This window comes from Podarcis vaucheri, assembly GCF_965113315.1.
Source record: "Podarcis vaucheri genome assembly, chromosome: 10".
Taxonomy (NCBI): domain Eukaryota; kingdom Metazoa; phylum Chordata; class Lepidosauria; order Squamata; family Lacertidae; genus Podarcis; species Podarcis vaucheri.
The window spans coordinates 70,092,339-70,226,213 of record NC_138748.1 but is presented as its reverse complement, the minus strand read 5'-3'; the positions used below and the strand labels follow the sequence as shown (position 1 = coordinate 70,226,213).

General features: G+C 49.2%; 2 protein-coding genes and 1 long non-coding RNA gene across 7 annotated transcripts in view; 2 read left to right on the top strand and 1 right to left on the bottom strand.

Annotated features, from left to right (window-relative positions):
- The window catches only part of SMKR1 (small lysine rich protein 1), a 5,002-nt gene extending 2,830 nt beyond the window's left edge, over window positions 1–2,172 (top strand). Inside the window, exon 3 of the mRNA XM_082239366.1 lies at window positions 1,774–2,172. Coding sequence (XP_082095492.1) covers window positions 1,774–1,983 — 210 coding nt within the window. The 3' untranslated portion in view covers window positions 1,984–2,172. The remainder of the gene's footprint in view (window positions 1–1,773) is intronic.
- Window positions 2,173–12,543: 10,371 nt separating this feature from the next.
- On the bottom strand, window positions 12,544–16,095 carry LOC309541531. Its single transcript, XR_014223800.1, has 2 exons — window positions 14,500–16,095; window positions 12,544–13,157 (listed from the first exon to the last, which is right to left on the bottom strand). It is a non-coding gene; the product is annotated as an uncharacterized lncRNA (long non-coding RNA).
- NRF1 (nuclear respiratory factor 1) lies at window positions 14,249–99,894 on the top strand. 5 transcript variants are annotated; one of them, XM_082239079.1, is made up of 12 exons: window positions 14,252–14,486; window positions 31,842–32,076; window positions 35,005–35,119; window positions 45,199–45,325; window positions 48,403–48,543; window positions 53,750–53,908; window positions 55,010–55,054; window positions 55,825–56,019; window positions 58,002–58,103; window positions 65,223–65,380; window positions 76,682–76,806; window positions 99,597–99,894. In XM_082239079.1, exons 2-12 carry the CDS (start codon window positions 31,854–31,856, stop codon window positions 99,758–99,760), a joined length of 1,554 nt encoding a protein of 517 aa, XP_082095205.1. In that variant the 5' UTR covers window positions 14,252–14,486; window positions 31,842–31,853; the 3' UTR covers window positions 99,761–99,894. The 5 variants fall into 5 exon arrangements, with proteins under 5 accessions (XP_082095206.1, XP_082095204.1, XP_082095203.1 ...); XM_082239080.1 differs by lacking the exons at window positions 55,010–55,054; window positions 99,597–99,894 and adding an exon at window positions 78,835–79,526 and having other exon boundaries at window positions 14,249–14,486; window positions 53,750–53,956; XM_082239078.1 differs by lacking the exon at window positions 55,010–55,054 and having other exon boundaries at window positions 14,251–14,486; window positions 31,845–32,076; window positions 53,750–53,956.
- The last annotated feature ends 33,981 nt before the right edge of the window (window positions 99,895–133,875 follow it).

The window sequence follows — 133,875 nt, the reverse complement described above, 5'->3', positions numbered from 1 at the left end:
GTTTGTTTGCTTAACTACTACTACTACTACTACTACTACTACTACTAATAATAATAATAATAATAATTTATTTATTCCCTGCCCATCTGGCTGGGCTTCCCCAGCCACTCTGGGCAGCTTCCAACAAAATATTAAAATACCGTAATGCATCAAACATTAAAAGCTTCCCTAAACAGGGCTGCCTCTAAAAGTCTGGTAGTTGTTCTTCTCTTTGACATCTGACGGGAGGGCATTCCACAGGGCGGGAGCCACCACCGAGAAGGCCCTCTGCCTGGTTCCCTGTTACTTGGCTTCTCGCAGTGAGGGAACCGCCAGAAGGCCCTCGGCGCTGGATCTCAGTGTCTGGGAAGAATGATGGGGGTGGAGACGCTCCTTCAGATATACTGGACCGAGGCCAAGCTGCTGTTGAAGTCTCATTGCCCCAAACAGCAGGTGAACAAGTTTTGGCCGAGCATTGAGACTCTTGATCTCAGGGTCGTGGGTTTGAGTCTCTTGTTGAGCAGGAGATTCCTGCAGGGGGTTGAACTGGAAGACTCTCACGATCCCAACTCAACGATTCTATGATTTAAATCAATAGTCATTACCGTAAAGGTGTGGTGTGGGGAACGTACCTTACAGCATCCTTCCCCTCCCTTCCCCGCCCCTGGGAACCTTTTATGGTGGATGTGAGCCTTCTGAGAACCCTCCCCTGGCAGCGGGCAGCTTAGTTTCTGGAGCTCAACAGAAGCCCAGTATGATTTTCTGGACGTAATCCAGAAAGACTCAATGCTAGCTTCAGCTGGTTCCTACAACCTGCAGACTCTTCCTGCGCGCACACACACACACACACCATTGTAAGAAGAGGCATTTGTCTCAGTACAGTGGTGCCCCGCAAGACGAATGCCTCGCAAGACGGAAAACTCGCTAGACGAAAGAGTTTTCCGTTTTGGAGGTGCTTCGCAAAACGAATTTCCTATGGGCTTGCTTCGCAAGACGATAATGTCTTGCGAGTTCCTGCTGGTTTTTTTCCCTTTCCCCCCTTTTTCTAAGCCGCTAAGCCGCTTATCAGCTGATCCAATCAGCAGATAAGCCGCTAAAAGCTGCTAAAAGCCGCTAATAGCGCTAATCCGCTAATCCGTCAATGGGCTTGCTTTGCAAGACGAAAAAACCGCTAGATGAAGAGAATCACAGAACGGATTCTTTTCGTCTTGTGAGGCACCACTGTATATTAATGATGTGGACAAAGGCTATTGCAGAAGGCTGCAGGTTCCTGTTGCAAGAAATATTAAGAGACTTACCGTATTTTCTGCTCTATAAGACACACCCGACCAAAAGACGCGCCTAGTTTGAGAGGGGAGAACAAGAAAAAAATATTCTCTCCCTCTCTGTGCAGGAGGAGCCCCTTCTGTTTCTCCTCCCGCTTCACTGAAAGGACACTGCACAGAGAGGGAAAGCTGTGCAGCGCCTCTTCAGCAAAGCGAAGCCAGGAGAGCAAGAGGGGTTGGTGTGCACCCATCCCTCTTGCTCTCCTGGCTTCGCGTTGCTTTCGCTGAAGCCCATGGAGCCTGCATTCGCTCCATAAGACGCACACACATTTCCCCTTACTTTTTAGGAGGGGAAAAGCGTGTCTTATAGAGCGAAAAATACGGTATTTCCCCTTGTTCTGAATGCACAATTTATTATGTGTTTTGCTGGCTGTAGTGATCTAATTCTAGAACTTAAAGCCTCTTCAGTTTGAGATGGTTCTTGTTTCCCAGCCTCCCGCTGACTCTCCTTCTCCGCTTTTCCTGGCAGGGTGGTGGAGGCAAAGGCAAAGGAAAGGGGAAAGGAAAGGGGAAAGGGAAAGGGAAGAAAGGGAAGAAGGGCGCCGTCGAGGTGGACATCATGAGCCCGGCGGCCATGCTGAACCTCTACTACATCGCCCACAACGCCGCTGCCTGCTTGGAGTTCCGCGGCTTCCCGTGGCCAGGCTCTCCGAAAAAGAAAGGGAAGAAGCGGAAATAGGGATGCAGCAGTGGGAGAAGGCCGCCCCAGCGTTCGCGGTGAGACCCGGAGCCCCATCACAGGGGAAGGAGACTTTTGCGGGGGCCACGCAAACCCAGCAGAATTCACTCAGGTTTCTTTCTTGGCCATGATCACTGAAGCAGCTCTGGCTTCCAACGACCAGAAGGAAGTAAACGCTGCTTTGAGATGCCTAGTGCAGCACCGCAGTCTGTTCTTCATTGTTGCAGGAAGTAACTCGCAGGACCCTTCCGTGCCTCCTCCTGATCGCGTCTGACGGGGGTGGGCTTTGCGCTAGGGGCCGCCCCCATCTCCAGGGCCCCTGCTTTCCCTTGTGAAAGCTGCACCGCAAGCGTGAAATTTGGTTGCTCAAACCAAGCCGCAGCTGCGATGCAGGGGCCTTCCAGGACCCGGGGCGTTTACAGGCTCAATACTCCACACACTAGGCAAGTCTGGCCTGAGCGTAAAGGCAGGCTGAGAATTTGCCTGGGGAAGGGGTGGGTGGGACCATCCTTTAAGCAGTGCCGAGGTCCAGCCCCTCTGCGGCGAGCATGGCCAGCTTCCAGAGTGCGCCCCATAATCCTTTTGTGACAGCCCAGGGGATTCTGGGGCAGAGTGTCATTTGCATGCAGGATCCCGCTTAGCTGCGAGGGTATACATCTAGCATCTTTTATGATTCTAAGAATCCCGGACTTACGTGCTGCACCAGATAGTGCAACGTTTTGTGTGATTTGCTTGGTGAAGGGAAGTCATTAAGACGCCTGGGACCCGTGTGACGGAGTAGTCGAGGATTAGATCTGTTGGGAAGCAAATTTATACATAGGAGCAGGAAGAAATGGGCAACGATTTCTGTAGGGTAGGCTGTGAAGTAGAGTGTACGCTGGCTCAGGTGGCATCCTGACAGGCTCAGGTGCAGTTTGAGTTTATATAAAGATAAAGGGACCCTGACCATTAGGTCCAGTCGTGGCCGACTCTGGGGTTGCAGCGCTCATCTCGCTTTATTGGCTGAGGGAGCCAGCATATAGCTTCTGGGTCATGTGGCCAGCATGACTAAGCCGCTTCTGGCGAACCAGAGCAGCACACGGAAACGCCGTTCACCTTCGCGCCGGAGTGGTACCTATTTATCTACTTGCACTTTGACGTGCTTTCGAACTGCTAGGTTGGCAGGAGCAGGGACCGAGCAACAGGAGCTCACCATGTTGCGAGGATTTGAACCGCCGACCTTCTGATCGGCAAGTCCTAAGCTCTGTGGTTTAACCCACAGTGCTGCCCGCATTCCTCTCATATATATATATATATATATATATATATACACACACACACACACATATACATATACCGTATTCTTTGCCCCATAGGACGCACCGGTCCATAGGACGCATCAAGTTTTTTTGGGGGGAAATAAAGAAAAAAAAATTCCCCCCCCAGGCGCTTGTGGGGCAGGCAGCGGGGAGAAGCGCTCTTCTCCCCGCTGCCCGCCTTGAGATCAGGTCTGGGGACAGCGGGGAAACGCGCTGCGTCTCCCGCTGTCCCCGGAGCTTGTGGGGCAGGCAGCGGGGAGAAGCGCTCTTCTCCCCGCCGCCCGCCTTCAGATCAGGTCCTGCAGGCAGCTCTGCGCGGCCATCGGGAGCGGAGCGGGGTGGGGCTTCGCTCCCGGTGGCCGCTCAGAGCTGCGCTGATCCCGGGATTGCAGGCAGCTCTGCGCAACCCTTGGAGCCGGTCTCCCGAGGGTTGCGCAGAGCTTCCTGAAGCCTGGAGAGCGAGAGGGGTCGGTGCGCACCGACCCCTCTCGATCTCCAGGCTTCAGCGAAAGCCTGCATTCGCCCCATAGGACGCACACACATTTCCCCTTCATTTTTGGAGGGGGAAAAGTGCATCCTATAGGGCGAAAAATACGGTGATTATATGCCAGCTGGGTTGGTATTGCTGCCTAAACAGGTTCAGACCTGAAACCTTATCCGCAGCAAAGAAGGATTTGCCATCTGCCTGAGCTCCGGGGTGCTATTGGGAATGTGCCATGTAGGCAGACGAGGTGAGGGGGAAGGAATGGTGCCAATCTGGAAATGTAAGGATGCCTGCAGATGTGTCTCAGTACTTCCAGAGGCTCACACGCCCACCAAAGCAGAGGCGTTGCCTTCCCTTACCCTAGTATGGCTTTGTAGACCTGGCTGACAGGGCCCCAGGGCAGCAGCTATCCTTACAGCTGTGCTGTACTGATAAAACTTGGCTCAGGAAGACTAGGAAGCTGGGGGTTGATAGAGAGGCAAGGCGTGGGCTAGCCTTCTGTCCTCCTCCCTTTCTGCAAGGATGTACCGTATTTTTCGCTCTGTAAGACGCACCAGAACACAAGACGCACCTAGTTTTTGGAGGAGGAAAACAAGAAAAAAAAATTCTGAATCCCAGAAGCCAGAAGAGCAAGAGGGATCGCTGCGCAGTGAAAGCAGTGATCCCTCTTGCTGTTCTGGCTTCTGGGATATCTGCGCAGCCTGCATTCGCTCCATAAGACGCACACACATTTCCCCTTACTTTTTAGGAGGGGAAAAGTGAGTCTTATAGAGCAAAAAATATGGTACACTGTTGGTTTGGAAGTGGGGTGGCAGGTGTGTATTCACCATTTTATCCACCCTTTCGACCACACCTGACTCTCCATAGTGGCTGTGCTGTGTAGCTTCCGGGAAGTTCAGGTTGCCTGCTGTTGCTGGTCAGCTATTCTTGAACTAACGTACTGCGGACAGCTAAATATGTGTGTGGGTGTGTGCATTCAAATGGTGCTATTTTATATTCCAGTCCATAACATTTCCTTTGTGAAGGAGACATACAGTTTAAGGCTGTGCAGCCAGAAACCTGCAGACGAACCCATTTCTTTTGTTAAATCGTTACCAAGGAATAAGCAAAATATAATGTACAAATGTTTTCCAGTCCAGGCACAGGTAGGAAGAGGACAGCATGTTCATTGCGACTTCCTCGTGAGCATACCCAAGCTGGGCTTCCCACAATCCAGTGTGCAGTGGCATGCCCTCGTCCCATTAAACTCTGTGGAGTCTGTGCTGGCTTCTGGCCACTATGTTTTGCCTTCTTCCCTTTAACATCCCAGCTCTGTCCCATGTTTACATGTAAAGACACAACCCAAGTTTGTATGCGGCTTTTCCTAGTGTACTTTGAATTCATCCACAAGAAGTTTTGAATTTTTTTAATGTCTCCTTTTTGTTTGTGATTCAGGATTACGCAGCAAGTTTTTAGTCTTTTGCACTTTTAGCCTTTTAAGCATGTTTACTGCAACCCTCCATTTTCTGCTGCATATCCCAGGTTGCTACCTATGATACGTCAACAGCTTGAGCGAGGACAGAGGAAATACAGTATTTTTTGCTCTATACGACTCACTTTTTCCCTCCCAAAAAGTAAGGGGAAATGTGTGTGCGTCTTATGGAGCGAAGGCAGGCTGCGCAGCTATCCCAGAAGCCAGAACAGCAAGAGGGATTGCTGCTTTCACTGCACAACCATCCCTCTTGCTGTTCTGGCTTCTGAGATTCAGAATATTTTTTTTCTTGTTTTCCTCCTCCAAAAACTAGGTGCTTCTTGTGGTCTGGTGCGTCTTATAGAGCGAAAAATACGGTACCTGGAAATGCAAAGTTCCAGTAGGAAAATGCCTAGGTTTGGTTTTTGCTGTTTCTCGAAAGAAACACGGGCAAGCTAAGGGAAGGTTAGCAAAAGCAACCACTGTGCCAAGACACTTGATGAGTTGAGAAGATGGGGAGAGCCATTGGATCAGGACGAAAGATCCTGATTCTGGAAGGTCAAGCACAGGTCTGGAGGGGAATGTCTTCCACTGTCAGTTATATGACAGATTCATGGAAACAGCTGCTGGCTTGTCAGACCAACTGCTACTTTAAATGCGTCAAGCGTACCTAAAGTTCTTTCCTTTTTTCCATAGATTTCGACTTCAGAAGTGTTAGGTTGTGGGCACGCCATACATTTAAAGGGCATGGCTTCCTCCATAGAAGCCTGGGGACTGCAGTCTAGTCTTCACAAAACTATAATTCCCAACCACTTTGGCGAACTACAGTTCCCAAGACTCTTTGGGGGGTGTCATGTGCTTCAAATGCGTGATGTGTGCACAGTCTGAGGCTAAGTGCTTCCTATCACTGTGCTCAGCTCTGGCTCCCGGTGAAGTACAGGGTCGGATTTAAGGTGCTGGTTTTTCATGGCCTAGGACCCTTGTACCTACGGGACTGCCTCTCCCGGTGTGCCCCACGGAGGACCTTAAGGTCCATAAATAGCAACACCCTAGAGGTCCCGGGCCCTAAGGAAGTCAGATTAGTCTCAACCAGAGCCAGGGCCTTTTCAGCACTGGCCCCGACTTGGTGGAACGCTCTGTCTCATGAGACCAGGGCCCTGCGGGATTTGATTTCTTTCTGCAGGGCCTGTAAGACAGAGTTGTTCCGCCTGGCCTTTGGCTTGGAATCAACTTGATCCCCTCCCCTTCTTTCCTTTCTCTTTCTGTGATGGAACTCCTATTTGGGGACTTCCCTGGCTTTTTTCTGGCCCACGTAGGACCAGTCTGGATAGTTGGCCTTGGTGAAGACTTGACGTTTTCATCCCCCCAAAAGTTTTTTATTTGAGTTTCTGCTAAAATGAGGCTGCATTTTAATGTTGTATTTTAATCTTGTTTTTTGTTGAATTTAAATCAATTGTTTTTATACCTGGTGTTAGCCGCCCTGAGCCAGGTCTTGGCTGGGGAGGACCGGGTATAAATAAAATTTATTATTATTATTCCCTCCATCCAGTGCAGGCTGCCTTCTCAGGTCACCCATTCAAAGCTGAAAGAGAGGCAGTATCTGGCCAAAGAGCGGCTTGCCCTTCCCCTTCCCCTTCCCCTTCCATCAAAGTATCAGCCCTTGTCCACAACTAATTCCCCTGCTGCGAGGAATTAGCCTGTTTGATTTTGGGATTAAGGGAAAGCAGGTGGCTCTGGTGCCAATACTGTACATTTGTTTATTTTCCTTTTGTTTATTTGGTTAGCAAGCCTAATTGTTGCAAGCTTCCAGGGGTGTCAGTAAAAAAGCCATTTTGGTATATAAGCAGTACATGCACTGATAATAAAATAGCAAGGTAGCAATGTCATGGGAGTCTCTCCGACTTCCTGCTGGAAGCTGGATCCTCAATTCCTGGTGACGTCAGTGTATCCTCTGAGGGAAACTTGTCCGTTGAGTGTCTGCAAACCTGCTGGAGGCTATCCAAGTCCCTGTGCCTTGTATCTCCATGACCTTTAATGTTGCTGGAATCTATTGTATGATAGAAAGGATTTACCAGGATTCACTGGAATTGTATTCCTACCAACACAGCAGGCTGTGAGGCTAGCGAAGTGAGCAGCTGTTCATCAGCCTGCAAGACTACTGTTCCAGCATACCTGCTTTATTAAGCAAACATGTGTGAATGAGTCTCCCTGCACATGTGATGTTAGTAGAGCACATAGCCACTGTGGTTCGTAGGAATTTAATTTTAAAATTAGGTATTGTAGCCTTATTGGAGTTCACCGATTGGGTCTGCGTTGCTCCGGGACAGGAGGAAGGAAGTCAAATGACACCGAGGTGGATTCAAAGAAAGAGTTTATTCTGCTCTCCGGATAGCATAAGGCACTTGCGTGGTCAAGTCCACAGCAAGTCCAAAGAAATGACAAGTTTCATGCAGTATATATATCCTCCAGGCACCCTCTCCTTCCTTCCAACCACATCAGCCTATGTACGCAGGTTGACATCACATATGTTCTTGTTCTGGTATTCTTAACCATAAAAGGGTTTCCTTCCTGTACTTCTGACCATTAAAGGGTATTCCTGTTCCTACTCTTATCTGGGAGGAAGAGGTCATCATCTCCGGGAACACGCTTTTGCCGTTTTCCCCGGACATCGGCCTGTGCGTCTTTTGTGGTCAGCACATAAGGTACTGACGTATCTTCTCTGTTCCCCTAGAAGAACAGCCAGGGTCATCCCTTGCCGTGACTGATAAAGGAGAGAACTTGTTTATGCAACTGTGTCCTTGTTATGCTTTTGCTCAACAGCTCAAGTTTTACGCATTTTAGAGTACTCTCTTGAAGAAGAAAAGGAGGGGTTTGAGTCAGTTTTAAACTTACTGCACAGAAACCCATTCCTTCAATATGAGCCCCACACGAAATTAAATTCCTACAACTTGAGGGAATTTGGCAGAGACTGAATCTCGTGTCTGAAGCAAGGAAGCACCATCTCCTGGGTCAGTTGCCCGCTTCTCCCTTTCTCTGCTGTATGGCACACCTGAAGTTGAGCGTTGAAGGCACTTAAGTGACCCAAGAAGAAACACTCCACTTTACCTGGATCCCTTTTTCCCTAAGGGCCTATCTAAGCTAGCCTAATTTCAGAGGCTGGGAGTGCTGTTTTGGTCTACACTGATCCCCTTGGGGGACTGAGACTCAAATGGGCAAGCAGCAACAACACAGAACGGCCAGTGTGCATTGGTTTAAATATCAGGAAAGCAGTTGCATAATACACAGGATGTTGCAGGTCAGCTGCTCCCCCCCCCCTTGTTCCTCAAAATGAACCTCCAGGCTGCGTTTTCCCGCCCCCTCCCTCTGGTTTCTCACATCACACCCCCATCGATTATTCATCCAGCTTTCCCTTATGTCTTGATGGCGCCAGTGCCACCACCCCTTTGTATCGGGTAAATATTGTGTATTTAGCTTGTTGTTTAGTCGTGTCCGACTCTTAGAATCATAGAATCATAGAATTGGAAGAGACCACAAGGGCCATCGAGTCCAACCCCCTGCCAAGCAGGAAACACCATCAGAGCACTCCTGACATATGGCTGTCAAGCCTCTGCTTTTAAAGACCTCCAAAGTAGGAGACTCCACCACACTCCTTGGCAGCAAATTCCACTGTCCAACAGCTCTTACTGTCAGGAAGTTCTTCCTAATGTTTAGGTGGAATTTTCTTTCTTGTAGTTTGGATCCATTGCTCCGTGTCCGCTTCTCTGGAGCAGCAGAAAACAACCTTTCTCCCTCCTCTATGTGACATCCTTTTATATATTTGAACATGGCTATCATATCACCCCTTAACCTCCTCTTCTCCAGGCTAAACATGCCCAGCTCCCTTAGCCGTTCCTCATAAGGCATCGTTTCCAGGCCTTTGACCATTTTGGTTGCCCTCCTCTGGACACGTTCCAGTTTGTCAGTGTCCTTCTTGAACTGTGGTGCCCAGAACTGGACACAGTCTTCGTGACCCCATGGACCAGAGCACGCCAGGCACTCGTCTTCCACTGCCTCCCGCAGTTTGGTCAGTATTTAGCTACCAACCCCTCAATTCTCATTTGCTTCTAAAGTAGGGTGTTGCAGTCTGTCTCCACCTGGGACCGAAATCACACAACCATAGGCCCAAGCAGCTCTGAATCTTTCCCTTTCTGCCTGCTCACCTCTATGCTTGGGACAAGAGTGATGGCATAAACGTAGCTTCCTACGACCTTTTGTCCACTGTCGTTGCCAAGGCACCAGGAATAAAAGCACCAACTTGGGTGCGCACAGAACCTGTTGATGATGCAGGCAAGGTACTGCAAACTGCCCTGTGGTCCACACCACACCAACTCTAGTGCTTTGAAGCGCAGGGTGCAAGTGAATCCCCGGAAGTGGGAGCAAGCAGGCAGTGGCAAGAAGCTGAAGCCACAGTATTCTGCCTTGGCAAGAGGCAGGGAGCAGAGAGACCTTTTCCTTAGGAGACTCTGGAGCTGGTTGAGAAACCCCTTGCTAAGCACTTCTGCAAAACGTTAATCTTCCCTTTGTTCTGCTATCAGCTGTTCAGGAGGCTGGCTTGCCCTAGGATTAGGATTTCTTATCAAGTGTATTTGTGTCTGCAGTGGGAGTGTAAAAATTCAGCTTACTGTATAATCAGCAGAGGGAAATCTCTTCAAAACAACCCCCTCAAATAACACATGCAGCTTTCCCAAGAGCCTTTTGTAAGTGGCACCTCACCCTCCCCTTCCAAACCAGGTCTTTCCAAAGGGAAAGGATGGGTAGAGGATGCCCTGTGGAGCGCATTCAGGCAAAGTCTTCCCCGCTACCTGCAATCCTAGCCCTTTACCTGGGAGTAAACCCAATAGGGTGGTGCTGTGGGTTAAACCACAGAGCCTAGGACTTGCCGATCAGAAGGTCGGCGGTTCGAATCCCCACGACGGGGAGAGCTCCTGTTGCTCAGTCCCTGCTCCTGCCAACCTAGCAGTTCGGAAGCATGTCAGAGTGCAAGTAGATAAATAGGCAGGAAGGTAAATAGCGTTTCCGTGCGCTGCTCTGGTTCGCCAGAAGCGGCTTAGTCCTGCTGGCCACATTACCTGGAAGCTGTATGCCGGCTCCCTCGGCCAAGAAAGCGAGATGAGCGCCGCAACCCCTGAGTCGGCCATGACTGGACCTAATGGTCAGGGGTCCCTTTACCTTTAACTTAAACCCAATAGGGCTTACTTCTGACACGGTTAGGATTGTATACTGTAGTAACACTTTCTGGAACGCCTTCACCAAGCCGAACATCCCAACGCCTTCCTCCCTGGGCTTCAGAAAGGGCAGCATCACACCCACCATGGCAAGCGCTTTTGGCATCTACAGACTAAGCCCTATTGAACCCAGTAAGAAGCACTCTGCTGTAGAGATTGGGTGTCCAAGTCCCCTTTTACCCATGAGCCCCACTGGGCGACTTTTACACCAATCACTGCCTCAGCTTGACCGACACCACAAGGTTAATGGGGAGAGAACCGTGAATTGAGCTCCATAGAGGAAAGGTAGCCTATAAATGTATTAAGTAGTGAAATAAGTGAAAAAATATGCCTAGGCATATCTCCCACCTGATTCTTAAGATACTGGGCAAGGCAAATGCCCAGTCTGAAACATAGCTGTCAAGGTTTCCCTTTTTTAAGTGAAATTCCCTTACTCCGAATACGATTCCTCGCAAGAAAAGGGAAAAATTGACAGCTACGGTCTGACAGGATGCAAGGACCACCGGATGATGTATCACTCTTCTAAGAAGGGAATGCATTGATGGAATACCATGTACAGTGGTGCCTCGCAAGACGAAATTAATTCATTCCGCATGTTTTGCCGTCTAGCGAATTTTTCGTCTTGCGAAGCACGGTTTTAACGGTTTAACAAAATCGCAAGACGTTTTCGTCTTGCGAAGCAAGCCCATAGGGAAATTCGCCTTGCGAGGCAAATCGCAAATGGAAAAACCTTTCGTCTAGCGAGTTTTTTGTCTTGCGAGGCATTCGTCTTGCGAGTTACCACTGTATAAGCTAGATGTGAACAGGAAGAAACACATCAGTGGTGGGATGTAGTGGTGGCACTAGAAGCAACCCTCTTCTGCTGCACATATAACATGTATGCAACACACACAGTCCATGCACCAGTACATTGTTGTGACCAACAAACCTGGCATCAACTGTCCACCCACCAGAACAACACAACGAGAATCTTTAGCATGGGCCAGACTGCATTTTACTAAATCAGTATCTGCTTTAAGAAACTGCAGAAACCAAATTCTTGATGCTTAATAAAGTCTGTTGAGAACCCAAGTTTTTATTAATGAATGAGGGAAATGTTTCGTGTCTCCCCCCCCCCCCCCAAGACTGGAACACTGGCATATTTGTACATGCAAACTGCCTCCAGGGTGTTTTTCATACACACACCAACATATCACACGCTAGGAAATAACACTGCATCAATCTGGGCTGCATCAATAGAAGTATAGCATCTAGATCAAGGGAAGTAATAGTGCCACTGTATTCTGCTCTGGTCAGACCTCACCTGGAGTACTGTGTCCAGTTCTGGGCACCACAATTCAAGAAGGACACTGACAAACTGGAACGTGTCCAGAGGAGGGCAACCAAAATGGTCAAAGGCCTGGAAACGATGCCTTATGAGGAACGGCTAAGGGAGCTGGGCATGTTTAGCCTGGAGAAGAGGAGGTTAAGGGGTGATATGATAGCCATGTTCAAATATATAAAAGGATGTCACATAGAGGAGGGAGAAAGGTTGTTTTCTGCTGCTCCAGAGAAGCGGACACGGAGCAATGGATCCAAACTACAAGAAAGAAGATTCCACCTAAACATTAGGAAGTACTTCCTGACAGTAAGAGCTGTTTGACAGTGGAATTTGCTGCCAAGGAGTGTGGTGGAGTCTCCTCCTTTGGAGGTCTTTAAGCAGAGGCTTGACAACCGTATGTCAGGAGTGCTCTGATGGTGTTTCCTGCTTGGCAGGGGGTTGGACTCGATGGCTCTTGTGGTCTCTTCCAACTCTATGATTCTAACACCTTTCTCTCTGCATGCACCCATTCCTGGAGGCAGCTCCAAACATCACTCAAATATTTGGATTGTGTGACAGGGAACTCTCAGGGTCTTGCATTCTGTCAAAGCCATGGCCTGGTGGCTATTACAAGATACCAGTAAGTCTCCCTGCTGCCAGCATCCAAGTGGGAGGTTTTTCAGAACTCCCGCAAACAAGGATGTGCCAGCCTGTGAATGTTAACAGTCTTTCACAGCTGGATGATGCAAAAAGCCACACACACCTTTTAATGCAAGATTTATTTATTTATAAGCATAGATGAACCATTTAATATTTCGAAAATCTCTAAGCAGTATACAGTATAAGACTTGCAACACAGTCATAATCAAACTGCTAGGGTACCAGCCTAAGCCCGAGGACAGTCAAGTTTCAAATCCCACTCACGTCTATCCTGCCTTGTAGGACTGTTCTTAGAATGAAAGGAGTGAAGAAACAGCAAAACCCATGTATGCCATCCTCAGTTTGTTGAAGGAAAGATGGGGTAAAAAAATGTGATCTAATATGAAAGTGAGATGCAGTGTTGTATGACCTGGAACTGGCAACCATAATGCTATGTACTGATTTTTGCTACCTTCAGTTGAAATAATTTTGCAATGTTGAAAATACACAAGGATGTTCCTATGAACTGAAAAGACTCAATGGCCCAATTTGAATAAAACGGCATGTGCTGCTTTATATACATAGATGCAAATTCAGGACTCCAAGGAAATTCAGGTGTATGCGTGTTCCACAGCGCTTTGCAGCACACCCTACAGTCCAGTATTATTATTATTATTATTAATTTATTCCACAGTCTTGTTCTATGGCAGGGACTTAAGGTGGCTTAAAGATAAAATAACTGAAAACAAAGGGGGGTCATTAAAAACAATTAAACATTAATAGAATTTAAACCATATATATATAAAATCTATTTAAAACATGCATACAATTACCATAAAAACAGCACAGCACCACGCCTCTCGTTAAAAGCAGTTGGCTGCCCAAAGCTGGCATTATGTATTTATTTATACTGTACATAAAAATGTAAAAAATAAGTTCTAAAAAGGCTGGTGGCACAGAGGCGAAGGCCAGGAGACAAGTGGCCTCGCCCTCCCATCTTCTTAACCACCCCCACCTTATTAGCCATCTTTTGCCCAGTATTGCTTGAACTGTAGATTGTAAGCCCTTCGGGGCAGAGGCCTGCATTCTTCCCGAGCCTGCTTTGCAAAGCCACGAGGGTGCCGCTTTAACTGGCCAACGCTTGACGTCCCATGCCCCTGCTTATCACCGGGCTCTTCCCCGCTCCCTTCACTACCACCACCACCCTCCCTCCTCATTTCAAGGGGCGCCTCCTCCTCCTCCTCAACATGGCGACGGGCGCCCATTGCAGAAAGAACACCCGAAGACCTTCCCAACATGGCGAGCCTCCCCCCCCGCCCTCCTCAACATGGCGCCGCCTTCTCTTCCGAGCGGCTAGCGCCCTTCCCATCATGGCGGCCGCACAGCCCGCTCGGATCGGGGACGCTTTCGCGAGCCGACCTTCCCAAAATGGCGTCCGTTTGTCTTCTCCCCCCCCCCAACTACGCGCCCCTCTTTCCGACCCACGCCGCCAGCTCTCCATGCCTATTAAAAGCCTCCCCCCCGTCTTCCCTCGGTCGTTTCTCTACCGGCGTGAGGAGGATTAAAGTACAGAAAACCCAACCTCGTTGCCCTTCCCATCATGGCGGCGCGGCGGCTCCCCTCACGCCGTGCGTCCTCCCTTCCCCCCTCCCCTCCGGCCTGGTGCTGCTCCTGCCACCACCGCCCGACTCGAGTGCCGCCCGAGCTAGGCCCGTTCTGAGGCGCCCGCCTTCCCGGCTTTATTTCCCCCCCTTTTGCTCCCGCCATCGCGGCAGCGGCGGCGGCGGCGGCGGCTCCTCAGTCGTGAGGTGAGGCGGCGAGGCCTCCTCTCAGCCTAGGCCGCGCCTGTTCCCCTCAGCCGAGCCCGAGGAGGGGCGCGCGCCCGCTCCCCTCCTCCTCCTCCCTCCTTCCCTCGCTCCCGCGTGTGCGGGTCTCCCGCGCCCAGTCGCAGCAGCAGCCTCCTCCTCCGCCACATCCCGCCGCCGCCCTCCTCCTCCTGCCTGCCTGCCTGCCTGGCTTCTCCTTCTTCCTCCACGGCGCAGGCCCGCCGCAGCGCAGCCGCTCTGAGGTGAGTGTCCTACCGCGCAATCTCCCAGCAGCTCCTCACTCGCCTCGCGCCAGACCCGGCGCAGCCGCAGCAACGCGGGGGCCCCGCACCTCCTCGCCCTCCGCCTCCTCCTCCTCCTCCTCTTCCGAAGAAGAAGAAGAAGAAGGGGGGGGGAAAGGACCGCGAGCCGCCCCCGCCGACCCAGAGGCCCCGCGGGCGCGCGCTCCGACCCCCCCTCACGAACACCCCCCCTCACACCGGGGCCGCCGCCGCCCCCTCTCGCCCCCGCGGGCCGAGGCCTGACTAGGCCCCGAGGAGCCTCTGAGGGGAAGAAGGGAGACTTAGGCCGGCCGTGAGGGGGGGGGGCTTCCCTTTAAAAAACAGGAGGTTATTTTGACCCTCTTTATGAGGGGGGGGGAGGATGAAGAGACCCTAACTGGGGGGGGGGGAGGGCTGTGTTGTTGTTGTTGTTGTTAATACTATTATTAATTGCACTTATTTTATTTCCCGCCCTCTTTTCGCGCTAGGCCGCGACTCCTGGGGTAGATTTGTACGGCTACTTTATATTCCATTTCCCCCCCTTTTTCTTAATCCTGGGCGCGGGAGGGAAAGGGACGCGCGCGCCTTTTTCGGGGAAGCCCCCTCCTCATGCACAGACTCAGGGCAGTGTCAAGATGGGGGGGGGTCTTCCTATTTTGCTTTCCAACCCCCCCCCCCTTTCTGCTTTCTTTCCAAATCCTCCTTGATTTGGGACATGGAGATGGGGCGGCCTCCTGATGAAATCCAGGATAATTCCAAGCAGCCAAGAACAACCTCACCCTTCTCTTTCCCCCTTAAATAGGAACCCCCTTTTTTTGTCCCACCTCCCCATTTGGAGGAAGCGGGGGCATGGTAACTGGGTGGAAAGCAGTCACTTTGAAGGATTTGTCTGCCCCCACCCCCCTTTTTCTTCTTCTTTCTTTACTGGAGGCCAGAGACTTAAAAAAAAAAGAAAGATTTTCCGTCTTCTTGCACAAAGGGGAATTTTAAAGTTGAAAGGTGGGGCAAACTTACCCTAAATAAATACATTTAATCTGTTGATAAGAAGGGAGGCAGTCACCAGGTGTTTTTTTGTGGTGGGGGGGGGCATAGGAACCCAGCCTAATCTCTATTGTTGGGATTCCTAACAGAAGTGCAAACTTCTGTCTCAAGTTGATTTCCCCCCACTGAGGGCTCTTGATCCCCCAGTCATTGAGAAGGGTGGGCCCTTGTATGCTCTGTAAGAGAAATAATGTGTACCACTGAGATACTGACAATTGAAGGGTGTATAAATTCCGCTAAATAAATATATTTCTCCTGGGTTCTGGTTATAGGTGGACTTGCATCTTTTTAATGTTTAAATGCACCCACCCCCATCCCTTTGGACAGTGCAGAAGGGGACCATAGTGCAGGTGCCTAACCTATTCCCACAGTCTTTACCTGTCCCTAAATTGGTGTGTGTGCTTTTACCCTTTGACTGGTTGGCATAGAAGGAGGATTCCCTGTTTGCCTGAAGAAATGCAGGGTGCTCCGTCCAGGGTGAGGATCCTTGCAAGAGAGAAAATCTGTACTCTTAGACAGGGAGGAGATGGATTCCTTAGACAGCTCTCGTTCCTGGAAATGGGGTGGATTAAGGCAGTGTTTCCCAACCTTTTTTGGGCAACGGCACACCTGTTTAATGAAAAAAATCTCGCGGCACACCACCATTACAGCCCTGTGACGTCAGCGTGCAGCGTCACACCGGGAGGGACGCACGAAAGTGAAAGTTTTCAATTTTTTTCCCTCCCCCTTGCCGGGGAACCTCCAAGCTTTGGGGGGGGGGAGGAGGCAGCAAAGCGAGGGAGGAAGGAGAGCGCGGCTTGGCTGAGTGAGCTTTGGCAGGGGCAGGGAATGAGAGCCGCGAGGCGGGCGCTGCAGACGGAGGCGCTGCCCGCCGAGCTCGCAGCTCGCCCGTCGAAGCCTGCACGATCACCCGCCGCGGGGAGCCGGGGGCGGCGGCGCGGTTGCTGGGCAGCGGGGGTGGTGGTGGCGGTGGCTGCTTGCCGCCCTCCTGGGCGGAGGCGGGCACAGTGGGCACTGGCACGGCCAAGGGCCCCTGCTTGGTGCCGTCGGATGTGGGAGCTCGCTCGCTCGCCGCCCCGCGTGTGCTCGCCGAGCGGCGATAGGATGTAGCGAGTAGCGAGCGGCGATGGGGCTAGCCGGAGAAGAGAGGGCGAGCCCCCTCCGCTCCGGCCCTAAAAAGGGCAAGCCACGCCCCCTCCAGCCAGCCAGGAGGCGTGGCCGGATGGGATTCCCCTGCTCTCGCGGGGGCTGAGATGGGATTCCCCGCTCACGTGGGGGCGGATGGGATTCCCCGCTCACGTGGGGAAGGGCGTGATGCCCGCAACCCCACCTCCTGGGGCAGGCCCAGTGGCGAGCGGATGCGCAGGCCCAGTAGCGAGCGGCGATGGGATGTGGGAGCTCGCTCGCTCGCCGCCCCGCGTGTGCTCGCCGCCGCCGCCCCGCCTCTCACCGCCCGACTCGCCCGCCTCCACGGAACACAAGGCAAAGTTCCACGGCACACTAGTGTGCCGCGGAACACCGGTTGGGAAACACTGGATTAAGGCTTGGAAGTCTTTGCAGCTCTGGTAGGGAATGCTAGAAAGCTCATGGCTCATTGGCTGTGCTAAGGAAGCTGTAGCGAAACTATCATTGCTCAACTTGCTGCTGTAGCTTCCCCAAAAAAAGCAGGGTGGGGGAGGGAGAACCTGTGGCCCTCCAGTTGGAATACAACTCCCATCATTCCCCACCCATTGACCATTGCTGGCTGAGAGTTGGAGGGCCAAAATCTAGAGGGACACAGGTTCCCCATCTCTACCAATGAGGGCCTAGGTTGTTGCCCAATTCCCTTCCCTATTAGAACCCAGGCACTGGAGAAAAAGGCAGATATCTCACTGGTTCTTTCAATATGTTCAGGGACTAGCACAACCTTAAGCACCCTGCAGTTCAGGATCTGGACCACAGCGTTGGAGATGCCTTTAGTTTGTGCATTTGGTGCCTTGCAAGTGCCTTTCAAAAAGGAGTGCTCCATTCCTATCCTAGACTCCCTTCCTTCCTTCCTTCCTTCCTTCCTTCCTTCCTTCCTTCCTTCCTTGTTCTTTCCAATATGTTTGATGTGTGAAGGGGCCGCTGGGTTTTAACCCCCACATTAACTATGTCTCGGAAGCAGGTGATGTACGAAGAGGTAGAAGTTTTGTCTGCTAACCCTCTTCCCAAACTGTGTTGGGAGGAATGAGCCAAGGCTCAAAGTTGCTGTAGCAGAGGAGCTGCTTGTCAGGGGAAGTGGCAGACTGCCTATCCTTTGCATATCAATAGAAACTGGGTGTGGTGGAGTTCCTTTTATCTAAGACAGGCTAGGCTTTGAACTGTGCAGGGCTTGCAAGGGCACTGGAGGAGAGAGAGGGAATGGCTTCTTCCCCAGACCTATGGTTATGTGGGAGTGGTTTGAATAGAACTTAGTGCATTTAACACAACTTGGATAAGAAGTGTATGGCGGAAGCTGTAGTGCAATTTGTTTGAAAGTTAACCTCTGTGAACCAATTTTTCTGGTGTTGTACTGGAGGACAGAGACTTGTGCAGATACAGGACTTATGTCTCAGTGTATCTGAAGAAGTTTGTATGCACACGAAAGCTTATACCCAGAACAAACTTAGTTGGTCTCTAAGGTGCTACTGGACAAAAATTTTATTTATTTATTTATTTTATTTCTACTGCATCAGACCAACACGGCTACCTGCCTGAATCTAGATACATCATATGTAAGATACTTTGGTTAACATTGCATTTTGTCTGGCGTAACTTTCCGTGTTAGAAACTCGGATATATAATCTAATTGCCCATTGGCACCTTAAACCTGGGTTACAGTTGCCACAGTGGAGTGTCTCGGTGTCTTTCCCCCCCCCCCAGTGAAGTTTTCTTAAACAAAAAGTATTGATTTCATCTCTATACTACTCTATATTTTAAAGAACAACTCTCAAAGTGGTTTGCAACGTTTTAAAACATCAAATGAAACAATCCAGAATAAAACAAATGAAAGCTTCAAGGAAAATATTTTAGATCTTTCTCTAAGTGACATTTTGCTTTCCCCAGTCTGGCGTCCAGAGATCCCCACATGGTCATCGTAGGACCTGTGTCAGTCGCAAAACACACATGGTGCCTGACTAATTTCTGACAATGGGCATAAGACATTAGGAGGGACACCAGCACTAGCCCTCTACACCAGAAGAGAGAAGCTGCGTCAGTTGCTTGTAGCTGCAACTTCCTACAGTGCATTAAGGTGCAAAGAATTTTTATCCTTGTTAGAATTGCAGCCCCCCCCCCCCAGTTTTTACGCAAGAGGGAAACAGTGACAGTAAAACTGGGTTTTAAATAGGTTTCTTTGATATGCAGAGGACCCTTAGAAAGTGTTATCTGGAACCAGGAAAATTCATCTGTTATCCCACAAGGATAATTTCTCCCTGGGCTTTTTTCTTTCTTTCCTGAAAATGTCAACCTTTTTTTGTGTGCTGCATTTGTGTTTCAAAGCGGATTCTGCGTCTCCACTTCTCTTTAGGCTTGCTTCAGACAAGACTCATTTCCTACAAGGAAGTAACTGAAACCGCTTCTTTAAATTGCAGTATGATTGTAAGCATTTCGCCTGAAAGCAAGTCTCGCTGCTCCTTACTGCCTTGATCTCCACACATGATCCTCCTACACAGGATGCTTTCACATATCCTTGCTATCATTCAGTTCTTTGCCAAAAAAATTCTCGCCCCACCTAAAACGTGTAGATAAAATTTCTGCAAGAAGGAAAGAGGTGTGTGCGTGCAATACACATACAGTGGTACCTCGGGATGCGAACGGGATCCGTTCCGGAGTCCCGTTTGCATCCAGAAGCAAACGTAACTAGCGACGGCAGGTCTGCACATGCGTGTCGCTTTTCACCACTTCTGTGCATGACAGCATTTTGAGCGCATGCGCGAGCGGCGAAACCCGGAAGTAACACACTCCGTTACTTCCGGATTGCCGCAGAGCGCAACTCGAACGTGCTCAACATGAAGCATATTCAACCTGAGGTATGACTACACGGTTAATGTACATAACTTAAAGCAAATGTTTTTGACACACAAAGTGAATGTTGTGTCAGTAGAGATACAGGCTGGATCTAGACCAGGGGTCAGCAAACTTTTTCAGCAGGGGGCCGGTCCACTATCCTTCAGACCCTGTGGGGGGCCGGACTATATTTTGGAAAAAAAAATTGAATGAATTCCTATGCCCCACAAATAACCCAGAGATGCATTTGAAATAAAAGGACACATTCTACTCATGTAAAAACACGCTGATTCCTGGACCGTCCGCAGGCCGGCTTGAGAAGGCGATTGGGCTGTATTCGGCCCCCGTGTCTTAGTTTGCTGACCCCTGATCTAGACACACCGAAGAAGACAGGTAGAGAAAAAACAGGACTCCATATCTCCATCTGATGGCACAATGTTACATTGCATATACAATGCATTTGTTGTTTAGTTGTGTTCGATGAATCACTTTTTCTTTACTAGTCTAGCTGAGTTCACTGTGATTTATAGACTATTACAGTGTTGGGCCAGAGCAAGAGAAACCCATTCAGATCCCCTGAACACTCAAGGTTCAGATCAGACAAAAGAAGTTACTCGCACAGCACATAGATATTGGGAAGGAGACAGACCATAAGCCTGTGTTTGCATATAACACTAAGCCAAACTATAGTTTGGCTCCACGTAGAGCATCAGGAACAGCAGAGGAGTGAAGTGGCCGCAATTTTTCATCTTGGACAGATATCGGCACACGTATTCATTCTTGCTATACTTCAGTTTTGACTTAACTTAGTTATAGATGAACCAGACCGCAGTCTCAGGTCAATCCGCTTCACGGAAATGCTCTGAGCGTGGCAGTAGGATGAAAACAGAAATGTAGCCTAAGAAAAATAATCAGAATTTAATGGAAGTATCTTCCCACACTAGAATTCCAATTAACGTTTTGTGATAAAAGCAAGAGTCTAGTAGTACAGTCATATGTCTGGTTGTGTTTGCTTCATGTTGCGGATTTTCGGGTTGCAAACGCGGCAAACCTGGAAGTGTATACTTCTGGGTTTCGCCACATGCGCAGAAGCGATTGCGTGCTTCGTGCGTGCGCAGAAGCGATCTACGCGCTTAGCACATGCGCAGAAGCACTCTTTCGCGCACGCGCAGTAGCAACACTCTACTTACAGACTTTTCGAGGTGCAAAAGGCACCCTGAAACAGATCACATTCGTAAGTAGAGGTACCACTGTGTAGCAAATAAGGATGCTGGTGGGACAAAAATTAGTTATGTTTATTGCTCATAATTCTGTTATATTGGGGGGGGAATACTTAATGGTACAAATCGAAGGGTCGTTTACATGATTTCACCATAGCATTGAGAGTGTTGTAATAAGCAGGCCCTGTTTCCAGAAAACAGAGATGATTTCTTTCCACAGTCTATACTTCCGTCTTCTGTCATGGTCTCTATCATTCAGTATGTTAGCTAGAGGGGCTGTACTTCTGCTTTTAACTTTTGTCTTACCGTTGCCCCACCCAACCATAATACTTTTGTCATGGTCTTGTTTCCAGTGGCATTGGTGCACCGGTCTCCCAAGCCTGGGTGTGGTGTTCCAGCATAGCATTTTAAACTCTCACCCTTGCACCATCACAAATATGAGGCTGGCAGAGGTCAGGGCACGACAACCCCAAATCAACAAGCTGCACATGTAAAAGAATCTGTGAACGGAACAGAATTCAGGGGTTGCTTTGGCCCCCAAGTCTGCCGTAGATTCCTGAACTTGCACATGAAGGCGTATGATTCATAGTCTGACCACTGGTTTATTTAGCCCAGTATTGTCTACTGTGGCAGCAGCGCTCAAGGGTCTTAGGCAGAGATCTTTGTCAACAGATGTTTTAAAATGAGACCTTCCACCACTGAGCTTTGTCCAGCTGCTAACATAGGCCATGACAGCTTGTCACATACTTGGTCTGATTCCACATGATTTCCCCACTAATGAGTTTTAGGCATAGTTTTGGGCCTACTGGCTGAGTAGTGTCCAGGTCCAGTGTGTGTGCTTTTTACTTGCTTGCTATGATGCCATGTTGCTCTCTAGCTTAGAGCAGAGGGGTACAGACATCCTCCATAGATGTGTTGAGTTTCCAAGGGTTCAGTGGGTTCACCCCACCCCCAGTATGTGGCTAAGGACCTACAGGCTAGCCTTGTGTGTGTGTCTATTCAAGGGTTAGTACACATTTATACATATTTCACACACACACACACACACACACACACACACACACACACACACAAAATTTCATTAAGTTTTTGAAGAAAAAAATTATAAAACAAAACGATGGGTTCTATCTTTAAGATTAAATTTACTGTATCTTTTACCGTTATCTATCTATTCTATAACTATAATTTACCATTAAAATTTCCACATTATGAGTGTCTTTACATCCCTGCCAAAGATTTTAACTTTTTACAGTGGTCTTTTAAGTAAATTACAAATTTACTCTAGTCTTTAGAAAATACCTGGTTTCGGATCTTCCCCATCAGTTTTGCCATTTCCACAAACTCCATTAGTTTCATCTGCCATTCTTTTGTTGGTACTTCTCCTTCCTTCCACTTCTGGGCTAGTAGCATTCCTGCTGCTGTTGTTGCATACATAAAAAGTCTTTTCTCTTGGGAACTCTTCACCTATAATACCTAGTAAAAAGGCTTCTGGTTTTTTGACAGATGTATTTTTAAACATTTTCTTTATATATATATATATATTTCAGGCCTTGACCAATGTACGAGTCACCACTGAGTTCAGTGAGGTTTCATACGATTGCAGCCTAAGTTCATTCCCACTTTACGTCTTAAGCAGTCATTGTTGCAACCCCTTAAGAGTCACAGCTCCTTATGGTCTTGTCACCAACATAATGCTAAGGACCCATCTGTCAATGCAAGGATTTATGCTTTTGCAACAGGACTTCTCCCTCCCTCATCCCCTAAATCTCCTCTGGGTTCCCCCCACCAACCCCCCCCCCGAGCAGATTTGAGGAGGGCAGGGGCAGGACAACTGGATTGCACAACTGGAAATCCTTGAGGAGTGGTTACTTAGCACTACTTTGGATATAACCCTGAACATGTAAAGGAGCTATGAATCTGGAAGAGCTGGGCTATTCTTTTGCACTGTGACTGACAGAGAGGCTCCCCGTCCTGCAAATTCATGAAATCTGTGAAAGACTTAACAAATCTTGTGTCCAGGTGCCCCGACTTTGTGGAATGCTCTGTCCCAAGAGACTAGGGCCCTGCGAGATTTGACATCTTTCCGCAGGGCCTGCAAGACGGAGCTGTTCCGCCTGGCTTTTGGTTTGGACTCAGTCTGACCCTTATGTTTTCCTCCCTTTATGGCCTTATTTATCAGCTACTTTAAAATGAGGCTGCATTTTAAATAGTGTTTTCCCCCCTATTATGTTTTTACTGTAATTTTACCGGTGTTAGCTGCCCTAAGCCTGGGGAGGGCGGGGTATAAATAAAAATTATTATTATTATTATTATGTGTAAGAACCATAAATGTCATAGAGGAGTTCTGTCTGACAATGATGTCTGACAACTACTTCCATGTCCAAGTACAGATCATCTGTCTTTGCCTTGTGTTCAACTGGAAACAGCCTGAGCCCAACACCTCTCAGGATCATCAATCTCCATTTCACCCTTCCTGGGTTCTGGCTATGGTATCATCCTTAGATGAGATCAGATAGCAAAGAAGCGGACAGATCTCAGGGCCTCCTCAGTGCTGGCCCCTGTACTCTGGAAGTGTGTTAGCAAGAAGATAAACCACAACCTGCTCCTATTTATTTTTGGAGGAGGAATTAATGGAAGGCAATTCTTTTTTCTTGAGGCTTTGGTTGGGCTCTCTTTAGCCTTCCCAGCTTCACTTCCTGGGATCAGTTCCACTTCTTACAGAAACCTCATCCTTGCAATGTCAGAGATCAGCGCCTGATAAAGGACGGCAGGGTGTTTGTGTGTGTTGGGGTGCCCTGTTCTTTCAGCGTTCCTCGCTTGTTCAGCTGGTACATGCAAGTACATATTATGCGGCCGCCTTTCTCTTTGAGGAGGGACAATTGTTTTAAATTGCCCGGCTGCCCTGTATCAAGACCTGTCTTCAGGCAAAAGCAGCTCAGAGCGCTTGCTAATGAGAATTTTCTCCGATGCCAAAATCCAACAGCCATTTTGCTGTTAACTTACTTAAAACAAAGAGCTGCTTTGTATTCCCCTCTCCTTTTCGCTAGCAGCCCAGACTGTTTTTTCTTCTTTTTCAAGACTGTGACTATCTTCTTTTAAAATATGCTGCTAGCAGGGACTGTGCTTTGAAAATGTCAGTCCTGTAGGTGTGATATTTTGGGGAGAGGTTTCTAGGCAGGCAGTGCACACAGAAGGGACCATCACCCCAATCCTGGTTACTGGTTGGTTTGTTTTCACACAGCCCCCAATCAACTACTGGCTATGAATATTTCCATATCACATAGCTGACATATGAAGGCGAGAGAAATACTTCAGCTCAAAAGTAATATTTGCTTGACTGGTTAAAATAGGATATTGGGCCATCTTGACTTTGGTAGAGATTGTTCTTTTCCAAAGTGGGTGGACTTGGAATCAAGGCATGGGTGGGCTTAGAATAAAGCTTGAAGTTTATGCTGGCTGCAAATTGACTGCCTCAAGTCTGCTGTTTTCCAAAACCTGCAGATCTTGACTGCTGAAAGAGGAGAACTATCAGACCTTTTGGGTGGGGGGGGGGTACGTTGTGTACATTTTTATATAAAGATTTAACTCAACATAGCGAAATGTCTTGAGTTAAAATGTTCAACTAGTAAAGTGTAACTTCTTAGGTGAAAGTGACCATGCTGCATTTCCAGGGGTTTGGGAAATGGTGCTCTGGGTGACGGATTTGCCCCCATTGAGGGTGGAGGTTAAGAGGCACTTTGCTATAGTGCATGGGTAGGCAAACTAAGGCCCACGGGCCGGATCCAGCCCAATCACCTCAATCCGGCCCGCGGACGGACCGGGAATCAGCGTGTTTTTATATGAGTAGAATGTGTGCTTTTATTTAAAATGCATCTCGGGGTTATTTGTGGGGCATAGGAATTCGTTAATCCCCCCCAAAAAAATAGTCCGGCCCCCAACAAAGTCTGAGGGACAGTGGACTGGTTCCCTGCTGAAAACGTTTGCTGACCCCTGGCATAGGACCAATTATGAGCAGCTTTGGTCACATTTACGGCCGGAGTGAGGAACCTTTTTCACACGCACCCATCTGTGCAAGCGTCCAGGGGCCACATGCCACAGTGGTGTGGGGCCAGAGGCAAAAGTAGGCGGAGCAATGAATGAATTTTGCCTTTATATAGAAGGCCTGTTTCTACACCCACCCACACCCCTCTCTATTCTAAATCCTGTCAGCCAAGAGGCATTATGAAGTAGGGCTGATGAGATGTGTGCCCCAAGGAGAGGAGAGGAGATAGGGCTGAGGAAGGCGTGTTCTGCCTGGGGAGATTCCCATGGACCCAGGCAGAGAGGCCTGGGGCTTGAAGTTCCTCACCTGCAATTTATGGTTGCTCAATTCTCGCCCTTCTGAAGTGCTTGGTTTCCGAGCATCTGTTAATTCCCCAATGCCTTTTTAACTTGGTTTGAAGAGTTAGCCTTTTCTTAAAAAAGCATTAAAGAACAGATAGTTCACTCTTACATAATGCAATGCAAGGAGACATTTTAAAGACAGCCCCAAATTCTTGGACAGGTGCAATTCAGAGAGTTCTTGGCTGGTTAAACAAAATTCTTGATAACGCCTGGAACCTTTTCCTGCTCTTCAGTGAATAAAAAATTGGTGCTGCTTCTAGTCAAAAGAAGGCATGGTGCAACGAAGAATGCCCTGAACATGTTCTCAACACTTTCCCTCACTTGTCAGTGTCAGTTGTGAACAGAAGCCCCCACCCCAAGACTTCAGACACAATAAATCACCCAGCGCTTGAAGAAACAAATGTGTAATGTATCTGTACAGGAGTGCTAGGCCATTCCTTCCCCTCCTGATGTTTTTGACTACAGCTCCCATCAGCCCCAGCTAGCATGTCCAAAACATCTGGAGGGAACCAGTTTGCGGAAGGCTGTTAGACAGTTCGGTACTGGTATTGCTCAGATATTTGTTTTTTGTTTTTTTTAATAATATTTTAATAGGTTTTATCAGTAGAAAAGTTTAGAGAAAACAAAAAAACAAAAGCAAAACAGATACAAAATACAAGAGTACAAAAATACAAAATACAAAAATACAAACATTAAACACAAAAAGAAAAAACACATATAAAAGAAAAACAAAATTTCCCTCTTTCTTAATCTCTCCACTTTAGTTAACTTATTATCCTGACTTCCTCACGTCTCCCATTTTTGTATCCCTTTTAAATTTGGTTCAGCAAATTCATATTCTATTAGTTTATCTATTATTAATCGCCTCATACTTTTTGCCTTGTTGCTAGAGCCCCTTCAATTCATTTCAGTGTCATCAACATTCAAAAATTTTACAATGTTTCTGCAAATAAATTTTAAATTTCCTCCAATCTTCTTCCACCGACTCTTCTCCCTGGTCTCGGATTCTGCCAGTCATTTCCGCCATCTCCATATAGTCTATTAGTTGCATCTGCCAGTCTTCCAAGGTGGGCAGGTCTTGTGTCTTCCAATGCTTTGCGATGAGAATTCTTGCTGCTGCTGTAGCGTACATAAAGAAAGTTCTATCCTTCTTTGACACCGATTGGCCAACAATGCCCAGGAGGAAGGCCTCTGGTTTCTTGGTATTGCTCCGATATTTGAGGCGTATCCTTCGTTTCTCCTTGGTCACACATGATGAGCCAGGCTCTGGCAATGTGGGGCAGGTCCTGGGGACAAGCTAAAGGGAGGCATGGGTAGAGATAGAATAATAATAATAATAATAATAATAATAATAATAATAATAATAATAATGCAACGTGCACCACACCTCTTTCGAAATGGTCAGTTCTTGCATTTCCACATGTTATCTGTCAACTTCTACCAACACCCCTCCTAACTGCAGTAGAAGCCTCTTGGTTCAGGCTATCCTTACCCACAAACTTGATCTCGGCCACCCTCTGAGCAGGTGGCCCTCTTGACAGTTCTTCTCTGGAATCAAGAGCACACCTTGGCAGCCTCCAGTTATACTGCCACAACCTTCAGCCAAACGCTCATCCGACAAGTGTCAATTCTCTGGCTGTTATGCATTATTATAATTTATATGCCGCCCTATACCCGGAGGTCCCAGGGCAAAGATCAACATAAAAACCACATCAGTGCATCAATGGAAGTAGTCTTTGGGGAATAAATGGAGCAGGATATGGAAGAGACTTGGAACATTAGATCATGAGGCTCTTAATCTCAGAGTCCCACGTTGGGCAAAAGTTTCCTGCTTGGACTAGATGACTCTTGTGGTCCCTTCCAACTCATTATGATACCATGATTAACTTGAAAACTTTAATTTAAGGGGTGCTACTGAATTGTTTGGAGGATGCCTGCCACAGTGAGCAGAGCAGAACTCTCTGGCCTCTCTCCATAGCTAGACAAACCAGCCCCTACCCAAATCCTTCCCTCACTTATTGCCCAATTCACTCAGTTATCGGGCAGTGCAAAATCTAGATAATTTGGCTTTCAGAGAGGCACATCCGTCTGTCCTTTCCACACCACAGAGTGAACTGTATGGCTCCACAGAGGCCTTCAAGAGTCCTCCATATGAACCATCTCCAGCCTCCCTCGATTGAGCATTCATGTGCACCTGTGGAGTCTGAGGCCTCTGCAGCAGTCGTCTGCTTCCCCTACCCAAACGATGAAAAATGCTGTAAAAGGGTTTGAATCCTTGAACACGCTGCCCCCCCCCCCGCCTTTCACCAGCACTAGAGTTCTTGGGGAATTAAGGATATGGTACCCATATTTCGGGGACACGGATGGCGCTGTGGGTTAAACCACAGACCCTAGGACTTGCTGATCAGAAAGTTGGCGGTTCAAATCCCCGTGACGGGGTGAGCTCCCGTTGCTCGGTCCCTGCTCCTGCCAACCTAGCAGTTCGAAAGCACGTCAAAGTGCCAAGTAGATAAGTAGGTACCGCTCCGGCGGGAAGGTAAACAGCGTTCCGTGTGCTGCTCTGGTTCACCAGAAGCGGCTTAGTCATGCTGGCCACATGACCCGGAAGCTCCCTCGGCCAGTAAAGCGAGATGAGCGCCACAACCCCAGAGTCGGCCACGACTGGACCTAATGCTCAGGGGTCCCTTTACCTTTACTCGTATTTCAGAACAACCCAAATTCTGTTCGCATGTCTGGGTAAACAAATGGAGTTGCATCCAGACACTGAGCCTCGGGAGTTCTACTTAAAAAAGGGACTTCACTTTCCTCTCCATGGGCACCCTCACAATCTGCTCCAGAAAGTCCTCCAAACATCTGGAGAAGATGTTGGGCAGGGCGGCTTCAGGGGAGAGGAGAGGGGAGAGTTGCACAAACGGATGTCTGCAATCAGCATCAGATGGAACCCACAGGTTTAGTCAAAGTTTTTCTGGACCACACCAGAGCATGGCCCCATCCATCTCTCATATTGTCCACCCGACGTTAGGTTCTCAAGCATTTTGAGCTATGCGCACAGCTCGATGAGCACAAAAGCTGTATTTTCGCATTATGTTTTCACTAAATTTTATCAGTTTAAGAACAGGTAATTTTTAGCACCTGCATTTTCTACCCACACAGCCTTGTAACATAAGCTTCTAGTTATGTAACCCCATCAGTAATCTTACCAAACTTGCTGGTACTAATTGGCAACTGAAGGCTAATTAGCCTTTGTTATTACAAAGAAAATGGATTGTTAGCTTTTAGCGTTCTGTGATTCTTTTTATACAGTGCAACTGCAGTGTTTTGTGTGTGTTTCATACATTTATTATTAAAAAAAACTTGGCAAAGCAGCATCTTAGAAAACGGACACGGAACCAAGACAAAGGATACAAAGGCCAATTTCCCATTCCACCCCCACATCTGCTCTCCATTCTGAAGTATTCTTAGAAATCTCGTTCTGTGTTTGTGGTTGCTTTCTGTTGCTAGGGATCATTAGGAAAGGGACTGAAAATAAAAACTGTCAGTGTTATAATGCCATAATACAAACCTATTGAGCAACTGCAGTTGGAATATTGTGTATAGTTCTAATAGCCACAACTTAAAAAGAACATTGCAGTGTTGCAGAAGGTTCGGAAAAGGGTAATCGAAAATGATCAGGGAGATGGAGTAGTTCCTCCATGAAGAAAGGGTGGACATGATAGAAATTCATAAAAATTTGCTATGGCACAGAGCAGGCTTCCTCAAACTCAGCCCTCCAGATGTTTTTGGCCTACAACTCCCATGATCCCTAGCTGGCAGGACCAGTGGTCAGGGATGATGGGAATTGTAGTCTCAAAAACATCTGGAGGGCTGAGTTTGAGGAAGCCTGGCATAGAGAATGCAGAGAAGTCTTTCTCCCTTTCTTGCAAGACTTCTTCTTCTTCTTCTTCTTCTTCTTCTTCTTCTTCTTCTTCTTTATTATTTATACCCTGCCCATCCACTCTGGGCAGCTTCCAACAAAATATTAAAATACAGTAATGCATCAAACATTAAAAGCTTCCCTAAAGAGGGCTGCCTTCAGATGTCTTCTAAAAATCTGGTGGTAGCTCTTCTCTTTGACATCTGGTGGGGGGGGTGTTCCACAGCGAGGGCACCACTACCGAGAAGGCCCTCTGCCTGGTTCCCTGTAACCTTCAGATATACTGGGCCAAGGCCGTTTATGGCTTTCAAGCTCAGCACCAACACTTTGAATTGTGCTCGGAAACATACTGGGAGCCAGTGCAGGTCTTTCAAGACCGGTGTTATGTGGTCTCGGCGGCCGCTCCCAGTCACCAGTCTAGCTGCCGCATTCTGGATTAGTTGTAGTTTCCGGGTCACCTTCAAAGGTAGCCCCACATAGAGCGCATTGCAGTACTCCAAGCGGGAGATAACCAGAGCATGCACCACTCTGAACTTGTGGATATCGAACGAAGCTGAGTGTTGGTTCAGGACAGAAAAAAAGAAGGTATTTCTTCCATGCTGCACATAGTTGAACTATGGAACTCCCTCCCACAAGAGACAGTCACGGCGACTGACTTGGACAGTTTTAAAAGAGGATTAGACAAATTAATGGAGGAGATGACTCCAGTGGCTATTAGCTATGAAGGCTCTGCTCTGCTTCCAAAGTTGGGAGGCAGCAATGATTCCGAATATTGGCTGCAAGAAATCACAGGAGGGGGAGAGTTGCTCTTGCGTCCGGATCCTGCTTGTGGGTTTCCCACAGGGATCTGGTTGGCCACTGTGAGAACAGGATTCTGGCCATGACTGGCCGCTGGCCTGATCCAGCAGGCTTTTATTATGCTCTTACATCAATAAAGCGATGGAAGGAGTGGGGATGTCCTGCAAGCAATTACAGTGGACGCTCAGGTTGCGAACGTGATCCGTGCGGGATGCATGTCCGCAACCCGCAGCGTTCGCAGCCTGCGTCTGTGCACATGCGGGTTGCGATTCGGCCCTTCTGCACATGTGCAAAGCGCGATTTAGCGCTTCTGTGCATGTGCGACCGCCAAAACCTGGAAGTAACCCGTTCCGGTACTTCCGGGTTTCGGCGGTCTGTAACCCGAAAAAACGCAACCTGAAGCGGCTGTAACCCAAGGTATGACTGCATTAGTTCAGACCTCTGGCGAGACTGATCTTCCTTCTCCTGGCACTACGGTGGGGCGGGTGGTAGAGAAAGTGAAGTGGTCCGCTTGGCTCTGGCCTAACTTACTGCCAGCATTCAGCCCCTGAAGGATCATGTCTGGTTTGTACATCCGATGAGCCACACTGCCTCTGTTATAACGGTGAATAATCAGGGCACAGCCCAATGGTTTAAGGTGCATTAGCGACCTTCACACCACATGTATAACATGAAACCTGACTGCTTGGGAAAGGAAACGCATGAATACTGAATGAGACCTTCATCCTGTTCTTTAGGATTTTAAGTTACAGTGCCGTTTTAACTTCGGGTTTTAGATTACGCCCCTGAAGAGGGGTTGCTCTGATGTCTGAAAGAGGAGCCGTTCCTTGTCTTTTAATTATAAATCCAGTATACCTGAAGGAGCGTCTCCACCCCCATTGTTCTACCCGGACACTGAGGTCCAGCGCCGAGGGCCTTCTGGCGGTTCCCTCACTGCCAGAAGCCAAGTTACAGGGAACCAGGCAGAGGGCCTTCTCGGTGGCGGCGCCCGCCCTGTGGAACACCCTCCCACCGGATGTCAAAGAGAACAACAACTACCAGACTTTTAGAAGACATCTGAAGGCAGCCCTGCTTAGGGAAGCTTTTAATGTTTAAGAGACTATTGTATTTTAATTTTTTGTTGAAAGCCACCCAGAGTGACTGGGGAAACCTAGCCAGATGGGCGGGGTATAATAAATTATTATTATTATTATTATTATTATTATTATTATTATTATTATTATTGACAGTCTCCCTCAGGAGGTTGTGGACTCTCCTTCCTTGGAGGTTTCTAAGCAGAGGTTGGGTGGCCCTCTATCATGGATGCTGTAGCTGAGATTCCTGCATTGCAGGGGGTTAGAATACATGACCCACAGAGTCCCTTCCAACTCTATAATTCTATGATTCTATGAATAGGGAGAGGGGATATATATAAAAAAATAAAAAAAAATTGTCCAGTAGCACCTTAGAGACCAACTAAGTTTCTTCTAGGTATGAGCTTTCGAATGCACACGAAAGCTCATACCAAGAACAAACTTAGTTGGTCTCTAAGGTGCTACTGGGCAATTTTTATTTTCTTCTATATTTCTACTGTCAGACCAACACGGCTGCCTACCTGAATCTAGGGGGAGGGAGACAGTCACATCAGGGACCACGCTCAGCCAGTGGCTCCTGAGACTCCTCAGCCTGCATTTTTTGTCACTAGCCAGTCAGGTCGCAATGCAGGGTCAGCAGTCATAAGAACGTAAGAGAAGCTGGACTGTTGGAGCAGACCAAAGGCCCACCCAGCCCTGTACTTACAGTGGCCAACAAGATGCCTCTGGCTCTCCCACAAGCAGGTCGTGAGCACACCAGTGCTTTTCCCACCTGTGATTCCACCTCTTCAAGATCCCCACCTGTTCTAGGTTCTGATCTTTGAATGGAATGGATATTTCAGACTTCACTTTTTCTTCCTCCGCCTGATTTCTCTCCCCTCCTGTCTCTCCTTTCCTCTAGCAGTAGCTACCGATGGAGGAACACACGGTGACGCAGACGGAGCACATGGCCACCATCGAGGCCCATGCGGTGGCCCAACAGGTGCAGCAGGTCCACGTGGCCACGTACACGGAGCACAGCATGCTCAGCGCGGACGAAGACTCACCCTCTTCCCCCGAGGACACTTCCTACGACGACTCGGACATCCTCAACTCCACGGCTACTGACGAGGTGACCGCCCACCTGGCCGCTGCAGGTACATTGCTGGCGCCCTATCCTGTTTTTCCCCACTTGCCCCATGTGCCCTAAAGGGGAATAGCATTTCTTCCTCTCTTTCACATCAAGACTTGACTAGGAAGTGCAGAGTTGGCCACAGGTGCCCAAGGAGGAGGCCCAAAATTCTTAAAGGTAAAGGGACCCCTGACCGTTAGGTCATGTCGCGGACGACTCTGGGATTGCGGCGCTCATCTCACTTTATTGGCTGAGGGAGCCGGCGTACAGCATGACTAAGCCGCGTCTGGCGAACCAGAGCAGCGCACGGAAACACCATTTACCTTCCCGCTGGAGAGGTACCTATTTATCTACTTGCACTTTGACGTGCTTTCGAACTGCTTGGTTGGCAGGAGCTGGGACCGAGCAACGGGAGCTCACCCCGTCGCGGGGGTTCGAACCGCCAACCTTCTGATCAGCAAGTCCTAGGCTCTGTGGTTTAACCCACAGCGCCACCCACGTCCCTCAAAATTCTTAGGGGATCCACAAATAGGGTTTTTTTAAAATTTTGGTAGAAGCAAATACTTGTACAGTCATACCTCATGTTACGTCCGCTTCATGTTACGTTCTTTCAGGTTACGTCCCGTGGCAACCTGGAAGTACCGAAAAGGGTTACTTCCGGGTTTTGCCGCATGTGCAGACGTGCAAAATGACATCATGCGCAGAAGCGGCGAATCGCAACCCGCGCGTGCGCAGAGGCGCCACTGCGGGTTGCGTTCCTTTCATGCTGCGAATGGGCCTCCGGAACGGATCGCGTTTGCAACCAGAGGTACCACTGTACTGAGCACCGAAGCATTTCCAGGTCAAAGGATGTGGCCATGTTAATATTTCAGGATTAAGTTCTCCAAACTCTGAGAAGACTTCAGTGGGGTTCACTTGCCAGTCACAGAGGCTTCTTCCAGTTCCTTAGGCATGTAACATGCATGAAAAACAAAAAAAACCCTCTTGATTCACAAAGAGCGCTGCACCCTTAGAAAATACTCTGCCCCTGTTCATTTTTTCGATGGTTGGATTATGTTCTGATAACCACCCGCAATCTATTTACGTATCCCTGGGTGCGAGCGTCACTTCTGGCACCTGGTGGACGAGACTGGTGCAAAAGGGAAGGCCTTTTTCTATCGGGGTTGATTTTTCACAAGGGTCAACTGAATAGTTTGGGCAGTTTAAGTGCATCTAGCTATTTTAAGGTGGCGCTGTGGTCTAAACCACAGAGCCTAGGGCTTGCTGATCAGAAGGTCGGCGGTTCGAATTCCCGCGACGGGGTGAGCTTCCGTTGCTCGGTCCCTGCTCCTACAAACCTAGCAGTTTGAAAGCATGTCAAAGTACAAGTAGATAAATAGGTACCGCTCCGGTGGGAAGGTAAACCCACAGCACCACCCGCATCCCCCTGGAAGAAGGTCCAGGGTTATAAAGACTAGGACTTGCCGCCTGAGAAACAGTTTCTACCCAAATGCGATTTTGGTTTCAAACGCTGTGTAAGGTAGTCTCTTTGGGAGTATATTGTATTTAATTATGGGGTATCAGAGTTTTTAGGGGGCTAACCAGGCTGGGAGAGCGGGCTTGTGGGGTTTTGAATGTCTGACGTAGATTTTTTTCAGTTTCGTTGTTCTATATGGGACAATGACAATAAAGATTATCGTATCGTATCGTATCGTATGGTGCCTTTTGACTATACAACGATCTGCATATAGTGGACGAATTCTCTCTTAGTATATTGAATAAACAGCATGTTAAACTGAGCAAAAAGATCTCTTCACCCCTCCCCTCAAAAGCTCTGATTAGTGAAGGATTAAGATGAAGGAGCAATGCAGTTTATTTCAAAACAATCGTACATTTGAGCAAAGGACTAATGCAGGCACACACACTTTCGTGATTTGACCGGTCCATACCTTGCTGGCAGAACTGCCCTGGAATCTTGTCTTTAAAAACCAGTCCCGGGAAGGGGGAACTCTTTCCCCACTCACCTTCATTTTTGGGGACATTTTACACACGTCCTCAAGCCAGATTTTCTAGTGTGAAGCTGCAACCAGCAGAGGGCAGTGCAGCAATTGCAACTGACAATGTTTCTTTCTCATCTGATAACTCCATGTTAAGGTTCTAACTTCGTTAGGGTTCTAAATCCATCCTGTTTATGATGAATAATAACCTGTAGGGTGATTTTGGGAACATATGCATGGAGAAAGATGCTGCGAGAAATAATTGCTGTTGAAATTATATCCGGAAGGGTAGTTGTATTAGTCTAATGGTGCTGTTTATTTATTTGCAGAATTTATACTCCACTCTTTAGCCAAAATTGTTCTCAGAGTGGCTTATGGAAATTAGCTATGAGACAGTCCCCACCTTCACATTCACAACCTAAAAGAGCATGACACGTGAGGAAAAAGGAGTGGGAGGGAGGAGGGAAAAGCAAGCTCAATCACACATTCATAAAGTTGCAGTTCTTAAAGTTGCAGCCAACTTTAAAGACCAACAAATACATCATCGTCATTATTTAATTAACTTATGAATTGCCTTTCACGTGAGGCAGTTTGCAAATATACCAAAAGCACAGCTAAAAAATAGTTTCGAAAAAAATACAAAAATCCAACTAAATATAGTTTTAGAAACGATACGAAAGACTCTCCAGTTGTTTTTGGAAAACACAGATGGGGGCACCTGTCATATCTCAGCGGTGATCCTGTTTCCCTGAGAAATTGTACAGGGTCTTATATGTTGGTACCTTAGGGCACATTGCAGCAATCCAACCTTGAAGTTACCCGTGCATAACTATGTAATAAACATGGATTTGTTCAGCTTTTCTTAACCTCTTAGATTTTCTGTGGAATCTCATCATTAGCTTGCTGTAGCATTTATGGCCTATGGTGTCTTCGGCCTGTGGCCCACCGAATATTCAAAACCCACCTCTTGTCCGCAGGCCCTGTGGGAATGGCCGCTGCCGCTGCCGTGGCGACGGGCAAGAAAAGGAAACGCCCTCACGTCTTTGAGTCCAATCCGTCGATCCGCAAGAGGCAGCAGACGCGTTTGTTACGGTAAGAGCGTCTGAACGCAAAAAACTGCCTTACACTGGCCAGGCATTGTCTCCTCCAACTGGGAGTAGTTCTCCAAGGTTTGGGGGCAGAGAGGGGTCTTTGTCAGCCCTGCTACCCAAGAGAAGAGTCTCACGCTCCACCCAAGTGAGCAATGTGGCCCTAGGTAGTCCAAGTCAGTGGTCATCTCTGCCCCCTTGCGGGAGTGAATCCCACAGTTTCACTCTATGCTGTCTTGAAGAAGAGATCTCTTTTGTGTATATCAGGTGCTCAGGGTCAAGCGCTTGACAAGACCCAACTCCCCATGACTTAACAGGATGGCAAGCAGCCAGGGACAAATGGCCTCAATATACAGTGGAAGAGTCTTGTGGTTTCCTTCAAAAGCAGTTTGTCCAGGCTTGAGTGAGCCTTGCAGCAGGTAGAGACATGGGGTCTGTTCTCTGAAGTCCTGTTTCCCAGGACCAGGAGAATTTAGGCTTGGAAGTATCCTTGCACTTCCCTCCACCTGCCTGCGATTCCAGCAGTGTAGAGTGTTGGGAATCAGTGACCCGTGGTCCGAGCCCCGTAGTGCCCAGTGCTCCACAGCCATCTTTCAATCTCCAAGTTTCAGGACGAAAGGTGTGATTTCTCCCTCCCTCCCGCCTCCACCAGCAGGATAAAGTCCTGGAACCTCCAGGGTCACCATCTGAGCCAGATTGATGAATGAGTGATCCATCGTACGTCCTTCTTCCCCATACCTATAGAGCCATGGATGGGGAACCTGTCTCCCTCCAGATTTTGCTGGATTATAATTCCCACCTACTCCCCTGACCATTGGCTGTGCTAGGAGGGGGGGGGTCTGATGGCAGCTGGGGTTGTTGAACTTCTGGGTGGGGCACAGTTTCCCTAGAGGCTGTTAATGTTGTATTTTAATCTTGTTTTTAAGTTGTATTTCCATCAATTTGTTTTTATATCGGGTGTTAGCCACCCTGAGCCCCGTCTTGGCTGGGGAGCGTGGGGTATAAATAAATTTTTTTAAAAAAAAAATTATTATTATTAGAGTAGTCATCTCCAGATAAAGCACATGCTGTAGCCAAGGTTTGTTCTGTGACTTGCCACTTGTCTGTAGCAGACAAAGCACAAGCCTGGGCTCATGTGCAACATGCTAATCCAAACCATGGCATAGCTCATAGCAGCACATCGCCAGCAGGACCAGGGGACGAGTAAAGCAGCCGCCATTTCCTCTCTGGGAGTCTGCACACTCGTGATAAGCCTTGAATTGGCTTTGTGTCATGTGCAAACCGGGCCACTGTGACTTGCTTCCTTCACCCCATGTTGGCCTTAGCATTTAATTACCTGGTATCTATCTGCCCATGACAGCAGTCATGAAATTAAAAGACGCCTGCTTCTTGGGAGAAAAGCAATGGCAAAGCTAGACAACATCTTAAAAAGCAGAGACATCACCTTGCCAACAAAGGTCCGTATAGTTCAAGCTATGGTTTTCCCAGTAGTGATGTATGGAAGTGAGAGTTGGACCATAAAGAAGGCTGATCGCCGAAGAATGGATGCTTTTGGATTCTGGTGCTGGAGGAGACTCTTGAGAGTCCCATGGACTGCAAGAAGATCAAACCTCTCCATTCTGAAGGAAACCAGCCCTGAAAGCTCACTGGAAGGGCAGATCCTGAAGCTGAGGCTCCAAGACTTTGGCCACCTCATGAGAAGAGAAGACTCCCTGGAAAAGACCTTGATGTTGGGAAAGATGGAGGGCACAAGGAGAAGGGGAAGACAGAGGACGAGATGGTGGGACAGTGTTCTCGAAGCGACCAGCATGAGTTTGACCAAACTGCGGGAGGCAGTGGAAGACAGGAGTGCCTGGCGTGCTCTGGTCCAGGGGGTGACGAAGAGTCGGACACGGCAAAACAACTAAACAACAACAACAGCAATCTGCTCATGTGCCATAGGCCCATTGGCAGAGGAAGCCGCTAGGGTGCCTGGGGTGGCGCGCCCATAGGGCTCACCGTGGGGCCTCCAGAGTCTTCCTGCCTCCTCCCACTCAGCTGACCTACAGCTTGGGGGGAGGCAGCAGGCGGACCATTTGGGCAGCACAGACCCTGTGCGTGCTCAAGCCACTGTGTCTCCCAGAAGAGACGCGTGGCTTGGGTACACTGCAGGCCCTGTGGTGAGTGCCGCCCGGCATTTTGTCACCCCCCTCGGTGGTGACACCTGGGGCAGCCCGTTCCTACCGCACCCCCTTCTTCTGCCCCTGCATAGGTCTCTTCTCAAAAGGCCTGTCTGGAAGTGCATGCAAAATGGGGTTGCAGAGTCAGGCCTTCACAAAAGAGGAGGAATGTTTTGCTCTTAGTGACTCTGGCGCCCTCCTCTCAGCCTCGCCTGTGCATATCCTTGAGATTTCCTTCAGGGATGCTGCAAAGCGTGGCACACAGCCAGAACTTTCCAAATTGGGGCCCGGGAGAAAAGCTCGATCTGTAAGATCTTTCTTCTCCTGCCACTTTCCTGGAAATGGCTTCGGGTAAAACACTGCCGAAGAGTGAGATGAGCACAGCCAGAAAAGCCTTGGCATTCCACTTAGTGGGAATTGTGCACACCTGAAATTTCAAACCGTTGTGAATGTCGTAATGGTTGCACTCCCCTTCGATAGTTGCACGTCAACGCGTCTTCCGGAGCTGGAAGTCGCAAGGTGATGACCCAGTCACACTCGGGTCTGTGGAATGATGCAAATGACGGCCTCTCTAGGAATGCGCATTGCAGCGTCTCAAAGAAGAAAGAAGTTAGCTGCTAGTTGAGAACGCTTCTGTTCCCATGAAAGGCTCTCTTCCTCTAGGGGCACTCTGATGCAACGTTCAGCTGGGCAGATTCATTTCCCTCGGCCTGCTGTTGCAATGTGTTGCTGAGTCTTGCTCAACGCGGCTTGGTGCCGGTGGGATTATTCCAGCAGGTTTGCAGTCCCAGGGCTTCTTTCCTCCCTTGTGGAACATGCATAAAAGTTTTGGGGCAAAATTTGAATGTCCCTCCCCACCACCACCACCATTTAAAAGAGTTTTCTTCCAATTTGCTCTTAGTTTCATCAGACAATAGGTCGCAGAACTTTGTTCTTTCTGATAGGGTTGGACTGCTCAGGGTGGGGGAAAACCTTGCTCAAAATTATTATTATTATTATTATTTCTCCCCCCCCCACCCATCTGGCTGAGTTTCCCCAGCCACTCTGGGCGGCTCCCAGTCGAGTGTTAAAAACAATACAGCAATACAATTCAAATCTAGGGGAGTGGCATAGATTTGCAATTCCAGTGACCGCAGCCTAAAATCTGGCTGTTCCCTGAATGAGAGCTCCCACCCTGCGGATTGACTTGCTGTGATTGGTTAGAGCGTGGTGCTGATAACGCCAAGGTTGCAGGTTCAATCCCTGTAAGGGACAGCTGCATTTTCCTGCATTGCAGGGAGTTGAACTAAATGATCCACAGGGTCCCTTCCTACTCTTACGATTCTATATCCTGCAGAATGTTTGTGAATGCTGACACTGCTATGAGGAAAGGCAGTCACAGGAGGCAGAAAAATCAGCACAACTGATGCAGTGGAAGTGAAAGGTTCGACTGAAGGAGAAGTAGGGGAGTCTTAATGAAATCCATAATCCGCACCCCCACCTCCTGCTTGTTGTTGTTGTTTAGTCATTTAGTCGTGTCCGATTCTTCGTCACCCCCTGGACCAGAGCACGCCAGGCACTCCTGTCTTCCACTGCCTCCCGCAGTTTGGTCAAACTCATGCTGGTCGCTTCGAGAACACTGTCTCACCATCTCGTCCTCTGTCGTCCCCTTCTCCTTGTGCCCTCCATCTTTCCCCACATCAGGGTCTTTTCCAGGGAGTCTTCTCTTCTCATGAGGTGGCCAAAGTATTCAGGATCTGTCCTTCCAGTGAGCACTCAGGGCTGATTTCCTTAAGAATGGATAGGTTTGATCATCTTGCAGTCCATGGGACTCTCAAGAGTCTCCTCCAGGACCATAATTCAAAAGCATCCATTCTTCGGCAATCAGCCTTCTTGATGGTCCAGCTCTCACTTCATGGATCACTGCCTTGCCGTGGCAAAGGGGCTTGAATAACTCAGAGAAGCTATGAGCTATGCTGTGCAGGGCCACCCAAGACGGACAGGTCATAGTGGAGAGTTTTGACCAAACGTGATCCACCTGGAGCAGGAACCGGCAAGCCACTCCAGTATCCCTGCCAAGAAAACTCCATGGACAAAGACAACTCCTGCCAATTTTCGCCAAATCATGACTCTCCCTGTGGTCTCCTTAATTTTTTTTTTTTTAAATAGTTAATTGCTAAGGGGGCTAGAAACTGTCTGTGTCTGTCCTCCTTTAATTTTAGCTCTGGAAGAAAATGGTCACATAGACTAGGGGCAGGAAGTGTGTGCATGGAGGCGAGGAAATAAGAGGGGCTTGAGGGCCATAGCGGCTGAGGCAGGGGTCAGCAAACTTTTTCAGCAGGGGGCCGGTCCGCTGTCCCTCAGACCTTGTGGGGGCCGGACTATATTATGAAAAAGGAAAAAAAAGAACACATTCCTATGTCCCACAAATAACCCAGGGATGCATTTTAAATAAAGGACACATTCTACTCATGTAAAAACACACTGATTCCTGGACCATCTGCAAACCGGATTTAGAAGGCGATTTGGCCGCATCTGGCCCCCGGGCCTTAGTTTGCCTACCCATGGGCTGACGTCAGCAGGTTAAAGACCTGGAGGGAGATGGGGAAAGACTCATATGGGATATGGGGCCAAAGAAGAGCAGGGGCTGTTGATGAGAAGATGGGATGCAGAGGGTTTAATTTTTTTTTATGCAGCCAAGTTTGAAATGCCAGGTCTCCATACTTCCAAAAACTAGATCATTTTATGCTTTATTCTTAATACGGCTCTCTCTCTCTCTCTCTCTCTGTTGTGTTAAGCAATTTCAAAAAATATTTTTGTTACTTAAGTGAGATGGGAGAGCAGCAAAATGCAAGGATAAGGCTGTCAGTGTCTAGTAGCCACGATGACTATGCAATGTTTCTGAATCCCAGTTGCTGGAAACCATTTTAGGAATTCCCTCCCCATCCAGGGAAGCAAAAGGAAGAGATTTGGTTTGTACCATGTGGCCACCGTTCAGGTCTGTTGAGAGGACCAGTGCTAATTTGTATATGCGGATTTGCATACAAGTTGCTCTTTTCATGATTTGCACCCTGATTTGCATGCGCGTGATGGGGCCTGGCCATGGCTTGTGGGTACACGTCGGCTTTCCGTGTTCCTGTAGCACACCAAAAATCAGTTTACATAATCGGCTGTCCTCGGATAGCGAGGGCTAACCTCAGATTCACTGTGCACATTTGCAAGGTTGAAGAGACTTAGAAGAGATTCAGCAACCTCTGGCAAGATCTGGAGCTCTTGCACCCACAAATTAATGCTCCTGGGTTAAACCACAGAGCCTAGGACTTGCCGATCAGAAGGTCGGCGGTTTGAATCCCCACGACGGGGTGAGCTCCCGTTGCTCGGTCCCTGCTCCTGCCAACCTACCCGTTCGAAAGCACGTCAAAGTGCAAGTAGATAAATAGGTACCACTCCGGCGGGAAGGTAAACGGCGTCTCCATGCGCTGCTCTGGTTCGCCAGAAGCAGCTTAGTCATGCTGGCCACATGACCCGGAAGCTGTACGCCGGCTCCCTCGGCCAGTAAAGCGAGATGAGCATCGCAACCCCAGAGTCAGCCACGACTGGACCTAATGGTCAGGGGTCCCTTTACCTTTACCTTTAAGCAAGAATGAGATGGCACTCTCTTGGGTGTGTACTTCATATTCCGCTGCAGAAACATGGCAATTTAGAAAGTGGTGCATTTATTATAGCCCTGGGGATATAATAATAATAAATTACTCTTACCCGCCCATCTGACTAGTTGCCCTAGCCACTCTGGGCGGCTTCCAACATATAAAAACTGTAATAAAACCTTAAACCTTAAGAAGCTTCCCTGTACAGGGCTGCCTTCAGATGTCTTCCAAAAGTTGTATAGTTACTCATCTCCTTGACATCTGATGGGAGGGTGTTCCACAGGGAGGGAGCCGCTACCGAGAATAAGAATAAGAATTTTATTTATACCCCGCCCTTCCCGGTTCAGAAAACCGGACTCAGGGCGGCTAACAACAAATTTAAAACACTTAATTGATGCAACAAAAAACAGCATAAAATACAGTATAAAACATGAATAACAATAAATTCAGAATTCAAAAATCAATTTAGGGGGGAAATCCATCCAATAAACATTAGATGATCACCAGGGCTAGCTGGCTAAATTAGTCCTATTTGGGTCAGCGAGGAGACCAGGGGAGAATTAGCTGTGGGATCCCAGAGCAGGGAAAGGGGGGGGGGGAAAGGAAGGGGAATAAACGATCAGGCTAAGTTCATATTGAAAGCCAGGTGGAATAGCTCTGTCTTACAGGCCCTGCGGAAGGAGGTTAAATCCTGCAGGGCCCTGGTCTCCTGGGACAGAGCTTTCCACCAGGTTAGAGCCATCACTGAGAAGGCCCTGGCCCTGGTGGAGGATAATCTGACTTCCTTAGGGCCTGGGACCTCTAAACTATGATTATTCATGGACCTTAAGTCCCTGTAGCTTCACTTTTCTCAGTGAGAGAACCACCAGAAGGCCCTCAGTGCTGGATCTAGCAATAGGCTCCTGTCTGAAATTCTGGAGAAACTTCTGCCAGTCAGTGTAGATGGTACCGAAGTAGATGGACCAATAGTATGACTCTGCATTAGGCATCTTCCTGTGTCCCACTGCAGGCTATTCCCTCACAGTTTTTTTAATACACACTACTGTATGTGGGTGGCGCTGTGGGTTAAACCACAGAGCCTAGGACTTGCCAATCAGAAGGTTGGCAGTTCGAATCCCCGCAACGGGGTGAGCTCCCATTGCTCTGTCCCTGCTCCTGCCAACCTAGGAGTTTGAAAGCACATTAAAGTGCAAGTAGATAAATAGGTACCGCTCTGGCGGGAAGGTAAACGGCATTTCCGTGCGCTGCTCTGGTTCGCCAGAAGCGGCTTAGTCATGCTGGCCATATGACCCGGAAGCTGTACGCCGGCTCCCTTGGCCAGTAAAGCGAGATGAGTGTCGCAACCCCAGAGTCGGCCACGACTGGACCTAATGGTCACCCCTTTGCCCTTTACTGTATCTTTAATTTGTGCAGCTGACCTGTAAGATAAGCCGAGCTAGTCTATTACTCCCCATATTTTGGAGGTAGAGACTGAGGCCGTGAGATAGGAGATTGCCTGAGACCACTGTGTGAGTTCATAGCAGAGCCAAGACTTGAACTCAGCACCTTGTGGCTCTCCTAGCCCCTGTGCTGCCCTAAATCTCTTCTCACAGGGAAACACCTGGGCGTACCTGAGAGCTCCTTGTTTGCACAGAGAGGGGTGCTTTTTGCATGATGGCCATCCTGGCACTATAAACAAGCCTTTGCAGCTTTATTTCCTCCCTTTAATCATTCTTTTGAGCAGGGAGACGTGTTTCCCCAGGGGAATTTGAAGCAGGTTTCCGTCCTCTTGTGCCCTGGCCATTTTATCCTCAAAACAACCCTATGTATAAGGTAGTTTAACCTGAAATACAGTGACCAACCCAAGGTTATCCTGTAAGCGTGGAGACCGGGTATTTTTTTTGCTCGGTTCATGAAGTTTACATAGATAAAAACAAACAGAAACCTCAAAGTGCTTTACAAAAAGAATTGAACAATAAGATGAATAGTAAAAACAAAACATTCAAAAAAATTAAAACGGCAATAAACGAAAAACACATCAGTATTCTATATATCTGGGTAGGCTTGTCTAAAGAAAAATGTTTTTAGCCAGTGCTGGAAAGAGTACAGTGAAAGTGCCTGCCTGATACCAATACAGATGATGATAGTATCATCATCATCATCATCATCATTAATCATGTTCATCTACAGAAAAATATGATACATAAAAACCCACTCCCATCACTGGGTTGTGCTAGACCTATTCAGAGTGGACCGATTCTGAATGGACAGACCTGGCTAACTTAGGTTCATTGACACGGATTGGTCGACCCCGAAGAGAATTTAGCTGGCATGCAACCAAATAGGTCACAAATCCTGCCACTGAAGCAAAACCTTCATTTAATTTGTAAGATAAATTACATTATTCGTTGCTGCCTTTCAAAACCTCGTAAACCCATATTGGTGTTGCTCCCCTCCACTCCAAGAAAGAGCAAGTTCTTCGCATCATATTCAACAGAAGCTGACCAATTTGCCATAAACTTGTCCGGCTTGTTGTCCTTTATCTCTAGTTCTGACAAAATGAGTCAGCTTAGCTGTTAAGGGGAGCTCCCACATTGACTCCTGTCTTCCACTGCCTCCCGCAGTTTGGTCAAACTCATGTTAGTAGCTTTGAGAACACTGTCCCACCATCTCGTCCTCTGTCATCCCCTTCTCCTTGTGCCCTCCATCTTTCCCCACATCAGGGTCTTTTCCAGGGAGTCTTCTCTTCTCATGAGGTGGCCAAAGTATTCAGGATCTGTCCTTCCAGTGAGCACTCAGGGCTGATTTCCTTCAGAATGGAGAGGTTTGATCTTCTTGCAGTCCATGGGACTCTCAAGAGTCTCCTCCAGCACCAGAATTAAAAAGCATCTATTCTTTGGCGATCAGCCTTCTTTATGGTCCAGCTCTCACTTCCATACCTCACTACTGGGAAAACCATAGCTTGAACTATACGGACCTTTGTTGTCAAGGTGATGTCTCTACTTTTTAAGATGCTGTCTAGGTTTGTCATTGCTTTTCTCCCAAGAAGCAGGCGTCTTTTAATTTCGTGACTGCTGTCACCATCTGCAGTGATCATGGAGCCCAAGAAAGTAAAATCTCTCACTGCCTCCATTTCTTCCCCTTCTATTTGCCAGGAGGTGATGGGCCCAGTGGCCATGATCTTCGTTTTTTTGATGTTGAGTTTCAGACCATATTTTGCGCTCTCCTCTTTCACCCTCAATAAAAGGTTCTTTAATTCCTCCTCACTTTCTGCCATCAAGGTCGTGTCATCTGCATATCTGAGGTTGTTGATATTTCTTCCGGCAATCTTAATTCCGGCTTGGGATTCATCCAGCCCAGCTTTTCGCATGATGAATTCTGCATATAAGTTAAATAAGCAGGGAGACAATATACAGCCTTGTTTTTAAGATAGGATTAGACAAATTCACAGAGGAGGAGAGGGCTATCGATGGCTCCTAGCCAGAATGGCTCTTCTCTGCCTCCGCAGCAATGCTTCTGAATTGCTGGAAACCACAAGAGGAGAGAGGCTTCTTTTGCTTGGGTTTCCCCACTGGCATCTGGCTGGTCACTGTCAGAACAGGGTGCTGGACTAGATGGGACATTGGCCCTTCCTATGTTCTTATTTATTTATTAATTAAAGATTTTCTTGATTTACAAAAGTGTTTGCAACCTCTCTCTCTCATATTATTCCTCCCCCCCCCCCATGTAACATTTTTACAAATCAGTTTCATTTGTTGAGACATTAGGAAGAAAAGGGGGAAAGAGGTGGAGAGGAGAAGATGGGTGAGGGTCGGGTGGCGATGTTTCTATTTTACTTAATATATGTGGGGTTTGGTGTCAGCATTGCTTGTGTAGGTTCTCTGCTGTTCACTTGTGTTCCTTTGGTGGTGAGGGAGGTTGGGGTTGGCCATGGGTGCGGTTGTTCATTTGTGCTTGGTTGTGGTGGTCTATGTTTTCGTGTGTGAGTGGGGTGGGTGGGTGTTTTGGGTCAGGTTAGCCATACTGATTTGTATGCTGCTGGTGGGTTATTGTCATTGTCTTGTTGGGTTGTGTATGTGATAAAGGGGAGCCATACCGGGGTAAAGGTGTCTTCTTCTATTTGTCCCCGTGTCAGTTTCAGTTTTTTGGTTAATTTTTCTAGTAGGGCTGTTTCCCATACTATTTGGTACCATTGGTCCATGCTTACTCCTGACAGGTCTCTCCAGTGTCTGGCTATGATGCTCTTCCTATGTTCTTATGTATAGTGAAATGTCTTTAAGGGGAAATTAACTTCTTTTCTTTTTGGCCCACTGAATCAGGAAGCTTCGTGCCACGCTGGACGAATACACCACTCGTGTCGGACAGCAGGCCATCGTCCTCTGCATCTCGCCCTCCAAACCCAACCCAGTTTTTAAAGTGTTTGGTGCAGCACCGCTAGAGAACGTGGTAAGGCTTCGAAGTCCCACGCACGATTTGCTCCTGGGGTTCTTACTTATTTTTACTTACATACAGTCATACCTCGGGTTGCGAACTCTGCGGGTTGCACATTTTCTGGTTATGGATGCGCCGAACCCGGAAGTATCGGAACAGGTTACTTCTGGGTTTTGGCGCATGCGCAGAAGCACCAAATTGCATCACGCACGTTTGCAGACGTGGCACTGGGGGTTGTGAATGCTGGGGGTTGCGAACATGCCTCCTGCAAAGATCACGTTCGCAACCCGAGGTTCCACTGTACATCATTCTGAGATGCTTAATTGCTGCTTAATTACGTTACTTAAAGGGATGAGGGTGGCGCTGTGGGTTAAACCACAGAGCCTATGACTTGCTGATCAGAAGGTCGGTGGTTTGAATCCCCGTTACGGAGCGAGCTCCCGTTGCTCAGTCCCTGCTCCTGCCAACCTAGCAGTACGAAAGCATGAAGTGCAAGTAGATAAATAGGTACTGCTCCGGCGGGAAGGTAAACGGCGTTTCCGTGCGCTGCTCTGGTTCGCCAGAAGCGGCTTAGTCATGCTGGCCACATGACCCGGAAGCTGTACGCCGGCTCCCTCTGCCAAGAAAGCGAGATGAGCGCCACAACCCCAGAGTCGGCCACGACTGGACCTAATGGTCAGGGGTCCCTTTACCTTTACGTTACTTAAAATGTGAGGAGATTAGTGGTAATACCGTTGTTTAGCTTTGAATGAGGAATTAGTATTCCCACACACCCCCAGTGGTTCTTTTTTTGTTGGATTATGGCGGCTCACAGAACTGTAGAGTTGGAAGGGACCCCGAGGGTCATCTAGTCCAACCCCCTGCTGCATTGCAGGAATCTCCGCTAAAGCATCCATGACAGAGGGCCACCCAACTTCTGTTAGAAACCTCCAAGGAAGGAGAGTCCCAAGACCTCTCCTGGGAACTGCAACTCATGTCAGTTGCCCACTTGAGACAGCTGAAAATTACCAAGGCCCACAGAAGGCAGAGCAGGGGCAGAGCCAGTCATCAGATGGAAGCAGATGGAAGCAGACTTTGGCATAACCAACAGGCAGTTACCAACGTCAGTTTCTGCTGGTATCTAATCCATCTTTCAAAATTGCTAAATTCTTTGCCGCAGCAAAACAGACATTGGGAAACTGGTATCGCTTCGTCTAGTCCCGTCGTCACATTTGGTAACCTACCCAGCAATGAAATACTTACCAAATGTGGTACTTCAGTTTCGTTGAATTGATTAAACCAAAATAGTTTTAATTGGGTTTTGAATAAAAGTGCAATTAATAGTTGCTGTTTTGAATTTTATTGCGCTATTATGTTCCTAAGTGGGCCGTGCAGACCATTATTCTGAATAATGCCTTTTTATAGGAGAGTGAAGGGGGTGCTGGGGGTGAGTTTATGGAACCAAGGGGGGCATTGGACCAAAAAAGTTTGGGAACCACTGGGCTGCAGCGTTCCTGACTCAGCTCCTAGAGTCCTAGTTAGAGGGGAAGAAGGACCATCAGCAAGATAAAAGATGAACAAGTGAACTAAAGAAGTGAACGAATCGTGGGCTGATCCCAAAGATGCCTGAGAATGATCTCCTTGCCCTGCTTGCCTGGAGTTTTGGGCTGGGCTGCCATCAATATGCTGATGACACCCAACTCTATCTGTTGATGGATGGCCATCCTGACTTGGCCCCAGACACACTGATCAGATGTTTGGAAGCTGTGGCTGGATGGTTACGTGGGAGCCGGTTGAACTTAAATCCTTCAAATACAGAGGTCCTCTGGCTGGGTTGGGAAGATATGGGATTGGGGGGGGCAACTCCCATCTCTAGCGGGGGCGCAATTAGTGCCAGCACCGTCCGTTAAAAGTTTGGGTGTAATCTTCGACACCTCTCTTTCCACGGAGGCGCAGATTGCAGCTATAACAAAGGCGGCATTTTTTCATCTCCGCCAAGCTAAGCAGTTGGCTCCTTACCTCTCTCGCCCTGACCACTGTGATCCACGCGACGGTCACCTCCAGACTGGATTATTGTAATTCGCTCTACGTGGGGCTGCCCTTGAGACTGACCCAGAAACTCCAGCGGGCGCAGAATGCTGCAGCGAGGCTCCTTACGGGGTCCTTGCCGGAGGATCACATTCACCCGCTGCTATACCAGCTGCACTGGCTCCCGGTGGAGTACAGGATCAGGTTCAAGGTGCTGGTTTTAACCTTTAAAGCCCTATATGGCCTAGGACCCTCGTACCTACAGGACCGCCTCTCCTGGTATGTCCCACAGAGGACGTTATGGTCTTCAAACAAAAACATCTTGGAGGCCACAGAGGCCACAGGCCACAGAGAGGTTAGGCTGGCCTCAACCAGAGCCAGGGCTTTTTCGGCTGTGGCCCCGATCTGGTGGAACGCTCTGTCCCAAGAGACCAGGGCCCTGCGGGACTTGACATCTTTCCGCAGGGCCTGCAAAACAGAGCTGTTCCACCAGGCCTTTGGCCAAGGTGCAATCTGACCCCCTCCTTTGGCCATCCTCACAGAACTCTAGTCCACTGGTTGCCATTAATTTGATTTGAACTGATTTTATAATGAAATGATTTTAGAATGTTGTATTATTTTACTGTTGTTAGCTGCTCTGAGCCTGGCTTCGGCTGGGGAGGGCGGGATATAGATAAAATTTCATTATTATTATTATTATTATTATTATTATTATTATTATTATTATTGTCTTCACTCTCAAGGGATGTAGACCTCCAGCAAGGGCTGGTTCAAAAGGCACCCGGAATAGACATCCCAGCAGCTGTTTGGGACAGTCCTACCCTGCCTCCAGACTTCTCTGGAAATCCTTTTAGTTCTCCTCTCCTTGGTGTTGCTCCGAGTTTCATCATCATCTCCCTCGAATGCCCTCCTGGTCTGCAGGCTTTGGGGCCAGTGGGTATTTTCATCTGGCAGCTGGGGCGTTGTTTGCTCTGCTGCGCAGTGCCACGAGGAAGGGGGCCGCACCCCCCTTCCCATTACTTAGCAGCCTCTTCTCTCCTGTTGCTCTTCGCCTTGTTTACCTGAGCCCTTCCGATTCCCCACAGGTGCGCAAGTACAAGAGCATGATCCTGGAAGACCTGGAGTCTGCTCTGTTGGAACATGCACCTGCGCCGCAAGAGGTTAACTCCGAGCTGCCGCCCCTTACTATCGACGGGATTCCGGTCTCTGTGGACAAGATGACCCAGGTAGGCAAGTAGAAAAGGTGGAAAAAGCCATCAAGGGGAGCTTTGGTTGTCTCTGGCCTATTGATTTTTCCAGCGAAGAATCTCTAGTCTCAACATCTCGCCTTCTCTGTTGCACACACAACTCCTCCGAGACACACTTAATTCTTTCTCTCCAGGGGGATGCTGCAGCGACTCTGCTAAACGGTACGAGATAAAGTGTTCCCATTGATGCTGCCTTTTCTACAAAGTGTGGGAGAATAACCAGAGCCGGAGGCAATATTTTTGTCAGCCAATTGCCTGGGAACACCTGTTTGCCTTGCTCCTCCTTTGAGCAGCTCATCGGACACATGGCTTGCTCAGAACGCCCGTGAAGGATTGCAGAATCAAAGAATTGGAAGGGAACCTAAGGATTATCTGGTTCAACTCCGTGCAGTGCAGAAATCACTAAAGAATCCCAGACATGCCTCTCCCAACCTCTGTTTAAAAATCACCAGTGAAGGAGAATCTACCACCTTCTGAGATTGCCTGTTCCACTGTTGAACAGCTCTTACCATAAGAAAGTTCTTCCCGATGTTTAGTCGTAATCTCCTTTCTTGTCATTTGAATCCATTGGTTTGGGTCCTCCCCCTGGGAGAAGCAGGAAACAAGCTTGCCCCATCTTCCTTGTGACAGCCCTTCAGACATTTGAAGATGGCCGTCATGTCACCTCGTAGTGTTCTCTTCTCCAGGTTAAACATACCTGACTCCCTCAACCTTACGGGGTCCTCGCCGCTGGATCACATTCACCCAGTGCTATACCAGCTGCACTGGCTCCCGGTGGAGTACAGGATCAGGTTCAAGGTGCTGGTTTTAACCTTTAAAGCCCTATGCGGCCTAGGACCCTCGTCCCTACGGGACCACCTCTCCTGGTATGTCCCATGGAGGACCTTACAGTCTTCAGACAAAAACATCTTGGAGGTCCTGGGCCACAGGGAGGTTAGGCTGGCCTCAACCAGAGCCAGGGCCTTTTCAGTACTAGCCCCGACTTGGTGGAACGCTCTGTCCCAAGAGACCAGGGCCCTGCGGGACTTGACATCTTCCTGTAGGGCCTGCAAGACAGAGCTGTTCCACCAGGCCTTTGGCCAGGGCGCAGCCTGACCCCCTCCTTTGGTAATTCTTCACAGAACTCTAGCCCAATGGTTTCCATTAATTTGATTTTGAACTGATTTTAGAATGAATTGATTTTAGAATGCTGCGTTACTTTTATTGTTGTTAGCCGCTCCGAGCCTGGCTTCGGCTGGGGAGGGCGGGATATAAATAATAATAATAATAATAATAATAATAATAATAATAATAATAAACCATTCCTCAGAAGGCTTGCTTTCTAGAGCACTTTGGCAGAGCTTGTGACTTCTAAGTCGGAAGCACCCAGTTCAGTTCTTAGCATCTTCAGCGACAGGATGTTGCACAGGGCAACGCCGAAATTTAAATTGAGGCTTGAGGTGACCTTGTTTCCCTGTTTAGGGAAGTTTTTAATATTTAATGTTGTATTGTTTTTAACACTCGATTGGGAGCCACTCAGAGTGGCTGGGGAAACCCAGCCAGATGGGCGGGGTATTATTATTAATAATAATAATAATAATAACAACAACAAGGCCTTCAGCGCTGCACTTGCCTGAAATTCATTGGCCCATCCACCTAAGGCTTTTGGAAGCAAAAGGGCCTGTTGGGACATGGGTTCAAGCCGCACATGGGACAATAGATTCCTGCATTGCACGGTCTCCCTTCCAGCTCCAGGATTCTCTGGCCAGGTGATGATCTCCACTCTTGTTATGGTGGCAATTAGAGAGGTCCTCATGCCTGAGCAGGCCGAGATGCAGGGCTCCCCGTTGATTGTCTCCCCGGTGGCTCCAGAGCCCTTAACAAGCGCTTGCAAGCGGCTCGAAACTCTCGGCTCCCGAGGACCGCTAATTAATCCATCTGGAAACGAGAAGCAGTTATTGCAAAGCCGCATGCTGCTGTTCTTGGACGCCGTGGCGAAGCTGCTATATTCTTGAGCTGTGGTCCTGATCTGCTCGCTGCATCTAGCTTGTCCTTCCTTGTACTGGGTCCTTGCTCTAGTTTTCTTTGTGGTGGCTTTTGCTTTTTGGGGAGGACGGGACGGGACAAAACGCTTGCAAAACCGAGGCATCACCTTCAAAATGAAGCATGCAAATGAAGCAAGTTCATTCAAACCCAGCATGTTTGCATACATTTTAGTGGTTGGCATAATTTGAATCTGTGTTGTTGTTTTGGGTTTTTTTTTTGCCCACAGCGTTAATAAAGCCTGGTGGTGTTTACATGGCACATCTTTTTGTGTAAGCATGCCTCCTTTCAGATGGATGCTCCCTCATCCATCCTGTTCACTTTCGGTTGCTTAGATAGGCTGCGGTCTCATCCCTGGGATATTTATATGTAATTGCTCTACGGTGCTACAGCGCCATTTGCATAGCTGCTGCGCACATTCGTAGAACATACAGAGAGACCTCAGTGAAAACAGCCCATCTTTTATCTAATAACTATAGCAGGGAAGCCATACTGCAGCTGCTTCACACAATCGCCAAGGAGAGGTCCCTGCTCTCTGCATGGTGCTTGCAGTCTAAAATAGACGGTGGGGAAATATAGCATCTAGATCAAGGGAAGTAATAGTGCCACTGTATTCTGCTCTGGTCAGACCTCACCTGGAGTACTGTGTCCAGTTCTGGGCACCACAGTTCAAGAAGGACACTGACAAACTGGAACGTGTCCAGAGGAGGGCAACCAAAATGGTCAAAGGCCTGGAAACGATGCCTTATGAGGAACGGCTAAGGGAGCTGGGCATGTTTAGCCTGGAGAAGAGGAGGTTAAGGGGTGATATGATAGCCATGTTCAAATATATAAAAGGATGTCACATAGAGGAGGGAGAAAGGTTGTTTTCTGCTGCTCCAGAGAAGCGGACACGGAGCAATGGATCCAAACTACAAGAAAGAAGATTCCACCTAAACATTAGGAAGAACTTCCTGACAGTAAGAGCTGTTCGACAGTGGAATTTGCTGCCAAGGAGTGTGGTGGAGTCTCCTACTTTGGAGGTCTTTAAGCAGAGGCTTGACAACCATATGTCAGGAGTGCTCTGATGGTGTTTCCTGCTTGGCAGGGGGTTGGACTCGATGGCCCTTGTGGTCTCTTCCAACTCTATGATTCTATGAAATAATAGAAGCCAAAGTTAATAATAATAATAATAATAATAATAATAATAATAATAATAATAATAAATAAATAAATAAATACCCCGCCCATCTGACTGGGTTTCCCCAGCCACTCTGGGCTGCTCTCAATTGAATATTAAAAACACAATACAGTGGTATCTCCGGTTAAGTACTTAATTTGTTCCGGAGGTCCATACTTAACCTGAAACTGTTCTTAACCTGAAGCACCACTTTAGCCAATGGGGCCTCCCGCTGCCGCTGCGCCGCCGGAGCACGATTTCTGTTCTCATCCTGAAGCAAAGTTCTTAACCTGAAGCACTATTTCTGGGTTAGTGGAGTCTGTAACCTGAAGCATATGTAACCCGAGGTACCACTGTACAGCTTAAACATTAAATAATAAAAAATAAAATTTTATTTACATCCCGCCCTCCCCAGCCAAGGCCAGGCTCAGAGCAGCTAACAACAGTAAAATAATGCAGCATTCTAAAAACAATTCATTATAAAATCAGTTCAAATGAAATTGATGGCAACCATTGGGCTAGAGTTCTGTGAGGATTACCAAAGGAAGAGGTCAGACCTTAGCCAAAGGCCTGGTGGAACAGCTCCGTCTTGCAGGCCCTGGGAAGAGAGAGAGCCAGTGTGGTGTAGTGGTTAAGAGCGGTAGTCACGTAATCTGGGGAACCGGGTTCGCGTCTCCGCTCCTCCACATGCAGCTGCTGGGTGACCTTGGGCCAGTCACACTTCTCTGAAGTCTCTCAGCCCCACTCACCTCACAGAGTGTCTGTTGTGGGGGAGGAAGGGAAAGGAGAATGTTAGTCGCTTTGAGACTCCTTAAAGGGAGTGAAAGGCGGGATATCAAATCCAAATCCAGAGATGTCAAGTCCCGTAGGGCCCTAGTCTCTTGTGACAGAGCGTTCCACCAGATCGGGGCCACAGCCGAAAAAGACCGTAAGGTCCTCCGTGGGACATACCAGGAGATTCGGTCCCGTAGGTACAAGGCTCCTAGGCCGTATAGGGCTTTAAAGGTTAAAAACTTCCCTAAACAGGGCTGCCTTCAGATGTCTTTTAAAAGTAGGATAGTTCCTTATTTCCTTGACATCTGTTTTGGATGATATATCGATATATCGCCCCTTCCTAGTCAGTATCGAAAATTGCAATCTTTCCGGATCATTGCAGTCATACCTAGGAAAAGAATGTGCTTCCTTTTTAGGACCAGGCTATGAAATCCCAAATCTCTTGGAAGGCCTCTGCTGTGGCTCTGAATTACTCTGGCTCTGAATTTTCAAAGCAAAAGCTGGTGATACAGGTCAAATATTCAGGGCATGTGATGATAATTGGTCACCGTGCCCCTGACCCAAGTTGAAACTGGGGGGAAATGCCCCTGCTCAACACGATCTGTTCTCATGTGGACTGAACCCAGCCAATCCTTTAGAATTTTGTGTATGCAATGTCCCAAGCTGCTCCTTTTTTTCTTTTTTTGAATAATTTTTATTAAGAATTCCAACATAACAATTTATCAAAAACATATCATCTTCTCTCCCCCCCCCCCAATTTTCCCTCCCCAAGAGAAACCCACCCTCCCACCCCCACCTGGACTTCCCTCAGCTCCTCTCTCTGGTTTTTCAACACCTGTTATTCTCTGCATATTATAAAATTGTAAAGATCCTTAAATTACCTGTCTATATGTTACTAATAATAAATTTGTGTTTGTTTTTTAAAAACCTGCCAAGGAGTCCAGTTCATTTTGTTGTTTCGTTAAGTACTTTGTAAAAGGTTCCCATTCTTCTTTAAAGTCACAGTTGTCCTTATCATGTAGTTTGTGCGTCAATTTTGCCAGTTCCACATAGTCCATCAATTTCCCTTGCCACAGTTCCTTTGTCGGGATTTCTTTGTTCTTCCATCCTTGTGCTATTAAGATTCTTGCCACCATTGTCGCTTACATAAATATGTTCTTAAATCCTGGTACGTTGATTTCTGAATGCTGATTGATTGATTTTTGATTGATTTATTTTTTAATGCCACAGGCACAGCTGCGGGCCTTCATCCCCGAAATGCTGAAATACTCGACGGGCCGCGGCAAGCCGGGCTGGGGGAAGGAGAGCTGCAAGCCCGTCTGGTGGCCCGAAGACATCCCGTGGGCCAACGTCCGCAGCGACGTCCGGACTGAGGAGCAGAAGCAGAGGGTGTGTGTTGATGAAAGTCCTCTTGCTTCAGCAAAGGGCTCTGACTTGGTATGACAAGTGGAAAGGCTTAGCTTATAGATCTCTGTTGGGGAAGTCTGTGAAGTGCTTTGGGACCAAAATAGCCTATAGATCAGGTAAGAACACAAGAGGGCGGCCATCTCAGCTCCAGCCAAAGGTGCTCAGCTCTCTGTTCCCAGTGGGTTCAGCCAGGCACCCCAGGAATTTGCAAGCGTGGCATTTATGGGAAGAGGCCCTCCCTGGATCTCAGTCCCCAGCATCTGGTTCCCAAGAGGCATATGATCTATGGACGCAATTGGTTACATTCCTGGCCATCTTGGCTTCCAGCCGTTAATGACCTGTCCTCCTGGAATTTACCTCTCTGTTTTTTTAGCAGCTGTTATACCAGCAGCCATCAGAGCACATCGCTGTGCATTGAATCCCGCACGTTTCTCCCTTAGCCTCCAGCAAAAGCCTTGGTATTCCCCACTTACTTAAGCCAGTCTTTCAGATCTGGAAGCTGAATCCCAGCCTGCCTTCTGGAGATGCAAAACTGAAATAAATAAAAGCAGCCATGGATTACGCTCCGTGGGAAAGCGCAGAACGTTTCTCTGTTTTACAGAAGTCTTATCGTGCCTTTATAATTCAGCAAACTGTTCAAGACAGCTCACAATCCAATGGGAAGCAACAATAATAATCTTAAGACAATTTCAGAATGCACTTAAAAGCAAACTGCCACGCAGCGGATAAAATTAGCATGTGATTAAGAAGAAGAAAGCAAGTAAAGTCTTTGTCCAGCACCTACAAACTTATCAAACCATGTGAATTGCCCTTGGGAGAGCATTCTAACTATTGGGTGCCACAACCGGAAAAGGCCCTGTCCCTACTTGATTTCTTAGCAAGGTCATGTGGGAGCAGAAAGCCTTTGGGGTACCTGAGCCCCAAGCTCTCCCTTCTGGGCAACTTTCCATCGTGGGCCACAAGCCAGTGGTGGGTGGGGCCAGAATCAGCTGTGGGCGGAGCAATTGATGTAAATTGTTACCTTTGTAAAGGAGGCTAGTTTCAACACATGCACTCGCACACCCCTTTCTGTCCTCCATCCAGGGAAGCAAGGAGCATTGCGAGAGCTCGAGGACACATCACAGCCAGGTAAAAAAACTAAAACTCGAGGGAGGGCTGGCGAGGGATTTAGCTGGGGGGAAGGGGCGTGGCCTGGGGAGGACCACAGAGTGAGGCATATTTGGCTTCCAGGCCAGGCGTTCCCCACCCCAGACCGGCACATCCAGAGCAAAGCAGGGTGGTCCCAGTTGCCTCCAGTCTGTGGCTGTTCGGGAAGATTCTGCGCAAGAAGGAAAAAGGCCGCCTGAGCGCGCCTGTCTGTCCTCTCTAATCCCAGAATGGAGAAAGTCATCCGTTTGTCCTGGTTTAGTTAATGCAGTTAAAATTCAGCAATTTTCACAATTGCTAATGTGGGCGAGAGCCACTCTTTTCACACCGTAGGTTAGCTAGTCGACTTGCAGTGATTTGGGGACCCATCGCTAGTGGTTTTTCGTGAGACAATGCCTTTGAGTACCATTTGCTGGGGGTCGCAGGTGGGGCAGATGCTGCTGAGCTGAGGTTCTGCTTGCAGGGTTTTCTGTGGGGGCACCTGGTTGGCTGCAGTGCGAACAGGGCGCTGGGCTAGATAGGCCTTTGGCCTGATCCTGCCGGCCCGTCTTGTGTTCTTAATCTTGCCCCCATTGGAAGTACATTTCTGCTTTGAAAGCTCTTTATGGAGTAAAATTTACCAGGGTTCCCATCACCCAATTTAAGGAATATTTCAGAGCTTGGTTACTTCATTGTTTGCTTTGCTTCTTTTCTTTTTTAGTGGGATATGGTATCCCTGAATATGCCTCTTCTCTCCCTCTTTAATCCGGCAGGTGTCTTGGACTCAGGCGCTGAGGACCATTGTCAAGAACTGCTACAAACAGCACGGCCGCGAGGACCTGCTCTATGCTTTTGAGGATCAGCAAACACAGCCTGCGACAGCAACACACAGTATAGCACACCTGGTCCCGTCCCAAACCGTGGTCCAGACCTTCAGCAATCCCGACGGCACAGTCTCTCTCATCCAGGTGAGAAGTTGCAGCAGCACAAAGAGGGTCCCCGGCTTCAGTTTGGTCAAAAGCTTTGCATTCTGGCCCTAAACACCTGCCCCAGATGCGCGGGAGCCAATTCTTGCTGTTATTTTACTGCATTGCGTTGATGATATCCCACTTTTCCTCCAAGGAGCTCAAAGGGGTGTACATAGTTTTCTCTCTCCTCATTCAATCCCCACAACAACGCTGTGAGGTAAGTTAGGCTGAGAGGCAGTGACTGGTCCCCAGGATCACCCAGCGAGCTTCACGGCTGCGTGGGGGTTTGGACCTTGGTCTCTTAGGTCTTGGTCTCTGTCCCAGCTCCTGCAGTTCGAAAACACACCAGTGCAAGTAGTGCTGTGGCGAGAAGGTAAACAGCATTTCTGTGTGCCCTGGTTTCCGTCACGGTGTTCCATTGTGCCAGAAGCGGTTTAGTCCTGCTGGCCACACGACCCGGAAAGCTGTCTGTGGACAAACGATGGCTCCCTCGGCCTGAAAGCGAGATGAGCGCTGCAACTCCAGAGTCACTGTTGACTGTACTTAACTATCCAGGGGTCCTTTACCTTTTACCTTAGGTCCTAGTCCAATTCTAACCAGTGCACCACACATCCCAGTATGTTTCTGAGCACAATTCAAAGTGTTGGTGCTGACCTTTAAAGTCCTCAGCCCAGTATACCTGAAGGAGCATCTCCACCCCCATCGCTCAGCCCGGACACTGAGGTCAAGCTCCGAGGGCCTTCTGGCGGTTCCCTCGCTGTGAGAAGTGAGGTGACAGGGAACCAGGCACAGGGCCTTCTCGGTGGTGGCATCCGCCTTGTGGAACACCCTCCCACCAGATGTCAAATAGAAAAACTACTACCAGACTTTTAGAAGACATCTGAAGGCAGCCCTGTTTAGGGAAGCTTTTAATGTTTGATGGACTATTGTATTTTAATATTTTATTGGAAGCCGCCCAAAGTGGCTGGGGAAACCCAGCCAGATGAGCGGGCTATAAATAAATTGTTGTTGTTGTTGTTGTTGTTGTTGTTGTTAGCTCTCTTACAGTTCCTTAGTACTGTGCAAACAATATTCTGTGTCATGTCACCCCAGGGTCGAACTCTGGCAAATAGCTCTAGGCCTGATGAGTTCTGGCCCTGAATAATAGGAATCATTCTCCAAAATACTTGGTTGGCGTGCAAAGAGATGGAAATTATTCATTTTTGGAGGAACAAAGGGGCTGCGGTCTCTTCCTCAGGAGCGAGTGCACTTGTGTGTTTGTGCTATGTCATAGTTTAGCTTGGTGTGATGTGCAGCCAACCTGAATCCAGAAAATTGTCACCCCTGCTTTCTTTAATTGGTTTCTTGATTTACTCACAACTGACCTGTCTCATGGGTTTAAGTGTGACTAAAGCTTTCCCTGGGCTCTAGGCCTTGTAGCTATTGTGTAGAGATCATTGGCCTTTGTGCCGATATTGTTGTTCTTTAGTCGTTTAGTCGTGTCCGACTCTTCGTGACCCCCTGGACCTGAGCATGCCAGGCCCTCCTGTCTTCCACTGCCTCCCGCAGTTTGGTCAGACTCATGTATGTAGCTTCGAGAGCACTGTCCCACCATCTCGTACTCTTTCGCCCCCTTCTCCTTGTGCCCTCCATCTTTCCCAACATCAGGGTCTTTTCCAGGGAGTCTTCTCTTCTCATGAGGTGGCCAAAGTCTTGGAGCCTCAGCTTCAGGATCTGTCCTTCCAGTGAGCACTCAGGGCTGATTTCCTTAAGAATGGAAAAGAATGCGCCAATATATTTTATTTTTTCCCATATAAATAAATTTTGAAACCCACAGCTCGGCTGCAGGGCTTGGGACCAAGCTAGAAATCTGAATGAGCAGGGAGATACGTATTGTTTCTTTAACTTGGACCGTGTCATGCGTATGATCATAGCCTAAGAAGCAGGCTGACTCGAAAGGCAACCTTTGGTGGCATTTCGCTGACTACCATTGTGTGTTGCAGGTTGGCACAGGAGCTACGGTAGCGACCTTGGCAGATGCCTCCGAATTGCCCACCACTGTTACTGTCGCACAAGTCAACTACTCTGCAGTAACCGACGGAGAGGTGAGTGGCGAAGTTGCCTGGCAAGGCCTGTGCTCAGAGACGGGGAATGTCATGGTAGATCACGTCCTGGAAATTCACATGGAAAGTGTTTCCGCAAGCTCCTGTGGCAGATCATAATAAAAGTCCTGAACCCGCACATCAGCTAGGCTGCTTTGCCTCCCTCAGGGACACCAGATCAGGCGCTGGGCAGAATCCTGACCTCCCATGCACCAGCTTTGACAGGGAGGTGGAGCTGCCCAAGTGTCAGTCCCTTGGTGTCATTAGGATACAGTGGTACCTTGGGTTACATACGCTTCAGGTTACATACGCTTCAGGTTACACACTCTGCTAACCCAGAAATAGTGCTTCAGGTTAAGAACTTTGCTTCAGGATGAGAACAGAAATCGCGCGGGGGCAGCAGGGGGCCCCATTAGCTAAAGTGGTGCTTCAGGTTAAGAACAGTTTCAGGTTAAGAACGGATCTCTGGAACAAATTACCGTATTTTTTGCTCTATAAGACTCACTTTTTCCCTCCCAAAAAGTAGGGAACGTGTGCGTCTTATGGAGCGAATGCAGGCTGCGCAGCTATTCCAGAAGCCAGAATAGCAAGAGGGATCGCTGCGCAGCAATCCCTCTTGCTGTTATGGTTTCTGAGATTCAGAATATTATTTTTTCTTGTTTTCCTCCTCCAAAAAGTAGGCGTGTCTTATGGTCTGGTGCGTCTTATAGAGCGAAAAATACGGTAAGTACTTAACCCGAGGTACCACTGTATTGATGAGTGATGACTTCAAAGGGGCTGGCCCCTCTCAGCTGATGAAGGTCCGCTGTCGGGCAAGGGCTGATTATCAGTTGGCGGTCCAGCTCTTGCAAAGGCACAGGGCTTCGTAGGCGCTGCTGATTGGCGCCCCCTGCAGCTTTGGATGTCAGATGTCGGGCAGGTGGGCACGGCCTAGCGAAAACCACCTGTGAGCCAAATGTGGAGGCCTGCTGGACCGGATGAGCAGGGCTGATTGAATCTGACTTTCTGAAGTTTAAGTCATTTTGCTATGTGCAAAATGGCTGCCAATAGAGCTTGTTGCTTCTTTTTTTAAAGTAGAAAAGTGATTGGTACATTTTTTTTTAATTTAATCATTTTTTCAATACAAATGACTGCAAAAGACACATACAACAAAAACCATAATAACACTAATATCACAATTTGACAATTCAGATTTGAATACACTGATATACCTATGACAACACCTTTTTAACAATATTTCCCCACCTCTCTCTCTTCCCCCTACTTCCCACCACTATCCGCCTTATCGCTTAAATATTCCTTCCAGATTTCTTCATGTTTATCCATTCTTAATATGCATCAACATGCAATTTGTTTGTATGTAGCTAATCTGTCCATATTATCAACCCATATGCTGATTGGAATCTTTTTGCGGCTCTTCCAATTCATCAAAACAAAGGGGGTTTTTTTGCTTCTAATATAGCACGGTACGTCCATTTTTTTTTTTTACCCCTTGTAATCTCCCACATTACATTTTATAAAATGGTTATTTTTACATTATGTCCACCTGGATGTGGACCCACAAGCAGCTGTGCTTTTGCTGGCATGGGGGTTAGGGGGAAGGTGGGGTTAATGGTTTGTGTTTGTTTTTATTACGTATTTTGTGTTTTTTGTCTTGTATTTTTATGTTTTGAACTGCCCTGATGAGATCTAAGGATGAATGGTGATGGAATAATATGAGAATGAATGATTCAGTAGAGCCCTTTTACTTGGATGATGGACTCAAGAGCATCCTGATCAAATTTGCAGATGACACCAAACTGGGAGGGGTGGCTAACACCCCAGAGGACAGGATCACACTTCAAAATGACCTTGACAGATTAGAGAACTGGGCCAAAACAAACAAGATGAACTTTAACAGGGAGAAATGTAAAGTATTGCACGTGGGCAAAAAAAATGAGAGGCACAAATACAAGATGGGGGACACCTGGCTTGAGAGCAGTACAGTGGTACCCCGCAAGACCAACGCCTCGCAAGACGGAAAACCCGCTAGACGAAAGGGTTTTCCGTTTCGGAGGCGCTTCGCAAAACGAATTTCCCTATGGGCTTGCTTCGCAAGACGACAGCCCATAGGGAAATCTCAGGGACAGCGGGGAAGCGCAGCGCGTCTTCCCCACTGTTCTCGAACCTCCTCCCGCCGCCGGGCATCGGAACGAAGCTCTGATGCCGGGCGGGGGAGGGGGAACGCCTCCTCCCGCCGCGCGGCATCGGAACAAAGCTCCGATGCCGGGGGGGGGGGACACCTTCTCCCGCCACCCGGCATCGGATGGCTTTCCTGAAGACTTGGGGTGGGAGGAGGGTTTTCCTTCCCACCGCCAACATTCAGAATGCTGTTCTGAATGTTGGCGGTGGGGAGGAAAAACCCTCCTCCCACGCAAGCCCCGGGAACAGAGGGAAAGCGCTGCGCGCCTTCCCCTCTGTTCCTGTACCTGTCCTGAAGGCTTGCGGTGCGGAGAAAAGCCCTTCTCCGCACCGCCAGCCTGGCAAGCGGTTTCCCTAGGAACGCATTAATTGATTTTTTATGCATTCCTATGGGAAACCGTGGGACGCGGGTGGCGCTGTGGGCTAAAGCCTCAGCGCCTAGGGCTTGCCGATCGAAAGGTCGGCGGTTCGAATCCCCGCGGCGGGGTGCGCTCCCGCTGCTCGGTCCCAGAGCCTGCCAACCTAGCAGTTCGAAAGCACCCCCGGGGGCAAGTAGATAAATAGGTACCGCTTACCAGCGGGAAGGTAAACGGCGTTCCGTGTGCGGCTCTGGCTCGCCAGAGCAGCGTTGTCACGCTGGCCACGTGACCCGGAAGTGTCTTCGGACAGCGCTGGCCCCCGGCCAATAGATGTGAGATGGGCGCACAAACCCCAGAGTCTGTCAAGACTGGCCCGTTCGGGCAGGGGTACCTTTACCTTTACCTTTATGGGAAACCGTGCTTCGCAAGACGAAAAACTCGCAAGAAGAAAAAACTTGCGGAACCAATTAATTTCGTCTTGCGAGGCACCACTGTACATGTGAAAAGGATCTAGGAGTCCTGGTTGACCACAAACTTGACATGAGCCAACAGTGTGACGCGGCAGCTAAAAAAGCCAATGCAGTTCTGGGCCGCATCAATAGGAGTATAGCATCTAGATCAAGGGAAGTAATAGTGCCACTGTATTCTGCTCTGGTCAGACCTCACCTGGAGTACTGTGTCCAGTTCTTAACACATTCTAACCTTATTCTTCCCTTTAATACTCTATTAATCTATTTATACTTAATTCCTTATAACATTTCTACTAAAGCCATATAACTTTATTCCAACATGCGAATACTAACTTTCTTGAACCCTTGGGTGTGGGGAGCTGGGAAGAACAGACTCCTCTTGGAGAGAGGGAGAGGCCTGTTCCCTTTCTAGTGGACCCGAGTCCAAGTCTCCAGGCCCTTGTGTCAGGACGGAGTGGCGAAGCCCCTCGTTCTCTGGAAAGGGATAGGATTCTCAGGGCAATAGGTGGCAGCACAAAAACAGCTCTTGTTCCCAGAGACGCCGGCATTTGCATTTGAAAGGCCGGCTAGAAACTGGTTGTTTTGTTTTTGGAGATTTCTGTCCCTGAAAATTCCACCCGTTGCATCAAAGGGGGTTTCAGGAGACAAGCCCCTCATTGTCTCCGTGAAAGCGGGCACCTTCCACCTTGCCTAATGTATTTGCTTCCTGTTCCGAGCATGTGAAGATACGAAGTCACTGCCTCCTGCAATTGAGTCTGGCCACAGCCTGTTCCTTGCCACGTTGGCTGAATAGAATAACCGACCAACCGCTAGCTGCCACCTCCTTTCCCCAGTACCATTTATTCATTGTGAAATACATTTACAACGTAAATACAATACAAATACAGCGGTAGCTTGGTTCTGGAACTTAATCCATTCCGGGAGTCTGCTTGACTCCCGAAACCGTTCGAAAACCAAGGTGCAGCTTCCGATTGGCCGCAGGAGCTTCCTGCTCTCCTCAGAAGCTGAGTCGGATGTCCGGCTTCCAAAAAACGTTCGCAAACTGGGACACTTCCAGGTTTGCGGCCTTTGGGAGCCAATTTGTTCAATAACTAAGCCGTTCGAAAACCAAGATACCTCTGGTTGCGAAGAAGCCATAGCCCCGCGCAATCTCTCCCTGCCGGAGAGATGGAACAAGCCTGCATTCGCTCCATAGGACGCACACACATTTCCCCTCAATTTTTGGAGGGGGAAAACTGCGTCCAATGGAGCGAAAAATACGGTGCATACACTGACTGGCAACAGCGGCTCCCTCCTGAGGCTCAGGCAGAGAAGCTTCCCATCCGTAGCTGGAGATGGCTTTGGGGATTAAGCCAGAGACCTTCTGCTATGAAATGCTCTACCCATGGAGATGAAAGAGGTGGGGGACATTATACCATATGTGGTGGGGGTGTAAAGCGGTAAGACAATTTTGGAACGAGATACAGTGATACCTCAGGTTAAGTACTTAAATCGTTCCAGAGGTCCGTACTTAACCTGAAACTGTTCTTAACCTGAAGCACCACTTTAGCTAATGGGGCCTGCTGCTGCGCCACCGGAGCACAATTTCTGTTCTCATCCCGAAGCAAAGTTCTTAACATGAAGCACTATTTCTGGGTTAGCGGAGTCTGTAACCTGAAGCGTATGTAACCTGAGGTACCACTGTACATGAGGAGATCAAAAAGATCTATTTCAAAAAAACCAGAGTCATACTTATTGAGTTTTATTAACAAACGACATACCCAAGGACAAAAGGAATATATTTTTGTATATAACTGCAGCCGCAAGAATACTTATGGCAAAATATTGGAAAACAGAAAAAGTACCACAAATGACAGAACGGCAAGTTAAGATTTGTGAGTTTGCCGAGATGGCAAAAATGACTGCAGCAATCAGGGGCTGCTCCAATCAAAAATTCTACACAGAATGGGAATGCATAGGGGAATACCTGAAGAAATATGGTGTTAAAGCAGAACTCCTAATAGGCAATCGTTAAGCGTGTAAGGACAAAAGAAGTAATTATAATTTATTGGTTTTCATGTTATTTTGTTAACTAGAAAAACTATTATGTTGGGAAGATCTCACATAGGTGAAGGGAAGCAGTGGGGAGGAGGGGAGGGTAAAAAGAAAAAAGAAAAAACCCTCCCATCGCCCCTCCACGTACTAAAATCTTGGCATTGAGAAATGCACCCAAGCTGGCCCAGAGATGGAAAGAAGGCAAAGTGCCAACCAGAGAAGGATGGCAGATTGAGGTGGTGGGATTATGCCGAAATGGCAGAAATGACCGGAAGAATGGGAAATCCGGAAGACCAAACATTTAATAAGGAATGGGGGAAATTTACAATTGACCTTAAAAACCACTGAAAGACAGTTCAAATTGTTAGCAGGGTTGGGATAACACTTGTAGTTTAATGGTGGATTTTGGATACAATGGAGATGTAGAAGATTTGGATTCTTATCTTACGAGCGGTAGTCTCGTAATCTGGGGAACCGGGTTCGCTTCCCCGCTCCTCCACCTGCAGCTGCTGGGTGACCTTGGGCCAGTCACACTTCTCTGAAGTCTCTCAGCCCCCCTCACCTCACAGAGTGTCTGTTGTGGGGGAGGAAGGGAAAGGAGAATGTTAGCCGCTTTGAGACTCCTTAAAAAGGGAGTGAAAGGCGGGATATCAAATCCAAACTCTTATAAAAGATGCGGGAGGAAATGATTAATAATAGGACCAACAAAGGGGAGAAGGGAAGCCCAGGAGATTCTCTGGAATCTTGTTCTTATGTTGTATGTTGGATATGTGATGGTGAAATTCTTATAAGACAGAGCTATTCCACCTGGCTTTCAATTTGAACTTAGCCTGATCTTTTATTCCCCTTCCTTTCCTCCCTCTCCTCCATTTATGAAGATCCCACAGCTAATTCTCCCCGGTCTCCTCACTGGCCCAGACAGGACTAATTTAGCCAGCTAGCCCTGGTGATCACCCAATGTTTATTGGATGGATTTCCCCCCCTAAATTGATTTTTGAATTCTGAATTTATTGTTATTTACGTTTTATACTGTATTTTATACTGTTTTTTGTTGCATCAATTAAGTGTTTAAAATTTGTTGTTAGCCGCCCTGAGCCTGGTTTTCTGAACCGGGAAGGGTGGTGTAATGTGTATGGGTTGCTCGTGCGTAAGTTGCCGCCTCTCCAGGCTTTGTTGCCTTGCTAAACCTTTCAGTCTGGGCAGCCCTTCACTTCGTGGCTGCCTCAGTCGCTAGCAGAATCCGTCAGTGGGCGTTTCTTAAATCTTTTCCAACATAAAAGTTGTTTGACACCCAGTCTCCTCCTACTCTCTCTGCGCGGAAGTCTCCTGCGCAGGGTGGGCGTGGGTAGCGGAGGACCCGTGCTCTCCCCGCTGGTGTCCGGTGAAGAGTCCTGGAGCCCTCTCGCCGATTCCCCCATCAGCCCCTCTATATCCCTGGTGTTGCGCTGATTGGCTTCCCCATCTGCGGAGCTGCCTCTCTCCCTGCTGGGCCCTTCTCCAGCATCATTTGAGAGCCTTCCCTCCGCCTCTAGCTCCGATGTCAGTTCCCTGACAGGTGGGGTATAAATAAAAAATTATTATTATTATTAGAAAAACCAAATAAATAAAATAAATAAAATTCCTTCCAGTAGCACCTTAAAGACCAACTAAGTTAGTTCTTGGTATGAGCTTTCGTGTGCATGCACACTTCTTCAGATACCTTCTATATAGAGAGAAGGTGGGGAGGGGTATTACTCAGAAGGGTAATACCCATTCCCACCACCCTTCTGAGTAGCACCCCTCCCCACCTTCTCTCTATATAGAAGGATCTGGCAACTTCTGTTTCAGTGTATCTGAAGACGTGTGCATGCACACGAAAGCTCATACCAAGAACTTAGTTGGTCTTTAAGGTGCTACTGGAAGGAATTTTTTTTATTTTGACTATGGCAGACCAACACGGCTACCTATCTGTAACTGGAACAAATAAATAAATTTATTGGAAGAGAGAGAGAAGTGCACCCAAGCAGGAACAGTCCCTGGATACTTTCTGAGATGGCCCGAGTTTCATCATGCCTCTCTCGTCTTCTCCGTCCCACCAGGTGGAGCAGAACTGGGCAACGCTACAGGGCGGAGAGATGACGATCCAAACCACCCAGGCCTCAGAAGCCACGCAGGCAGTGGCATCCCTGGCAGAAGCGGCGGTGGCGGCATCGCAAGAGATGCAGCAAGGGGCAACGGTCACTATGGCCCTCAACAGGTACGGAGATGCTGCCGCCAAACTGGGCACGTGGGGTCTTCATTGATCTTTGGGGGCTGGGCTGGTTTGGTGCAGGCCAATGGCTGCTTGCTACCTAACCTCTCTCTAAAAGCAACGTGCAAAAGAAGCAAAGTTATAGCTGGAGTTGGCCAAACCACTCATGAAATCTCACCTTGGGTAGTTTTGCAAAAAGTCAAGTCTCTTTTAGCCAACGGTAGAGCTGTCTTGCGGGGGACGCGGGTGGCGCTGTGGGTTAAAGCCCTGAGCCTGGGGCTTGACGATCAGAAGGTCAGTGGTTCGAATCCCTGCGACGGGGTGAGCTCCCGTTGCTCTGTCCCAGCTCCTGCCGACCTAGCAGTTCGAAAGCACGTCAAAAGTGCAAGTAGATAAATAGGTACCACTCCGGCAGGAAGGTAAACGGCGTTTCCATGCACTGGTCTGGTTTGCCAGAAGTGGCTTAGTCATGCTGGCCACAGGACCCGGAAGCTGTACGCCGGCTCCCTTGGCCAATGAAGCGAGATGAGCGCTGCAATCCCATAGTCGGCCACAACTGGACCTAATGGTCAGGGGTCCCTTTACCGTTACCTTTACCTAGAGTTGTTTTGGGATTCACGAGACTCGGCAAGTCTGCCTTTAAGATGCCCTCTTCTAAGAGAGCTCTGCAGTTTTGAAGCACGGCACAGCGTTTGTTTGCTTACTTCCCGCTGGGAAGGCAGGGCGGCTGGTAACAGAAAACACCGTAGCCCAGGGGTCGGCAACCCGCGGCTCCGGAGCCGCATGTGGCTCTTTTACACCTTTGCCATGGCTCCGGGCGGATACTAGGGAGGGGAGGAGGCGCATTGTGCGCCCCGACACTCCCCACTGTGGCGGGCGCTGTACTGGCTGTGACGTCGCATGGGGGCGGTGTGTGCGTTAGTCACGCACCGTCCCGACGTCACCTTCCCGCCCGCCCGCCCGCCCACTACATTGTAAGGGGCACGTACGCTGGTCACTGCACTGAAAGGGGACATGTACGCTGGTCACTGTTTTGAAGGGGAGTGAAGAACACACACACACACAAAGGTAACTTGTTAATTTAACGTTTATTTCTATGAGGAGGAGTCATTCTGAGGGGTCAAACAAAGAAATAATAAAAAAGTGACAAAAAAGTTATTTTTATAACGACGAGTTTTGCGGCTCCCAGTTTTTTTTCCTTCGGAAACGGGTCCAAGTGGCTCTTTTTGTCTTAAAGGTTGCAGACCCCTGCCCCAGCCGAAAACAGCAATAAAACACCATTAAAGCATTGCACCGTTTATATTTCCCTCCTCTTTGTTAACAGGCCCCCAAGGTGATGGGGCAACAGGCTCTCACGCTTGCTTGAGAAAACTTAAGCATGGTGGGGTAGCCAAATACCTGCGTGTTCGCTTTTAAAGGGATTTGGTTACGAATTTCCCATTTATTTGCTTATTTATTAAGTGCTCATTTTGTTAGCACAACACCAGAAGCAAAATGCCCTTGGCAATAGCCAGGTGGCTGCTGGCCACAACAGGAGCATAGCATGAGGAGCTGAGGGGGGCGTTGTCCCGGGCTCAGTCTTTTGGGGGGCACATCAAGGCACCACCGTGAGCTGCTGCATCCTTCTCACAGTACCCTGCGGCCAAGGAGGGCGCAACAGGTGTGCTCCCTGACCTCTGACCAGCAGACACACACAGTCAATGTTGTCACCTGTGGCGATGGGCCGTGGAGTGCCCTGCCTCTCCACCGACTCCGCAATAACATTCGATATCAGGCCTCTGTTGCTTTCGAAGCTGATTCCCTTGCCGACACACACACACACACACCAGCTCGGCTTCTAAGCCTCAGATGCACAGGAGGACTGGCTTGGGGTATCGGCAGGAAAGTCCGCTTTGCTGTGGGGAAATGGTTCTGATGGCAGCGGATTTAATAGCGTCCCCCGAGGGTTTGTTAACAAGCCTCCAGGCGCCTGAGCTGAGTCGAGCACTCCTTGTGCGGGAGTGAGGCGATGGCTACCTGGAGGCAGCTGGGCCGGGAGCGAACAGGATTGCAGCCGACAGATATGGAAACCAGAGAGAAAAGGCATTGTTCTTTCCTGTTGCAGCCCAGTGGTACCTCGGGTTACATACGCTTCAGGTTACAGTCTCTGCTAACCCAGAAATAGTGCTTCAGGTTAAGAACTTTGCTTCAGGATGAGAACAGAAATCGTGCTCCGGCGGCGCGGCGGCAGCAGGAGGCCCCATTAGCTAAAGTGGTGCTTCAGGTTAAGAACAGTTTCAGGTTAAGAACGAATTAAATACTTAACCCGAGGTACCACTGTAGTAGTATTATATACTACACCCAGAGTGGCTGGGGCAACCCGGTAAGATGAGCAGGGTACAAATAATAAAGTTTTCATTACAGTCATACCTTGGTTTTCAAACAGCTTAGTTCTCAAACGTTTGGGCTCCCAAACACCGCAAACCCAGAAGTGACTGTTCCTTCCGGTTTGCGAACTGTTTTTGGAAGCCGAACGTCTGACGGGGCTTCTGATTGGCTACAGGAGCTTCCTGCAGCCAATCAGAAGCTGCGCTTTGGTTTCCAAACATTTTGGAAGTCGAACAGACTTCGGAATGGATTCCGTTCGACTTCCAAGGTTCAAGAAGGACACTGACAAACTGGAACGTGTCCAGAGGAGGGCAACCAAAATGGCCAAAGGCCTGGAAACGATGCCTTATGAGGAACGGCTAAGGGAGCTGGGCATGTTTAGCCTGGAGAAGAGGAGGTTAAGGGGTGATATGATAGCCATGTTCCAATATATAAAAGGATGTCATATAGAGGAGGGAGAAAGGTTGTTTTCTGCTGCTCCAGAGAAGCGGACACGGAGCAATGGATCCAAACTACAAGAAAGAAGATTCCACCTAAACATTCGGAAGAACTTCCTGACAGTAAGAGCTGTTTGACAGTGGAATTTGCTGCCAAGGAGTGTGGTGGAGTCTCCTACTTTGGAGGTCTTTAAGCAGAGGCTTGACAGCCATATGTCAGGAGTGCTCTGATGGTGTTTCCTGCTTGGCAGGGGGTTGGACTCGATGGCCCTTGGGGTCTCTTCCAACTCTGTGATTCTATGACTGTGTTATATTTATTTATACCCTGCCTTTTCCCCCTGGCAGGGACTCAAGGCAGCTTACAAATATGAACTGCTATAAACATGAGGGCAAAACATTAAAAAACAAGAAAATGTTAATAGAATTGTCTATGTATGCATATAATTCTGTTAATGTTTGCTTGTTTTTTGTCGATTCCACCCCCAAAGCCTGTTGCAAGGAGAAGGGCTTCCCCTGCGGGCAGAAGGACAACAGGGAGGGAGCCGATCTGGCTTCTCCAGGGAGGGAGGTCCAAAGTCTGGGAGCAGCCACTGAAAAGCCCCGCTTCTGTGTCCCTACCACGTCCGCCTGCGAAGGCGGTGGGACCAATAGAAGCCCACTCTTCAAAGAAGAGTACACATGATACCTCTTCCCCATTTGCAAGCGATCAATCTCTCTGTGTGACAGCGCTTGCACTGTCGAACTCCCTGCCTATTGATATCAGGCAGGCATCTTCACTCTGCTCTTTTCTGTGTCCGCTAAAAACATTTTAGTTTAGACCAGCCTACCCAGACATACAGGGGACGGGGGTGGCGCTGTGGGTTAAACCACAGAACCTAGGACTTGCCTATCAGAAGGTCGGTGGTTCGAATCCCTGTGACAGGGTGAGTTCCCGTTGCTCGGTCCCTGCTCCTGCCAACCTAGCAGTTTGAAAGCATGTCAAAGTGCAAGTAGATAAATAGGTACCACTCTGGGGGGAAGGTAAATGGCGTTTCCGTGCTGTCAGAGCTGCTACCAGGTCCCAGCTCACATAGGACCACGCCACACAGCGTCCACTTTAAAAGAGTCTTTATTGAGTTACAGGTTTCATTTCCGAACTGCAGCGTGCAGCTCTACACCTTCTGCTCTAGGTCGGCGAAGACCCGTCTGAGTCCCCGCCTCTTGCACACCAGCTTAATACCCTAGCCTTGCTCCACCTCCTTCGCCTCTCCCTACGTCTCTGGGTCCTTCTGCCCCCCTGGGCCTCCTCCCTTCTACTCTCCTCTGACGCTGACCCCCCTGATCCTTCTGCCTCCTTGCGGCGGGCTTTAGGACCTGGCTCACTCTCCGGGCTGCTTACTGCTCCAGCTTCCGCTGCATTTGAACTTGGCGCGCGCGCCCAACTCTCTACTTTCCTCTTAACCGTTGCCTCGCTCTCTGAGGAGGGCGTGACCACCCCTGACTCGTGCCCTCCCTCCTGCTGACAGCCTCCGGAACCCGATGCCTGGCTACCTTCCTCCCTGCTGCTCTCAGTCTTGAGCGTGGGTCCCGACTTCCAGCTGCTGCCGCCCTCAGTTATGAGCGTGGGTCCCGACTTCCAGCTGCTGCTCTCTGAATCTCCTCTGTTCCCTTCCTCCTGGGGTGTCCCCCCGGATCCCCCCCTTGCTCTGCTCACTGGGGCTCCCTTTTGGGAGTCCTCTGACTCACTGCTTAGGCTTGGAGATCTCGGGTCGTCATCATCACTCATTCTCCCTTCGGCTTCCTCCCCCTCGCTCTCTGTTTCCACCCTTCTCTGCGTCTCTGCTTCTGAACCCCTGACATCCATCCCCCCCTCGAAGCCCCCCCTTCCCCCCTCCCCGCTGTCAGGTGTGGGTGCTGGGCGCTCCATCATCATGGGAGGGAATGCTGGATACAGGTCGCTCCCCGTGGGTGGCCGCCAACTGAAGACCTCCGAGTCTTCCCCCTCGCGGTCGTCGACGTGGACTTGTTGCTCTTCCATCTCTGTACCGCCGTGCTCGAACCCGAGGTCCTCCCCGAACACGTCCATGTCAGTCTCTGCGTCGGTCGCTCGACCTGGCATCTCCAGCCACTTCCTGCGCCATCGCTCCTCTGGTCGATCGTCCCACCAATACGAGTTGCCTGATGCCGAACCTGCCGGTGAACCTTCTGGGGAACGGGTGCTCCGTGCGGGTTCCCCTTCTGAGTCGAATCCATGGAACGTGCTGGAAGAAAGTGTGGGTGTGAACAACCAGTCGTCGAAGAAGCTCGCTGGCATGGGTTTGTGTGGGAAGAGGGCATGAAACTCGTCCTTGAGCAGGGGTTCCTCCAAAGCGTAGTCTGGTACCCAGCTATTGGCGCTGGCCCGGGTGCCCTCTCTGGCTAAGAGGTATTCGACTCCCTCTTCCCCCCATCTGGAGTCCAAAATCTCCGTGACCTCGTTGATGTGGTCCTGGTGCTTCACCTCCCGCGTCTCCGTCCGTTCCCGGAGCGGACTTGGCGCCGTCCCTGGCTCCTGGAACCTGTGAGGTGCCTTGTAGGGAGTGAGCACCGACCTGTGGAACACCGGATGCATTCTGGAACCCTCCGGCAGCGCCAGTCGGAAGGCTACCGGGTTGATCTGCGCTTCGACTTGGTACGGACCGATCTGCTTGTGCCCCAACTTCTTCTTGGCAAGCGACCTGGTCGGCACTGCGTGGGCTGCCAACCAGACCCAGTCTCCCACTTGGATCACTTCGCCAACCCGCCTGTGCTTGTCAGCTTGCACCTTGTAGGCGTGCTTAGCTAGCTCCAGCTGCCGTCTGAGTTGATCGTGGACCGCCTGCAGCTCTGACGCGAACGCGTCCGCCGTCTGTGGTTCTCCTTCCCCCACTCTCTCCAGTCCCGGGAAGGTTCTGGGATTCCTCCCATTGTTGGCAAAGAACGGCGTCACTCCTGTGGACACGTGCTTCGTGTTGTTGTAAGCGAACTCGGCTAGCGGCAGGTAATCCACCCACGTCGCAGGCTGTTGATTGGCATAGCATCTCAGGTACTGCTGCATGATGGCATTGACCCTCTCTGCTTGCCCGTTGGTCTGCGGGTGTCTTGCTGATGCCAGATTGACCTTGACATTTAGAAAACCCATCAGCTTCTGCCAGAAAGACGAGATGAACTGGCGTCCGCGGTCGGACAGGATAGACCGTGGCAGGCCATGCACTTTGAACACGTGATCTATGAACAGTTTGGCGGTTTGTTCCGCCGTGGCCACCTTCGCACACGGAATGAAATGTGCCATCTTGGTGAACAAGTCCACCACCACTAGCACAGCTGTCTTGCCTCTCGAGCTGGGTAAATCCGTCACAAAGTCCAGGGCCACCCTCTCCCACGGTTCAAACGGTGTTTGCAGCGGTTCTAACAGTCCCGCCGGTGGTCTGTGTACCGGCTTGGCCCTCTGGCAGGTGTCGCACCTCGCGACGTAGTCCGCGACCTCTCCTCTCAGCCTGGGCCACCAGAAGTCTCTCGCGACTAATTCCATCGTTTTCTCTGTGCCAAAGTGACCGGCCGTGGGTGCGTCGTGCAACTGTTGCAGTACCTTGGCGCGAAGGTCGTCTCCTGGTACATAGACAGCCCCTTTGCGTAGGAGCAAGCCGTCCCGCACCTGGAACTCGTCCGTGGTAGCCGTGCCTCTGAGCAGTTCCGCCATCTTGTCTTGCGCGAATGAGTCGTCCCGCAATGCACGTCGCACCGCATCCAGGTCTACTGTAGCTGAGGCACACGCCCACGCCGTCGGTGCGAAGATGTGCATGGCCGCCGCTGGCGTCACCTCTTCTAGGTATTGCGGTTTTCGGGACAGTGCATCCGCCATGATGTTGGTGTCGCCTGGGACGTACTCTATTCGGAAATTGAAGTCAGCAAAGAACTCCGCCCAACGTATCTGCCTCTGGTTCAGGAACTGAGCCGTGCGCCAGTGCTCCAGATTCTTGTGGTCCGTGCAGACCTGCACCGTGTGCTTGGCGCCGATTAGGAAGTGCCTCCACGCCTTGAAAGCTGCATGAATGGCCAGCAACTCCCTGTCCCAGATGGTGTAGTTCTGCTCCGACTTGCTGAGCTTTCTGGAGTAGAACGCTCCCGGCCGCCACACCCCCTGCGGGTCTCGCTGCAGCAGGACAGCTCCCACGGCTCTGTCTGACGCGTCTGTCTCTACCCTCAACGGTTTACTGGGGTCGATATGCAGCAGTTGCTTCTCCGATGCGAAGAGATGCTTGAGCGCTTGAAAGGACTGTTCCGCCTGCTCCGTCCAGATGAATTTCTTTTTTTTGGAGCTGAGCGTGTCCGTAATTGCTGCCGTCTGCATCGCGAACCCCTTGATAAACTTGCGATAGAAGTTGGCGAAGCCGACAAACCGCTGGACCTCCTTCCGGTTGCGCGGGCTTTTCCAATCCAATACCGCACGAACCTTGGTGCTGTCCATGGCTATCCCCTTGTCCGACAACTTGTATCCCAGGAAATCCACCTCCGTCGTGTCGAACTGGCACTTCTCCAGCTTGGCGTACAGTCTATGTTGTTGCAACCTGCTGAGCACCTCCCTCACGTCTCGGTCGTGAGCTTGCTGCGAGTCAGAGAAAATCAGGATGTCATCCAGGAAGCAGACGCATGTCTTGTAGAGGAGTCCCTCCAACACGTGATGCATAAAAGCTTGAAAACAGTGAGAGCCATTTTGTAATCCAAAGGGCATAACTCTGTATTCGTAGGTGCCCAGCGGTGTGAACATGGCCGTCTTCCACTCATCGCCCTCCCGCATGCGGATGAGATTGTACGCCCCTCGCAGGTCCAACTTGGTGAACACGCGTCCCTTGCGCACCGTCGCGAGGAGGTCGTCAATCCTGGGCATGGGGTAATCAGACGGTTTGGTCATCTGGTTCAAAAGGCGGTAGTCCACAACTAGTCTTTTTTGGGGCGTGTCTTTCTTTTTCACGAAGAAAACGGGACTGCCCCCCACTGCCTTGGACTCTCTGATGAAGCCACGCTCCAGATTATGCTCGATGAACTGTTTGAGTTCCTGCATTTCATCTTCAGACATGGAGTATAGCCGCCCCTTCGGCAGCGTCGCCCCCGGTAGGAGGTCAATCTTGCAGTCATATGGCCGGTGAGGGGGTAGCTTGTCCGCCTCCTTCTCGCAGAAGACCTCCAAAAAGCTCGCGTATTTGTGGGGGACCGCTTGCAACGTTCCCAACTGCAGTTGTGATTCCTCCTCCTCTCCCTCCCGTCGGGGCAGGATGCAGTGTTCTGCGCAATAAGAGGAGCCGAAGATCAGTTGTCTCTGGTACCAAGCCAGTGTCGGACTGTGCCTGTCCAGCCAACTCATGCCCAACACAATGGGCGTGTCCGACAGTTGGGTGACATTAAAACTGATGACTTCCCTGTGGTTGCCAAGGCGCATCACCATCGGTGGCGTCTGCTTCACCACCTGCCCCCCTAGCAACTCTCTGCCATCCACTGTGACGACTTGCAGGGGCAGAGTGGCAGGCAATAGCTGTATAGCGTGCTGCTCCACAAAGCTCTGCGCTATAAAGTCTGCGTTGCTTCCAGAATCCACAGAAAGCGGCACTTCGATAGTGACGCCGTCGGGTAGCTGGAGAGATGCTGTGAGCTGCACTACTGGTTTGGGTGGGAGGGGATCCGTAGGTTGCAAGATTGCTGGGGACTGCTTCACAGATGCGTCTGGCTGGGCCCCAGTGCCTCCGTCTCCAGCCAGACATCGTCGTTTCCCTGCTGTGGTTCTCCTTGCTGCGTTGCTGCAGTCACCATTGCTGAGGCTGCAGTGTGCTTGTGGAGCCTCCGGGGACACTCCTTCGCCAAATGGCCTGGATCCTCGCAGATGTAACACTTCCTGTTCCCTCTAGGAGGCTTCGCTTTCCCTGCTGCCGGTGCTAGGGCTCTGGCTGCTGACTGAGCCCTTGCACCTCCAACCTCCATCGGTTCCCCTCCCCCTCCTGGCGGAGGTGTGGATTGCGCACGCGCTGCTTCCCTCGGAACGAAAGAGAAACTTCTCGCTGCTTCGCGCCCTCCACGTCCTTCATCTCTGCACCATGGACGTTCTTCCAGCCTCACCCCCACAGTCAGCGCCCTTTGGACCACCTCCTGCGTGCTTCGGGGCCTCTCCCCCCTTGCAATTTCATCCTTAACCGCTGAACTTAGACCCTCCCAGAAGAGGTCTCTGACAGGGGGCGAATCCCGATCCCATTCTAAAGCACTGACCAGCGCAAAAAATCGGGCGTGATACTGCCGGACGCTCGCCCTCCCTTGTTTTAGTCCATGAATCTCCCGTCTGGCAAGATCCACATCAATAGTAGACAAAAAACACGCATCCATCGCTTTGATAAAGGCATCTGCATTCTGAAGCGCCGGATCTTTATCCCTCCACAAATTGCGCAGCCAGGCTTTGGCATCCCCATGCAAATGGGACAATATGAACCCCACCTTCTCTTCCTCATCTCTAAAGTCTTTTGCCAGCAGTTGCAGTGCGCACATTACGTCTGCTCTAAAATTAGGGTACTGTTGCAAAGTCCCATCGAAGTGAGCCACAAGCCCTCCTGCTCTCCGTGCCAATCCCACGCCCTCCGGTCTGGGTCCCGGTTGCCCTTGCTTAACAAGCATTTCAAACCTGGCGTGTAGGTCTCTGTAGGCGTCTGTAGTCTCCTCCTCCCGTTTCTTGGAAGCCAATACCTCTGAGGACAACTGGGTCACTGCCTCTTGCAGCGCGGAGATCCTCTGTTCTTCCGTCATCTTGCTAACCTTTGTGAGCTCGCTTACAGACACCCCTCTTCCTCCCCTAGCGGCTTCTGCTCCCGCTGCGAGGTTTCAGGTTTCTGAAGCTTTGAAGAGACGGGTCTTACTGTCAGAGCTGCTACCAGGTCCCAGCTCACATAGGACCACGCCACACAGCGTCCACTTTAAAAGAGTCTTTATTGAGTTACAGGTTTCATTTCCGAACTGCAGCGTGCAGCTCTACACCTTCTGCTCTAGGTCGGCGAAGACCCGTCTGAGTCCCCGCCTCTTGCACACCAGCTTAATACCCTAGCCTTGCTCCACCTCCTTCGCCTCTCCCTACGTCTCTGGGTCCTTCTGCCCCCCTGGGCCTCCTCCCTTCTACTCTCCTCTGACGCTGACCCCCCTGATCCTTCTGCCTCCTTGCGGCGGGCTTTAGGACCTGGCTCACTCTCCGGGCTGCTTACTGCTCCAGCTTCCGCTGCATTTGAACTTGGCGCGCGCGCCCAACTCTCTACTTTCCTCTTAACCGTTGCCTCGCTCTCTGAGGAGGGCGTGACCACCCCTGACTCGTGCCCTCCCTCCTGCTGACAGCCTCCGGAACCCGATGCCTGGCTACCTTCCTCCCTGCTGCTCTCAGTCTTGAGCGTGGGTCCCGACTTCCAGCTGCTGCCGCCCTCAGTTATGAGCGTGGGTCCCGACTTCCAGCTGCTGCTCTCTGAATCTCCTCTGTTCCCTTCCTCCTGGGGTGTCCCCCCGGATCCCCCCCTTGCTCTGCTCACTGGGGCTCCCTTTTGGGAGTCCTCTGACTCACTGCTTAGGCTTGGAGATCTCGGGTCGTCATCATCACTCATTCTCCCTTCGGCTTCCTCCCCCTCGCTCTCTGTTTCCACCCTTCTCTGCGTCTCTGCTTCTGAACCCCTGACACGTGCGCTTCTCTGGTTCGCCAGAAGCGGCTTAGTCATGCTGGCCACATGACCCGGAAGTTGTACGCCGGCTCCCTCGGCCAGTAAAGCGAGATGAGCGCCCCAACCCCAGAGTCGGCCACAACTGGACCTAATGGTCAGGGGTCCCTTTACCTTTACTTTTATCCAGACATATAGTCCTACCTTGGCTTATGTTACCCTTAGGTAACGTAAACTTCAGGTTGTGAAAGTGGCAAATCCGGAAGTATACTTCTGGGTTTCGCCACATGCGCAGAAGCGCTGTATCGCGCCGTGCACATGCAAAGAAGCAGCACCTCCGATGGCAGAAACCGTGGGATCCGTCTGGAGCTCTGGAATGGATCCCGTCCGCAACCGGAGGTACCACTGCATTGAGTATGGATGTATGTTGTGATCTGCTTTTAGCTTACTGTCGATTTTATGTTTTGAATGATTTGCACAGTTGCTTTTACACATTTTTTTAAAACTGATGGTTGTATTGTTTTATTCTCTTCTTAAACTGCTTTGAGGGATTTTTTTTTTTTTACAACCTAGCAGTGTATAGATTTTATGAAATAAACAAAGAATGAAGATGCTTTGGTGGGGATATTCTGGTGGCTCCTGACTTCTGCAGGGCTTTTGTGAACAGAGACATGTTCCCCATCATCTCTCCAACTTTGCTTGAATCAGGAACACTTTTTTTTTTTAAACTTCCCAGGGCTAGAGGTTAAATTTGGGACTCCTGTCCATGCCAATCACGTTTCATTGCTTGCTCTCTCTCTGTCCTTTTGGTAACCTCTATTCTCCTTGCCTTGCAGCGAAGCAGCCGCCCACGCCGTCGCCACGCTTGCAGAAGCCACCCTCCAAGGCGGGGGCCAGATTGTTTTGTCCGGTGAAACTGCAGCAGCCGTCGGCGCACTCACCGGGGTTCAAGATGCGAACGGTAGGCCGATGCAGATATGCAATTGCGTTTCTTCCTGATTCCTTTGTGAACTCGCTCAGACTGGTGGATGGGGTTTCAAAGTCTCACTGGGCCCAAAGAAGGCGGTTCCCAGCCAGAGCAGTAAAATCTACCCACTTTGTCGTTTACTCGCCTCAAAAAAGAGTAGCTTCCTGAGTTGTTGGGCTCTCAGAATGCAGGAAAGTTCGCAGAACTTAGCTTCTCCAATTTATAGGCCCCTCTGCTTCCTTTCCCTGGGTGACATGGGTGGAGCCACGCAACTCAGGTCTTTGCATGCAGACGTCCCAGATTCAGTTCCACAGCTTCACTGGGGAAAAGGTCAGGTTAACAGGTGACAGGAAAGACCTCTGCACAAGGTCTCTGCACTGAGGTCCAGATCCGAGGGCCTCCTAGGGGTTCCCTCCCTGCAAGAAGTGAAGTTACAGGGAACCAGGCAGAGGGCCTTCTCGGTGGGGGCATCCGCGCTGCGGAATACCCTCCCACCAGATGTCAAGGAAATAAACAACTATGTGACTTTTAGAAGACATCTGAAGGCAGCTCCGTATAGGGAAGTTTATAAAGTTTGATGTTTTATTATGTTTTTATATGTGATGGTAGCTGCCCACAGTGGCTGGAGCAACCAGTCAGATGGGCAGTGTATAATTTTTTATTTTTATTATTATTATTATTATTATTATTACAATGGTACCTCTAGATGTGAACAGGATCCGTTCCGGAGCCCCGTTCGTATCTAGAAGCAAACGTAACTAGCGATGGCACGTCTGCCCACGCATGCGTCGCTTTTCACCGCTTCTGCACATGCATGTGACGTCATTTTGAGCGTCTGCGCATGCGCAAGCGGCGAAACCCGGAAGTAACGTGCTCCGTTACTTCCGGGTTGCCGCGGAGCACAACTCAAACGCACTCATCCCGAAGCGCATTCAACCCGAGGTATGACTGTATTATTATTATTATTATTATTATTATTATTATTATTATTATTATGAGGTATTATCAGACCTCAGGGGCACAGCCCAGCCAGACAAAAACCCTCTAGGAAGTGTGCATAGTAGGGCTAGCAAGATATGGCCTAGGAAGAGAGAGCATGCCTGGGCCAACGGTCTGCCTCAGTGTAAAGCGGTTTCGTACGGTTCCCTGTGTGGCGTAGACCTGAGCATCCTTCATGCTGTTTACTCCGTTGGGTTTCCCGCTCCGGCCTCAGAGCCGGTAACCAAGCCTAGAAATGTAGGCGGTCTCTCTGCTTGCTTAATTGCTGCTTTTCTGCTCCCGAGAGCCCAGGCACCTTGCAGCTGGTAAACAAGTCACTTGCAACGCCTTCAGCAAAGCGTTCCAAAACCTTCCTCCTTCCTTCAGCAGGGCAAACAGCTCTGAGGCTGCTTGGCTGCTCCAGCCCTGCCCCAAAGAAGACTTTCTTGGCAACTGGGTCTTTGCAAAGCGGGACTCTGGCAGGCCTGCAGAACCACAGAACGTTCTAGCAAGACTGTTCTGCTTTCTGCCCAGGGGTGCAGGTGTTCCAAGCCCATCTAATGGGTTCCTATGCAAAGAGGCGCTTCTTAGGATTTTGCAGCCATTGAGAGCCTTATCCGCAGGAGCTGGGGCTGCTAATAACCAGCACTTCGAATTTCACCCTGCAGCAAATTGCGATTCAGTGCAGTGGGCTGTCGTCGGCTCCAAGCCGCGGCAGCAATGGTTCTGCATTCCAGCTGCTGAAAAGCACCAGAGGGAAGAGTTCCTCTTGTTCTTAAATCCTGCTTGCAGGCATCTGTTTGGCTATTGCAAGAACAGGAAGCACAGTGTATGTGCCATTGGCCTCATCCAGCGGCTAGAAGGCTGGTGGTTGCTTGTTCTCTCGGACCCACTTATGCCAGAAGCTGCTCTGACCTCGGTCTGCGCTCAGAATCGCTGTAGAGTTGGAAGGGACCCCGAGGGTCATCTAGTCCAACCCCCCTGCAACGCAGGCATTATTAAGTTATTGTAGTGCCTAAATCCCCACTGCCTTACATCTTGCAGCTCCTGTTGCCCCAGAGGAAGTGGGGAGCGAAGCCCCTGCTGACCCCGTGAGCCTCACTTGGGGCGTCCCCATGGCACACTCCTACATCATCTGGCCCGCAGGAAACGGCATGGAAAGGACCTTGGCATCCCTTTTAAGCTAAGGATTGAGACGGGTTGGGCAGAGCTGCCGGTCCCAATCCCCCTCCGAGCCCTTCTGCCTCGCTCACCCGTTCAGAAATGAAATGCTTTCTTTTCCAAGAGGGTTGGCGGGCTGGTCAGATATTGCCAGCTTGAAGAAGGCCTGTGATTTGACCTTGGTCAAATGCTGTCAAATATTCTGAGAATGCCAACTTATTGGTGGCAGCTCAAGGGCTCCCCCCCCCCCTCAAAGTTTTGTGATGATGCCCATTCTTTGCAATGGCAGGTACAGGGCCTCCGCCCCACATCCTTGCAGCAGTCAGGAGCAGATTCATATGAAAGCTTCTCTTTCTGGTCACGGCCAGTGGCTCCTGACAGGGTGCCAGCCATCTTCAGATGCAAACGGCCACCACCCCCTGACTCCCATTTTGCTTGCTGCAGGGAACGCAGGCTGCTCCCCCCTTTCCCACGTGGGTCTGCCTTACATCGGCCTGGAAATATCTTTCAGCTTTCAAAACATCAATTGCATTGTTTCACAGTAACTGTTAACGGCTGTGGGGTTCTTGTAATTAGTGTGACCATCAAAATCTGTAGATGATGAAAGTACCCTCTCTTTTTTTGTTGCTGTTGTTGTAATAAAGTGAATGCTTGAAAAATATTTGACCATTATTTGACCAACCTTTGAACAAGCCAGGTGACCCAAGTCTTTCTTTTTCTTCCGAATCCTTCACATACCCAGCTCCTGACATTCATGATAAAGGGGGTTGCATTGCTGGCTTTCTGCCCTGCACCACTTCCACCCCCATGCCATTTCTTCTCTCCTACCATTGCTCTTATGGGACGCAGGTGGCGCTGTGGGTTAAACCACAGAGCCTAGGACTTGCCGATCAGAAGGTCGACGGTTCGAATCCCCGTGATGGGGTGAGCTCCCGTTGCTCGGTCCCTGCTCCTGCCAACCTAGCAGTTCGAAAGTACATCAAAGTGCAAGTAGATAAATAGGTACCACTCTGGCGGGAAGGTAAACGGCGTTTCCGTGCGCTGCTCTGGTTTGCCAGAAGCGGCTTAGTTATGCTGGCCACGTGACCCGGAAGCTGTATGCCGGCTCCCTCGGCCAATAAAGCGAGATGAGCGCCGCAACCCCAGAGTCTGCCATGACTGGACCTAATGGGCAGGGGTCCCTTTACCTTTTTACCATTGCTCTAATTTTGGGTGGCATTAAGAGTTCGGTGCCTCTGGCTAAGCTAGGTTGGGAGCTGGGGAGCCTTGGGGAAGACTGTGCCATGTAGTGTTCTTACATAACTGGCCGATCGCTTTTCCTTCGCCGGTGGGCGGGCAGCACTAGCAGACTCTTTGCAATCGCACAGAGCACAAATGCTCAGCATCCCTGGCTCGTGCTTGGATGTTTTTTGCATTTTGACTTCTGGGCAGGCCAGTCCTCTCCCACCCGACACCCAGGGAAGGATCTGCCCGGTTACACGGGCGTCAGCTCCCCGGCGTAGCCAATCAGGGAGGCTTCGTTAGCGCGGAACTCGGTTGGCGTAGAAGATTAAGGGGGCAGCTATCTGATTGGTCACGAATAGCTGAGGGAGGGGAAGGACGGCGAAGAGCCTTAGCGAGCGGTGGAATTAACCAGCCAATTCATTCTGCCCTAGATTCGATGCGGACGAATGGGCTCGTTCATCATCCTATTACGTATGCCTCCTCCGGCCCGTCCTTCGCTTCTTAGCAAGAGCTTTGCCAAAGTCCAGTAATCCTGACGTCCTTTCCTGCAAGGAAATAGCCGTATCTGTTACCCATATCGCCGCTGGTTAGTGGAGGCCGGCCGAGAACCCCTCCCTGACCATAAAGGCAGTGGGTGGCAGAAGGGATGTTCTTCATGGGTCAGAAAGCTGTATCTCTGCTGCCAGGGTTCATGGTACAGCGATCTCTCCACGCTGGAATCTTTTGGACACCAAATTTAACTGATAAGAGGACTTTGTCCTCCTAGCCCTTCTCCCGTTAACCCCAGTCGATGCAGATCAGCTGCGGTTATTCAGCGGAGAAGAGGAGCGCACTCGCTTCACCACCTTACGTGTCCCTAGCCTTAGCTAGTATGTTTCCGGCCACAATTCAAAGTGCTGGTGCTGACCTTTAAAGCCCTAAACGGCCTCGGTCCAGTATACCTGAAGGAGCGTCTCCACTTCCATCGTTCTGCCCGGACACTGAGATCTAGCGTCAAGGGCCTTCTGGCAGTTCCCTCCCTGTGAGAAGTTACAGGGAACCAGACAGAGGGCCTTCTCGGTGGTGGCGCCTGCCCTGTGGAACGCCCTCCCTTCAGATGTGAAGGAAATAAGCAGCTATCCTATCTTTAAAAGACATCTGAAGGCAGCCCTGCTTAGGGAAGTTTTTAATATTTAACGCTGTACTGTTTTTAACACTTGATTGGGAGCCGCCCAGAGTGGCTGGGGAAACTCAGCCAGATGGGTGGGGTATAAATAATAAATTATTATTATTATATTATTAGCTCTGACACTGAAGTCATGTATCGGGGTAAACCTGAGCGACCTGTTTGCAGAGGGGCAGGGGCTCCCATGAGCAGAACCGAGTGTTCAAGTTCGGTGGCAAATTCATAGCGGAGGGGGCTCTCCGTGGCTACTGGCCCCTGGTGGCTGTGGTCTGCCTGCAAACTGGGAGGCTGCCATGCTTCTGAATTGCTGGAAACCGCAGGAGGAGAGTAGCAGCTCTGATCCTTCTTGCAGGGCATCCGGTTGACCAGTGTGAAAACGGGATGCTGGATTTAAGTGGGCCATTGGCCTGACCCGGCCGGCTCCTCTTGCACGCCTATTCAATCCAAATTCTGCACCAATAAAGGGTGATTTCTGCGGCCTGCGTGGATTAGGTACATTGACAGAACGTGCACAATTCGTCTTCTATTTCCTGATCTCCGGTTCTAGTTTTGCTAGTTGCGGGTCAGGAGCTTTGCTGCTCACCGAAGCTACGGAAATCCCATCCAGCCCTCTTCCTGCCCTGCTGAGATGCCAGCAGCAGGGACACAGCAATAAGGACTAAAGACTTGATTCATTAAATAATGAAAAAGGCAGTTCTCAGAGAGCTGAATTCTGCAAACCGGGTGCTTTATTTGTGGAACTGCAGGTGCAATCCTGACTGTTCCAGACTGTCACTTCGTCTCAGTGATCTATCAAACGCCGAGCCCAGGAAGTCATGTGACCATCTCTTCCTCTCTCTCTCAATATGACTGGTGGCTTTTGGGATGCCCTGGGAAGATTAACTGTGGTGTGTTTGGAGTGGAGAGGCCTCCAGCCCCGAGGTCAATGCTGCCCACTGCAAATCCAAGCCCAGCACTTGGTGTGCTTATAATAATAATAATAATTTATTATTTATACCCCGCCCATCCGGCTGGGCTTCCCCAGCCACTCTGGGCGGCTTCCAAAAGAATATTAAAATACTATAATACATCAAACATTAAAAGCTTCCCGAAACAGGGCTGTCTTCAGATGTCTTCTAAAAGCCTGGTAGTTGTTGTTCTCTTTGACATGTGGTGGGAGGGCGTTCCACAGGGCGGGTGCCACCACCGAGAAGGCCCTCTGCCTGGTTCCCTGTAACTTGGCTTCTCGCAGGGAGGGAACCGCTAGAAGGCCCTCGGTGCTGGACCTCAGTGTCCGGGTAGAACGATGGGGGTGGAGACGCTCCTTCAGATATACTGGACCAAGGCTTCTGCTGGTTCTCCTAGACTGCTCCTGGACATTAACGCTTGCCAGTAGGAACTGTGCCTGCGCTTCTTACTTCTGCCATGGGCCCCAGCTCAGGCATTGCAGCACTCGGCCGGGACACAGCGGGACTGAAGCCAGGCTGCTGTCTAGGCAGGGCCTGACATGTGCCCGCCTGTCTACCAGCTGGGACTGAGAGAGCGTAGTGGCGAACTCGGCCCCGTGGCGCTGACTGCATCCTTCTGATCTGGCTCAGTGGGCCTGGAGCCCTGCAGGTGGAGGCCATTCCAGCCCAGTTTCCTGCTCCCTCGGTGACCAGCCAGATGCCACAACAGACCCCGTGGCATCCCTCTCCCCATTGAGGGGCATCCTGTCTCCGATGGTGGGTGGCATCTCCAGGCATGAGCAGGACTCTGCCTCGCTTGGCCCACCTGCAATTTGGGAAGTGTACAGTGGACGTTCGGGTTGCGAATGTGATCTGTGCGGATGCATGTTCGCAACCCGCAGCATTCACAAGCCACGTCTGTGCGTGCACAGTTGCGATTTGGTCTTCTGCACATGCACAAAGCGCGATTTAGCGCTTCTGTGCATGCGTGACCGCCAAAATCCGGAAGTACAGTGGTACCTCTGGATGCGAATGGTATCTGTTCCAGAGCCCCGTTCGCATCCAGAAGCGAACGCAACCCTCGTCTGCGCGGGTTGTGATTCGCCGCTTATGCGCATGACCTCATTTTGACCATCTGCGCATGAGCGAGCAGCAAAACCCGGAAGTAACGTGCTATGTTACTTCCAGCTCACCGCACCCCGCAACCCAAAAATACTTATCCCAAAGCTACTTCAACCTGAGGTATGACTGTAACCCGTTCTGGTACTTCCGGGTTTTGGCAGTCCACAGCCCAAAAAACCACAACCTGAAGCGGCTGTAACGCAAGGTATGACTGTACTCCCGGTCGCATACAGAGAGGAATACATTGGCCTTCTAAAGCATTACATAAATGAGGCGTGCCACATGCTACCCGCTTTGCCTTGCGGCTCTTAGAGAAGCTTGCGGCACCCCCTTTTCTCCCCCCCCCTCCGCCCAGCAGCTCCTTCCTTCTCTGCTGGGAGCCCTGACATCCTCTCCCATTAATGGGGCCGATCAGTCGCTCCCTCCAGCTGTCACAGGCCATGGCATCTATTTTTATTTGTGTGTGTGTGTGTTCTTCCCTTTAAAGCGCAGGAGCGTTTTACCTTCCACGTGGCCTGAATTAGGGGAAATGGACAGGAGGGACCGGGCCTGTTTAAAAATTAAAGCTGATTACAAGGCATTAGCGTTGCATTGAAAGGAATAGATGGCCGTCCTCGGGTGCTCACCGCTCGCTGCAATATGTTCCCTCCTGCTCTGCGCCAAGGAATAGCAGCCTGCGCTGTTGATGGGAGGAGAAGCCGGCAGCCATTTTGGGCTTCAGCAAGCGGGAGACCTCAGAAAGCGTTTTGGAGGTTTTTTGGGCCGCTGTCCCTGCACAGTTGAAAAGCTGGTCCTCTCTCAGCAGCTAAAAGGGACTTTCTTTTCAGGCTGAGCGTGCGGAGTTGCCTCATCTCAGATCATTGGGTCCTTCTTCTTGCAGCGCGTGATTAAAACTGTGGAACTCACAGCTGCAGGGGCCAGGGGTGAGAGAAATTCATGGAGGAAAAGGGCTCTCAATGGCTGCTAGCCAGGTTGGCTGTGCCTCCGCGATGCTTCACTCTAAATCCCAGTTTCTGGAAACTGCAGGAGCAGAGAGTGATTCTCTTGTGCTTGAACCCTGCTTGCAAGTTTCCCAGGGCTACTCTGAGAACAGGATGCTGGACAAGATGGGACACGGGCCGGATCCAGCAAGCTTGTCTTGACGTTCCTTGCACTTTCAGGAGATTCTCTGCATCTTAAAAGGGGTGGTGGGTAGCCCTTTCCTAGCAGGGCAGGGAAGGTTGGTGACTCATGCTCCCAGCTGGTAGGAGAATGGCAAGACAGTGAATGCTTGGGTTGCAAACGTGATCTGTGTGGGATGCACGTTCACAACCTGCAGCATTCGCAACCTGCATCTGCGCACGGGTGGGGTGCGATTTGGCACTTCTGCACATACGCAAAGCGCAGTTTAGCGCTTCTGCACATGCGTGACCACCTAAACCCGGAAGTAACCCGTTCCGGTACTTCCGTGTTTCAGCGGTCCGTAACCCGAAAAACACAACCTGAAGCTGCTGTGATAACAACAACAACAACAACAGCAGCAATTTATTATTTAATTCTGGGCGGCTTCCAACAAAACACTAAAATACAATAACCTATTAAACATTAAAAGCTTCCCTGAACAGGGCTGTCTTCAGATGTCTTCTAAAAGTCTGGTAAAATTGTTGGTCTCTTTGACATCTGATGGGAGGGCTCTCCACAGGGCGGGCGCCACCACCAAGAAGGCCCTTTGCCTGGTTCCCTGTAACTTGGCTTCTCGCAGTGAGGGAACCGCCAGAAGGCCCTTGGAGCTGGACATCAGTGTCCAGGCAGAACGATGGGGGTGGAGACGCTCCTTCAGGTATACTGGACTGAGGCCATTTAGGGCTTTAAAGGTCAGCACCAGCACTTTGAATTGTGGCCAGAAACGTACTGTAACCCAAGGTATGACTGTATCAGGAACTCAGGCTGGGAAGGGATGTCTTCGCCCCAGGGAATCGGCCTTGACTGCCCCCTGCATTCTGTGACTTGGTTTCAGCCGCTGCTGCCACCACTCAGGACATTTTCGGTGACTCATTTATAATGCATCAGCAGAGGAGAGACGATAATCGCAGCCATTTCTGCTGAGAGGGGAAGTGTTGGGGATCAGGAAGGATGCTCATCTTCCCTGCATGGGCAGCGGTTGTCCAAGGAGCCGGGCCACTGGCACGTAGGCTAAAGCTGCAGCTTTTGAGTTGATTGATTGGTTGATCAACTCAAACCCTTCTGCGCTGCGCCGGCCTGAGCTTCAGAAGTCGGTCCCACTAAGTTCAGTGTTACTTAACTCCCCCTGTTCGCGGGTTTAATATTGTAGACCGAAACGATGTTCCCCCGCTCCAGTTAGCAAAAGGCAGAAGAGAGAATTTTCCTGCTCCACTTCTCACACTAGAGGAGGGATGGAAGAGGATTAGATTGACCCAGTTTGCACCTTCCAGACTAATTCAGAGATCCGAATGCAATTATGCGCCTCTGAGTTTTGTGCTATGGTGCTCAGTTCAAAAAATTTACTGGATGGCATTAAAAAACCCCCACGTGTATTAAAGTAAAGTACATTTTGAAATGTGTACATTGCATACGTTGAGATAAAATACATACATAACACACACACACACACACACACACACATATATATAGTGATAAAATATACATTTAAATACAGAGGATTTTTAAAAAAAATGTTCAGAGATTATTGTGGAAACGGGATCAAACAGAGCCCTGCAGAATTTGCCCTGGACGGGATTCATCCATTCCTGCACAAGGGGGAATAAAATCTATGTGCCCTTTCTTTCTTCAAAAGTGCAGATGATGCAAATATAAAGTAATAATTTATTATTTGTACCCCACCATCTGACTGGGTTGCCCCAGCCACTCTGGGTGGCTCATATAAAACTCATGTAGTGGATTGATTTTAACATTTCATTCGTCAATCTTAACATCGCTGTTTTTATATTGCCTCTCCTGTTCGCTATTTTCCTTCCCACTACAATAATTTGCCTGGAGAATGACTGAGGAATCTGTAAGCATGCTTCTGTTGAAATTCTCACTGCCCAGGTAGACTAGCTGTTCTGTGGGGGAAACCTGCAAACTTTGCTGCCATTTCATGTCTTCGCCACTATCCCCACCCGTTTTCCAATGTGCTGTGCTGTGTTAGGCTGCAGGCCAGTGGGAAATTGCAAGGGTAGCCCACTTCCTGCCTGTCCCCCTGCTCTCACTGAGCCTCTGAGCATGTTGATTCCTGGTTTTTCATCTCCCTGCTTAAAAACAGGCTTTATTACAAACGAAAATGAAAAAGTGTTACATCCTTTTAGTAACTACTAATACAACGAGCAGAGGGATGCGGGTGGTGCTGTGGAGTAAACCACAGAGCCTAGGACTTGCCGATCAGAAGGTCAGTGGTTCGAATCCCCGTGATGGGATGAGCTCCCATTGCCCGGTCCCTGCTCCTGCCCACTTAGTAGTTCGAAAGCACGTCAAAGTGCAAGTAGATAAATAGGTACCGCTCCAGCGGGAAGGTAAATGGCATTTCCGTGCACAGCTCCGGTTCGCCAGAAGCGGCTTAGTCATGCTGGGCACATGACCTCCATGGAAGCTGTACGCTGGCTCCCTCAGCCAATAAAGCGAGATGAGCGCCGTAACCCCAGAGTCGGCCACGACTGGACCTAATGTACAGGGGTCCCTTTACCTTTACCTAATACAACGTGCAGTCATAGATGAGTTGTGATTTAGTTGTGATTCCTACTTTGCAAGGGGTTGGACTAGATAGTCGCTGGGGTCCCTTCCAACCCTGCAAATCTGTGATTCTATACTTGCCAGTTCTAAGATGCAGCTATCTCTAATCTAGTTGCGGTGTTGCTTAGCGCTGCCTTGGCCTTCCCTGTCCAAGCCCCTATTCTGAACAGGATTTGAGAGAAACCCAACACAGATAAAGGAGAGTGATAAATGCCATGCATAGTTCAAGCTATGGTTTTCCCAGTAGTGATGTATGGAAGTGAGAGCTGGACCATAAAGAAGGCTGATTGCCGGAGAAGTGATGCTTTTGAATTATGGTGCTGGAGGAGACTCTTGAGAGTCCCATGGACTGCAAGAAGATCCAACCTCTCCATTCTGAAGGAAATCAGCCCTGAGTGCTCACTGGAAGGACAGATCCTGAAGCTGAGGCTCCAAGACTTTGGCCACCTCATGAGAAAAGAAGGCTCCCTGGAAAAGACCCTGATGTTGGGAAAGATGGAGGGCACAAGGAGAAGGGGACGACAGAGGACGAGATGGTGGGACAGTGTTCTCGAAGCGACCAGCATGAGTTTGACCAAACTGCAGGAGGCAGTGGAAGACAGGAGGGCCTGGTGTGCTCTGGTCCAGGGGGTCACGAAGTGGCGGACACGACTAAATGACTAAACAACAACAGCACTACTGGTGTGCTTTTGAACTGCAGGAGCTGGGACAGAGACCAAGACCTAAGAGACCAAGGTCCAAATCCCCACGCAGCCGTGAAGCTCACTGGGTGATCCTGGGGACCAGTCACTGCCTCTCAGCCTAACATACCTCACAGCGTTGTTGTGGGGATTGAATGAGGAGACAGAAAACTATGTACACCACCTCAAGCTGCTTGGGGAAAAAGTGGGATATCATCAACGCAATGCAATAAAGTAACAACAAGAATTGGCTCCCGTGCATCTGGGGCAGGTGTTTGGGGCCAGAATGCAAAGCTTCCAGGCCATGCACCAGAAATGCCTGCGTGTTGCACCCGTGCTTAATCTCCTTTCTCCATGAATACCAGCGCCACTTTCCTCACGTCTCTTGGGTGCAACTCAGGAGGCAAAAGTGGCAGAGAAGGAGGCTGGTGAAGTTTGCCAGCATTTGCTTTAGCCTTTGATTGGATGGGTAGCTGAGAACACGGATGTGCTGGCGTTTCTCTGGCGTGCGGTGCCAGGAACTGAGCAGCAGCTCTGTAGCCCTTCTGGCTGCAAATCCTGCCCCCTGATGCAACGGGGAGGGCAGTGCTTTGCCTGCCTGCCTGCCTTTTTCTCCTCTCCCTCTCCAGCCCCACATCTCCCAGTGACCTTCTCAGTCCCGGGGACAGCTTGGCTTTGCTGGGAAGCGGATCATGTGACTGCAGTAATCCGTAGCCGGTAAACAGCTGCACAGGGAGCTTGCAGGAAGAATCGGCCTCTTTCCACCCCACGGACACACGCAAGCGCACCCTCCCCTTGCCCTGCAAATTCTGAAATGAGAACAAGAGGCCATGGGGCAGCCACCGTTGTGTGGAGGTCACTGTAACTCTCTGAGGTTTTCCTGCCGGACATAGGAACCTAAACCAACCCCTGTGTTGCAAAAGAGAACATCAGCAATGTTTAGGCAACACGATGACCATATGCATAAATAATAATAATAATAATAATAATAATAATAATAATAATAATAATTTTTATTTATACCCCGCCCTCCCCAGCCAAGGCCGGGCTCAGAGCGGCTTACAAGCAATAATAGACAATTATTTGTAATAGACAATCTTTATAGAATTACTTCAAACAATAACAAGTTCAAAATGAAATCTTAGACTTAAAGTCTTTGAATGAAGCAAGGTACCAAACTTTGTACGATGAAAGGCAAGCTGTGAAGCTTTGTGTATTTAGCAAATATAATGTCCAATACTGAACAGAGATTCTGGATATTGACTGCTGTTTCGTAGATCTTCGTCAGTGTGGTGGGAGAATAATGTAGTCATTATTACATGAGCACTGCTCCACAGCATTTGATATTTTCATTCACATATATTCATTCAAAAGAAGATGGGTTTATGAAACAATTCCGGGACGCGGGTGGCGCTGTGGGTTAAACCACAGAGCCTAGGACTTGCCGATCAGAAGGTTGGCGGTTCGAATCCCTGCGACGGGGTGAGCTCCCGTTGCTCGGTCCCTGCTCCTGCCCACCTAGCAGTTCAAAAGCACATCAAAGTGCAAGTAGATAAATAGGTACCGCTGCGGCGGGAAGATAAACGGCGTTTCCGTGTGCTGCTCTGGTTCACCAGAAGCGGCTTAGTCATGCTGGCCACATGACCCGGAAGCTGTACGCTGGCTCCCTCGGCCAATAAAGCGAGATGAGCGCTGCAACCCCAAAGTCAGCCACGACTGGACCTAATGGTCAGGGGTCTCTTTACCTTTTTTATGAAACAATTCTATATTCTCCCACCACGCTGACGAAGATCTACGAAACAGCAGTCAATATCCGGAATCTCTGTTCAGTGTTGGACATTATATTTGCTGAAGACACAAAGCTTCACAGCTTGTCTTTCATCGTACAAAGCCTGATACCTCGCTTCATTCAAAGACTTTCAGAGACTTTGTCTAAGATTTCATTTTGAACCTGTTCTTGTTTGATGGAATTCTATAAAGATTGCCTATTACGTATGCATATGGTCATCGTGTTGCCTAAACATCATTGACGGACATAGGAACCCAGGCATCTGCCTTATAGCAAGCCAGACCAATGGTCCATCTTTCTCAGTATTGTCTGCACTGACTGCCAGCCGCTCTCCAGGGTTTCAGGCAAGAGTCTCTCCCATCTCCATTGGGGAGATGCTGTTGCCCTTCCCCATCTTGCACCCAGGAACTCAGGCTCACCTTTCTCCACAGCCGCTAACCACAATAACTCGTTGCTTTGTTGAATTTCCCCATTTCTGAGTGCTAATTCCTCGCGCCAGCCCGAGACAGGAAGAGTCCCAGCAGATCGAGCCAAAAGGTCTATCAGATACACTCTGTCTAGGTGAGCCTCCTGTCTCCTGCTACAAGCATTCTGGTGGGAAGCTCGTAAGCAATGAATTGCAGCCAGTTCCTCTCTCTTTTCTCCTTTTCGCTGGCCATTGTTTCCGGGCAGGTCTCTTGAGCAACTCTGCCAAACGGAGGAGACAGGAGGCGAAATGTTAGAGCTGGCGGACAGATTTAACAAGCCATCGGCATTCACCCGGAGTCCTCTAAAGAACTTGTGAGAAATCGCTTTTAACAACAAAAAAATGCTGATTGGAATTTAAATCAAACTCCTTTGCAGAGGATTAGGAGACAGCCATTGTAACACCGATTGCTTGAAAGGCACATAAGGAGGAAACAGGAAATCATAGACCTGTCGACATAACGTCTGACCCAGGTTCAATTGGTAGAAAGAATCGTTAAAACCCACAGAAGGATAAGTCTTGAGGCGGAAGGATCAGCATGGCTTCTGCAAAAAGAAACCCTGCCAACATTTTAGATGATGATGATGATGATGATGATAATCATTATTATTTATTATTTATACCCCGCCCACTCTAGGTGGCTTTCAACAAAATATTTAAATACAGTAATGCATCAAACTTTAAAAGCTTCCCTGAACAGGGCTGCCTTCAGATAACTTCTAAAAGTCTGGTAGTTATTTTTCTCTTTGACATCTGGTGGGAGGGCGTTCCACAGGGCGGGCGCCACCACCGAGAAGGCCCTCTGCCTGGTTCCCTGTAACTTGGCTTCTCGCAGTAAGGGAACCGCCAGAAGGCCCTCGGCACTGGACCTCAGTGTCTGGGCTGAACGATGGGGGTGGAGACGCTCCTTCAGATATACTGGACCGAGGCCGTTTAGGGATTTAAAGGTCAGCACCAACACTTTGAATTTGCAGAGTGTGAACAAGCAGGTGGCTAGGGCTGATCTGGTAGATATTTTACTCTTGGACTTTCAGAGAGCTTTTGATGCAAGTCCTCATCAAAAGTTCTTCCAGATCCACACTTGGAGAAATATTGGGACCAGCCAAAATGTTACGCGAGTTTGGCAAGCTTTCAGGTTCTCCAGAACTCTACATTGGGCACAATGTCAGTGACTCAAAGCAGGGGAGTGTTACGCTGAGGTCTGTCTGTTTTTGCTATTTATTTCGTGTTTTTGTTTTTGCTGCTCTTTTTTGTTTTGTTTTTGTGGCTGTGTGGAACCCAGTTCAGCTCCTGATGGATGGAGGGAAGGATGGATTGTGTGACTGCTTCCATTTTATGGATCAATGGTCTCATTAGATAGTAAAATCCATGTGAAACTGCTGTTTCAGGGGTTGTTTTTAAAAGTCTGGAACGGATTAATCTGTTTTGCATTGCTTTCTATGGGGAAGCGCACCTTGGTTTTGGAAAGCTTTGGTTTTGGAACTGACTTTCGGAACGGATTAAGTTTGAGAACCAAGGTACGACTGTATGGGTGTTTGTATGGTTTCGTCATGGCCTTTCGCTAGTACCATAAAATCTCATTTACCAGTGTACGAAGCATTGCTTTATCTGAGTGCTGGTAAGCGCTAGACATGTAGCCTGGGGCAAAGCCCAATCGGACAGTTTTGACGTGTGCTTGTCTCTGTTCTTTGACCACACAAATAGGAGAGTCATCTATGAGCAGCCCCTCCCGCAATTCCTTGTTGTGGTTGGGCTATTAGGTAAAGGTAAAGGGACCCCTGACCATTAGGTCCAGTCGTGGCCGACTCTGGGGTTGAGGCGCTCATCTCGCTTTATTGGCCGAGGGAGCCGGCGTACAGCTTCTGGGTCATGTGGCCAGCAGGACTAAGCCGCTTCTGGCGAACCAGAGCAGCGCACGGAAACGCCGTCTACCTTACCGCTGGAGCTGTACCTATTTATCTACTTGCACTTGATGTGCTTTCGAACTGCTAGGTTGGCAGGAGCTGGGACCGAGTAACGGGAGCTCACCCCGTCGCGGGGATTCGAACCACCGACCTTCTGATCGGCAAGTCCTAGGCTGTGGTTTAACCCACAGCGCCATCCGCATCCCTAGGGCTATTATATAGACTCGCCTTAAAATCTTGGCTACCTGTAACTGTGCTTCTGTCGTTTTCTTCTTTTTTTGCACCGACTATGCTCCGTGCATGGCTCTGCCACTGTTGGTTATGTGTTAACAATAAATCAATAAGAATTGTGTTGTGGTTTTTGTAAAAAAATCAGGCAACAGTTAGTCACCCCGATTAGTCACTACCACCAGCAGCATGTTCTGAACGGACTGAAGTTTCTGGAAAGTTTCCCCAAGGTCCACCCTGGCAAAGTCCCCACCCCACTCCACCCATGGATTGCACCCGGAATTTGTGCGCCTTCATTTGGGACAGGGTGCCACAGCAGGGAGCAGAGCTGACAGCCCTACAGACGTGCTCTTCGCCACCCCCCCACCCCCCGCCCTTGCCCAAGTTGTGAGCAAAGGGATTTTCTCTTTAATACCATTGAAAGGGTCCGAAATCCCAAGCTTTAGATTAACATGTGCCAACTAGATTAAGGCTAATCAGAGGGGCAGATGCGTGGGGTGACAGTCCCAGGCCTGATTACCATATCTCTGGGGCTTTAGCCGCTGTTGCTCTCCCAAGGGCAGGCGGCTGCGATCTGGGGTCCTGCAGGGAACTTGCCCGCCTCTCCCCTCGCTCGCTTTCTCGGTGCTGAAGGCCATTGCAGCCAATGCCGGGGAGCGGCTTAATCCCCTTGGCGCAAAGGATGCTTGTGTTCATGCACAGACAGTCCCCGGTTTTTACGCTCCTGTTCTGTGCATGAGGCGAAGCCAGGCTGAATGACATATTTAGCAATGGTCTCGTTGCACATTGACCTTTCTTGGTTTTTCCTTTTACAGTGGTACCTCGGGTTACATACGCTTCAGGTTACAGACTCCACTAACCCAGAAATAGCACCTCGGGTTAAGAACTTTGCTTCAGGATGAGAACAGGAATTGCGTAGTGGTGGGACGGCAGCAGAAGGCCCCATTAGCTAAAGTGTTGCTTCAGGTTAAGAACAGTTTCAGGTTAAGAACGGACCTCCGGAACAAATTAAGTTCTTAACCTGAGGTACCACTGTACTTTGTTTTTCTGCTTTTTGCTCGCCTGTCCTTTTCCTTCCTCCATCTCTCTCCTTTCCTTTTATCCCAGCTGAGAGGTCCAGGCTCGCAGCCCGACGTGCGCTCTCCGCCCCAGTGACAAGGGACAAGTTTGGCCATACAGTCATCCCTCATGTTGAACGTTTTCAGGTAGCATCCTGCAATGACCCAGAAACGGGTTACTTCCGGGTTTCGCCTCTCGCGCATGCGCAGACGTGCAGAATGACATCATGCGCAGAAGCGGGTTGCGTTCTGTTTAGGTTGCGAACGGGCCTCCGGAACGGATCCCGTTTGCAACCAGAGGTACCACTGTACAGTGGTACCTCGAGTTAAGTTCTTAATTCATTCCAGAGGTCCGTTCTTAACCTGAAACTGTTCTTAACCTGAAGCACCACTTTAGCTAATGGGGCCGCCTGCCGCCGCCGCACAATTTCTGTTCTCATCCTGAAGCAAAGTTCTTAACCTGATATACTATTTCTGGGTTAGCAGAGTCTGTAACCTGAAGCGTCTGTAACCTGAAGTGTATGTAACCCAAGGTACCACTGTATTTCATTTCTTTCTTTTTTAAATGGAGCAACAGAACTATGGCTTTGGGATATTTATAGGTTTGCACTTGGACGTGCTTTTGAACTGCTAGGTTGGCAGGAGCAGGGACCGAGCAACGGGAGCTCACCCCGTCGCGGGGATTAGAACCGCCAACCTTCTGATCAGCAAGTTCTAGGCTCTGTGGTTTAACCCACAGCGCCACCCACATCCCTCCTCCCAAGGCAGGTTACAACATTAAAAATTGTTTAAAATGACGTACAACCAGCATTTTGTTTTGTTTTTGCGGGGGGACGCATACCCCTAAACATTTCGTGAATCTAAGTTTGGCCTCATTGTGGGGCAGTATTTCAATATGAGAAGGGAAATGAAAGTACCCCTAAACATTTTTTAAGGGGGGGGAAGCACTGTGTACAACCATAAAAATAAGATTAAGATCGCTGGCAAGAAGCTGATCCTGCAATAGCATCCCCTGCCCTTCACTTTTCTCCCCACTTTCGGGATTCAGATTGTAGGCTGCGTGGGGCAGAGTCCTTGTGCTCACGTGATTCCAGGATGGGTCACATGAGTTAAATCAGCCTTTGCCAACCTAGTAAGGTAAAGGTAAAGGGACCCCTGACCGTTAGATCCAGTCGTGACTGACTCTGGGGTTGCGGCGCTCATCTCGCTTTATTGGCTGAGGGAGCCGGCGTACAGCTTCCGGGTCATGTGGCCAGCATAACTAAGCCGCTTCTGGCAAACCAGAGCAGCGCAAGGAAACACTGTTTACCTTCCCGCTGGAGTGGTACCTATTTATCTACTTGCACTTTGACGTGCTTTCGAACTGCTAGGTTGGCAGGAGCAGGGACCGAGCAACGGGAGCTCACCCCGTTGCGGGGATTTGAACCGCCAACCTTCTGATCGGCAAGTCCTAGGCTCAGTGGTTTAACCCACAGCACCACCTGCGTCCTGTCTTGCCAACTTGGTACCCTCCTCCCAAATGGTTTGAGATTACTACCGGCAGCCCTAGTTGTAGTCCAAAACATTATGAGGTTGTTGATGTTTGTAGCAAACCCCAAATTAAGTTTTCTGCTGTTTTTAACTGAATTAGTGTATAGAAGTGTACCGTTGCATTCTGGCTTGGCTCTTCGTTTCCTCCAGAGTTGTCCCCCTCCTCACATCTTTCTGCAACGTGCTTGATCTCAGCTTGCCAGCGTGATCCTGGGAGAGACCAGGGTTCGAATTCTCGCTTGGCTGTGAAGCTCACTGGGTGACATTAGGGCTAGTCTCTGCCTCTTAGCCTAACCAACCTCATAGCGTTGTTGTGGGGGTTAAATGAGGAGCGGAGAAGCCATTTATACCAGCTTCAGCTCCTGGGAGAAGAAGATGGGAGATTGATTGATTGATTGATTGATTGATTGATTGAATGATCCTGTGATCTGAATTGTTTAGCAGGTAGGAATTTAGAGCATTGGCAAGTTTTAACAGCCAGCTCTGGAGTGTAGTCAGTATTTTTAAATTACAAAAAAAAGGAGTTTGGTTTTTAAGACGGCTTGCTATAGATCATGTCCTGTGGAACGCCCTCCCACCAGATGTCAAAGAGAAAAATAACTACCAAACTTTTAGAAGACGTCTGAAGGCAGACCTGTTTAGGGAAGCTTTTAATGTTTAATAGGTTATTGTATTTTAGTGTTCTGTTCGAAGCCGCCCAGAGTGGCTGGGGAAACCCAACCAGATGGACGGGGTATAAATAATAATATTTTTTAAAAAAAATAATAATGTCTAAACCAAGGTTTTCTGCGTAAAACAACAGGCCCATCTTTTGCTTCCTGGCATGTATAGCTGGTACGGAGGCCTGTTTCTAACAAAAGTCACTCACTGGCTCAGTTGAGACAGTTTGGAAGGCTGAGATGTAACAGTAAACTATGGTTTGATCAAGTTAGGGAGTAACCAACTGGATCAGGCATAGGCAAACTCCGGTCCTCCAGATGTTTGGGACTACAGTTCCCATCATCCGTAGCTAACAGGACCAGTGGTCAGGGATGATGGGAATTGTAGTCCCAAACATCTGGAGGGCCAGAGTTTGCCTATGTCTGAACTGGATCAGTGCAAGGGGAGGAGGGAAGGGGATGAACACATGGCCAATGGAGAAAAGTTTCTCCTAAGTTCCCTGTACAAATAAGTTTTTTTTTTTTTCCTTTTAGGGGAAAGGGCAGCTTCAGAATGGGGGGGGGGAGGTGATGATTTATCTGAAATAACTACCGTATTTTTGCTCTATAAGACTCACTTTTTCCCTCCTAAAAAGTAAGGGGAAATGTGTGCGTCTTATGGAGCAAATGCAGGCTGCGCAGCTATCCCAGAAGCCAGAACAGCAAGAGGGATTGCTGCTTTCACTGCGCAGCGATCCCTCTTGCTGTTCTGGCTTCTGAGATTCAGAATATTTTTTTCCCTTGTTTTCCTCCTCTAAAAACTAGGTGCGTCTTATGGTCTGGTGCGTCTTATAGAGCGAAAAATACGGTATCTCATGATAACATAAGGTGTTCCTGCTAGATCATGGCCCATTTAGTCCAGCGTCCTGCCTGCAAGCAGAATTCGAACACAAGACCAACTCTCCTCTCTGGCAGTTTCCAGCAGCTGGGACTCAGAAGCACATCTGCCCCCGACTGTGGAGGCAGAGAAGGGTCGTCGTGGCTAGGAGTCTTTTGACAGCCCTCTCCACAAATTAGGCAAATCTTTTTAAGCCATCCAAGTTGGCAGCTATCCCTGCCTCCCGTAGCAGTGAGTTCCATAGGTTAACTATGCACCGTGCAAAGAATTTTATTTTTGTTAACCTTTCCTGAATCTTCCCACATTCGGCTCCATTGGGTGTCCATGAATTCTAGCATAATGAGAGAGAGAGAGGGAGAGAAACTTTACTCCATCCACTTCCTCCAAGCCAGACTTAACTCTACAGACTTCTATTACGTCACCTCTTCCTCGCCATTTCTCTAAACTATAAAGTTTCAGAAGTCTCCCAACTGAACCACCCCACTCCCATCGCTGCTGTTTGACGAACTGTAAAGATCTTGGATATATTGCATAGCTTGGCCCTGGGGAAAATAGGAACCCGCTTGCAAATTTCCCCTGGCGCTCATTTCTGAAAATGTTTTGGCCTAAAGGAGTGGTAGGCAAACTAAGGCCCGGGGGCCGGATCCAGCCCAATCACCATCTAAATCCAGCTTGTCGTCTGGGAATCAGCATGTTTTTACATGAGTAGAATGTGTGCTTTTATTTAAAATGCATCTCTGGGTTAGTTGTGGGGCGTAGGAATTTGTTCATTGTTATTTTTCCAAAATATAGTCTGCCCCCCCCCACAAGGTCTGAGGGACAGTGGACCAGCCCCCTGCTGAAAAAGTTTGCTGACCCCTGGCCTAAAGTTTCCTAGCATGTTTTTTCTAGTTCTGCTGCTGATTTATTGTGGTGCGGGGCTTGAAAGAGCAGCGCCCCCACTCCGTCAGTCCGTCTCGGACAGGCTACTTCTTTTACCTGACTTTCTGGGGAGAAGGTGGTGTTACCTGGCGGTGCGCAAGGGCGCCACGATCATCCCAGAAAGAGCAACCAGGCGGGGCTCAGGCCTGCCCAATTTGGAGTTGCCTCGGATACCAGGTCAGAGCGCTTAAGGCTTAAGCTTCGCTGTCTGCACAGCAAAGTGATATGAGGACACTCAAATCACATTCTGCCTCCTCCTCCTCCTGCTGTTAAACGTTGACCTTCAGGAATGAAATCCGAGGTCTGTGGCAGACTCACTTTGCCCCTCCTTCAGAGCTTGGGGCTCAGGGATTCCGCTTCCTAAACCCAAGAATTTTTGCTAAAGATGTAATAATAATAATAATAATAATAATAATAATAATAATAATAATTTATTTATATCCCGCCCTCCGCAGCTGAAGCTGGGCTCAGAGCAGCTAACAACAATAAAAGTGACACAGTTTACATAAAATCACAAGCAATTAATTGAAATGCATTCTAAATTTCATTCTAAAATCAATTCAGAATCAAATTAATGGCAACCACTGGGCTATAGTGCTATGAGGATTACCGAAGGAGGGGGTCAGACTGTGCCTTGGCCAAAGGCCTGGTGGAACAGCTCTGTCTTGCAGGCCCTGTGGAAAGATGTCCAGTTCCACAGGGCCCTAGTCTCTTGGGACAGAGCGTTCCACCAGATCGGGGCCACGGCCAAAAAGGCCCTGGCTCTGGCTGAGGCCAGCCTAACCTCCTTGTGGCCTGGGACCTCCAAGATGTTTTTGTTTGAAGACTGTAAGGTCCTCCGTGGGACATACCAGGAGAGGCGGTCCCGTAGGTACGAGGGTCCTAGGCCGTATAGGGCTTTAAAGGTTAAAACCAGCACCTTGAACCTGATCCTGTACTCCACCGGGAGCCAGTGCAGCTGGTATAGCACCGGGTGAATGTGATCCCGTAAGGAGCCTCGCTGCGGCATTCTGCACCCGCTGGAGTTTTTGGGTCAGTCTCAAGGGCAGCCCCACGTAGAGGGAGTTTCATGTTTGTAATGAGAGCCTGTGCTGCGCAGTACTCAAGAGTGTCAAGCTAGGACCAGGGTTCGAATTCCCAACTCGGCCACGAAGCTGGCTTGGATGGTTTTGGTCACTGTTTCTCGCCCTAAAGTACCTCACAGGGTTGTTGTGGGGACTGAATGAGCAGGAGAAAGGGAGAACCACGTAGACCACCTCAAGCTCTTCGGAGAAAAAGGTGGGATATAAACACGATAATGAAATAATAGTAATAATGCAAAACAATGGCAACCATAATCTGGTGCCAGATCCTCTTCCTTGTCTGTTGAGGATAGAGAGGGGCGTGTGGGTGTGTCGTATCTAACCTGTTGCACAAAGTCACAATTGTTGCATGTGGTCCTTGGAAGGTCACCCAGAAGGGAAGGCGGCCATTGGGCTTAAAAAAAACACCCCCCTGGGCTAGTCTTTGGGCAAAGGGGCTCAACAGCTCTCTTTTATAGGCAGAAGATGGGTCCCTTTTTGCTCTCAGGTGCTTTCAAAAATCAGCAGCAAAATAGGCAAATGCTATTCTTGGCTGCATCAACAGAAGTCTAAGTGTCCAGATCAAGGGAAGTCATAGTCCCATTCTATTCTGCCTTGGTCAGACCACACCTGGGATACTGTGTCCAGTTCTGGGAACCACAATTTATGAAGGATGTTGACAAGCTGGAATGTGTGCAGAGGAGGACGACCAAGATGATCACAGGTCTGGAAATCAAGCCTGATGAAGAACGGTTGAGGGAGTTGGGGATGTTTTAGCCTGGGAAAGAGGAGACTGAGAGGAGATATGCTAACCATCTTCAAATATCTCAAGGGCTGCCCCATGGAATTTGGAGCAAGCCTGTTTTCTCCTGCTCTGGAGGGTAGGACCCGAACCAGTGGAATCAAAATACGATACGATAATCTTTATTGTCATTTTCCCATACAGAACAACAAAATTGAAAAATCTACATAAGACATTCAAAAACAAACAAGCCTGCTATCCCAGCTTATCCCAACCTGGTTAGCCTCCTAATATCTCTGACACCCCATTTTTAAATACAATATACTCCCATAGAGACTCCTTACCCTGCGTTTAAAACCAAAACTGCATATGGATAGAAACTGTTTCTCAGGCAGCTAGTCCTGGTCTTTATAACCCTGGACCTTCTTCCAGAAGGCAGGAGCTGAAAGAGATCATTTCCGGGGTGCGCACTATCCTGCGCTCTCTCTGTAGCTTTCTTATGGCACCTGGAAGCATAGATTTGGTCCCAGCCTCGCCTGACCCTCTCCCCTCTCTCTTTCTCCGCAGGGCTCGTCCAGATCCCCGTCAGCATGTACCAGACGGTGGTCACCAGCCTTGCTCAGGGCAACGGCCCGGTCCAGGTCGCCATGGCTCCCGTGGCCGCGAGGATAACAGACAGCACCGTCACCATGGACGGCCAGGCCGTGGAGGTGGTGACTCTGGAGCAGTGACGGGCGAGAGCGGCAGGATCATGGCGCTGCAGCAGCTTCCTCCTCCCTTGTGCGAATAGTTTTTTTTCTACGCCTCTGCGGAGGTGCAATCAGGTGGCATTTGTGAGTCTCGCAGCTTTGGAAGCAAAAAGAAAGGTTTCGTTTAACAAACAGGAAAAAACAACAACACACAAACACACAGGGTGTATTTCGGAGCCGCGATTTTTACAGCTCCTCTCGGGCCTCGCGAAAGCAAGGAAGCCTGTTTGGGGCAGGCTGGGCCAAGCCTTCGTCTCCCATTGCATGGACCCTCCTTTCTCAAAGCCGGGGTGAGATGTGGCGGAAAAGGTTTATAGCCCTCTCTTTTCAGGGCTTGCTGGGGAGGGAGGCGGGGTCCGCGGTGGGGCTCCCTGCAGGCTTTCCTGGCCCGGCAGATCCCCACAAAGCCAGGCTCCTCCACCGTCCTCGCGTCGAGAATTAGGTATCATTTTAACATGGACATATATTTTAAAAGAGAGAGATAGAGAAAGCAAGGCTTGAGAAGACAATTTGGGGAAAGAGGCTTCCTCTTTTTTTCTCGCAAAGGCATTGAAAGGGTAAGAAAAGTCCTGCGGGAGACAGCGAGGGCTGCAATCTGTTGACTCTGGATCCTGTCAGGATGGAGGGACTGTTCCTTCTCCGTTCCTTCCTTCCAAAGTTATTTGGTGACCCGTTGAAGGAGATTCTGTCCTCCCTTTTTAAGTCCATGCTCAAAGCCTTCCCTCCAAAGCCTCATTTCCCCACTGGTGAATTTCTGCGTGCGTTTTTGTTTTAGACTCTCCTCCCTTGGAATGACAAGTTCGGAAAGGCACAAGGGAGCCACCAGTAGAAAGGCCCCGCTGGGTGTAAGCACGCTCTCATCCGCCACGTGGCTGAGATCCCAGCCTTCAGTGGCAGTTCGGGTGGCGAAGGGCTTCAGATCGCACACTAGATCCCACCCACAATTCTCACTTCGATTTCCTTCCCCCGACCCCTTCTCCTCCAAATTGCACCTGGCATCCTGGGGCGGCGGCCCATCCAAAGACCCCTTTCTTGTGGCGGCTGTCCGGAGCCCTTGGAGACCCACCCCACGGCCCTAGCTGCGCACATCCCCTTCGTGTCGATGAAGCCCTCCCTCTGTGGCCCCAGGGCTGCAAACTCAACATCGGCTGCCATGTTGCGCCATGCAGGGACCCGGGGTCTGCACGTCTACAAAAGACGTGGCCAGCAAGCCTGGGCACCCGCAGTCCCTGTGCGGAGTTGGCAAAGGGAAAGGTGATAGCCCCCTGCCCCAGAATGGGGGCTCAGGGAGGGCTCCCCCCCCACGTCTCCCCCAGGCATTTTTTGATAGCTGTTTTTAACTCTTAGACAGGGCCAAGGCTTTCACTGGCCCCAGCTAAGCAAACGGCTGCTGTTGCCTCACAGGTAGACTCACTCTCTTACTTTCCTATTTCAAGCACCCTTTCTGGCTGGGGATAATACGCAGCAATTAGTTTCGTTCTTTGCGTCCTTTTACACGGCCCATTCACCACACCTCTCCTTGTCTGTCCCAACCTTTCAGGGCAGGGTTTTGCTTTTTCCAGATTCTTGTGTTTACTTGGCTTTTTTAAAAAACAGAAAATCTCAAATGTATAATCGCCGTCCCCCACCACCAACACCCCGGACTTAAATCGAGGGGAGGGAATCCTTCCTGTAGAAACAAAAGCCCAGGTCTCTGACTTAATTTTTTTAAATTTTTTAAAAATATTATTATTTTTTATCGTCGTCGTGAAGATGTCAGGTGTGACTTTACAGTCAGTGTTTCCCCTCTCTCTTTTTTTGGCAATGGCAACGTTCCGATAGACTGAGACATTATTCCCCGAGACCCAAAGATAAACCATTCACGTTCCCAGCCACCCGCAGTCCTGTAGCAGAGCATGGAAGTACCTGTTGTTCCCCCAAATTCTGTCTATTGCCTCATTCAATAAATTGTTACAGAAGTGTCTATAACTTCCCCTTGTCGAGTCTTCTCTCTCCACTCGGTGGCAAAAGGGCAGAACTTAATAATCGGGTTTGCCTCTCGTGTAGAACCCAGTTCCTTTAAAAGCCTCAGCGGGTGTGTGCACGATTTTTAAAACAAGCCTCTAGTCCACATGAGGAACTAGAGAGGCAGGTGGAAACATGGAAGCTGCGTGGATCGCTCCTGCACAAACAACAGCTTCCTGCTCACTCCAGAGCAAACGACACCTAGGACTACGGAAACTCACACGATTGGGGCAAATGATGCCAGAATCCTGCTGTTTCCCTCTTAAAAGGTAAAGGGACCCCTGACATTAGGTCCAGTCGTGGCCGACTCTGGGGTTGCGGTGCTCATCTCACTTTACTGGCCGAGGGAGCTGGTGTACAGCTTCCAGGTCATGTGGCCAACATGACTAAGCCACTTCTGCCGAACCAGAGCAGTGCACGGAAACGCCGTTTACCTTCCCGCTGGAGTGGTACCTATTTATCTACTTGCACTTTGAGGTGCTTTTGAACTGCTAGGTTGGCAGGAGCAGGGACCGAGCAGCGGGAGCTCACCCGTTGCGGGGATTCAAACCGCCGACCTTCTGATCGGCAAGCCCTAGGCTCTGTGGTTTAACCCACAGTGCCACCCGCGTCCCTGTTTCTCTCTTACCATTTGTTTGTTTCATAAAATTTATATTAAGAGTCCCATGCTGAGCCGTCCCTCACATACTGCATGATTGTATAAAACAGGGCTGTCCAACTTCCCAGAGACTGCGATCTACAACCACCATAAAAAAAAATTTTGGCAGTGATCTCCCCATTGGATTGATCAGAGTTGTTCAGCTTTTTTTGGGAAAGCTTCATCAAAGTTATTGAGCTTTTTGTGGAGAGCCAAAGCGGTTTACAAGCAGAATAAAGAGATGAACTTTCAGTAAGAACTACTACTATATTTTAGCAAAGTGCAAAATCAGCAACGAACAGGTCAAAACAAAAAGCAGCAGTCTACATGTCTGGGGAGGGCCGTCTAAACAGAAACGTTTTTTGCAGGCACCCAAAAGTATGGCGATGGCGTCTGCCTGACATCAATAGGCAGGTAGTTCCATAGTGTAAATTCTGCACTTAAAAGGTGGGTTTCTTACAAATGTCTTCCCTTGCGGTCTCCGCTTGTGCTGCCAGTGCACGCCCAAACCTGCCGTCCTTTGCCGATCTTCCCTCTCTTGCATGGCGCCTCTTTAAGAAACAGGGCAGTGGTCGGCCTTAGGTGAGAAATATAAAGGGCATAGCTCTGTAGTGGGGCACATCCTAGCCACACACAAAGTTCCTGGTTTTAAACCAGGGATGGGGAGACTGCAGGGTTCGCCGGACTCCATCTCCCATCATCCCAGGCAATTTGGGCCAGGCTGGCTGGACCCGATGGTGGGGGCTGGAGACTCCCCTTCTCTGCCCACTAGGCAGCTGGGCTAAACACATGAAACAGGCAGGACTGGAATGGAATTGACCATAAGGAAGACGCCTTTGCCAGTCAAACTGTTGATCTGCCTTGCTCTTGCCTGGCAACAGAATTCCTGGGCTGCAGAGAAGTAAATTCCATGTCTGTTCCTCTTTTCACAGGAGATTTGAGTGCGGGGCCTGTGAGAAACCTGCAAGCAGGACTCGGGCATAAAAGCCCCCCCCCCTCTTGTGGTTTCCAGAAATTAGCAATCAGAATTACTAATATAATATATAATAATTATTATTTATTATTTGTACCCTGCCCATCTGGCTGGGTTCACCAGCCACTCTGGGCGGCTTCCAACAAAGATTAAAAATATATAAAAATGTCACACATTAAAAACTTCCCTGAACTGCCTTCAGATGTCTTCTACATGTCAGGTATTTGTTTATTTGCTGGGTGGCTTTGAGAGATGGGGGAAAAACACTGCCATTCCTTCCCCTCTGCAACTTCTTTAATAATAAAAATAATTTATACCCCGCCCTCCCCAGCCAGAGCCAGGCTCAGGGCGGCTAACAACAGTAAAATTACAGTAAAAACATAATGGGGGGAAAACCACTTTAAAATACAGGTTAAAATGAAATTTAAAATGCAGCCTCACTTTAAAATAGCTGATAAATCAAGACCATAAGGGAAGGGAAACATAAGGGTCAGACTGAGTCCAAACCAAAGGCCAGGCAGAACAGCTCTGTCTTGCAGGTCCTGTGGAAAGATGTCAAGTCCCGCAGGGGCCTAGTCTCTTGTGACAGAGCGTTCCACCACGTCGGGGCCACTACTGAAAAGGCCCTGGCCCTAGTTGAAACCAATCTAACTACCTTGCAGCTTGGGACCTCCAAAGTGTTGTCATTTGTGGACCTTAAGGTCCTCCGTGGGGCATACCAGGAGAGGCGGTCCCGTAGTGTGACGCGGCAGCTAAAAAAGCCAATGCAATTCTGGGCTGCATCAATAGGAGTATAGCATCTAGATCCAGGGAAGTAATAGTGCCACTGTATTCTGCTCTGGTCAGACCACACCTGGAGTACTGTGTCCAGTTCTGGGCACCACAGTTCAAGAAGGACACTGACAAACTGGAACGTGTCCAGAGGAGGGCAACCAAAATGGTCAAAGGCCTGGAAACGATGCCTTATGAGGAACGGCTAAGGGAGCTGGGCATGTTTAGCCTGGAGAAGAGGAGGTTAAGGGGTGATATGATAGCCATGTTCAAATATATAAAAGGATGTCACATAGAGGAGGGAGAAAGGTTGTTTTCTGCTGCTCCGGAGAAGCGGACACGGAGCAATGGATCCAAACTACAAGAAAGAAGATTCCACCTAAACATTAGGAAGAACTTCCTGACAGTAAGAGCTGTTTGACAGTGGAATTTGCTGCCAAGGAGTGTGGTGGAGTCTCCTACTTTGGAGGTCTTTAAGCAGAGGCTTGACAACCATATGTCAGGAGTGCTCTGATGGTGTTTCCTGCTTGGCAGGGGGTTGGACTCGATGGCCCTTGTGGTCTCTTCCAATTCTATGATTCTATGAGGTACGAGGGTCCTAGGCCGGATAGGGCTTTAAAGGTCAAAACCAGCACCTTAAACCTGACCCTGTACTCCACCGGGAGCCAGTGCAGTTGGTAAAGCACTGGATGAATGTGATCCCGTTAGGAGCCTCGCTGCGGTATTCTGCACCCGCTGGAGTTTCTGGGTCAGTCTCAAGGGCAGCCCCACATAGAGCAAGTTGGATAATGGAGTCTGGAGGTGTCCGTCACGTGGATCACTGCGGCCAGATCAGGGTGAGAAAGATAAGGCACCTTGGTCTCTTTCTGGCTCCCAACTCTCCTTCCTTCCTTCCTTCCTTCCTTCCTTCCTTCCTTCCTTCCTTGCGGCATTTGAAATACTGATGGAGGTTAGGGCAGGAGTGGAGTGGGGTTAGAGAGGATTACATAGACTGTGGCAGCTGTGAGCAGGACTCCCAACAGGAGGACCGTGACCTCCTAATTAACAAATGATTAGGGAAGATTAAAGGGCCAATTGCGAGGGCTCCTCTTAAGCGGAAAGGGCTGGCAGGGTTTGAGAGCAGGTGCACAGAAGGAGACAGCTACCTGTTTTGAGAGCAACAGCTTGGCCTTCGAGCCCCACAAGGGCATCCCTGGATAATAGAGAGTTTGGTTGGGTCCATAAAGACAAAAAAAGTCAGGGCAGGGCTAAAACCCTGGGGTTGAGCTCATTCTTTGCATGTGAATGGCCCACAGTGGCTGGGAATGCCCCATTTGAAACCCATCGCCATGGATAGCCCTCTCCTTCAATAATAATAATAATAATAATAATAATAATAATAATAATAATAATAATAATAATATAAAATAAAATAAATTTTATTTATTTATACCCCATGCTCCCTGGCCAAAGCTGGGCTCAGGGCAACTAGCACCAGTAAAATTACAGTAAAAACCTAATGGGGAGGGGAACCAATTTAAAATATAGGTTAAAATGCAATTTAAAATGCAGCCTACCAGCTCCACCTGGTACGCAGGATGAGACCCTATCTGCCTGCGGACTTCCTCGCCAGAGTGGTGCATGCTCTGGTTATCTCCCGTTTGGATTACTGCAATGCGCTCTACGTGGGGCTACCTTTGAAGGTGACCCGGAAACTGCAACTAATCCAGAATGCGGGAGCTAGACTGGCGACTTGGGAGCAGCCACCGAGGCAACATAACACCGGTCCTGAAAGACCTACATTGGCTCTCAGGACGTTTCCGAGCACAATTCAAAGTGTTGGTGCTGTCCTTGAAAGCCCTAAATGGCCCAGTATACCTGAAGGAGCGTCTCCACCCCCATCGTTCTGCCCGGACACTGAGGTCCAGCGCCGAGGGCCTTCTGGTGGTTCCCTCACTGCGAGAAGTGAAGTTACAGGGAACCAGGCAGAGGGCCTTCTCGGTGGTGGCACCCGCCCTGTGGAACGCCCTCCCACCAGATGTCAAAGAGATAAACAACCACCTGACATTCAGAAGACATCTGAAGATAGCCCTGCTCAGGGAAGTTATTAATGTGTGAGGTCTTAGTGTAGTTTTTGTCTTTGTTGGAAGCTGTCCGGAGTTGCTGGGGAAACCCAGCCAGATGAGTGGGGTACAAATAATAAATTATTATTATTATTATTATTATTATTATTAACCCAGGTGGCGCTGTGGGTTAAACCACAGAGCCTAGGACTTGCCGATCAGAAGGTCAGTAGTTCGAATCCCTGCGACGGGGTGAGCTCCCGTTGCTCGGTCCCTGCTCCTGCCAACCTAGCAGTTCGAAAGCACGTCAAAGTGCAAGTAGATAAATAGGTACCGTTCCAGTGGGAAGGTAAACGGCGTTTCCGTGCGCTGCTCTGGTTCGCCAGAAGCGGCTTAGTCATGCTGGCCACATGACCCGGAAGCTGTCTGCGGACAAACGCCGGCTCCCTCGGCCAATAAAGCGAGATGAGCGCCGCAACCCCAGAGTCGGTCACGACTGGACCTAATGGTCAGGGGTCCCTTTACCTTTTATTATTATTATTATTATTATTATTATTATTATTATTATTATTATTATTTAAAAGCAGCCCATAGATCAAAACCATAAGGGGAGGTAGACAGAAGGGTCAGACTGAGTCCAAACCAAAGGCCAGGCGGAACAGCTCTGTCTTGCAGACCCTGCGGAAAGGTGTCAAGTCCCGCAGGGCTCTAGTCTCTTGGGACAGAGCGTCCCACCAAGTCGGGGCCAGTACTGAAAAGGCCCTGTACCTAGTTGAGACCAATGTGTGCTGAGCGAAGGAATGCCTTCTGTCTCTCATGAATCTTCCGAGGTTCAGCGTGGTAATCGATGGGCCAATGGCTCTGGCTGCTGGGGGTATATGAGAGAAATAGACTAGGGGCCTGTCTCATACTGGATGAGACCCAGAGGCTTGACTTCCTCTCTGTCCTGAATCCGAAGCTATGGTTTTGGGAACCTCCCTAGAAACCTAATTGTCAGGGGCAAGATCTTTTGGGAGTATCAAATGCTGCAAGCCCTTCCAACTTAAGCTCAGGATTTATATGTGTGTATAAATAAAACCCTATACAGTGGTACCTCGGCTTAAGTACTTAATTCGTTCTGGACGTCCGTTCTTAACCTGAAACTGTTCTTAAGCTGAAGCACCACTTTAGCTAATGGGGGTCTCCTGCTGCTGCTGCGCCGCCGGAACACGATTTCTGTTCTTATCCTGAAGCAAAGTTCTTAACTTGAAGCACTATTTCTGGGTTAGCGGAGTCTGTAAGCTGAAACACATGTAACCTGAGGTACGACTGTATCACTGCTGTCATCTCCAGGGCCCTTCGTTCTCACTAAACCAGACCTAATGGTAGGTGCAGAAATAAATAATAAAATAAATAAATAAATAAATAAATTTAGACCCCGCCCTGCTCAGCAGCTGACACCAGGTATAAAAAAAATTGATTAAAATACAACTTAAAAACAAGATTAAAATACAACATTGAAATGCAGCCTCATTTCAGCAGAAATGCAAATCAAAAACTTTTTGGGGACGGAACCGTCAAATCCTTCACCAAGGCCAACTATCCAGACTGGTCCTACGTGGGCCAGAAAAAAAACCAAGGGAAGTCCCCAAATAGGGGTTCCATTACAGAAGGAGAAAGGAAAGAGGAAAGAGAGGGAATCTCCCGCCGCTCAGAGATTGCGGTGCATGGAACAATATTCCGGCATAAGTTTTTCTTTGCTGAAGTCCAGTTCATCAAGGATCCCTTTGAAGGCATTGTGTCCATCTTTGCAGATCTAAGACGGCTTTTAACTAAACCGGGTCACTCATCCAGCAAGGATTTGGGGGCAAATTGGGTTGGTGCGATAATGAGTGCAGGTGAACAAAAAAATAGAATTTGGCTCAACTAACCAGGAGGGTAAGACAGACACAGACAAGAATTAACCTAAAAACTTTGGCTTCTTATCAAATTATAAGGAACTACTAAGGTGGAGAGATCATTCATGATCACTCAGTGGAAAGAGTTGGGAATGGCAGCCTTAGAAAGGGGTAGACAGTTCTGGAACCTGATTTCAGATACAGGGTTTAATCCTATGTTAGATGCTTTTATCTCTGCTAATACTTGGCGTGTTTACTTCAGCAAAATCTTTGAAAGTGATGGTGACAGTGGGCCAACTACAATTCAGGACCTGCTAACATTGACACCATAATGGCCCCGTTTCAGAACAAGAAGTAAGCAATCTTATAGGTGCCTTAATGACTGATAAAGCTCCTGGAGAAGACATGAACCCTTCAGAGGTCTTTAGGAATAATTCTGAGTGGTGGTCTCTCCCCTCCTAGTAAAATTAATTTCTTATATAAACTGTACTGGCACTTTCCCGAAGGGCTGGAAGCAGAGTATTATCACCCCAATTCACAAAGAAGGTGACAAACACAACCCCCCGAACTATCAGCCTATTAGTTTATGGGCTATGGGGCCACCACCGAGAAGGCCCTCTCCCAGGCCATCATAATCCTCAGCCCCTGAGGGTGTAAGATCTACCAAGGGGGTCTCCTCTGCAAGTCTCAGCACCTGAGAGGGTCTGCATGGAAGAAAGAGGTGGCCTTTCAGATACATAGGTAAAGGGACCCCTGACCATTAGGTCCAGTTGTGGCCGACTCTGGGGTTGTGGCGCTCATCTCGCTTTACTGGCCAAGGGAGTAGGCGTAATGCTTCCAGGTCATGTGGCCAGCAGGACTAAGCCGCTTCTGGCAAACCAGAGCAGTGCACGGAAACACCGTTTACCTTCCCGCCGGAGTGGTACCTATTTATCTACTTGCACCTTGACATGCTTTCAAACTGCTAGGTTGGCAGGAGCAGGGACCAAGCAACGGGAGCTCACCCCATTGTGGGGATTCGAACCGCCAACCTTCTGATCGGCAAGTCCTAGGCTCTGTGATTTAACCCACAGTGCCACCCGCATCCCTTAAGCGATCTTATAGGTGCCTTAGTGACTGATAAAGCTCCTGGAGAAGACATGAACCCTTCAGAGGTCTTTAGGAATAATTCTGAGTGGTGGTCTCTCCCCTCCTAGCAAAATTAATTTCTTATATAAACTGTACTGGCACTTTCCCGAAGGGCTGGAAGCAGAGTATTATCATCCCAATTCACAAAGAAGGTGACAAACACAACCCCCAGAACTATCAGCCTATTAGTTTATTGGCTATGGGGCCACCACCGAGAAGGCCCTCTCCCAGGCCATCATAATCCTCAGCCCCTGAGGGTGGAAGATCTACCAAGGGGGTCTCCTCTGCAAATCTCAGCACCTGAGAGGGTCTGCATTGAAGAAGGAGGTGGCCTTTCAGATACATAGCTGTCAACTTTTCCCTTTTCTTGCGAGGAACCCTATTCGGAATAAGGAAAATTCCCTTTAAAAATGTTGACAGCTATGTTCCGATATCAGGGGCCCGAGTTATCTCAGGGTTCAATGTCACACCGGTCTGAACTCTCTCCCCAGTTTCTCAACTTAAAAATGATGAAACTCTCTTAAGTCCTTCATGAACCATAAGCATTTAGGGTCGCTTTGTCGGTGTGGCTCAGCGTGAGCAGAGACCCAAGGCGTCGCCGATTCAAAACTCTCCACAGCCCTTCCAGCCTCGGGTTCACCTCTTCCAACCTGCTGAAATAGGGAGGTGAGACTCCAGAAGGCGCTTTCAAAGTCCTTTATTGTCTTTATTGGTTTTGCCCTCACAACAACCTTGTTGTGAGGCCACTTTTATCGTTCCCTCAAGAGAGGATCAAGAGTCCTGAACTTGTGGAGGTCACTTGTGGGTTGGGGGAAGGCTGGGTCAAGTCTGAATCAGGGGCCTAATCCAGCCCCATGGCAGTATATGTCCTGGGGGTAAAATCCTAAAAATCCTAAAAAATATCTCAACAACTTGGTTGGCCCTCACGCATGTTCACTTCAACAAATCTGGCCCTCTTTGAAAAAAGTTTGTCGTGTCCTAAAAGCAGAGACATCACCTTGCCAACAAAGGTCCGTATAGTTAAAGCTCTGGTTTCCCCAGTAGTGATGTATGGAAGTGAGAGCTGGACCGTAAAGAAGGCTGATCGCCGAAGAATGGATGCTTTTGAATTATGATGCTGGAGGAGACTCTTGAGAGTCCCATGGACTGCAAGAAGATCCAACCTCTCCATTCTGAAGGAAACCAGCCCTGAGTGCTCACTGGAAGGACAGATCCTGAAGCTGAGGCTCCAAGACTTTGGCCACCTCATGAGAAGAGAAGACTCCCTGGAAAAGACCCTGATGTTGGGAAAGATGGAGGGCACAAGGAGAAGGGGATGATGGAGGACGAGATGGTGGGACAGTGTTCTCGAAGCTACGAACATGAGTTTGACCAAACTGTGGGAGGCAGTGGAAGACAGGAGGGACTGGCGTGCTCTGGTCCAGGGGGTCACGAAGAGTCGGACACGACTAAACAACAACAACAATGTGAAAGACTTCCGGGAAAAGATTTATAATGAGTTGAAAAAAATGTTGAAAAATACATTTATTAATAAACCAGAAGCCTTTCTACTTGGAATAGTAGGGTTGGAATTGTCCAAAAAAGATGTTAGATTGTTTTCGTATGCCACTACAGCGGCAAGACTTTTATTAGCCAAAAATTGGAAATCACAAGAAATACCAACAATAGAAGAATGGCAGATGAAGATGTTGGATTTTTTGGAGCTGGCTGACCTGATTGGAAGAATCCGCGACCAGAAAGAAGAGGAGATACAAGTGGACTGGAATAAATTTAAAGAATATTTAGCTAAATATTGTGATATAAGATAAATAGAAAATTCTTGGAAGGAATAAATAGGCTTAGGGGTAGAATCAGAATGTGTGTAGTAAATATTAAGGACTAGAATATTAATAAAGGAGAAGAGGTTAGTTAATGAAAGGAGTTAATATTATTAGAAATATGAAGTTGGAGAACTGTTATATAGGTGATATAATGAAATTCAGATAGAGGGGGATCGAGGAAGTCAGTTATCAATGTAATGAGAATTAGATATTTAAAGATACATTTTTTGTGTTTATTGTGGTGTAATGTGTTTTTCCTTGTTATGTGGTTTGTTATGTCTTTTTTGTGATAAATGTGAAAAAAGTTTGGGCACGCCTGGGAGACCTGGATTCAGATTCTTGCTCAGGGACCTGGTCTTCAGCCAGCCACGATGGTCTTATCTGACAACTTAATCTGTTCTCCTCAGCATCCCAAGAGAAGGAGCCAGGTTGCAAGAGCTACTACTAAGTAAGGGGGTCCTCCAGATTAATGGGTGGGCTTTTCCTCCAACCCCCTCACCCCAGCTGCTAGGCAGGGGGACTGTCGCCAGAGTGATGTGTGCCATAGCTCAAAGAAGGTCTGGAAGCTGGAGACACAGAGACCTGCTTACTCCGTACTGGATCCAAAGCTGTGACTAACAGAGAAGCGAGATCTGTTGGAGGACTAATGTTGCGATCCCCTCCATTGTACGCTCAGATGGCATATGCAAGCGAATAAAAACATATATCCCATACTCATGTATCATATGAGTATCATGGATCATGGATCATACTCATGATAATAAATGTAAGGAAAAAGAAAGAACCTTTCACCACATGTGGTGGATGTGCCCCAAGGTAAAAGACTTCTGGGAAAGGATCTATAATGAACTGGAAAAAGTGTTGAAAAACACATTTATTAAGAAACCAGAAGCCTTTTTGTACTTGGTATAGTGGGGGGTGAAATCCCCAAAAAGGATGTTACTTTTTTTCTGTATGCCACAACAGCTGCGAGAATATTATTAGCGAAGAATTAGAAGAAACAAGATTTACCAACTATAGAAGAAGGGCAGATGAAGATGATGGACTATATGGAACTTGCTGAACTGACCGGGAGACTCCGAGACCAGAGAGAAGAGACGGTGGAAGAAGATTGGAAGAAGTTTAATGAATATTTTAAAAAAATATGTTAATATTTAAATCTTAGAATAGCTTTGGAAGTGGATATAGGCTGTAGGGTTAGAAGTAGAAGATAGTGTGTTTTAAAATAGTATTATTTGTAAGTTATAAAATGTGGAGATTTTTATGGTAAAAGTAAGCGTGATAAAAAAATGGTTTAAATTTATGATATATGAAACTGCTAAAGATGAGGTAAAATGAAAATCAGATGGGGGGACTTGGGGAAGCTCACCTAACAATGTTTAGAAAAAATAAGGATAAGACAAGAATTTGTTTGTACTGTTTGTATTTCTGTTTGTGTTATAAAATGAATAAAATATTTTTTTTTTTGGGGGGGGACATATATTCCAAAGACGCCACAGTCTCAGATGACCTTCATTCCAAGGCCCGGGCTGCGTACCTAAAACCTTCGAGTCCCTCACTGCTCAGAGTTTTGGGTGGCATGTAAAAATAGTTTGTGCTCTATTTGTGGCTGCAAAGCTTTGCATTTAGGGTTCATTGCATTTGCATGCATTCAGCCCTTGCCCGAACTGATAGAGTTTTCTTAATGGGACCAGTAAAAGACCGGTTGCTTGGCAACCCCATCCAATCCCCGTCTTGCCCCATAAGCCTTGCATGGCGAGACCCCTCATCCCTCTCTCTGATCCCTCCCCCGCATCAGCTGTGAATCTGACATTATTTTTAAGTGCTGACAGCCTTCGGCCCTTAATCCAGTCCTCATCCACTATCCAAACAGCTTATTCTGAAAGCGCCACCATCAGCCGGCGGTGGCCTAGATTTCGATTTTGGCTGCAAGGCCCGGCTGGCGGTAAACAGGAATTATTTGCATTAGCGCTTTACCTGTTACAGTGAAGAGCGGACTGGAGGAGGAAGATGGAGGTGAAAAAGGAGGAGGGGATATGTCATGGCAGGCAGGGTGGGGGCGGGGAAATTATGGAGAAATCAGGAAGAAAGAATAATGGAACTGCAGAGTTGGATGGGACCACAAGGGTCATCTAGTCCAACCCCCTGCAATACAGTAATATTTTGCTCAGTGTGCAGCTATTAGCTAAAAACTAGTAATCGCAAGAAATACCAACTGTTGAAGAATGGCAGATGGAGATGTTGGACTTTATGGAGCTGGTCAACCTGACTGGAAGAATCTGCGACCAGAAAGAAGAGGAATACCAAGATGATTGGAAGAAAGTTAAAGATTATTTAGCTAAATATTGTAATATAAGATAATTAGAAGTCACTTGAAAGCACCAAATAGGCTAATGAGTTGCAAAGCATTATGGATTTAGACTATTAAGAAAAGAGAAGATGATAGTAAATTGAAGGAGTAAATTTTATTAGATGATTTTGGAGAACTGTTACAAGGTGATACAATGAAATTCAGTTGGGGGGGTTGAGGAAGTAGATAACAATGAAAGCTAGATTAGGTCTTAGAAATAATAAGAGTTTATATATTTGGGCTTTTTGGTGGTTTTCTTTCTTTTTTTAGTATTGTTGTGTTTTCTTTTGTGTGTTTTATTTGTTATATTTGTTATAAATGTGGAAAATCAATAAAAATTTTTGAAAGAGGAATCTTTTGCTCAATGTGAGGCTCGAACAATGTTGTGTCTGACTCTTTGTGACCCCCATGGACCAGAGCATGCCAGGCACTCCTGTCTTCCACGGGAAGAAATGGAGGCAGTGAGAGATTTTACTTTCTTGGGCTCCATGATCATGGTGACAGCAGTCACGAAATAAAAGGACGCCTGCTTCTTGGGAGAAAAGCAATGGCAAACCTAGACAGCATCTTAAAAAGCAGAGACATCACCTTGCCAACAAAGGTCCGTACAGTTAAAACCCCTGAGCCTCTTGGGCTTGCCGATCAGAAGGTCGGTGGTTCGAATCCCCACGACAGGATTGCTCGGTCCCATTGCTCGGTCCCAGCTCCTGTCAACCCAGCAGTTCGAAAGCACGTCAAAGTGCAAGTAGATAAATAGGTACCGCTCCGGCGGGAAGGTAAACGGCGTTTCTGTGCGCTGCTCTGGTTCGCCAGAAGCGGCTTAGTCCTGCTGGCCACATGACCCGGAAGCTGTACGCCGGCTCCCTCAGCCAATAAAGCGAGATCAGCGTCGCAACCCCAGAGTTGGTCATGACTGGACCTAATGGTCAGGGGTCCCTTTACCTTTACCTTTAAACCAGGGGTCAGCAAATTCATGGAGGAGGATGTTAACGGAGAAATCTGAGGGCTCCCTTGGACAAAAAACAAGGACACCAGCCAGGAATACCAGGGCAAAACAGCAGCCAGTAGGCTTGGTCTTTATTGAAGACTGTCGCGAAAGGACTCCCACCTGCCACAAGGTGAAACAAGATGGAAGCCCCAAACAAAAGAGAACCCAAACTTTTATTAGCTGCTGACCCCAATGTAATGGGACACGGGTGGCAATGTGGGTTAAACCACAGAGCCTAGGACTTGCCAATCAGAAGGTCGGCGGTTCGAATCCCTACGACGGGGTGAGCTCCCGTTGCTCAGTCCCTGCTCCTGCCCACCTAGCAGTTCGAAAGCACGTCAAAGTGCAAGTAGATAAATAGGTACCGCTCCGGCAGGAAGGTAAACGGCATTTCTGTGTGCTGCTCTGGTTCGCCAGAAGCAGCTTCGTCATGCTGGCCACATGACCCGGAAGCTGTACGCCGGCTCCCTTGGCCAGTAAAGCGAGATGAGCGCCGCAACCCCAGAGTCGGCCACGACTGGACCTAATGGTCAGGGGTCCCTTTACCTTTACCTTTTATGCAATAAGCAACCAGGTAGTTCCCGCCCAGGTCCGTACACCTGTCTGTCCTCCGACAGAGGCATCATCAGAGTTCAAGGTCACATTCCAGCCAGGGAAAAGCAATTAAAAGGGGGGGGACAGGCCCAGTAAGAGAGGTTGGCTTGGCAAGCATTCCAAGGGCCAGACGCAGAGTCCTGGAGGGCCGCGTCTGGGCCTGAGGTTCCTGTCCACCAGGTTAGTTCCCTGTACAGCTGAAACCTGAGGTCAGATTTCGCTCATTTTGGGCAAATGTGACGAGTTTTAGGCTGCAGTCCTGAACTCACTTACCTGGGAGTAAGACCCACTGAACTTCGGCACTGTTGATTGATTTAAAAAGGTACCCCAGTTAATTTGAAGCAAAATATTTACCAGGCTAGTGTTTACAGGCACTGGCTGGTATTTCTCTCTGCAGAGGCTTAGAAAAGAAAGAGGATAACTGGGATGCGCAACAAAGTTAGCATCTGTTGGAACAAAGCAGTCTGCGAAATATCTAGGGACAGCACCCCAAAGACCTGTGGCCACTTCAGAGGCACACCTGTCCTCCCTTCCTGTCACAAACTGGGAGGGATATGAAGGAATGGCAGGGTCTCGGCGGGGACGCATCCCAGCAGTAAAAATGGTTGCTTTTGCTGATTTTCTCTATTTGTTTCAAATGCTCCCAGTATGTGGCTAGACTGGAAGGAGCTAAAATAGACACCTGGTCAAAGGTGTAAAGGTGGAATGGAAATGTAAGAAAAATAGATGGCATGTGAAATAAAAGAGAGAGGGAGAGAATGAGGGCATGCCAAGCGATCAGAGTTTCTGAGTGAGATTTTAGAAATCTCTTTGTGTGTGGTTAACAGTGTAGGGTCTCATTTGGCGGGATGAATGGCCCCCATCTTTTTAAAGAAGATTTTCAGTGCTTGGCAGAGCAGATCCGAAAGCCAAAACTCAGACGCGAGGCCCCTTAACTCCATGAAAACTGCCCCTCTCATTTTGGGCCCTCTGTAGTTCCTGACCGGATAGCGCCCGGGGTCTTGTTCAGTCCTGTTTCCGCGAGAGACACCTGTCCAAATCAAAACCCGGGTCATGCATAATTTAACCTGTTAGCTCCCGTCAGCCGCGCACGGAGAGACGCCCAGGCCAGCGGAAAGCCCAGCATCCAAAACACCTGCACGGCGGAAGGGGTGGGTATGTGTGGCGTATTTTCCATCGAGAATGAGGCAGGAATCCGTAATTTGCCTTACGGCAAGTTATGTCCGGAGCAGGAAGGTATGAAGAAACAGGAGGTTAAAAAAGCAAACGTGGTTTGCTCAGCCTCAGGTACTAGGAAATCACTTTGGCCCCAGGAAGATCTGCTCTTCCAGCTCCACGAGGGCAGATTTCCAAATCAATGGGGTTCTGGGGCACAGGCCTCCTGGAAGCCCTCCTCGCCAATGTGGGAATGCTGCCCTTTAAGGGAGAGGGGCTGCTGCAGCTCAGGGACAGAACATCTGCTTTTTATGCAGAAGGACTCTGGTCCAATCCCCAGAATCTGTAGGGAGGGCTAGAAAAATGCCCTGTCTGAAACGCTGGCAAGCTGCTGCCAATCAGTCCAGACAATACTGATCTAGATGGACCAATTGGTCTGGTAAAGCCAGTATACCTGAAGGAGCGTCTCCAGCCCCATCGTTCTGCCCGGACGCTGAGGTCCAGCTCCAAGGGCCTTCTGGTGGTTCCCTCACTGCAAGAAGTGAGGTTACAGGGAACCAGGCAGAGGGCCTTCTCAGTAGTGGCGCCCACCCTGTGGAACGCCCTCCCAGTGTAGGGCCATAGCAACCCCCCCCCAAGGCCTTTCTGAGAAAGGAGAAGTCCGTCAGGAGAACAAGGCTGGCATTGATGGAAGAGGCTCAAATGTTTATTATTGAAGGTTGTAAAGAGATAAGCAAACTCAGGAATGCACATGGCCGTGGTGTGGTGAGGCTGGTGGGGCCATTGCAGGAAGGAGGGAGGCAAAGACCTTACATGGTAATAGGAACTTACTATAACTTTCAATTTCCCAGAAATCAGGTGGTTTACAAGAAATCAGGTGGTATTGTATGTATGTATGGTAATGTATAAAAAGCTGGCTCGCTCAGAATTCGGGGGCAGACATCGGGCAAACGCGTGTCTGTACCATTTTTTGCCATGACAAAATAAAGGGATTTTTCCTGCTGTCATTTTGACTCTTTCACGCGTCTCTGTTGCTCCAGGGATCTCATCAGATAAGGAGGTCATAAATCATGTCCTTCACCACCAGATAACAAAGAGATAAACAACTACCTGGCATTTAGAAGACACCTGAAGGATGTTCAGGGAAGCTTTTAATGTGTGACATTTTAATGTATTTTTAATCCTTGTTGGAAGCCGCCCAGAGTGGCTCGGGAGACCCAGCCAGATGGGCGGGGTACAAATAATCAATAATTATTATTATTTTCTATCTTCTGTATCTCAGTGAATGAGCAACTGGCTCTCATGCAGAAGGTCCCAGCTCCTATCGCTGGCATGTTCAGTTAGAGTGGGGTTAAGGCACCTGTCTTGAAACCGTGGAGAGCTCCCAGTGTGGACAGTCCTGGGCTAGATCCACCAATGGTCTCAGTATAATGGTGTTCCTCGAAGCCGCTGCGACGATGTCTGTTTTTAAGTTGCATTTCCACTTAGCAAAGTCCTTTACTGCCCCCCTACCTGCACTTTGTGCTTTTTCGTTATTCCCATTATACAGGTGGGCCACTGAGGCCAAGACAGAGCGAATGTGGTGAATGGGGGCAGGGGAAGGCGAATCTGGTCTCCTTAACCTTAACAGCGATTGAAACTGTGCAAGAGCCCTTTGCATTTTGAGGAAGGGGCTGCTCCCAAGCATATCCCCAGTGCAATTGTGCAAAAATCTGGCCATGCGGAAAGCCCGCTGGACTTTCAAAGCAGTTTAGCCGATTTTTTTCAAGACCTATTAGATAGGTCTCTTCCTGCCCCTCTGCAAAATAGGAATAGGAATAGGATCCCAGAGAAAAGAAGGAACTTTTATTGCAAGGCATCAGCGACATGTAATTTCAAAGCTTATATCTCAAAGGTTGCGCAGAATTTGGAGGGCGGTGAGGTGGTTTTTTGTTTGCAAGGAACCAGTTTGCTGCCTTGAGGCAGGACAAGGGGCACTTGCGAGAGGAAATGTACATTAGGAACGGAACTGTGCCGGAGACCGTGTGAAAGCTAGTGCCAGACACAGAGGACAACAGCATTCATCTTTTTTTTAAAAAAAATAGTCCATTTTGAGCCTCTCTGCAGCACCTCCATTGCTGGGAATTGCAAGTGCGGAGAATGTTCTTGTGGTCAGATCTTGCCTGCAGGCTTCTCTTTTGGCCGCCGTGAGAACGGATGCTGCACTTTGGCCTAATCCCGCAAGCTCTTCTTACGAAAGACTCCAAATCTTTGGAGCCGGGTACCCCTCCACGCCCTCCATAAACACACTCCTTGCAGCCAACATTTATACACAATAAATCCACAATTCAAGATGGTAGCCTCCATCTTCAATGAGGACAAACTTGAATTCTGTTTTATTTTTTTTAAGTTTCTATCCCACGTTAGAAGAAACAATCATCTTGGCACAAGAAGATTTCAGGGGCCCCGTGGAACCGCCCCTGAACCCAAGCAAAGAGTGGCGCTGGGGAAGCCAGCAGGGGGTTGGACTCGATGGCCCTTGTGGTCTCTTCCAATTCTATGATTCTATGATTCTATTCTAAGCCCCCTGTTCCAAAGGATTACTTTGCTCTGTGACCCTGAGCGGGCAGAGAATTTGGAATTTCACTTCTGTCTGCGCCTGCTCTCGACCACTGGCAGAGGGAGCGGTTTGCTAGCGGGTCCGTTCTCCCTGACCGCAGGACGGGCGACTGAGGCTTGACCCTCAGGCTGTAGTTGGCAAGTCTAGAACCACCGGATCATGATACCTCACCAGTGTGAGTTCTACCATTGCCAAACACAGCAAGAGAGAGAAAATACGGCTGGAAAAAGCGACACAGGAAGGGCCGCATCCTGACCGACGCCATCGCCTGCAAAGGAGGAAGAAAGTTGGGGGGCGGCATTCCTGGCTGGCGTCCGTGCAGCACCCACGATGGCTCTTTATACCTTTGCATCCAGGTTAACGTTTGGGTCGATCCTTTTGCAGCAGGCCAGAGATGCTTTTATGCCTGAAACAGAGAGAAAAATGTGCAGGATGCCGTTGATAATGATGATGATAATTTATTATTTACACCCCGCCCATCTTGCTGGGTTTCCCCAGCCACTCTGGGCGGCTTCCGACAAAAGATTTAAAATACCGTATTTTTCACTCTATAAGACGCACCAGACCACAAGACGCACCTAGTTTTTGCAGGAGGAAAACAAGAAAAAAAAATATTCTGAATCTCAGAAGCCAGAACAGCAAGAGGGATCGTTGTGCAGTGAAAGCAGCAATCCCTCTTGCTGTTCTGGCTTCTGGGATAGCTGCGCAGCCTGCATTCGCTCCATAAGACGCACACACATTTCCCCTTACTTTTTAGGAGGGGAAAAGTGAGCCTTATAGAGCAAAAAATACAGTACCTTAAAGCAGTGCCCCCAAATAACCACCCGGCCTTGTTTCGATTAATTCCTGCAGGAGGATTTCTGGTTCTTAAGTTACAATTTGAGACGACCAGTCATAGTTATCTATATGGGAAACAGTTTATAAGAAGTAAATAAGGAAGCCATGTACAGGATAAAGGAAGTCCTTTATTTCGTTTTTCTTTGTTGTAAGTGTATTGTTGCAAAGTTTGTTTCGTTTTAGATGTTATGGTGGTGGGTTTATTTGTCTCAGTTGTTGCTGTAGTAGATTTGTGTTGTGAATAACTTCAATAAAATTTAAAATAATCCAAAAATACATCAAAACATCCGTCATTAAAAACTTCCCCAAGTCCTAAAACTTAAAAACTTCCCTGAGTCCGGCGTGCAAGAGACATGTCGCTTTGTGGCCTCGCTTGCTCCCCCAAATGGGTCTGGGGAGAAACCGGGCGGATTTGGTCCGAGAGAGTCTAGCGGCTGATCTCTGCCCTAGCCCAATGTGGGCCAAACGTATCATAGGCAGAAAGTGCATGCGTGCTTCATCTCCTGTTTTATTGCCCCAGCTTTTATTTAAGATAACTAGGGAGCTCTGCTCAGAGGCGCAGGAAGGTCGGGTGGGAAATTTCTTTTCTTTTTTTGTTTTGTTAGAGCGTTTGTCAGAGCTGCTACCAGGTCCCAGCTCACATAGGACCACGCCACACAGCGTCCACTTTAAAAGAGTCTTTATTGAGTTACAGGTTTCATTTCCGAACTGCAGCGTGCAGCTCTACACCTTCTGCTCTAGGTCGGCGAAGACCCGTCTGAGTCCCCGCCTCTTGCACACCAGCTTAATACCCTAGCCTTGCTCCACCTCCTTCGCCTCTCCCTACGTCTCTGGGTCCTTCTGCCCCCCTGGGCCTCCTCCCTTCTACTCTCCTCTGACGCTGACCCCCCTGATCCTTCTGCCTCCTTGCGGCGGGCTTTAGGACCTGGCTCACTCTCCGGGCTGCTTACTGCTCCAGCTTCCGCTGCATTTGAACTTGGCGCGCGCGCCCAACTCTCTACTTTCCTCTTAACCGTTGCCTCGCTCTCTGAGGAGGGCGTGACCACCCCTGACTCGTGCCCTCCCTCCTGCTGACAGCCTCCGGAACCCGATGCCTGGCTACCTTCCTCCCTGCTGCTCTCAGTCTTGAGCGTGGGTCCCGACTTCCAGCTGCTGCCGCCCTCAGTTATGAGCGTGGGTCCCGACTTCCAGCTGCTGCTCTCTGAATCTCCTCTGTTCCCTTCCTCCTGGGGTGTCCCCCCGGATCCCCCCCTTGCTCTGCTCACTGGGGCTCCCTTTTGGGAGTCCTCTGACTCACTGCTTAGGCTTGGAGATCTCGGGTCGTCATCATCACTCATTCTCCCTTCGGCTTCCTCCCCCTCGCTCTCTGTTTCCACCCTTCTCTGCGTCTCTGCTTCTGAACCCCTGACATCCATCCCCCCCTCGAAGCCCCCCCTTCCCCCCTCCCCGCTGTCAGGTGTGGGTGCTGGGCGCTCCATCATCATGGGAGGGAATGCTGGATACAGGTCGCTCCCCGTGGGTGGCCGCCAACTGAAGACCTCCGAGTCTTCCCCCTCGCGGTCGTCGACGTTGACTTGTTGCTCTTCCATCTCTGTACCGCCGTGCTCGAACCCGAGGTCCTCCCCGAACACGTCCATGTCAGTCTCTGCGTCGGTCGCTCGACCTGGCATCTCCAGCCACGTCCTGCGCCATTGCTCCTCTGGTCGATCGTCCCACCAATACGAGTTGCCTGATGCCGAACCTGCCGGTGAACCTTCTGGGGAACGGGTGCTCCGTGCGGGTTCCCCTTCTGAGTCGAATCCATGGAACGTGCTGGAAGAAAGTGTGGGTGTGAACAACCAGTCGTCGAAGAAGCTCGCTGGCATGGGTTTGTGTGGGAAGAGGGCATGAAACTCGTCCTTGAGCAGGGGTTCCTCCAAAGCGTAGTCTGGTACCCAGCTATTGGCGCTGGCCCGGGTGCCCTCTCTGGCTAAGAGGTATTCGACTCCCTCTTCCCCCCATCTGGAGTCCAAAATCTCCGTGACCTCGTTGATGTGGTCCTGGTGCTTCACCTCCCGCGTCTCCGTCCGTTCCCGGAGCGGACTTGGCGCCGTCCCTGGCTCCTGGAACCTGTGAGGTGCCTTGTAGGGAGTGAGCACCGACCTGTGGAACACCGGATGCATTCTGGAACCCTCCGGCAGCGCCAGTCGGAAGGCTACCGGGTTGATCTGCGCTTCGACTTGGTACGGACCGATCTGCTTGTGCCCCAACTTCTTCTTGGCAAGCGACCTGGTCGGCACTGCGTGGGCTGCCAACCAGACCCAGTCTCCCACTTGGATCACTTCGCCAACCCGCCTGTGCTTGTCAGCTTGCACCTTGTAGGCGTGCTTAGCTAGCTCCAGCTGCCGTCTGAGTTGATCGTGGACCGCCTGCAGCTCTGACGCGAACGTGTCCGCCGTCTGTGGTTCTCCCTCCCCCACTCTCTCCAGTCCCGGGAAGGTTCTGGGATTCCTCCCATTGTTGGCAAAGAACGGCGTCACTCCTGTGGACACGTGCTTCGTGTTGTTGTAAGCGAACTCGGCTAGCGGCAGGTAATCCACCCACGTCGCAGGCTGTTGATTGGCATAGCATCTCAGGTACTGCTGCATGATGGCATTGACCCTCTCTGCTTGCCCGTTGGTCTGCGGGTGTCTTGCTGATGCCAGATTGACCTTGACATTTAGAAAACCCATCAGCTTCTGCCAGAAAGACGAGATGAACTGGCGTCCGCGGTCGGACAGGATAGACCGTGGCAGGCCATGCACTTTGAACACGTGATCTATGAACAGTTTGGCGGTTTGTTCCGCCGTGGCCACCTTCGCACACGGAATGAAATGTGCCATCTTGGTGAACAAGTCCACCACCACTAGCACAGCTGTCTTGCCTCTCGAGCTGGGTAAATCCGTCACAAAGTCCAGGGCCACCCTCTCCCACGGTTCAAACGGTGTTTGCAGCGGTTCTAACAGTCCCGCCGGTGGTCTGTGTACCGGCTTGGCCCTCTGGCAGGTGTCGCACCTCGCGACGTAGTCCGCGACCTCTCCTCTCAGCCTGGGCCACCAGAAGTCTCTCGCGACTAATTCCATCGTTTTCTCTGTGCCAAAGTGACCGGCCGTGGGTGCGTCGTGCAACTGTTGCAGTACCTTGGCGCGAAGGTCGTCTCCTGGTACATAGACAGCCCCTTTGCGTAGGAGCAAGCCGTCCCGCACCTGGAACTCGTCCGTGGTAGCCGTGCCTCTGAGCAGTTCCGCCATCTTGTCTTGCGCGAATGAGTCGTCCCGCAATGCACGTCGCACCGCATCCAGGTCTACTGTAGCTGAGGCACACGCCCACGCCGTCGGTGCGAAGATGTGCATGGCCGCCGCTGGCGTCACCTCTTCTAGGTATTGCGGTTTTCGGGACAGTGCATCCGCCATGATGTTGGTGTCGCCTGGGACGTACTCTATTCGGAAATTGAAGTCAGCAAAGAACTCCGCCCAACGTATCTGCCTCTGGTTCAGGAACTGAGCCGTGCGCCAGTGCTCCAGATTCTTGTGGTCCGTGCAGACCTGCACCGTGTGCTTGGCGCCGATTAGGAAGTGCCTCCACGCCTTGAAAGCTGCATGAATGGCCAGCAACTCCCTGTCCCAGATGGTGTAGTTCTGCTCCGACTTGCTGAGCTTTCTGGAGTAGAACGCTCCCGGCCGCCACACCCCCTGCGGGTCTCGCTGCAGCAGGACAGCTCCCACGGCTCTGTCTGACGCGTCTGTCTCTACCCTCAACGGTTTACTGGGGTCGATATGCAGCAGTTGCTTCTCCGATGCGAAGAGATGCTTGAGCGCTTGAAAGGACTGTTCCGCCTGCTCCGTCCAGATGAATTTCTTTTTTTTGGAGCTGAGCGTGTCCGTAATTGCTGCCGTCTGCATCGCGAACCCCTTGATAAACTTGCGATAGAAGTTGGCGAAGCCGACAAACCGCTGGACCTCCTTCCGGTTGCGCGGGCTTTTCCAATCCAATACCGCACGAACCTTGGTGCTGTCCATGGCTATCCCCTTGTCCGACAACTTGTATCCCAGGAAATCCACCTCCGTCGTGTCGAACTGGCACTTCTCCAGCTTGGCGTACAGTCTATGTTGTTGCAACCTGCTGAGCACCTCCCTCACGTCTCGGTCGTGAGCTTGCTGCGAGTCAGAGAAAATCAGGATGTCATCCAGGAAGCAGACGCATGTCTTGTAGAGGAGTCCCTCCAACACGTGATGCATAAAAGCTTGAAAACAGTGAGAGCCATTTTGTAATCCAAAGGGCATAACTCTGTATTCGTAGGTGCCCATCGGTGTGAACATGGCCGTCTTCCACTCATCGCCCTCCCGCATGCGGATGAGATTGTACGCCCCTCGCAGGTCCAACTTGGTGAACACGCGTCCCTTGCGCACCGTCGCGAGGAGGTCGTCAATCCTGGGCATGGGGTAATCAGACGGTTTGGTCATCTGGTTCAAAAGGCGGTAGTCCACAACTAGTCTTTTTTGGGGCGTGTCTTTCTTTTTCACGAAGAAAACGGGACTGCCCCCCACTGCCTTGGACTCTCTGATGAAGCCACGCTCCAGATTATGCTCGATGAACTGTTTGAGTTCCTGCATTTCATCTTCAGACATGGAGTATAGCCGCCCCTTCGGCAGCGTCGCCCCCGGTAGGAGGTCAATCTTGCAGTCATATGGCCGGTGAGGGGGTAGCTTGTCCGCCTCCTTCTCGCAGAAGACCTCCAAAAAGCTCGCGTATTTGTGGGGGACCGCTTGCAACGTTCCCAACTGCAGTTGTGATTCCTCCTCCTCTCCCTCCCGTCGGGGCAGGATGCAGTGTTCTGCGCAATAAGAGGAGCCGAAGATCAGTTGTCTCTGGTACCAAGCCAGTGTCGGACTGTGCCTGTCCAGCCAACTCATGCCCAACACAATGGGCGTGTCCGACAGTTGGGTGACATTAAAACTGATGACTTCCCTGTGGTTGCCAAGGCGCATCACCATCGGTGGCGTCTGCTTCACCACCTGCCCCCCTAGCAACTCTCTGCCATCCACTGTGACGACTTGCAGGGGCAGAGTGGCAGGCAATAGCTGTATAGCGTGCTGCTCCACAAAGCTCTGCGCTATAAAGTCTGCGTTGCTTCCAGAATCCACAGAAAGCGGCACTTCGATAGTGACGCCGTCGGGTAGCTGGAGAGATGCTGTGAGCTGCACTACTGGTTTGGGTGGGAGGGGATCCGTGGGTTGCAAGATTGCTGGGGACTGCTTCACAGATGCGTCTGGCTGGGCCCCAGTGCCTCCGTCTCCAGCCAGACATCGTCGTTTCCCTGCTGTGGTTCTCCTTGCTGCGTTGCTGCAGTCACCATTGCTGAGGCTGCAGTGTGCTTGTGGAGCCTCCGGGGACACTCCTTCGCCAAATGGCCTGGATCCTCGCAGATGTAACACTTCCTGTTCCCTCTAGGAGGCTTCGCTTTCACTGCTGCCGGTGCTAGGGCTCTGGCTGCTGACTGAGCCCTTGCACCTCCAACCTCCATCGGTTCCCCTCCCCCTCCTGGCGGAGGTGTGGATTGCGCACGCGCTGCTTCCCTCGGAACGAAAGAGAAACTTCTCGCTGCTTCGCGCCCTCCACGTCCTTCATCTCTGCACCATGGACGTTCTTCCAGCCTCACCCCCACAGTCAGCGCCCTTTGGACCACCTCCTGCGTGCTTCGGGGCCTCTCCCCCCTTGCAATTTCATCCTTAACCGCAGAACTTAGACCCTCCCAGAAGAGGTCTCTGACAGGGGGCGAATCCCGATCCCATTCTAAAGCACTGACCAGCGCAAAAAATCAGGCGTGATACTGCCGGACGCTCGCCCTCCCTTGTTTTAGTCCATGAATCTCCCGTCTGGCAAGATCCACATCAATAGTAGACAAAAAACACGCATCCATCGCTTTGATAAAGGCATCTGCATTCTGAAGCGCCGGATCTTTATCCCTCCACAAATTGCGCAGCCAGGCTTTGGCATCCCCATGCAAATGGGACAATATGAACCCCACCTTCTCTTCCTCATCTCTAAAGTCTTTTGCCAGCAGTTGCAGTGCGCACATTACGTCTGCTCTAAAATTAGGGTACTGTTGCAAAGTCCCATCGAAGTGAGCCACAAGCCCTCCTGCTCTCCGTGCCAATCCCACGCCCTCCGGTCTGGGTCCCGGTTGCCCTTGCTTAACAAGCATTTCAAACCTGGCGTGTAGGTCTCTGTAGGCGGCTGTAGTCTCCTCCTCCCGTTTCTTGGAAGCCAATACCTCTGAGGACAACTGGTTCACTGCCTCTTGCAGCGCGGAGATCCTCTGTTCTTCCGTCATCTTGCTAACCTTTGTGAGCTCGCTTACAGACACCCCTCTTCCTCCCCTAGCGGCTTCTGCTCCCGCTGCGAGGTTTCAGGTTTCTGAAGCTTTGATGAGACGGGTCTTACTGTCAGAGCTGCTACCAGGTCCCAGCTCACATAGGACCACGCCACACAGCGTCCACTTTAAAAGAGTCTTTATTGAGTTACAGGTTTCATTTCCGAACTGCAGCGTGCAGCTCTACACCTTCTGCTCTAGGTCGGCGAAGACCCGTCTGAGTCCCCGCCTCTTGCACACCAGCTTAATACCCTAGCCTTGCTCCACCTCCTTCGCCTCTCCCTACGTCTCTGGGTCCTTCTGCCCCCCTGGGCCTCCTCCCTTCTACTCTCCTCTGACGCTGACCCCCCTGATCCTTCTGCCTCCTTGCGGCGGGCTTTAGGACCTGGCTCACTCTCCGGGCTGCTTACTGCTCCAGCTTCCGCTGCATTTGAACTTGGCGCGCGCGCCCAACTCTCTACTTTCCTCTTAACCGTTGCCTCGCTCTCTGAGGAGGGCGTGACCACCCCTGACTCGTGCCCTCCCTCCTGCTGACAGCCTCCGGAACCCGATGCCTGGCTACCTTCCTCCCTGCTGCTCTCAGTCTTGAGCGTGGGTCCCGACTTCCAGCTGCTGCCGCCCTCAGTTATGAGCGTGGGTCCCGACTTCCAGCTGCTGCTCTCTGAATCTCCTCTGTTCCCTTCCTCCTGGGGTGTCCCCCCGGATCCCCCCCTTGCTCTGCTCACTGGGGCTCCCTTTTGGGAGTCCTCTGACTCACTGCTTAGGCTTGGAGATCTCGGGTCGTCATCATCACTCATTCTCCCTTCGGCTTCCTCCCCCTCGCTCTCTGTTTCCACCCTTCTCTGCGTCTCTGCTTCTGAACCCCTGACAGCGTTTATTAATTTTCCAATAAAAAACATCCAATTAACATATCAAATCAAAAGTAAAAAACTAAAATAAAAAATCCAATTGTCTTCTGAATTGTAATTTTGATTTTACGACTTCCCACAGTCTGGACCTCAAAGCGTTTCCAAATCTCAGTCCTGCCTCTCATCAATATTTCCATATTTCCATATCTTGATTTTATCTCTCCAAGGTGTGAACAATTTCTTGTCCCCCCTCCCAATTGATTATTATTTTTTGGCCTGCAAAAATAGTTTTATGTTATTTTGTATTTTCTTACAACGTGGATTATGGGCCTCTGATAACAAGGAGGCGACTGTGGACAGATACTTAAATCTACAGGATGGATTGTGTTTTGGCTGCACTGATTTTAAATTTCAGCCTTCACGACAGATGAAAACGGCCAAGTAAACAGTTCTTTTCGTGGAGTAGGGTCAAGATATTAACTGATATGCATGAAATTTCAGGTATAGCTATATAATCCCTAGTGTAGTAAGAGAAGACCTTTGGAGCAGGCATTTTAAAAAAAAGTTTTTTATGAACCACCCTAGCAGGGCAGTAATTGTTCATTTTTTACACCCCCCGTCCCCCTTTCTACGCCCCTGGCTCTGCTTCAGTTTCCATTTCACAGGAGGTAACAGCGACGAGTTTTTGAAGCAGGGCCTTTTTGGTGGTAGTGGCACGACTCCAGCCGCCCCAAAGAGGCCCACCAGGCACCGCCATTTTGTCCTGGGCACCAAAGCAAGACAGCTCTGTTCTCGCAAAGCTTTTTAAATGCTGCTATTTATGGTGGAGTGTGTGCCTGTGTGTATTTTCCTGTACATTTTAGGTTATCGTATTATATTAACTTACCTCTCGTACATTATGCCGGGCTCCTTTCAATAATAATAATAATAATAATGAATTTTGGATTGTATTTCCCCCCCCCCCCCTTTTCCAGGATAAGCCATCTTGAGAGACCTTACAGGGCTAGCAGGCGGGTTATAAAGTTTTGAAATTAAAAGAAAAAGAAAACAATAGAGATGCAGCTCCAGCCTTGGACAGCTAAGGGGTGTTTTTATAACAACCTCCGTTTTCCAATTCAAACAGTATTTATTTCTTTATTATTCCATTAAATTTACATCCCGCTAGCTGAATGTAAAAAAAAAAGCAGTTTACAAATAGACAAAGCAAAAACACCGAGAGAGAAAAAAATCACAACCATACTTTTAAAAACATGCCAAAGTTAAAATACTAAAGCAGATTAAAATGACCTTGAGCTTCTAAGCATCTGGGTAGGCCTGTTTTAAGTAGGAATGGTTTTGGCAGACGCCAAAAAGAGTATATTGTTTTTATTATTGCTTGTTAGCCGCCCTGAGATCGGCCTTGGCTGGGGAGGGCGGGGTATAAATAAATAAATAAATAAATAAATAAATAAATAAATAAATAAATAAATAAATAATTACATTGAAGGCATGTGCCTTATATCATGAGGCAGGGAGTTCCACAGTGCTGCTGCTGCAACAACACTAAAAGACCAAATACAAACGTGAAGTGGACGTTTTTGGGGCACCTGCAATTGTGCCAATTGAAGTGGTCAAGTTGGGTCAACCGGACCCAAATTGGTTTTTTTTAATGTTTTTTAAAAATATATTTATCTGGTTTTTAAAACTGCTGCAGCCTGCCCTTAGGACCTGATATGGTTGAAGGCCGGGTGAGAAATCCTATAATAAGCCAGATCAATGGCATTAAATAATTAAAACCCCAGCTATCTCTTTTTAAGGGGTTGAAACCCCGCCATTCTCGTTCCTCGAGTCCAGCCAGAGGCGGCCATTTCCCAGTCTCCATCCACCTCCGTCAAGATGGCTTCTTTTCAAAATGGCCGCCCTCACGCTCTTCCCCCCGACGGCCCAGAAGGGACTGAAGGGGAACCTTGCTGCCCTTTAGTTTTCACGCCGTGGAGGGGATAAAACGGCAGAGCTCACTACTCCTTTTCAACAAGCAAACGAAAACCACAAGTTGCTAATTTAGGCGGTTTTTCATCCTGAGGGACTGAAAACAAAATGGCCTCCGTCTCCTCAGCTTCCCACCCTACAGAGCTTCTTTCTTATAGAGCCGCCGGCTCATTTCCAGGAAAACTCGGCTCCTCATGTCGACCCTCCTTGAACAGCCGGCAGTCTTGTTTTCTTGTTTTCCCTCGTCATCCAGCACAAGGAATGGCCCATGACACGACTTTCGGCAGCCATATTGAACCTGACAGAGAAGGAGGCCATTTAAACTGCGGCATTCAATAAACTTGGCCTGCAACCGTAACGGCAGGCAGAAATAACTTCGTATCCATTTCCCGGCCTTTCTCCATGTTTTCCTCAAGTAGCCTCTCCTAATAAATCTCACGGCAGCTGAAAAGTCTAAATAATCGGTTTAAATTTACTCAGAATTTTACATATGGTTCTTCGTTGCTGCAGCAGACTAACATGGCTACCCCTTTGGAAATTGCGACCTCTCAATAATGCCCTGATCCAGCGGGAGAAATCTGTTTTTGCAATAAGGCAAATGGAGAATATTCACTCGCATATTCTCATCTCAGTGTTATGGAACAGGTTTTCAACATGGAGGGGGAAAGAGAATTCACATCTGCACCCAGGAAGCCAAATTGTTCCCTGTAATTTCTGTGGCGACAACAGTGCATTTTCTTAAAAACCAGATTTATTTTGTGTGTGTGTGTTTTTAATACCCCCACTTTACATGCTAATTTCCCAAAGGGTCTTGCGTTAAAAACAACCCTCTTCCGAATCATGTTAATGGATGTGGCACCAGCGTTCAAAAGCACTGCAGAAATGCAGTTCTCTGCCCCGAGGCGCTTACAAAGCACAATGCCTGCGTGGAAGGGAGTGATGAAATCTGAGAATTGTAGAGTTGGAAGGGACCCCATGGGTCATCTAGTCCAACCCCCTGCAATGCAGGAATCCTTTGCCTGCTGTGGGATTCGAACCCGCAACCCTGAGATTTAAGAGGGTTCATGCGCCTGCTTCTTGGGAGAAAAGCAATGACAAAGCTAGACAGCATCTTAAAAAGCAGAGACATCACCTTGCCGACAAAGGTCTGTATAGTTCCAGTTATGGTTTTCCCAGTAGTGATGTATGGAAGTGAGAGCTGGACCATAAAGACGGCTGATCGCCGAAGAATGGATGCTTTTGAATTCTGGTGCTGGAGGCGACTCTTGAGAGTCCCATGGACTGCAAGAAGATCCAACCTCTCCATTCTGAAGGAAATCAGCCCTGAGTGCTCACTGGAAGGACAGATCCTGAAGCTGAGGCTCCAAGACTTTGGCCACCTCATGAGAAGAGAAGACTCCCTGGAAAAGACCCTGATGTTGGGAAAGATGGAGGGCACAAGGAGAAGGGGACGACAGAGGACGAGATGGTGGGACAGTGTTCTCGAAGAGACCAGCATGAGTTTGACCAAACTGCGGGAGGCAGTGGAAGACAGGAGTGCCTGGCGTGCTCTGGTCCAGGGGGTCACGAAGAGTCGGACACGACTAAACGACTAAACAACAACAACAACAACATGCTCTACCAGCGGAGCCATCACAATAGAGAAAAGAAAGAGATGTGAGTCATCAAAAGTGGATGCGAACTTAACCTGATGCCCTCCCGATGTGCAGCCATCGTGGGAAATAGCAAAATCGCTGAACTGGTTCCCAGCCGATGGCGTCAGAGAGCCCATTAGGCTTTTGGTTCTCAGGTTTGCGGTTTTGCAACCCGGCTGTCAGAAGAAGAAGAAGAAATGGAGAGGGCAGCAGCTGAGCTAGTGCCGGAAAAAATTGTCAGGAAGATCAAACTGTCCGGGTGTCCGGGAATCGATCCCCTTTTCCCCGGCATCGAGATGATGAGCAGCAAAGTCAGGGGCGAGGTGGGCGTTTGGGAAAGCGAGAGGCTGTGGAGTGCATGGTGAGGAGGAAAACGACCAGGGAATCATGAAATAAAATAAATCTCGAGAGCAGCAGCTTAAAGAAGAAAATGGGTCTCTCCCAAAGGGTGGGTCGGGAAAAGAATACAGCGAATGGACCTTTAAAGCATCTAAAGTAGGGCATCGGATGAGCATGTTTTCATTTATTTTACTTATTGAGTTTATCTCCCACCATTTTTTCCTCCAAGGAGATCCAGGTGATGGATATAGTTCTTCACCTCTCCATTTAACCTCCACCCCACAACAACCCATTATATTTTATATTTTATATTTTATATTTTATATTTTATTTTATTTACCTGTGAGGTAGGGGTTGGGCTGAGAGGCAATGGGCGGCCCAAGGTCACCCTGTGAGCTGCATGGCTAACTGGAAATTTGAACCCTGGCCTTTCCCTAGTCCCTATTGCAATACTCTAACCACTATACCGCTCTTGCTCCCATGATAGGAGGAAGGAGGGTGGAAGAGGGACGGACCCTTTAGCTCAAGAACAACCTTTGGTGTGAAATGGGCATCAGGTTTACATAACGCACAGACAGCTCATTGTTCAAATTGTGCTCGCCTGTGTAATTCATGGTGACCAGAAACGGCCTTTGTTCTGCTCTGTTCTGGCATGGTGTGCACCAAGCACAGGCCCCCAGAAGTCTCTATCTGGCCCCCAAATTCTTCCTGCGCCACACCTCTCACCAGCACTAGCTGGGATGTGTCTCTGGATGGAGAGAGTTGTGTGACTGTGCGTAGAAACTAGCTTAGCGTACAAAAGCAAACTTTTACATGTGATGCTCTGGCTGCTTTTTCCTCTCCCCTTGCTCACTATGGGCATGTGATCACGAGTGTCGAAGCAATGATTCTTCAACATCAACTTCGTTGGACTGGTCATGTTGTGTGGATGCCTTATTATCGTCTTCCAAAGCAACTACTCTATTCCAAACTTAAAAATGGAAAGCGTAATGCTGGTGGTCAACAAAAGAGGTTTAAAGACTGTCTCAAGGCAAATCTTTAAAAATGTAGTATAAACACCAACATTTGGGAAACACTGGCCTGCGAGCGCTCCAGTTGGAGAACAGCCTTTGCCAAAGGTGTCATGGGCTTTGAAGACACTCAAACTCAGGACGCAAGGGAGAAACGTGCTAAGAGGAAGGCACACTTGGCAAACCCTCACCGTGATCACCTCCCACCCGGAAACCAGTGTCCCCACTGTGGAAGGATGTTTGGATCCAGAATTGGCCTCCACAGTCACTTATGGACTTGTTAAAACCGTGTTTATGGAAGACAATCTTACTCAGCTACGAGTGATTGCCAAAGAAGAAGAAGAAGAAATGGCCCCTGGAAGGTCGCACAGAAAGGCATGTGGGCCTCAGACTGAAAAAGGTCGTCCCCATGTTGGACTGGATGGACCAATGGTCTGACTCAAGGGGCTCATCCACTCTTCTTGTGCCTGGAAAGGATGAGTCTGAGTGGTTTGCCACTTTTCCTGTGCTTTCTAAGGGCAGATCCGAGTGTTTTTCTGCTTGCCCTACCACTTTCTTCTGGAAAACCCACTCTTTAGTGCTGAATCGGAAAAAACGTCAACCGTGCAGTTTGTGGCAGAAGATGAAATGCAGGCGAATGGAAACAGGGCTGCATGCAGAAAATAATGATGGCTCCTTACATCCCTTGTAGCAGCCACCCTCTTGCCATGAAGCCCCACAATACAAATTAGAGCAGCCTTTCTCAACCTGTGGGTCCCCAGATGTTGTTGAACTACAGCTCCCATCCCCCCTAGCTAGCAAGGCCAGAGCTCAGGGATGATGGGAGCTGTAGTCCAACAACATCTGGGGACCCACAGGTTGAGAACCGCTGAATTAGAGGGAAATGTTACTGTTTTATGCTATACATGCTCTCTCCCCCAGCACCCAAAAACAGCCTTTATCAAATCTCTAGGGCTATTCACAAAGATCAAGTCTTACACTAACTACCTTAGCAATACCTGGAGACAATTTGTTGACCGGGGACAACTGAGTCAATTGGAAGGCCTAATAAACCAGGGAGAACCGTATTATTGCACCATGATATGCAAGCAAAGTAACCTCATCAAGCTGTAACCAAATGCCACGAGCAAGTCAGGAAGACGGTATGTTGGCCTGGTATTGAGAGTGACATAAAAAACAAAACTTTGACCTGACCAGAAGAAACAGATCAAGACAATGCAAGAAACCTTTAATCATGACATCAGTTTAGTGTCCTCCAGATATTTCGGACTACAACTCCCATCAGCCCTAACCATCCTGGCCATCCTGGCTGAGGTTGATAGAAGTTTTAAGTCTGAAATATCTGGAGTTGGTGAAGGCTGAGTCCTTACCTGATTGGTAGCCCTGTTTTGGGAAGTTTTTAAATGTTTGACGTTTGGTGTTGTTGCCCAGCTGAAGAATACCTGTTTGCTTTGGCATTCCAGATAAAATTGTGACCGGCAATCGAACTCACTTTATAGCAACAGAATTCCAGACTTTTGGGACATCTTACAGCCTTTTCCATATTACTTCTACGCTTCACTATCCTCAAAAGGATGGGGAGACAAGGGAAAACATCTTGCTAAGCAATGGATCAGCACCACTGATAGCGACTTGATACAACACTTCTCGGAAGCCAAATCAGAATACCCCTTCCAACTCCAGAGAAGAAGCTCATTCCAAAGTGGCCTGAACTGAGAGAAGTTGCTTCTTCCGATTCTCAAGCTAAGAGATGTTAGGAGTGATTCTTTAGTGTGGTGGCATCTATTCATTGGAACTGTCTCCCACTAAATATCAGACAAACACTGCTTCTTTTGCCTCTTCAGCATCTACTGAAGAGATTTCCTTTTCAACAAGCCTTTTCAGCAGAGATCTTTATCCCAGAAGATGAAATTGTTTTTAATTGTTCGTGCAACTATTTGTATTCATAGAATGGGATTTGATTGTTTTTATTGTTGATTTATTTATTTTTATTGTAAAAAACTACTTGGAGGGGTTTTATGGAAAGCGACCCATAAAATGGAATCAAACTAATCAGTTAATTGGCAAAACCAGCTCAGTTCAGTGGAAGATCTAGTACATGCAGAGCCAGGAGTCAGGTTTACATCGAACCT

Coding starts and splice junctions, on each gene's coding strand:
- NRF1 (XM_082239078.1), top strand. CDS start 31,854: ATGGAGGAACACACGGTGACGCAGACGGAGCACATGGCCACCATCGAG. Junction 35,120..45,198: donor CAGCAGACGCGTTTGTTACG/GTAAGAGCGTCT, acceptor CCACTGAATCAG/GAAGCTTCGTGCCACGCTGG. Junction 56,020..58,001: donor GCACAGTCTCTCTCATCCAG/GTGAGAAGTTGC, acceptor TGTGTGTTGCAG/GTTGGCACAGGAGCTACGGT.